This window comes from Neolamprologus brichardi, chromosome 16 (genome assembly GCF_056152115.1).
Source record: "Neolamprologus brichardi isolate AB-2024 chromosome 16, ASM5615211v1, whole genome shotgun sequence".
Taxonomy (NCBI): domain Eukaryota; kingdom Metazoa; phylum Chordata; class Actinopteri; order Cichliformes; family Cichlidae; genus Neolamprologus; species Neolamprologus brichardi.
Genome location: NC_142119.1, coordinates 30,317,510 through 30,461,688, shown reverse-complemented (window position 1 = coordinate 30,461,688; position 144,179 = coordinate 30,317,510). Strand labels below are relative to the sequence as shown.

Here is a 144,179-nt window from a genome sequence, read left to right as displayed (position 1 = left end):
CGATTACACTTTTAGTAAAATATTGGCTTGAAGCATGAACCTTGACCTTTTTCTTTACCAAACTTTAACCAAAGTGCTTTTTGACTTCTGTCATACAGTTATTCTAGAAATTATTTGGATATTCTTTTTTGTGTGTGAAAAAATTAACCAGTAACAAGCACAATGTATAGCCTCAGCAGGTAAGAAGGTGGGGTAGTCTGTTCACATGGAAAAACGGAGCTATATTGATTAGTCGATTAATTAAAACACAACAATTTATGAAGTCGCCTCAGGAAAACTGTGATGGACATTTTCACTCAGTCTTGTCGATGTCTTATAGACCAAACGATCATCTGGAAAAAGAAAAGATGAATCAATAACGAAAATAATTTTGAGTTGCTAATACAGCTCATGCTTTGAACTAATAAAGCTACTAAAACCCTGGTTCAGATGCATGGATTGTTGCCTTTGAATTTCCTATGCTTTGTCCTACATACTGTATATCCCATAAAATGAGGTGGTGCTCACAAAGCAAATTAATTAAATTACTTTGTTTTACTTTGCACTCTGATGGTGGTGTAAATTAACAATGAAATCGCCAACAAAAGCCTCCACTAATGGTGACACTACTTATCAAGTACCTGCTGAACACAATCACTTCTTCGCCACTGAAGCGGTATGTTTTACACACCCCCTGTGGTGCTTGTTTTACAAAATTTAGTGGTTTGATGTGAACAAACTAAAAACAAATGCAAATTTTTGGTTTCTAATGAGCAATTTATGTGAATTCTCACTGAGACTGATGCAAAGCAACCTTTCCTCCACTCTACTAGCAGCATGCTGTCCTCCAACAGAGAGTCTCGCATCAGCAGCAGAGGGAGGAGGACAGAGGACAGGAGGGTGCCACCAACTGTTAGCCTGTCATTTTTAAATTGAATTTTTCAAAATCATCGACTGGGGCTTTGTGCGCTCCTAAACTTTCCCATTGTTGCGACGGTTCACGGGATGAGAGGAACCAAATGGAGCACACCGGAGGCAGAGTAAAATCCAAATGTTTAATCACCAAGCAATGGTCATACACAAGCAATCAGTCAGTGTGGCTGAACAATCCCCACAAGGGGCAGACAAAAAGGTTAAGTGCCAAAAAAAAGGCTAAAGTAAAAAAAAAAAATACTACAAACACAAAGCCATAAAATACATCAGGAAAAATAGGAGAACACGAGGAATAACGGCTTGAAAACAGAGCACGTATTTGTACTCATGTTGAAGGCTGAGTACAAATACAATCTGCCAAGTGCAATTTGAAAAATGGCTACAAAAGTATACTGCTTAATTTAACATATATGGTATAGAAACAACTCGGGAAGGAAGAAACTGACAGTTATAGTGACAGGAATAGATGACAAACAGGGACTATAAAAAAGGAAATAACTGAGCTGATGAAATGGTAGCAGTGTTGATTACAAATGTTTTTATCCTTAAAGATGGCACTCCTGAAAATAAACCACTAAGAGGCGATAGAGATAGATGGGCGTTACCTTTCTCTTAGAGCGAGCAACAAGCTAAACACACATGGCTTATTTTGGTTGTACTGCAGAGCTGCCTTAAGGGGTGCACATTTAGGAACTGAGTAAACATATGTTCACTTATTTTACACCGTTTAAATATAGATTTAGATTTTACAAATCCATAACACTCTACAGAATCTGTTTTTCACCTTTTTTCTTCTTGCTGTAACACAGTATAGCCATTATTGGATCCAGTGAGAACCAGTGAGAACAATGCAATAAAAAAAGCAGCCTTCTGCCTTTATAGCCCCGAGCTCTCAGGTCGTTGAAGGTAGCAAGCTCTTCTTGTTGGAGTTAATTTTGACACTTAGTCATCTCACGTATCACCTACATTAGATATTCTGACAGGATATCTTATTATATCTTGTCATAATTTCAAGCGGTTGGGATAATGGTACTTTAATTAGTTAATCTAACAACCCTGTCACAGCCACACAACATGCATCAGGTCTAGCAGTATTCCAAATTACTCACCAAAATGCGAGCAACCACTATTACAATAATTTATTAACTGGTGCCAATTCATTTTCCAGTGCAATAGCCTGAACAATGTTTGTTCCTTATGCTTTATTATGCACTGAGAAGCTCTGGTCCTCAGATTCTCCTTAATGTCCCCTTTTATATGAGATGAAGTTGGTTAATAAAACTTGTGTGCTTCTTTTTTGTGTGACTTCCTCTGACTGGAAGGAAGTGCCTTCAGATATCACCTCCTTGTTATTATTGTACATTTTTTAAAAAGGTTTTGTTTTGTTTTTAATTCAATAACAAATTGCTTTTGTTATTAGTAAAAGCAACATTGTTGCTACTGCTTTTTATTCACTATTTAATTGTTCTGTGTATTTACGGTTTTGTCTCTGTAATGATGTTTTTGGTATGGGATGTGTCTTTGTGTCTAAAGTTACTTTGTTTTTTATTATTTATATCATTATTTATATTGATTCTTTTAAATGTTATTGTTTATTTTTCATTTGTGAATATTAGTTTGGACCTGCTTTAAATGCATGAGGATGGTCTTTAAGCAATTTATTCAGCTATAATTGTATTTTTTTTTAATAATGGCATATTTTAGAGCTAAAGCATTTGCGGTCACTGAACCCAGTGAAACTCATATCATGTCCACATATAAGGCCATTCATTGGCTCCTGTTTTCCCCATAGATGATGTTACAGGCTAGGCTTGTGTGTATGTACTGTACAGTACATACACACATGCCTGTAGCTTCATCTCCACAAGACACTGAATTTCATTGACATTTCATGGTTTCTGGGTGCTGCTTGTCACCTCTTGGGGGTACTGTCTTTAACATAGTGTAAGAAAAAGGGCAGGGCCAGAGTAAAACATGTTCACAGAAAAGAGAGTGTGAGAGTTGCATTTCATTAGATGTTGATTATTGCCTCATCAGCATGATCATTTTCCTATAAATATGATTTTTTTTTATTCTTTTCAGCTTCTTAGGACACTTCAAAGCCATCAAGTCCTTGGAGTGACATTAGTATTCTGCTCACATGTACAATTGGCTGTAAGCAATGGACATTGGATTAGAGGAGAGGTTTATGCCATAGAGCACATTAATCTTTTATTTTCTGTCAATAATGTGACATGGCTAATTATGAGGGAACGATTAAGCTACAGTGAACACAACATGTTACACAGCGTGTAATGGTCCAACCTTTATATATAAGACCACATTATGTTATGTGTGTGTGCATGTTAGTGTAATTTACAGACAACTGGACAACAGGCTTAAGGCTCATGCATTGTTTTGTTAGGGGCCTACAGAAAGCTCTAAATGCAAGGTACAAATAATATAATGTTCGAATATATTTGATGTCCACAAAAGGTTGTATCCTTCATGTAGAGGGGGGATTTTGCAAAGCACAATGAAGGAATTCAGGCTTTGAACATTGTGATGATATGTTGGACACATATGTCACACAAAACTATAAAACAAGACGTCCTTCATTAACAGGAAAGCTTATTCTAAAGCCGAGCACTTCAACACACAGAGTGCAAAGGGAAGGAGCTCTTGCCCCAATGCCAGTGATGGCATAATTCTCTGAATGAAAATCGGTGGAGTCTTGGCACAAGGCGGCCTTTTGTTTAAGCGTAATGTAAGCCCTTGAGCATAATCAGAGTCCTGTGGAACATTTCTTGCAGAGGACTGTGCTGAGTGGAAATCCACTTAATGTCTTCTTGTTTGCTGCTAAATAGCAGATTAACCCCAGAGGCTTCAACTACCCCACAGCTGGTGCACAGTATTGGAAGAAGGTGTCTAGGGACCCCTCTATCGCTAATCTTGGCTTTTTTTGTTTGGTTTTTTTGGGGGGGATGGGGGTGGGGGGTGGGGGGGTGGAATCTGAATTGCAAGAAGGAGATTTCTTGTCACAAAAGCTCAACAAATTTCAGGTTATCAGAGGAAAACAGACAAAAGGGGAAGAGGATCAAAAGAAAGAGGGTTTATACCAATGATGAGGTTAATTTTATCAGAAAATCTTGATTTTTTACAGCTTCACACTGACTGATTGAGAGCTTCAGTGTTTAATTAAATCAGATCCCAGTCTCTCAAATGCATAGTTTGACAATTTTAGGACTTACACGTTTTTCTGTTTTCAAATATTAGGTAGCACTAAATGCTCTGTTTTACAGATAGTTTCCCGTTTCCAATCTTTGTGCTAAACTGAGATAACAAGCTGCTGTGCTTCATTTTAACTGCAGACGACCGGATTGGTGTTGAAAATGTGCACGTTTTTTTTAGCTAGCAGTAACTTGCTTACAATTATAAATATACACATTTTACTAATCAATCCATATGTCCATTATATTCTTCTTATCTGAAGTCGGGTCATACAGGTACCCCAGATGTCCTTCTTTTAAACATCACTTCCAAGTTTCTCCTGCGGGATCCCAAAATGTTCTCAGACCAGGTGAGCTACATAATGTCTGCAGTGAGTTCTGGGTCTACCACCTCGTCTTCTCCCAGTTTTCCATGTCTGGGAAAGCCAACAAAGGGAGGTATTCTAGCCAGATGCCTGAACCACCAGAGCTGGCTCCTTTTGAGGTGATGGAACAAGGGATCTAGTTTGATATCATTCAGGATGTCTGAGCTCCTATCTCTATGGCGTAGCTTAGCCACCTCAAGTAAAAAGCATAGATGCTATTCTGAGGCTCCTCAAACCAACACCTTCCTCACCCTGACAATGCTTTAAGATGTTGGCCATGAAGATCACAGACAGGATAGTAAATAAGGGGCAAGCCTGGTGCAGCCCATTCTCCTACATTACAACATATTGTGAATTTGTGTTATTGCTGTTGATAACATTGATTCCCCCCCCCCCCCCACCCCACCCCCATTACAAAGCTGACATCTTTAAAAAATGCCCCCCCAAAACCTACCTGTTGTTGCCTGAAAACTTAATTTAGATTCATTTTAATCAGTACACTGGCTGCTGTCAATGTCAGCTTCTAGGCAAGGTAGTTATTTAGAAACATGTTTACAGTAGTTTAATTTAAGAGTTTGTGCATGTACTTTTTATACAGTTCAGTTGTAACTGCCTTAGGATATTGACGAGTTTGCCTCGACACGCTGACAGAGTCTGTAAACATTGTTGGGGTAATTGTCTGAATAAGACAGGGTTCAACTTTGATATATGCTTTTTAATGTCAATTTATTTCCACCTGCTTTTCTTTTTTTTTAAACAACATGATTTTTCATGTGTCATTTTCTTGATACGTCTTCCTTTCTCTGGTGCTTTTTACTAGAAATTTTCTGCCTAGAATGAGTCCTGCAATGTGTCTTATGAGAGCACAAACTATACGGGGGGAGTATTAGAGGCCCTCTGCGTTTGGGAACAAAATTGGCAATTTGTCAGTCACATTCGAGCCATTCTCCCATTACTTGTACAGACCCATTACAAGCTACAAGTGCAGTAACTCCTCGTGATCTATGACAGTTAGATAGCAACCAATGAGACACGTGAAACGTGTGCAGGCGTGTTAGCTTTATGCTTATGTATATGTTCCCACTGTGGGATTTAAAGCTTTGTTTATTTTCCTTCTTTAAGGTTCAGTTTGTAGAGTGTTTTCCTGCTTAAACCCCCAAAGACTTAAATTCTTAATGTCTGAGATTTTTTTTCCCCCCTATACAGCGTGGCCCTAGCGAGATTATAAAGCCAATGACATATTCAAAACCGCAGAACTCATTCCTTCTGCTCAACAGTTTCCATCCCCTTTCAAGTCCTTGCCACAGAAGGGGAGCTCATGCAGAAAGGATTTGCCCTATCCAAGTATTGTACCTGCTGTAAATGATAGATTTAGAGAGAGGGAGAAAAACTGCACAAAAAATAAAATAAAATAATAATCTCTTTGACGCAGGACACGACAAGTGAACAGACATAAAAAAGAAACCAAGCACACAGAAAATTGGATTTTCAAGAGTGCCTTGTCTCGCAAAAAATGACCAGTCAGAGGGTGTTAGTGAGGCAGACTGGCTTTCATTAGTGTAGTCATTTGGCATCACTGAACCATGAAGATGGTTAAGTGATATTATGTTAACCTCCTGTTTTACATCTAGAGTTGAGATTAAATGTAATTAGGTGGCTTTTGTACTTCCCACATAGTCTTCTGGGTAATTGATGACTGACTGACTGAAGTCCTTTAGCGACCGTCTGTGCTTTTGTTCTGATCACAGCTCTGCTGTATGCCGTTTTCACAATGATTGGCCGAGACCACAGACATCAGCTAGTTGGCTACGGCTTTGACTTTCACTGTGGCCACATCAAAAGCAAAATGGTGTGCTTCGTTTAGCAATTTCTGCTATCTACGCCTTATTTTTAGCACAGGGTTGGCTGAAAAGATGTGAATAATGTTGAATTTCTCTAATATGCTGAAAACTCTCAAACACATACAGAGAAAAGTGCAGCCAAACACTGAAGCATTGTCCCTAGTCCAAGGATATGTTTGACACACTATTTCTGTTTTGAATTAGAATTGATCGATCTGATTCAGGTGGGAGTTTTACTAGACACATCAACTCTTGCAGCGAGGAAGCATTTTTTAAAGCTTTACTCGGTCTGCACTGCAGTGTTAAAGTGGTAACCTGAGGTGAAAGGCTAAATTGTCAAAAGTCGTTTAGCTGCTAGTCCCAGAGGTCAGTCAGTCTCCTTGCTAAAATGCTCCATTTTACAATTTTTAAAAACATGTTTATAGCCTTGATAAAAAGCTGCAAAACCATCATTTCTGTCTTCATAATAGCTCCAGGGGGGTGAAACTTTTATAACTCATCCGCCTGGATACTGGGCTTAGGGGTGGAGCTTCAGGTAGTCGTAGCCTCATAGGCCACACCTCCTCATTGTGTTTGTTGGTACCATAACAAATATTACGGCTTGCTTTGTGGAACAAGCTGTCCCATAATTTTGTGCGTCTGTTTTGGTGAGTAAACCTCGAATAATTTATCGGTCCTTAGCAGTGTTGTGTTGCAACTACACAGTTTATGGTCAAAGGAGCTTGCAAAGAAAAGCGTCTGGACTTCCTTAAGTTACTTGAAGACGTTTCACCTCTCATCCGAGAAGCTTCTTCAGTTCTTCTCAGTTCTAAACCTGGCCCCACCTCTTATTAGGTGAGTCACCCGAAACTCTGGCTGATTGGGACCCACACCCAGTTCCACACCTTGGCTCAGGCGATTAGAGGATCATCAGGGGGTCCTTTTGTCCCTCTGTGGGGGGACACTCCCACTAGGTTTATATCTGGGACTCCCCACCATTTGACCCTAGAACTGAAGAAGCTTCTCGGATGAGAGGTGAAACGTCTTCAAGTAACCTAAGGAAGTCCAGACGCTTTTCTTTGCAAGCTCCTTTGACTACGATGACCTGGATGACTGAGAACCTTCACAGACATACACAGTTTATGCATGCAGCTTGCAAGCCAAGTATGCTGGAGATATAACTTTGCACTCTGTCTTTTCATCTAATATAGGAATGTAAAAAAAGATCAGTGTCCAAAACCAGTAATGGGTGGCATCACATCCATATTTTATAGAGTCTACTCTTTGCAGTTATGTAGATTAAGGCTATTTTGAGTGACAGGTGGGTGTTGGCTAGGCCACTAGCTGTCTGCTAGGTCACCTCAGGTAATTGGAGTCACTGAACTGGAGCTCTGGACCATGTTGTTGTTGGTTAATTGTCCATACAAAAAGTCTGATCTTCCATTTTGGTGTCTGACATTGTAGTTTTGTTTTAGAATCCTACTTGACAAGCAGCCATATAACTTTGGGATGGAGCTTGATAACAAGACTTGCTTGCTATAGTTGATGATTTGGCATGCCTGTCTACATGCATAACTACATACCTGAATTAATGAAATCCAAATATGCCTGTACAAACCAGTGGGTGAGGTGATGGTGCCCACATTCATTTTTTTTCCGTCTTGAGGACTAATGGAGGAGGAAATATGCCACGTGCAGAGACAGCCAGAGTACCTAGTCAGTTGTGAGAGGAGTGACGTAAATAGGTTGGTGAATTATACAGTCCCTTAATTAAATCTTAATGCTATAAAGCAATAATTTGCACAAGAGACTTTTAATCACACTTACATAATATAATCAGAGGTTTCTGTGGCCCATTTAATCTACAGGTGTCAGACTGGGAGCAGCTGCTATTTTAGGAGGGCCAGTTGAATTAACCCTAGGAGCTCTCAATAAGCAGCAATAATGTAATCTTATACGTCTTCAGCTCTGTAGAACAATTACAGTATATAATAAAAACAATAGGAAGAAAGGGTGTAAAGATTCTTCAAACTTTTTGTGAGATTTTCAAAGATGGCCCCAAATTTAAGTCTGAGTTTAATTAATTCTTAGCTTGTATTTACAGACATGACTTCTTATTAAATGAACTGAATCGCCAACAAGTATTGCACCAAGATATAAAGTTTACAAGAGAAAAGCTTAGAAATAATGCATTCAAGTCAATGCTAACTCAAAGACCTTATACTGACTTTGTATTGCAGTTGTCCATCCACTCTGTGTTTGTGTCAGCGCACATTCTCTTGAGTGTAATTGCCTCATGCTCAAGTGTCTTTCTGGCTTATTAGCTGTAGATTGTGTTTCTCCGTAGCCTCAATTTATTGTAAGGAAAGTTTCAATGTTGACTAGTTTTAAGTGAGATGGTTTCCTGTTTGTAAAATAATCACGCTGTTGCACATTGACCCAAAAAGAAATGAATCTCATCCCCTTTGTTTTTTTTGTTTTTTTTTTAAAACTGTCCACTTACTGTAGAGCTTTGGACCCTCTGGTAGCCCGGGTGCCAAAAGTAACGAGAAGTAAACTCAGTGTGAACCAGAAGGCGTGAACAAATCCGACAGTCAGTGACTGAGTGTGATTCATTAAATCGTACTCTACGTTTGCTGGGCGAGCTTGGAAAATGCCATGGAGAAGATTGTGAAGTAACTGTTAGAGGTGATGTTAACTGGCAAGCTGAGACTAAATATTTAAAAGCCTCTGATGCTTGTTATCGGACATATGAATACAAACCTGCTGAGAGAATGTGTCAGTTTCCTGTCACTATCATTATTTACGCAGGGCATGCGGGAATTTTCCAGTATTCCAGCAGAAGTTAGTTTTAAATCATCTCAGAGAATATTTGCAGTGCTATAGCGTCAGAGATTAATCATTTGTCAGTTATTATTTTCAGTAAACATCACTGCTTACATTTAGTGGTTACTTTTAAATCTCATCAATGGCTGTTTTACATGCTTGTTTACCTGAGTTTTATCAGAGTTGTGGCCTTAACATGCTCATCGGTTGACCGGACTTTGGTTTATCCCGTGCATTCAAATCGGTCATTTCTCTACGATCCTTTACTTCCCCTTTTACTCGCGCCGAAGATTAATTTTCAACCCGCTTTGGTCCATTATCTTGATTACGACCTTAGTTTGCACAGTTTTCTGGAACAGATTTCATACAACATATTTCTGTGGCTGCTGGCTAATCTTTCCTCCTACTTTTCTTCCCTGCTGAATGATAAAGATGATAATCAGAGGAGCCTTGGGGCTATAGAGGCAGATGGACCCTCATCCCTCCCTCCTGCCCGCAGCTGGTCTGACCTCACCATCCCTTGAAAGCATGATACCTGTGAATACCTTGATTATGGCCAGACCAGACTGCACAGGCCCACGACCCCTCGCTGTGCAGGTGAGTGTTGAGGCAGTAGAGTGGGCATGATTGACTCTCACTGCAAACCCTGTCGGAGAGCTGCGTTCCAACAGACAGACAGAGCGAGTGGGAGATGAGGGGGCAAAAGAGAGAGCCCGCCCTGCATTCTCCGGCTAATTAAGTGTTATTATCCTGCACAACAGGAGGTACCTGTGAAATAATTGGCCACAGCCACAGCTAAATGTTCCAATCTGGAGGTGAATCCAAAAGTACAGCAAAAGGTCACATGCCATTATGCATTGTGCTGATCTTATTAGTGCAGCAGTCCATCAAAAGACCTACCATTAATTCATAGCGAAAATACCTCCTGGATTAAACTGTAGCGTCTTTCCTTAATTTAAAGCCAGCCTTGTTTAGATGAGAAAATCTTTTTCTTTTTTCTGACCTGCTAGTCAAAGAGAGAGTCCCCTTGAATTTTGTCTTTTTATGCCCACTTACCTCCTAATAGTTGTCTCTTTTGTAGTGCTAATGTCAATTTGAGAAAGGAAAAAATATATATATATATGAATATGTGTTTCCTCAAATAAAGGCAGTAGTCAATTAAAAGCAGAGTCTCTAATAATGCCTGGGTCATGGCTGACACAAACAAACAGTCAATCTTCTATGAAAAATGTTTTTACCAGCAAATGTCTCACAATAAAAGCCCATTTAAGAATTAACGTTTCTTCTACTGAAATGCCTTTGATTTAAAACTGAAGTGCTGAAATGCACGTCTTCATAGAAAGACGAAGTCGTTGTGTATGATAAATACATCTGTGTTCATAAATGCGTACAATTTGTCATAAATCAGGGCAACTCGTGATAGATCGGCTGTAAAACAGCTCTGCAGGAACTCTTGGTTCACTGTCTTACCCTGTCAATAATTTCTTGTTATCATCAATCACTTGAAGATATTTTCAGTGACATTCAGACTGAAACTTTCTATTTCTTCTGTCAGACTCTGTTGTGAACTCATTCATCAGCTCCTTCAAATCTTTGTATGGACTGTTTTCGGCAGTATTGCTCATAGTGGCCATAGCCATGCCAACAAGCTGGGTCGTTGTTTATGTAGCTGGTCTGGTCTGACGCTCGGTGCTGCCGTGTGAATGGAGAGAGGAGTCCCAGCTGACGTGGATTTATTCTCCCGGGAGCTGTTTTACAGAAAAATAAATTCAGTACAGCATCTTCATTGGACTGGGCTCCTACATGCACGCCTCTCCGCAGCAGGGCTTCTGACTGACTGAGGAATCAAAGGTCACAAAAAAGATTCCAAAAATATAAATACACAAAATTAAATGAGTATATGAAAAAAGATAAATAAAATACAACTACTAATAATAATGGCAAAAGCAGACAATTAATGAGGATAGATTTTCTGTGGCATATACATTTTTTTTTAATATACCATTTACACTCAACCATGTGCAGTGTATGCACGTCACAATACTCTTGCAATAGCGTGGGTTACTCTGGTGAAACGAGTAACGCCACGCTCTTTAGCTTCTAACGCCATTTTCTCATTTCATCGTTCACTGGAAACACGAGTAAATGCTGCCAACCACTTACACAGTTCTCCATCAAACAAAGTTGTGTTACCTTCTGCAGTTTAATTAAAATAAAAAGGCAAATCTACCAAATTAGTGATGTACTATACTACTACACATCGTTCTTTATAAAAACTTTGTGGGAATTTTATCAGTATAAGCAAACACTAAACCAAGTAGCTGTACTTGTGCAGTATAGTCTTCTTTCATTATTAACCTACAAATATCAAACTGTTGATTAATGACTTCTTTAAAGTGTACATTAAACATTCAAATATAAATTATCTTGATTATCAGCCATAAAAGGCTGGATTTCGGTGCTGCTAAATTGAATATTAAGCTGAGCCTATCGGCCTGCAGCTGTTTATTTATCATGCTGGAATGACGACTTTCAGTCCGACTGCGTGGCTAAATCCTGTTGGAGTAAATGTCAGCAAGGCAGAAACTGAGTCAAACAGCTGAGCAAAATATTGAAATAAAATCCCTCCAGCTACTTTGCTTACTAATTATCCCAGATCAGCATCCATCACTATGCATCATTAGGTGGATACTACAAAAAATAAATAAATAAAAATCACAGAGAATCTTCGGTTTGTCAGACTGTGTCAGTTTTTCCAGAATACATGAGCCGGAAGAAGCGACGTGACACCCGAGACTGACCTTAGCAGGGATTCCAGCTGTTTGTTTGTTTTTTTTTTAATCGAGTGCTGTTCTTTGCTTTTGTCTCCCTGCATTTAGAAACTGCATGTGCTTCCGGGATATGTGCTAAGTTTCTTCCGTTCACATTAAATCTAATATGTTTTTGCTCATTTCACGAATATAATTGTGCACCTTTTAAAACTTCTGCTTTACTTTCTGTGTGAACACGTTATCCTAGTGCAGCAAAAAGTGCATTGTGTTTAGGTTCAGCGTGATAGACTGGACGGAGTCTTGTATGAGCTGTAACTCTGAAAAATGTCTGCCAACTGATGATCGACTCTTAATCTATTGCAGGAATACTTACTATTAATTATAATTTATAAGGGTCAGGGTTATGGGAGGGGAATAAAGCGAATGCTATAACCATAATAAGGGTTTCAATTCATGAGGGGAAATGTGTCTTTTAAGAAAACAAGTAATGGCTCTTTCAATAAGAAACACTCCTATTTTATTCAAGTAACTGTTTTTTTTTTTTTCTAACTGTATAATGGACTTAATAATATCACTGTTAAAGCAACAATATAATTACACTGTCAGCAATGTTGCTAAAGTCTTTGAATGCATGAACATTGTGTTTTTGTCCACCCATTTGTTCTTACTGTGTGCTTTTTTTCTTTCTTTCTCAATTTCTTTATTGGAAATCAATCTTTTATTCTTGGCAACAAGGCCGTACTTGTAATTTGTGTATACTGCATTCACTTCTTTACTGAGCTACACAGATGTATCTTCTTAAAGTAGGAATTTAAACTGGATTTGTTTAAAAAAAAAACAAACAAACCCTAATGTGAGCTCTTAGAGGCATACTGTTTGATGGAGAAGCTCGATGGTCAGTGGGCTGCTGTGGTTATGTAACATGGCCTCAGTTTCTGATATAGCTCTATTTAACTACTTTGGGCTGTTGTGTGGGCGTGTGTGGTTCTTCTATCTCTCCTGTGTTTTCTCAGGTACTACTCTTCTTCCTGTGGGGTTGGTGGTTTGACCAAATCTGACTCGACTCAGTCAGTAGCCTGGGGGTTACATATAGTTGAGGCACATGAGATGGCTAGGGCCAGTGTAGTACAGGGTGTTTGGGGCAAAGCATGACCCTCGTTTGACCAGTATTTTTGATTTGTTAGTTTTAGAAGCATTTTTGAAGCTCTCTCAGTAATTTGATAATAAAACTCTGCTGTCTTCTTTTATTTTCCGGATTACTTTTAGATTTCTTTCCCTCATCCCACGGACTTTACGGGGGGTTTAACCCTCTCTAATGACCTTTAAGAGCAAAGGCCTTTGGTCAACACTTACAGACACTCTGTCAGGACATCTTGGCGTCAAGTTTTAGCATGACCTTTAGCAAAAATTTTCAAAATTGTGATGCCCCCCCCCCCCCCCCCCCCCCCAAAACAACAACAACAACCAAAAGAAAAACTTAACAAAGTAGCTTTGGTTGTCTGATCTGACCAAATGGCCGGTAGACATACAGTCATGTCAATAAGCTAGCACACACTCATTCAGTTCTAAGGTTGTACATATACAGAACATTATACATTCTTAGATGAACAACACATGACATATTGCACATAGCTATTATTTAACAAAATCTTGGCCAAAATGTAGAAATGTGTGTAGAAGAAAAAGTTTTAAAGTCCACACCATGATTTAGGAGCTTATAGAACCACCTTTAGCAGCAATAACTTGAAGTACTTGTTTTCTGTATGACTTTATCATTGTTGGGGGAACGGGTTTGGCCCACTCTTTTTTAGAAATGGACAGATCCGATATTACGTATCGGTATCGGTCCGATACTGACCCAAATTACTGGATCGGATATCGGTGAGAAATAAAAAATGTAATCCGATCCATTAAATATCAAAAAAGCACCTCACAAAACTTGCTACAGGGCGTAACTCGGCTCATAACCGTAGCACGTAGCAGCAGTGTGCATCACGTGATAGAGCGGCTGTGTGTGTTTGTAGCCTTGCTAGCAAACCAGCATTTCAAGTTATCCCAGAGAGAAGTAAAGCAAGTGTGTAAGTTAATCTCTGAATGTTTGTAAAGCATTCCCATGTTAAGCTTAACAACAGATATTAGGAGCGACTGCCTCTCTCTCTCTCTCTCCTGTTGCTACTTCAATCTTGAAACTGCTTAATGATCAGCTGATCGGCTTTTCTGTCGCGAGTCCGTCTCTCTTCTTTGTTTTTGGCCCACTTCTCACCAGAAAGAGGAAACCAGCGGCTGAACAACAGCAGCACGTTTAAGCTTGATAAGCTGTTGTTAGAATTTATTTAATATTACTTTCTACACCAGGATCTTTTTCTATGTAGCTGACGGCTGGTAACTGTGCAGGGGCGGATCTAGCAAAGTTTAGCCAAGGGGGCCGATAGGGCATGAACAGGGAAAAGGGGGCACAAAGACATACTTTTCTTTCTTATTTTCATTTAAAATGTCTAGCTTTTAATAAATAATTATCTGACTCTTACACCCAAAGTTTTAATCTGATGTAAAATCTATAGAAGTCCATTACTGTATATAGTAACTGTTAAGTCTAATATACCCTAGTAAGCTATAGTACTTTTTCCTTTGGGAAGATACCATCTGTGCAGTCTGCAATTCTGTTGAAGAAAGATGTTGAATCTATTTAATTATTCTTGAAAAATAATTTATTTCTGTGCATTTTCCCCCCTGCATCAAATTAAATTTGATTACATCGATTAAGCATCATGAGGTGGAGGGTGGTTTGTTTGTTTTTTGCTGGGAGTTTGCAACCCTATTAGTTAGGTTGCTTAATATTTCTGCTAAGTACTCTTTAAAATACCAGAATAGGAAGGATTGAGTAGGTTTAAGTTTATTAGATTGATCAGTGTTGCTGAACTATGAAATATTTTGGGCGCAGTGTATTTTTTACATACAGGTATAACAGAATAGCTTTAGTGTTGTTGTTTATTTAAACTTGAGTATAAACTTATACAAAATGCAGCAAGATATTAAAAAAATGTTTTATTGATTAAAAAACACACTATATCGGATTCATATCGGTATCGGCAGATATCCAAATTTATGATATCGGTATCGGACATAAAAAAGTGGTATCGTGCCATCTCTACTCTTTTTACAACATTGCTTCAGTGTGTTGAGGTTTGCAGGCATTTGTAAGGTCCCACCACAGAATTTCTACTGGGTTGAGATCTGGACTTTGACTGGCAAAATTTGGTTTTTGGTGAAAACCAAAATGTGCTACTGCGTATTTTAGGAAAACGTATCCACTCTGCTCTCATCTGTCTAAAGGACATTGTTCCAGAGGTCTTGTGGTTTGTTGAGATGCAACTTTGCAAACCTAAGCTGTGCTGCTGCTTTTAGAGAGAAGAGGCTGTCTCCTAGCAACCCTTACAAACAACCTATATATGTTCAGTCTTTTTATATTATTTTGTAATTGTACTGTCATGAGATTTTACATGAATATGCTAACTGAGCATGTAGAGTCTGCGTCCCCTCATAGGTGCTTTTAGGGTTTCAGGCTCTGTAAACAACACTTCCATGGATAACGGAAACCTTTACTCAAGAATACATATTTTATGCCATTTTCCATAGTCATGTATCGGGATTCGCTCCTCCATGCCTGTAGTCCGTTATGCATGTCAGTTCAACAGTGGCTAAAATATAATCCATCCATGCTCAAAGTAAAAGTTTGCATTTACAAAATAGAAAGTTCTTGCTCTGTAAACAACCAGGTATTGTTGAACTTTTACTTTTTGGAACAAAAAGGTCATAGGCCACTTTCACAGTTGTAAACACTCATAGGTGTTACTAATTTGATCAGTGATGGCTCTGTTCTGCCCAAGTATGCCAGTGACCTTGCATTAACAATAACAGAATCTAAAACTGAAGTAGCTAAATGGAATTCCTCCCATAATGATGTTATTAACCTGGGATTTCTCTACTGTGACTTGTCAAAATAGCAATAGGAACAAATTACTGATGACAGTTTAAGATGTCATTGGGGAAACAAACAAACAAACAAAGTAAACCCTCTTAGAGTATTGCCTTTTAAAAAGCATAAAGCCCCCGAATTGAGCAAAGTGTGCCAATGTATTCAGTAAAAAGCAAAACAATTCACCGTAAAGTTAAAATGTTCCCTAATGAGGAAAATAAGGAAATAAGATTTCAGAGTGAGACTCTTTGTTCCTGCTGTGAGCAAGTGTGACATGAATTAATGGGCAACTAGTAGCACAGTGTGTTGTTATTTCACAGAGTGCTTTGATGAACTGAAGGAGCCACAGCAATACTTTTAATACACAGGATTATTGCTTTCTTTATCTTTGCTCCGCAGAACAAAATAAGAATCGACGCGCATTCATAACCTGCCCGAACAATATGGGGTGTTGTCAGATAGCTGAACATCATGCTGTGAATGGCCACATTTTGTTATTAACAAGTGACCTCGAGTAGTGTATTATTCAAACAAACAATACACAGTAACCTTCTCTAAAGTTTGCACAGGGCTGATGCACAGACCAAATGGAGTAAAATGACCCATCTCTATTTGTAACAGCAAGTTTTGTTATTAGTGTGTTTTGCTTTTCGCCCCTTGTTGCCCTTGATATAACAGCGTCACCCCCACCAAGCTTTTTGTCAGCCAATTATTCACCTGATGCTAATGACCATTTGCCGGCTGTACTGTCGCTCAGATATTGTGCCTGAAGACTGATATATTGATCAGGTGAGATTGATCAAGAGAGGGATGATACAGCAACATTACATGATTTATTTGGGTTCTAATGTCTTGCGTCAGGACTGCCCTCTGGGAATCGGCTGTCTAGGCCCAGTGTGCTTTCATCTTCTGTCTAAGTATCACACCCTCTTTATAGCCTACAGTTTCACCTTTTCCAAAAGCAAGAGGCAGACAAGGTAGTAGAGAGAAGAACTATTTAAATAAATCCCAGCACAGCTTGAAAGCTAACATATTATATTGTTGATGGAGGAATGTTTTTGCTTTCTGTCTCTCGTTTTATTGGAATAATTTGCATTCAGATAAGCAGTTTTCCATTTCACAAAAACAGGCCTTAACCAAAACATGACAATCTAACCTGTCAAAATAACATTAGTATTCATCACTTGGGGAAACTAATTTGTGTTGGATTAGACATTCTGACTACATGCGGATGTTTTACTTAGTGTACTTATTCCATTTGTTTAGAAAATCTCAGAGACGTAATGAACACAAAATCAAACCGTCTCCAAGTGGCAAGCGATGGATTTGTTCAGGTTTCAGCGGGGCAGTGAATGAGGCTGCTCTGCAGAGCTGACAGTAAACAATTTCAGGTTTTCGCTCTGAAAAATATATAAATAAATAATTAGAAATGACCATATGATGCCTAAGGCTGTTTGAAGAGCAGCTGAAGCATTTTAGTCTGCGAGAGCTCCATCGGGGTACCACTAAAACCTCGCGCGGCTCGTTCACGACAGCGAGCGCGCTGTATGTACAAATTATATATGCAATGATGCAACATTTATTTCCGAGATGGAAATATGACCAGTTTGATTTAACTTTGAATATTATTTCTTTTCAAAATACTTTGTGAGTTACTCAGTAGACCTATGACCTAAACAGCACTGAAATAGCATTTGGAAAAATGCACAGACTGTCCCTAAACCCACAAGCGCACAGCATTTAATGAACATGAACAAATGCGTTAAATGCTAATACAAAAGGATGCAGAGGAAGTGGAGGGAAAGGGAGAGAGAGGTCACGGACATGCATGACTGGAGAGTGTAACGTGATTATAAAACAACTTCTGTGCCTGCCTGAACTACCAAAAGCTCTGTTATGCTTCCTTCAGTGGACAAACACCAGTTTATCACTATTATTCAATCAAATATATCATTAAATGAGCTTATTTTAAATATATATGATACTACTTTGCACCATCTGCCCTTTTTCCTCTTGCAGTCTTTTTCCAATAATAGATATTTATGCCATGGTTAATAAAATGTCAGATCCCTAATGAACGGGAAGTCTCCCAGTGGCGAGCAGAGAATTTGTTCAGGCTTCAGCGACCCAGTAGCTCAGGCTGTTCAACACAGGTGGCAGGCAAGCTCACGCTGTTGTTCTGAGGGGCTGGAGGGCAGGTGAGCTTCTGTCAGAGGAGAGGATGGGTCGGACCCGTGAAGCATGTGGCATGTTGTTGGTGCAGCTGATGGGAAGGGGAAAGGGGTCGGTGGTACCTCCCAGGCTACCCATCCTGTCCCCCCCATCCCATCTGTGCTGCGCTGACAAGATGTGCATAGAATAACAAGTCAGCATCTGGCCAGTAATGAGGTTCCCAGCTCAGCATCAAGATATCAGATGCTAACAGGTAGATGATTAGAATTATTTAGACTCACTCAGTTTAGTCAAGACCATGTACTAATAAGCACACTTAAAGGCTGATCAAAAAGAAAAGGAAGGAAGCCACAGTTATCTTTTATTATAGTTATTCCTTAGCACTAGAAAAAGAAGCCATAATGTTTCATAATCCTACATGTGTTAATTAAAAAAGACAAAAAAACTTAAAGTACAAGATAAAGTCAAAGTCACCCTGATTTAAAGACCAAATTAAAATCAAATTAGTTTTCAAATACGTTTTCTTTTTTTTAAAAAGTGCAGTGTTGGTGAGGCTCTGATCTGTGCCGTAGTTGCTTTACACCAGTGTTTCCATGTCTGAGTGTACGGGCATGACCTCTTGGGCACGAGTGATGCAAATTTTATCCTCAGAGGGCAAACATGAGGCACCATGTTGTGGACTTGTCCATGAGACACAATGCACCAGCTCCCCATGCGTCCTACAGACACATTCTAATTGAACTTGAAAATAATACAGCAGGAACATCTACTCATCCACGGCAGCTGTCCGCGTCTGTGTTTGTAAGCGAGCATAATTCCAGCCTTGGCCTGGACCTTAGAATGGCGAGGGGCATCTGGTCGACAGACCTCAGTGATCTTGTGGAAGTGTGCAACGTTAAAAGATCAAAGAGGTGTGGGAGTGGGTGCTATCCCATTCATTGACTTAAAAAAGAAAACCAGTGAGCCAATGTGGAGAAGCTCATGTGAAATGAGCCTGTTAGGCACTGAGCGACAGCATTTTAGATCACTTATGGGTGAGAAAGCAGACTGACTGTGTAAAGCCTGAAGTGTCTGTGTTGGGGTAGTCAAGCTAAGATAAAATAAAAGGCTCAAGAACACAAAAAGCTTAACCTTTAAAAAAAAAAATACGTTAAAAGAAACTGGCGCTTTCAAATGCAGTTATTTGTTTATCAAGTATCAGTGTTTTCACAAATCTCCTACAGTTTGTTTTTCTTTGTAAAACCAAGGCTTTTCATAACCCTAGGGGTCAATGTCATCAGTTAGGATGGCGTAGAGGTTAGGGGGTCGAAACAACACATCTGTTAATTGAGATTAGGCATGTTTTGTACCATCCAGGTTGTGATGTCCTCCAGGCAGTCCAATAAGGCCTTCAGATAGGTCATGGCTTTACCTTCTCCAAAGCATATTAAAATGTGAGTCATCTGCACAGCAGTGGAACAAAATATTATATCGCTTAAAGACTATAACCGTAGGCAAGCACATATACAGCTTGTATTTGGACAATAACACATTTTATTTTGTAGTTTTGCCTCTGAAAGCTACAAACAATATAATTAAAGTTCTCAGAGGCTCAAAAGCAGACAAACTGTCCATTCACACAGAGTCTGTTTGAGAAACTAATATCATTTAAATAGAATTATTGTTGTACACTGATGAAACTTATTTGCAGTCATTGACTGTCTAAAGAACCAGTGGATCTCATCTAACATTTCCTCCCTTCAGATGCTCTGCTAGACCCTTACTGCAGCCACCTTCAATTGCTGTTTGTTCGTTGGCTTGTTTTATCTTTAATACCTAAAAAGCATCCTCCTTTGGGTTGCGATCAGGTAACTCAATTGGCCATCAAACAATATCCAATGTTTTATGCCTTGAGAAGCTCTTAGGTTCCCTTGCGGTATGCTTTTGGGTAATTTGTAATGTGAAATGCCATCTGACCAGTTTTGCAGCATTTGGCTGTATCTGAGCAGAGAGTATAACCCTGTACAGAATACATCCTGATACTTCTATCAGCAGTCACATCATCAATAAACACAACTGACCAAAGAATTTCTTTTTTCAGAACAAGACTCAGAACAAGTAGTTTAGTATTCTTAGATATACACTGGTTATTTGTTGAGACGATTGATAAGGCTACACAGTCACCGTGGCCACCTGCTGCCTTTTTGCATTTCTGTTAGTGGATGCATTAAACACATGGGACATGTTAATTAGGAAGTTTGATAGCTGCTATGTAATTATGATTCTAGTTTCTATACTTGGTATACATAAATTACTTAGATAAAACCTCCTGTTATTTTTTTATTTTTTTAAGTTTCAAAAAGAATAGTAAAGTAAAAAACAAGCAAGCTCTATCTCCTCATTTTGCCACTGTGACTCAAGAAATCTGACACCATGAACTCTGAAAAGTGTGTGTTAGTGTGCTTTTCTTAACAGGCTGTTGGGAAGTAAGTTCATTTATTATTTACGATAAACTTCATATATTGTAGATGTTTCGCATCGCTGGTTTGTCAGTCAGAAAAGATTCAGCGGTGACATTTAGCTTTTGTTCCACTTGCTTATAGGAAAGAGGATTTCTTTCATTTTTTTTTTATGCTGGGGTCAGTCTAGAGAACTAACAAATGCACTTTAGAAGCAGGAGGCGCCTCAGTTACCAGTTTTGCTGCCATGACCTTCAGTTATGAAGGTAGCTCCCTGCTGTTTTGCAAGTCGATTACTTGGTGCCCTTTGACAAAGGCTGTCTTTTTTTTGTATTTACTGTTGAAATAAACTAATTTTACTTGTGTATTTATTGTTGTCCTGGGAACAGTTGTCAATCATTTAGAAGAAAGCTCTGTTGTATATTTAGTGCCAGGAATATGACATGGTGGTACATTCAACTCAGTGGAGACACTATTGCAAATGACACTGTGGTTGAACTGAATGTTTAACTTCTTTCCCTTTTTGTGGGCACATAACTATTGAGGGTGCATTTGAGCATTGTGTTGCATTGCCGCATAGAACAGCAATCTGTTTGTAGTTGAAGAGAAGTGATCCTCAGGGCTATAAAAAAATCACTGAACCCTGCTCCTTGCACTCATGTGCAAAGCATGGCAATTCCTCAGTCCACTGCACAAGCTTCCCATATTTTCCCCTTCCCTTTGGGCAGTGTGTTCTTACATATACAGAAATATGAGTACCCATATGGTCCTTCAGTAGATAGTACAACCTTAATAATGAGAGCTCTCATTAGGCAGTGAAACCTCTGACTTTCATCTACTATTATTACATGGTAGCAGAATTTGTGCTCGCAAAGGCTGAACTAAGCTACTGAACCACACCATGTCCAATCTCAGCATTAATGCAAGCTGATATGTTACCTAGCAAGCTACACCAGTCATTTCAGCATTTTCAGAGATGAAAGGTACAGTAAAACTCAAGTGTTCTGAATTTGTAATGAAGTGGTGAGTAAATGGCTCCAAATTTTCTTTTGCAGATGCACAGAGAAATCAGCCTAAGCCAAAATGAACAAATGAACAGAATTTCGAAGGATCACAATATGCTTTGCACAGATAATTTTGCGACACTGTGCAAGCAGTCATGGCAAACCTAATCCTGCAATTTAAACAAAATCCACAGCCTTCCTCTTTTACATTCTCTTAACTGGGAGGATGTTTTGCTTGATCTGGTTGGGACTTTTGCTCAGTGTAAATATCGGTGGCTTGCAAAGCTGCTTGTGTTAACCACCTTAACTTTTTATAATAAAACAAGCATACAGACAGCAAGTTAAGCTAACACAGCCGTTATCTTGACCTGGAATTTATAGAAAATAATCAGTTGCAAAATGAATTAACCAAAGCAAAATTGGTGGTGGCACATTCTGTTAAGACTGTTTATGGCATGAAGCAAAACAAAAGCAATGTAAGAAAATCCTAATAAAATAAACACAACTATATAAATATCTGTCCATATAAAGGACAAGTCATAGAATAAGATTAAATGCTCTTTAATGCCTTCAGGGAAATTTATTCTCTGCTTTTACCTGTGTGAAGTAGGACCAATGGGCAGCCACTGTGCGACACCTGGAGACCCAGGACTTTCTTTCTGTGAGGCATCAGTGCTGCTACAGCTGCCTAGAAGGCGGATGCAAAACAGAAGCACAACTCATGAGTCATAGTTATATTAGTAGGTCATGTCAAGCGGTGTCAAAAATAGTCTTCACACCGTCTGGAGATTGACTGAACTCGGTTTGCTATAATGGATCTGTCCTACCTCTTAAAAACACGGAGGGGCAATGATGGAAAATCATTTTTTTTCTTAGCTGCAACATGCCTCTTGTTCTATCAAGTATCATAACTGTTTAAAACACATCTGTATAAATCTTTATATAAAAAAAGTACAGCTGAACTTGTCTGCAGTACATACAGTTACTAATGTTAATTGTAATCCAGAGGCATTTTTAATTTTCTGCACATTTCCAGTTTTCCACACCAGCATCACCACTGCAAAGCTCAGCATCTGTGTGCACTCCCTACACTGCAGCGGCATAGTTTTGAATTGAACCAACCCATCAAATAAACATTTCTAAGGCTCAAAACCCGACCAGTTGGCTAAATAAATATTACCAGTGCAGTGATGTGCAAACTATGTGAGGCACAAACATTTTCAGTATGATTTATGTTCAAACCAAGTTGACGGCACAAACCTTAAAACTATGGTTAAAAAAAACCTTCCAAAATTTGTTTAATAAGTAGAGGAGGAGTAGATCTCCAGAGCTGATTTTGTGTTCTTGTCAATTAATTGTACTGTTTGCAGAGTTGCAGCTGGTGCTGCCTGTGTAATCAGCTGCATGATTGCTGTCAGTGGCATTTACCGTTCCTTCTCAACTTTCAGTATTTACACATAAAAATAAATAAATAGACATGCCATCCATGACTTACCACATGAACATGACATTCCCGGGAAAACATAAAGAACCATTGTACCAGGAAGTCTACCAATGCACCGATGCATGATCAAATAGTGAGATTTGCTACAGCAGCAAGAAAAAAAAAACACTCCTCCATTTCCCCTCCATCTGCAAACATCATTACATTCATGTATAGAAGAAAAGGACACTCATTATTATTTATATGCAGTTTTCCACACAAACTGTTAAATGCTGATAACTGCTACCTTATTTTAAGTAGTTTTATGTATATATATTTTAAAAATCCAGTTTAGTGCAGGTATGGGAAAGGGGGCAGAGCTTTTTTTGTTTCTAGAGTAATGCAGCTCTACAGTGGTCACAGTCCTTTACTGCTATGATGCTCTACATGCTGCCATTTTAGCAGTGCATGGGAAATTCATGATAAACCTGAAGAAAAATATTAATGTAACACAACAGATGCTGCAGATGTTGCAGCTTCCCTGAAATGGCTGTTGCTAGTCCCCCATTTTCAATGTTGTTATCCAGTTAAATGGCTGTTACCTCATTTTAAGGTGGCCATGTTGCCCCCAGAGTTTTAAAAGAGAAATTAAAGTCTGCTTAAGGGGACAGGAGGAATAGCAATTTTATCAGTTTTACCTGCTAAATGTGAGCGTAAGATCTATTACAAATAGGATGGAAGGTCTTTACTTTGACATTACTGTATTCTGCCACGCATCGTGTAATAGCACTGTTTAATTTTTTTTAATATATACATCTATGCCTATTTTTTTTCCTATATCCAACGCCTCTGCAGCCAAAAACTGAAAAACATGTTACAGAAAAATGAACTAGCAGACACATTTTTGAATCCAAGTTTTGTTTTGACACACTGTTTGCTCAGTTATTTTCAGGCACCGCAAATATTTGGTTATGGCAGTAACATTATATCAGGAATAGACATAGCACTGCCCCCAAAGAGCCAATCATCAGTCAAAACAGGAAATTTTAACCAGTCATGCTGCGTTGACAACTACACTGAACAACAGAGGTTCATACCTGCATGCATAGTAGAAGTATTAGGGAGAAAAAGGTGGTTTTATATGGGATTTTTCTAATGTTTGAGTAGATGTGGTTTTTATAGCACTACAACTAAAATAATGTCTCTCTCCCTATTCGCTATTGTTGTGAGACTTGCTTGTGAAAGCGTTTTGTTAGGGTTTGTAAAAGATTGTGCTTTGGGTTAAGACCCAGCCTTTGACAACATAACACGTTACGAAGCTCAGGTTTTTATACGTTTCTGGGATAATTCCAGCAACTTCTAGGAGCCTCCTACATAATCTGTTTCTTTCTGTTTATCAGTGATTAGAGTGAATGATAACACGTCTTTAGGGAGGTAGGTGCAGGAGGGCACCTAGTAGCCACTATCTATGTGAGTGATTACAAATGATGCGAGTCACTCAAAAGGATGATAACATCCAAAGCAGGTGGACTTGTCAAACTGTCTATATAACATCCTTTGAAATATAATTGTGCAGGTCTGCATTGACAATGGCTGTCATCACCACTGATCTTTTTGTGATTTTGCATGGGTCAGATGTAAATGGGTTTTCAGGATGCCCTTCTCTCTTATTTTTTTTGCTCACACAGTGATGAAGATGGCTTTTTGCATGAGCAGTGCTGTTTATCATAGCTTGTTTATGCACGTCGTGTTGAAAATACATTTTTTGTGAACAAGACAGAAACCGGTTGCTTTTAGTTGAAGCCCCCAAGGCTCAGAAACAGCAGAAATTTCCATCACAACATAATTATACTGAATAGAGTTCAGTGTATAAAGCTCTACCCACAAAATAGACTGAAGAGGTAAAACTACAAAAACTATGACATTGATTTTTAATGAAAATGTTACATCAGTTCTAGAGATGAAAGAAGTTGGGCATAATACAGAATATCCTTAAAACAGAGGCTTTAAAAAAGGTGAGTACAGGTTAAAACTAGATGTCAGGTGGGAATGCAGTGTAAAAAAAAAAAAAAAAAAAAAAAATCACAATGAGAAGCTTTGTGAAGACAGACTCCAGTAACTTAACTCAAGTACCCTTCAGTGTATTTCCTCCCTAGATTGTAACAGTTCAATCTAAATTTCCCCCTCATTGAGCAGAGATCTCTGATGTTTGCTCAAGGAAAAACAGAACAAATATCAACCCGCTGTCTGCAGCCTCTACAATTCTACATCTTCAAATATGAATGATATAAAAAAAGAAGAAATACAATATTTTGTGGCATTTATGCAAATATGACATTTCCCCTGCTGGCTCCACAGAGCAGGGTTTTCTGTTGACCACAGATACCTGGCCGTTTTGGTGCTGAGGTAGGAGCATCCTCTGCTGCACCGGGTCTTCATTATTTGTTATCAACACATTAATATGTGTCAAATACAAATCACACACATGCAAGTCTAAGAGCTAGGCTGTTTGTGCTCTTCATCTGAATAGAAAATACATTACATGTCAAAAAAGTGCACAGGCATATCTTTTGGCTCCACATTGCAGTGCATAAAATGATTTTTATTTCCTTTTAGTTTTAGTGAGAGAAAAAATACTTGTGCCATAGGCATAGGCAGAATAGATCTATAATAACAATCGACACCTGTGCTTTGTCTTCATTTCCTGACGAAAAGTAAATACAGGCGATTCACAATATCCATGATGCATCTACATTTAAAGAAACGACTGTATTATTAGGCGATCCAGTGAATGTAAGTCTTTTTAGCAGACAGTGCTTTTAACAAAGGTAATCAAGAGTAAAAAATACTTAGCTTAATGGAAAATCTAATGTTTTGTTCTTAAACCCTTTAAGACGAAACATTTTATAAGTGCTCTTGTAATTGTTACCACATGCTAGAGACAAACTACAGTTTCATGTATCCCAGTAGCAGAAGGCATAAAGTACTGCAATGTGAACACAGACAGAAAGAGTAAGGTCCGCCTATATTTTACCATGTGCACTTCAGGTGACCTTACTCCCCAACCATTTTGGGCGAAGTAAAAAAATGTCACGTGGTTGAAAAATGACAAAATAGGTTTATTAGGTCAGTATGAATCTTAATCTCGAATCTTGAAAAATAACATTTCCTTCCACTTGTATGCTGATGACACACAGCTCTAGCTCCCATTAAAATTGACAGATGCATAAGGGCGATTACAGGGCGATCGTGGCTCAAGAGTTGGGAGTTCGTCTTGTAATCGGAAGGTTGCCGTCTCGGTCGTTGTGTCCTTGGGCAAGACACTTCACCTACTGCCTGCTGGTGATGGCCAGAGGGGCCGATGGCGCGATATGGCAGCCTCGCTTCTGTCAGTCTGCCCCAGGGCAGCTGTGGCTACAACTGTAGCTGCCTTCACCAGTGTATGAATGTGAGAGTGAATGAATAGTGGTATTGTAAAGCGATTTGAGGGGTCCCGAAAAAGCGCTATATAAATGCAATCCATTATTATTATTATTATTATTATTATTATTATTATTATAAAACCTCTCCCATCTTACAATATTTCTACCCAATATTAAGAAATAGTTGTGTGCTATTTTTATCACCTGGCCTTCCTTGTAACAGGTATCAATAAATAGATCCATCCCATCCATCATTTTCTACCTATCCTTAGCAGGATCGTGGGGGGGCTGCAGCCTATCCCAGCTATAGGGGACATAAATCGATAAATAGACTTCTTAAAAAAGTGAACATATTAGACCAGTTTCATTGACTCAACACTGGCTGTCCATTACTTTTGAAATTGATTTTAAGATTTTATTCATTACTTTTAAAGCCATTCACAGTCTGGCTCTGGCATCCATATTGGAACTGAAGTCCATTATTATTGTGCAGCCTGCGATCCTCAGAAACGTGTTAACTGTTCCCATTGGACACCTTAAAACAAAAGGTGATTGAATATTTCCTGTTAGGACTTCTTGGTTGTGGAATACTCCACTTTAATTCCAGCTCACACTCACTGTCATGTTGTAAATCGATGTTAAAGACTGATTTACATCGTAGGACTTTCTTATAAATTTTAATATAGACTCTATATCGTTTAGATTCTTAGCTTATGCCAATTTTGTTTTTTTGACTTTTAAATTTTTGGTCAATTTCAATTTACTCTTCATTATGCTGTCATTTGTAGCTTCTTTATAATTTTAGATGTTGCACTTGAGTCTTGCATGGCCTATTTTAATTGATTTCCAAATAGTTTACCTTTACCTTTTTATACTTTACCTCTTCTAAGGTTATTGTTTATGTGTTTTTGAGAAACATGCTGGGTTTTTTTTATAAGTGGTATTTAAATAAACTCAAATTATTATTATTAAAATCATTATTAAAATAATGAGAAAAGAAGAAGAATGCCCCATCTATTAATACCCATTTAATATGTTGTTTGTCTTACACCACCAACAATGCCATATTCACAGCAACTTTTCTTACCTTCCTGAAACTTAGTTTGAACTTCAGCAGATCCTCTTCACCATAGTTACGATCAAACAGTCATTTGTGAGTCTGAACTTTCCCAAATGAATGAACTGAGTGAAATTTGCTGAAAACATTCATGCTCTCAAGGAGATAAATACATCTGATTTGAAAGATCTCTTTAAAGTTTAATGAACACTGCAACCTCCTGGGAAAGCTAGTGAGGCTTTAGAGTTTAGGTCTTGAAAAAGTACAGTACATTAGTGCGGTCACTCGCAGGGTGAAAGCTGTGTCTTTTTAACTTGAAAAGAACTGAACAGTCCCGCAGGTTTCACATTCAGCAGTCTAGATCAAAATAATGCAAATGTCTTCACTTTTCTTTTAGTTTCTCCCTTAATTTACACACCGTATGTGCATTTTATGCATCCTCATATTTGGATACTTTAAATTTAAAAATTCTTTTCAGTCCATCATTGACTAAACTTTTAATTTTCTGCTTTTCCCCCACAGCTTTCTGGGAACACAAGACCATCAGCTCACACAGGTGGGTACTGTTTGGTTTAGTTTAACCAAGTCTTTAAGTCTTATCCAGTGTTAAATTTTGAGCTTGTAGATTGCCTGTAGTTTAGCTTTAACCTCCTAAGACCCAAACTCTTTCATGACCTGCATTTTCAATTTCTCTTTGCTATTTGGGCTGATTGGGACCTGATGAATGTAAAAACAAAGAATTACCAGATTATTTTTTCTCCTAATTTTTGTTTCTGAGAAAAATGAGAGCCACATATGAGTATTTTGGTCTAGACATCCTAAAATGTGATGTCCACATATGTGGACGCCAGGTCCTAGGAGGTTAAGGCGGTGAAAGTTGAGGTTCAAACCACAATTTAGCAATAATCGATCTTGAATGGTAAAAAAAACATTTACAACGACCACAGCTTCACATTTGGCGCTGGTTTAGGCTTTGCAGATGTGTCAAGGAGAATAGGTAGGTAGATAGGTAAATGTTACTTGGTTTCTCAACCAAACTTTACAGCTCCTACAGTGTATCTACATATTTGTAGTGTAAGCAAAGTGCTACTTGTGTGGTGAAATCTACAACCAGACATTAATTAAAACCTAAAGCAAAAGCAGTCTTTTGTCGTGCATCTCAAACAGTATTTTGTCATAAACCGTTTAGCTTGTTTGCATCCATCTATTAAATTACTGCCATCTAGTAGGAAGTGTTGGTTGTTCTCCCTGGAAGCAAGATGAATTCTCTTTGACTCTGACCATGACCATGTCCCGTTTACACTGGCTTGAGCTTTTCAAGCCAAGTAGCATAGACAGTATAAAAGTGAGCATAGCTACCATGAAAAAAAATGATGTGATGAGAAGAGTTCAGTGTGAATGTGAAACCACTTGTGCATTGGCTTGTCAACGAGCATACCACAGATAATTATCCTGTATGACCAGGATTTACCAAATTGACCATTTTCCCCCTCATTAGTCAGAATCATTTTTCTGCAGAATAAATGCTTTCATCGTTTATGTAAAGTTTGCCAGTAATATACTTTAACGTCGAGTGAAATGCTCTAAACGGTTCTAAAGACATTCGTCCATCACTCGTCAGTGTAAGTTAATAGTAAGCACTTTGATGATACACACCAAGAAGGCTTTCCATGAGGTTTAGGAGAATGTTGATGGGAATTTTTGACCATTTCTTCAGAATGGTCAGACACTGATGGTAGGTGAGAAGGCCTGACTTGCAGTCGTGGTTCTAACTTATCCCACATATTGTATCAGTTTGGGTTGAGGTCAGGACTCTTTGCAGGCCCGTCAAGTTCTTCCACACTAAACATGCTTGTCCATGTCTTTATGGACCTTGCTTTGTGCACTGGTGCGCAGTCTTGGTAGAAGTGGAAGGGGCCATCACCAAACTGCTACCCAAAGTTGGGAATATGAAATTGCCCGAAATGTCTTGGTATGATGAAGCATTAAGAGTTTCTTTCACTGGAACTTCACTGAAAAAATAACCTCACCATAATCCCACCTACACCAAACTTTACACTTGGAACAGTGCCAAGTACAGACAAGACAAGTACCACTCTCCAGGCACCCAAACTTGTCCATCAGTTTGGCAGATGGAGAAACGTTTTTTATCACTCCAGGGAACACATTTCCATTGCTCTGGAGTCCAGTAGTGGCATGATTTATACCATTGCATTTTACGCTTTGCATTGTGCTTGGTGATGTAAGGCTTGGATGGAGTTGCTTGGCCACGAAGCTCCCTATGCTCTGTTCTCTGCTTGTCTTTATATAAAACTCAGCCCATTTTACTTCATGTTGATATATACATAATACACAAAGAATGGAAGCCATGGTTTTTCCTGAGTGGACCTGAGATACACAAGGTGAGTATAAACAAGAAAAGGATGTAGTCATTTAGGGAGCACACAAGTGAGTCAGGAATAAGAAAACCTTGTCATTTCATCTGTTGTGGCTTTGTTCTGTTCATTTGCAAAAGTGAACCGCACAACAGGAAATTGCAAAGAACAACTCCGATACGCAATTTTCACAATCATCAAAACGGTATTAAAAACAATGGCGTCGTTTTTGAGTCCATCACTGATTGTTGCGGTAAATGCTCTCCAACACCTAATTCGTTGTATTCCTGATTTGGATCCTTAGCTGGCGACTTACCACGGTACCTGGAATGGAGAGTCTGAAGCAAATATAAAAACATATTTTAAGTGCAAAAGTTTTCAGTGTAATGCCAGATGTTGTTTCTTTAAACATTTGTAGTTTTCATATACAAATACAATCAGTTAATTGTTTTTTTTCTTTGGTTATCATTGGAATGACTGCCCAAAACCATCTTCTTAAAACTGTAGTTGATGATTTGGACATTTCTCACTCTGTTACTCAGTTGACATCAAAGCAAACACTGAGTACAGAGACATCCAATAGATGGAGCTTTTTGGACAAAATGATAAAGCTGTCAGCCTTTTCTCTAAGGGAAGGCATCATGTATCCACATCTTACAGCTCTGCAAACTGCTTTCATTTCTCAATAAACAGACCAAAAAGAGTGATTTTCAACAACCATTTTGAAGCATTTTCTGTCTCAACTGTACCTTGTATTTGAAAAAGAGAAAAAGCACTTTGTGTATGACTTGACCGTGATGCCCTACAAAAAGCCCCCGCTGATGTTGTTGCAAAATGAGACATTATTCATAGTGTCAAAAATAACTTGAAGGTCAGTGACATTTAATCCATTGTATCTCATTTTTAGGGCATCAGACACAAAGCAGGCCTGGGGTTTGGAGTGTAATTGACTCTGACAAACATCACGACAAATGTAATGCCATCTACTCCTTGAATGGTTTTCATGTGCCAGATGTGTCTGCATGTTTTTTATTCACATTTGGTATTTAGTCATGGCGTGGACTGTGAGGCTTCATTCCCTCTGTGAGACAGTAAATAACCCCAGCATCCTCTGGGAGTGACTACATAAAACACTCTGTGGTTAGAAGGGCTCTGTGCCTGCCAGAGGCATCGCTAAACCGTGGATGCTTAACTTGTATCAAGTAAAAGCAATATCCTACATATATCTGTTTATCTAGCCGAAAAACACAACACCAATGAACAGTTGCAATAAAAACAAATGTCTAAAGATCTGAAATGACAAAACAAGACATAAAGAGAGAAAATGGCAAAATTGGGAAATTCTTCTTTCAGTGTCTAAAGAGGAACATTGTTTTTATAAGCAGCCAAACAGATCAGACAATTTTTATTTTGATTATTTCTAGAATTTTATGTCAAAAATGACTCTTCTGTTGGTTTTCACATTTTATGTGAATCACAAGACTTCTTTAAGCTGATTAAGAAAATGCAGGGCATTTTTCTTTTTTTAAGTCCCCTTATTTGCTCCTCTTGGTCTCTGGTGCTCTTTCAGACTTGACTTGGCACGTGTGTTTAGAGCGGTTGAATTCACTTTTAAATATGCCTTTTCTCTAGAGGTCCCAGCCCCTTGTGATGTGACCCGCATGACTAATTCCATTTAAAGGGGAATAACATGCATTAGGGCTCTCACTTTTCTGCCTTCCATTTGCATAATTTTGTTTGGCAACTTGGAAAAGGGCCATTAACAGCACTGAGACACACACTGTAAAGGGTAGGGGACGGAGGCAGATTGATACTCGATTTCAACGTCTTTAGCAGCATCGGGGTCCCGATCAGGATGCATTCACTAATTCAAATTCGTGCTGGAGTCTTGTGATGCTACTATTAGTTCCTGATAAGGAAACACCGTTGTACTGCCTCGCTTAATCTCTGACAGACACATTCGCTCGATCGATAGTCTTTTACTTTTTTGTTGCAAAGACAAGATTGATTGCCAGGGGTTAGCTCGTGCTCAATTCCACTGCTTGCACCGCTCATTATTGTTTCAATTAGGCATTCTCTAGAGACCTTATTCAGTGTGGCATGAAAATGTCGTGACCCTCTGCAATTCACATCAAACACCAGATGTTTGCCAGGAGAACCTCTGACACCAACTTTATTCAGGTTGAGAAGTGAAAGCACCATCTAAACAAGTGGATTAAGCAGGAGGTGGTCTGTCAGCGGGAAAGCATGGGGATGACCGGGGGAAGTTGCGATTCGCGCCAGTGAGGAGGAAATAATGACAATGTTACCTCCTCGTGAATTATTAAGTGCCCTGTTCTTATTTTAGCCCGACTCAAAATGCTGCATTTTCATCTGTGGGTCTGAGGTTGTGTGCGGGGGTATTTTTTTATTTATTTATTTATTTTGACAGCTGTATTACTGCTGATAAGCGAGACTGTGTGAGCTGATCAAGTAGTGAGACAAGCGTTCAGAGCAGTAGCAGCACAGCAGCAGCAGCGCTGTAGTCACTAGGAGCCGTGGCAGCAGAAGCAGCAGCAGCACTATCAGTCACAGCACAGGCAGCAGCGACAGCAGCAGCAACAAACTCTCTCCCGTCTTTTTCTTTTTGGAGTTGTTTCCTGCACAGACGACAAAAGGCGAAGAAGTGGGAGAGAAGTGATCCAGGGCTTATAGCTGTCATCAAAAACAAAACCAAAACGCAGACCTGGCTGCCCCCATGCCTATCGAATTTGTTTGCAAAATCAAATTTGCAGAGGAGGATGAGAAGCAGAAAAGCAAGCAGGATGGGGACAAGGAGAGCCTGATCGAGGAGAGCTGCGCACCTCCGGCCAAGGACCTGGCCGGGTTTGCTAACTCCTGCTCCCTTCATGGGATTAACCACATCTTTGTCTCTGGTCGCCTGGGCATCCGGCAGACTCTCTGGGCTCTTGCCTTTTTGACTTCACTGGCACTCTTTCTGTACCAAGCGGCTAAGTGTGCCATCTCTTACCTGGAGCACCCTCACGTCACAGCTCTGAATGAAGAGGCGACCCCCGAGATGGTTTTCCCCGCTGTGACCATCTGCAACATAAACCGCTTTCGCTTCTCAGCGCTCACCGATGCTGACATCTACCACCTGGCTAACTTGACAGGTCTGCCCCCCAAAAACAGGGATGGGCACAAACCCACTGATTTAATGTATCCTGCTCCTGACATGCAGGACATTTTCAACAGGACAGGACATCAGTTAGAAGAGATGCTCATGAGCTGCAATTTTAGTGGACAGAACTGCTCAGCCGAGGACTTCACTGTGGTGAGTGTAAAAGTTTCTCAAAGTTTTGTGTTTTGCTCGCTCTTACATAGTGACACCACTCAATTGTGATTTATTGGCTTCAGAAAAAACTTTTATTGTTGTTGTTGTTCCTGCAAAAACAACCTTGTTAAACAAGTATTTGAAACATTAAAGGGGCCACAAGTGTGTAAGTGAACAATATCCTTGTTCACACAAAACTACCTGTAAGGATGAAAGCGGTAGGATCACGTTAAGACGAGCGGTTTAAATTCTCTTTGTATTTCTACTCATCTCTTGGGGCCATGTGGTTCCCACGGTACAGTTCTGCATGCAAGATTCATGTCTTTTGTTCAGTCATCGAGCTGTATCTCTTCTCACTAAGTTCTAAGCAGCAACAGTGTTTCTCTTCAGCCGTGCCTCCACTAGAATCTATTATGTCAAAGAACAAAGGCTTCTCCCAAAGAAGAAAAATAGAGAGCTGTTGTATGTGGTTGTGTACTTTTCCAAGGCAAACTGCGCTTCAGTGCTGCCTCCAACCCTACTAGCTGAGAGTGCATGGCAACAAAATTGCCATCAAAAATAGCCGAGTCTCTTCTTCCTCTCTTTTCCATCTCTCCCTGTCGCTTCCACTCTCTCTTCCTGACATTGCAGAGCAGCTGCCTGCCTCTCTCTCGCTCTCCCTCTCGCTGGGCTCTTGTACCTTTCAGGAGGGAAGGAAGGAGTAATGCTTCTTCAACGTTGTATTTCAATCTCGCTGCTGTTAAGATTAAATATTTAAAGACTGACATACATGATTTTTGCATTAGCCAGATTGACTAAAAGGAATGAAACAATTTCCATGAGAGGGAAAGTGTGTGTGTGTCTGTGTGTGTGTGTGTGTGAGAGAGAGAGAGATGGAAAGAGAGAAAGGATCAGGTGAACGAGGGAGAGTTTGTGCCTGTGTTCTGTGCACTATTTATTAAAGGCACTGTCCTTGCAGAAGATGGATTTCCCCATCTCTCCTGCAGGAATAGGAATATGCAATTGCTTTAGTGATGATAAAGTGGGGGTGTCAAGTCTTAATAGGGTATGTTGAACATTGATATGCTCACCTTTCTGAGACCTGAAGATTCTGTCTTATCACAGAGATGGCACTACATTATGTCTGATGTGCCAAATTACGCTGAAGAAATAATGACGTCTCTCTGCTTCTCATTTGATTTCTCCGACACTCTAGCACGGTATTTATTTTTTCTTTATTTTGTTGGCAAGGCAGCTTCTTACATATACACATAAAATTACCTGTGACATGAGCGTGGATTCCCTTCCAGAAAATGTTCTCAGTTGTTCTGTCGCGCAAAAGAAAATGTTGTGCTCCTCAGGGTACCCAAAAAGTTTTGCAGTATTCAGTCTGAAGCGGCATTGCGACTCTAAAAGTTTGTAACGTGCTTCTGGCACGTTTGACGGCAATATCCTCTGACACTTTGACACTCACTCCTCTCCGAGTACATTAATTAGCAGACAATTTTGACATCCAGGAAATGTCTGTTCCATGTCGATGAAACGTCCTGTAGCTCTCTTTGGACACTGGGTGACTTCATCACAGATTAGGATCCTGTTGGAAGTTCCCTAAGCTGCTGTTTCCTCTCTGTCAACTATGTGATCTGCATTTTCAGGGGCTGTCAGTTAGATTTGTTACAGACTACGTGCTGCCGCCATGCATGAAAAATCACTTACTTTGAGTCCTGGTGGGAATCTGCACTGGGAGTGAAAAGAGAGGAAGGACTGGGAGTTGTGGGATCAGACTGGTGAGCAGAACGCAAAACAGGACAATGCCAGCGAAGCTCATTTACATGCATGCGTGCCTCTGTTTTTGTATGTGCATGTGTATATTTCTAACTAGAAATTGCGTGCAGCAAGAAGGCCATTATTACAGGTGATGTGCTATTAATCACATGCAAGCATGTTCAAAAAAACAAGAGTCCTGCACAAACCGGTCATTATTCTTCCTCTCTTAGGGCCCTGCTTCAGGATCGAAATGTATTTTCTTTTGATTGATCATTCTGGGAGCTCCAGATGTTATATTTTGATAAAAGCTTCATGGATGCGGGACTCTTGGGAAAATTGTATGATGAAATATAATTGTGACATTTTCTGACATTTGAGCTTTTCTGTAACCAGACCGTGTTCTGTGTACTAGACCTCCGGTTTCCAGTTTTCCTTTTATTTTTCTCTCAGAATCGTTACTATAGCTTTTAAGTTTGTTTTTTTTTTAAATTTAAATTACTATAAAATCCCAAATCTAAATAGCCATGCATGGTAAATTTAGTGACTGAAATGGTTTCTGCAAAAACACTAAAATCTCAAAAATATATCAATATTTTTCTCTCTTTTTTAAAGTTTGTTTATTTCAGAAATCATGACTTGCCCTCTGTGCATTCACTGATGAAAGAGTCAAATAAATATGAGTCTCAAGGCCAGGAAAAAAAAGGTCTGGCTGCTCTAATTCATGGCAGAAAAATACATAACCACGTAGCAGAGAAATTTGTTTTCCTCTTTCCAGCATCGTGGACCGGAGTGATTATTTGACGTAGGTAATAAGGCCATTCTTTATAATTAAAGATTACATTATTGACTTGGATTAATCACAGAAGATAAAGCTGATTCAACAAGCCATGAATAAATAGATTAATATTTTTCTTCCAGTCTAACGCTGAATAATTGTTCATCTATTGTGTGGTGCTGTCGCACAGATGAGCAGCGAGCCCTTTGGCTTTTTTTTAAACAGAGCTCTGAATTGGTTTGCTCTGACTCTCAGCTGTGTTTGCTGCTGCATTATCAGATTTTGCTCTCAGCAAGGACAGATCCCTTCTGCATATATTCATGGAGATAACTAAACAGCTATAGGGTGGCATGCGAGGTGATCTATAAAAACCTGGGTTAACGGGGACAACACTGAAGAGCTCTCCGCCTGCAATTTGTCATTTCACTGACTGAAGCCTCCATTGTGTGTTTTATAGATAATTGAATGTGTAATGGTGTAAGCCACAGATGATTTTCACCCCCTTCCCCCGTCATATCCTTCATAGTAGAGCAAAATCCGAAGCTGCATTAATGTAAATCAATATAATGTAGAAAATGGCACAAACGCGACATAATTGGGAGTTGATCTCAATAACTGTACTGCTCCTGTGTGGGTCATGAGAGAAAGGGGGGAGGCAATGAAAAATTATAGTGAGAGCGTAAATAGGGAAGCGAATTTAAGTCTCGATGGTAACAAGCTACAGAACTGGCATGCACCTAGACTTAGAGTTTTATATGTAGCTGGCATGGATTCACATAGAGCCGACTTTCAAAAAAGGTTTTTACATTTTTCTGATATGCTGAAGCCATGCACAGTCTCCACAATCTCCTACTTGGGCCTGATGTGTAAAATGTGTCTCCTGAGCCCTTGCATGAGTGTGACATTCCATGTTACAACAAGAAATACATCCCCGACCTTTGGCGTTGTCTTTGAGCCCCGCAAAAACTCAGTTACAGGATTTCATTCTCACTTATATATACGTGTGTGTGTGTGTGTATTCCTGTCTAGCTATCTTTGTGGGGACCGAAATCTGCATTCTACTATACTTGTGAGAACCAACCGTCACTTGTGAGGACGCACTCACCGGTCCTCACAAATTTGAAGCCATTTAAAGGCCTTTTTTAGGCTCAAAATGTGGTTTTAGTGTCAGGGTTACAATTAGGTTATGGTTAGGTTTAGGGTTAGGGTTAGGGTTAGGCATTCATTTTTAATGGTTAGGATAAGGGGCTAGGGAAACCATTATGTCAATGAAGGTCCTCACTAAGATAGCTGAACGGGCTTGTGTGTGTGTGTGTGTGTGTGTGTGTGTGTGTGTGTGTTTGCGCCCGTGTGAAAATCTGTGTATATGTGCAGATAACTGTGGGAGTGACATCCGCTTCCCTAGTGGCTGCAAAGTGTAACAGCGCACGCGCACACACACACACACACACACACACACACACACACACACACACACACACACACACACACACACACACACACACACACACACTCTTCTCCCCCAGCCTGCCGTCTTCCCTCCTGGTGGAGAGCGAGGAGTGTGGGAGCGTGAAAGTGACTGGCTATCTGGACTGGCTTCGTCTTCAACAGCCTGTCAATTAGCCATCTACAGTTCCACTGCTGTGGGAGTCCCTGCAGATTAACATGCTGTCTGATATCGGATTCAACCCTAGAGGCCAGCGGTGAGCGTTATTACATCCTCCACCACCCATAAACAAACAACTCTTTTCTTGTCTTTTTTTATCATCTTTTACTCTTCTTGCAAAATGCAGGAGAGGGGAAAAAAAACAAAAAACTGATCGCGTATCTTTTCGAGGCTAAAGGGAGGACTGCTGCTTTTGCAACCCAATTCAGTGCCACTGCACTCCTTTCCCACCTTCTCCTCCTCTTCCTCCTCCTCCTCCTCCTCCGGTGTATCAGAGGAAGATGAATTACAGTGCATTTGGTCTGTTGCTCCTCCTGATATGCATCACCACTGTCTAATCAGATTAAACCCACCTGTGACCAGCCAATGGATAACACCAATATGCAAACTGTTTATATTTGGGAAGATTTACCTTTTCCATCGCTCCCTGAGCTGGTTTTAAAACCTCTAACTGTGTCCCGGTTTAGAGCGCTCGGCGTGATGAGGAGAATCTGCGGCTCAGGGATGGCGGTGGCTTTTAACTCGACGATAAAGGCTTCCGATGTTGTGGTACAGCTAAACCCCCTTTCTCTAACCCCTGGGAGTCTTTTACTCACACAGACATTTGTCTCTTTCTGACAAGTCATAACACTGAGCTGTCGGTAGTGTTAATGTGGCTGCACACAACACACACATGCACGCAGGCACCCACACACAAACATGTGTACCAAAGGGTGTATAGTGTAGATGGAATACTTCCCCACACAAACACACACAGGTCTCATCACAGATTGAGAGAGTTGGCTTGCAAGATTGATCATGACTCCTGACTGGGTGCCCCTCCCTCTCTAGAGGATCAATACATCCTTCAGTCAGATTGCTTCCCTGCCCTTCCTACTCCAAGCCTGGTGTGACTAATTATCTTGTGCTTGTGTTTTGGGCCCAGTCTCAGCTGCATTTGTTAATGCTGCCAGAGTTAGTGAAGAATCAGATCTTTGGAACAAGATATCTGTTTGTTTTAGCAAATATCCAACCCAAATCAATCAATATACACTGTCTACCTTTCCCCTAAAGGGCGCTGAAATTATCGAGCAATATAAGATGACTCACGGCTAGAGCTGAGCTGAGATGAGGAGGAAAGAGCGTTTTGATAAAGCAATATAAAATTTACAGACATATCTGAAAGCCAAAATGCATATTTTTCATACAGCTACAGGACTTTCCCCCCCCCCCTACAAACAGGTCTTAAAATGGGTATCGCTCCTCAGGCTCCACCAGATTAAATGGAAGTCTTTTTCTTGAAAAATAAACCATGTGTTTACACGTTGTGCAGGTGATGGAGCATCTAAGCAACATCTTTTTCTGTCTACCCAATTTTTATATCGCAGATGTTCTCCATATTAGCAGGTGTGATATTTTCAAGTTGGGTATGTCCACATTACCAATTTAAAACGTTTCTCTTGCAGCTCTTCTGCAATATGAACACGGTTTGCACCATAGATTTTTGAAAAAAATGCCACAATTTGTGTAGTTTTTCCTCAGTACAGCACCACAGTGGTTTTAAATCAGTTATGATTCAAATGCAGACTTTCGCTCTTGGGTTGATTTTGTGGTATGCTTTGGGTCTATCAGATTAGTTTTATAGCATTTGTCTGAATATGACAAGCGAGTATGCTGCTTCTGTCAGCAGTCAATAAACACTAGTGGCCCAATTAAACTGGAAGCCATATATACCGATGCCATAACACAACCTCTACCATGTTTGACAGTGAGGTATGCGTTAGACCATAACACTGCCTTTCCTTCTCCATACTTTTTAAATGTATTTATTTTTTAATCGGATAGAAGTCGATCCTGATTTCACCCGCTCAAAGAATTTTCCCCCTGAAATGTCCAGGCTGTTTTTAGATGTTTTCTGACATCATCTATTCTGGTCTTTGTGTTCTTCAGCGTAACCAGTGGTTTGCACCTTGTTGTAAACCTGCTGTATTTAAATCATCTAGATCTTGACACCTACCTCCTTAAGAGTGTCCTGGACTTGACTAGATGTTGTAAAAGTGTTTTTTTTTTTTCTTAACCTTGGAAACAATTCTGTGATCATTCACTTTAGTTGCAGTATATGGTCCTCAGGTTTGGTTTTGCAGACCTGGTTAGTGCATTACTTGCTTTAAGAATTTGCAGACTGCTGATCTGAACAAGGTTTTTTTTTTTTAGTCTTTGTTAGTGCTGTCAGCGTTATTCTCGTTAAAATGACGTTAGCGAGTTAGCATGGATTGTCCAGTGCATGGGGCTGCACGGTGTCAACGTGTTAGCGCGGTTAGCTCATTAATGGATTAGCCCCGTGAGTTCCGTGCAAACTCGCTAACTGGGGTTTGCCCCGTTAATGCGGGTATGGCGTTAACGTCATTTTAACGAGATTAACGCTTACGGCACTAGTGTTTTTTGTTTGTTTGGGTTTTTTTGTTTTTCCAGCCTAATAATGCTTCCTTTATTTGCATCAACATCGCTTTTTGGAGATCCAGCTACCAAAAGTTCAACACTTAAACTCCTGCTCTTTGTATACTTATTTTTGTTGTGGAATAATGTGAGTACAGGCCTCGCCAAAAATTTCCAATTACTTTAGAGACTCTGAAAATGTTGACTGTGTATAAAAGTAGCTCTAATTCCAAAACAGTTGACGCAATACTTTTGTTGAAGCCCTCGAATTAAACCTGGGAGTCTGCACTTGAATTGCATCTTGACTGATTGTTGTAGTGTACAGAGGTAAAATTACAAACATTGTGTCACTGTCCAAATACCCATAGACGTACCCGTACAGCTCAACCACAGCACTACCCTCAGTACTGCTGCTGCTGTTCCTCTGGGTCCCTCATTAAGCAATGATTTTGGCAAAAGTTAATCAGTTATTTAAGTATGCATTTTCTTGACTAAAGTTTAATGAAGTATTTTTGCACATGTGTCATAATAAGGCTTTTTAAAATACTTTGCAGTAATGATGAATGGCATTCACTGTGAAGATAAGTATGATTATAAAAGTCTTTGGCCGAGACACTTTAAATCTACACTTGTCTTCCGAGCTGCCAATGTGAGCCTTTTATTTTGTCATGTTTCCTGGGCTCTGAATACATTAGTGGAAATTCCTCTGAAAAATTAACCAAGCTTGCTTTTAGGCCACCACATAATGGGTTGGTGCTTCTTCATCCCCCCCCCTCCCCTAAGATTTAATTACTTTGAGAGAGATAGCACATGCAGGTAGACAAAAAACAGAGACACCTTACAAAGTAATTCTGTTTTATACACTGGCGTTATTTTAATCAGTAGAAAGTAACGTAGAGTTTTGAAAAAGAAAACATTGGTTTTATGAAAACTGCAATGCTACAGTGGTGGTAAAATAAACAAGACAAAAGCATCTTGGTTTTCTCTTTGCTCTTTTAAAGCCTCATCCTAACAACGTTGGGAAAAAAAATGTCTCATAGGACTGATATTACTTGAGATCATGGGCTTGAGCTACCAAATTAAAGGTTTCAAAGAATTTATTTTTGTGGGATAATTTTAGTATGGACCAAAATTTGTATTTAACATAAGAGCATGCCTTCTGGCAGCCATTTGTGGATTGTAATTTAAACTGAAAGACTAACATAATATCTTTTAAATGCATCCCCACTCCCCCAGTAATGAGGTCTTAAAAGATTTTAGGAGGGGAAATACAAGACAGAAAACAGCTGTAGTGACTTTCTGTATAGTATACCATTGATGTCTAGCAGAATGCATTTCAGTTTTTACTGAAAACTATTCAAAGTTTCCATTTCACTGTCAAATGATTGTGCATAGATATGGCAAACCTACTTTTTAATATAATTTAATAACTGTTTTACTATTTGAAGCCATCCTGACTTCAAAATGAAGTAAAATGGATGTATTTTCAAAATAAAACTTTATTGAAACAAGGGAGGAAAACTAAAAAGTGAATTAGATGAAATCTTTGAATACTATATGAAAACTGCGGCTGTTTATGAGGCTGTCGTTGCATTGCTACTTCTACTGTTAGGTGGTCTCGATGTGTGCAGTCCCATTCCGTCTGATATTTTAAGTAGACAGAAGTGGAGAAATCGTTGCCAGCGTTACTTGGATGAAAATGTCAGTCGGCTACAATTCAGCCGATGGAAATCGCACGCAGCACAAATGTCATACCGAATATTTACCCCTGGCACAGTCTGAACATGAGGGCCTTGTCTGTCCGCTTGGCTGGACACTTGGCCCTTATTCTGAATTATGTCTAATGTCACACACTTGGCTTTGCCCCTTGCTGCTTTTTAGAGTTTACGTCCACGTATGCAATATTTTCTCAACAAGCATGCTTATTAATATCCTTTTGCTTTCTTTTTTATTCTACACTCAGTTTCCCTCATTACTGTTTCCTACAGTTAATGCAAACAAGGTTAGAAGTCTAGTACATAAACGCTAAGGTGTTATGACAGGTGTGATATTTTGTCAGAATCTGTGAGTTTGTTTTGTGCACCACCTGAGCAGCCCTTCCTGTATGATGATTTTTGGCATACCTTGTTGTTTCCTCTCAGGAGACACGAGCAATGATTAGTCAAACGGCTTCAGGGCCGGCTTTCCAGCAAAAGCATTAAATGCATTTTTTAACCTCAGTTTAATATCGGTTCCTTACATTGTATATTGCTTAATAATGTACATAGAACAGTATGCTCTGATAGAAAATGCTGAATTATTCAAGCTAATACTTTCCTAATGTCAATAGCTCCTGGTGGCCATCTTTGAGGCCATTTGCTGTGGAGGGACCCTTGTTTCTTTATGCAGTTTTATAGGCTACAGCTTGGAGGGAAGGATTAAAAAATTTCCACCAATATCACCTTGTTCAAGAGCAACTGCACTGCTGTAGACGCAGCTTAGACAGCTAGAACAGAGCCACTCGATTCATAATATCCAGAGATGAGAAGAATTCATCTGTACCCTGGTTGTCCAGTCGGCTACAGAGCCGAGTGGGAATTATCTGACTGCAAATATGTTCTATGAAGTGAACCAGTGCACAGTATGTATAAACAACACATTTAAACCAACTAAATTTATTTCTGGATGAATATGATCAAATAAAACACCATAATTGCTCTTCAGATCCTCACAAGCTCATCTTTTATGAACCAATCAGTCAACTTCTGTGCTCACAACCTTTGGATGTAGCACTATAGAACCCTATTTGCTGAATATCATAATGGAAAAGCTGTTGGTTTTGCTGACAACTCACTGTTGACAGGTCTGCACTGTAGCCGGCTGAGCTGGCGTTACCTTCACACACTGACAGGAGAAGCTTTTTCACAGTTCCTGGAAGTCCTTATTCAAAACTTTTAAGAGGAGATGAAAGAAGGATATGTTTTTAAAAATTTAACTGTGAGATTTTCAACACAGTTCAGCTGTCACTTACACTTGGGAACTCAAGCTGGTTCCTAGCTGCTCAACCGTAATATATGTAAGGCCATGATCGATGTTGTTTACATTGTTTATGTATGCTGTAACAGAAAAGATACGGCTTTTATCACTTTGTTTTCTTTGCCTTTATCCAGTTGTTTATAATGCATGCACCAGCATACTGACAGTATCTTAATCAAACAACACCCAAGATTTCTATGGTTTTAAATGAATCGGCTTCAGCTAATTAGAGCAGTACAGTGTTTGTATTTTCATTGGGTACATTTTGTAAAGATAGTTATGTGTCCTTATTTATATATAAAATTACAGTTACTGTTGCAGTGGTTGATGCCTGTTTTAAACATGGAAGAAGTTTCAAATAATGAGGGCTGGTAGTGAAAAACCATTCTCTAAAAACACTTCTTTTATATCTATTAGCAGTTATATATGTATATGAAATCAAAGCAAGGGGACGTCCTTAATATGGTCAATTCAGGCACCGGCTATTAACTTGTAATTACACGTAAATTACAATTAAATTGCAAGTTTCAATATAAAAACAAGGCATTGCCAATTTAATGTAAAAGAAATTGTGAATGCAAAGGGCAAACATACAGTCATTCAAACATTTTCTCCACTTGTAGTACATGCTGCACATTAGTATGTACCTTGAGCATCCCCTTCTTTTTCCCTCGGTGCAGAAAAAGCAGCCGTCACCCAGCCAGGATTTCTTCTTAAACACAATACTTTCACGCCCCTGTTTTGGTAATATGACGACATCAAATCTTTCACCTGATGTTGGCAGGTTTATCATCTGGGTCTGTCCTCTGCTGACAAAACACTTGACCTTCAGGTGTGGCAAAATGTCATCTGATTTAGCACGGCCAGTTTGAATTGCCACCACTCGTTTTGTCATCCAAGCGTTGCTTTTTGGATTGCAAGTGTCAGAGCAAATGCATTACAGTGAAATAAGCCTGTTTAAAAAGGAGAGAGTCACGCCAATGGGGATTTCTAGCATCATTTCAACATAGCATTTAAATAGCTGTTACTGTATATTTATGCACCTGCTTCCGTTTAATTTTAAAGAAGGTGATGATGGATATTCAATTCACATTGTCTGGTAGCTTTGATGATTTGTAAGTCAAGTAAATGTTGAAACATCTCGACCTCTTTTTTTTTTTTTTTTTTTTTCCCCAGCACGACAGAGACACTAGATTTATGCACTACAAATCTTTGAAGTGGCGTTCAGGCGGAAACTCGTGATTTTATCCAAAATGACAGAGGGGGAAGCCATGATGCACTCAGGTCTTGAAACATTGAAGATGATATTGTGGATGGCGTGTTTTCTAAATATAAATGAAACATCGCTGCCTGTGCTCGTCCCTTTTTTCTTAATTTATGCTTCTCCTTCAGTTGGCACAGTAGTAGCTTTTTGTCCAGTATAATGTCTGTCAAGCTGCTTTTACCGACATTTTCATCTCGCCATCACCAAGTCACTCTTAGGCGTGTTTGCTTAAACAAGCATGTAACTGTCGTCATGTTATCCGATGGTGTTGTCAAGATTAATTCTCTGTTTTCTTAATGCATGCTAATGAGAAAGTTGTGTGCATTTGATTGTCAATAAAGTGAAATACGGCTCTGCTCCCTAAATGCTGGCTCCGTTCAATATCCTATTAAAGTTGAATCACAGATAACTTGGCGCGCATCAGGAAAGCAATCTGAAATTTGTGCTGACATTGATCCAGCAGGAAGGAGACCTATTGCTCCGATTAACACTGCTGCCCCAGGAGAGGAGTCCCATGGCCATTAATAGCCCTCTGTCCTAGATTTTACTTAGACCATATAAAATGCTTTTATTTATGAGACAAATCGTGCAAAGCATTATGGATGTAGAAGACGAGTACCAACCTTTTTGGCTATCCCTGGGAGCTCTGCGTTTCATTTCCAGGTAATACTTTAGCCCATATTATTTTTCTCATCTGTTAGCATGACATCTTTGCTGATTGTACAATGTTTTAAAGATTACTCTGGAGCACACATATAAATCTTAACCATGCTGTTATTGTAGCATTGGGAGTCATGTGTATTCTGAAAACTCTGTTGTGCTACCATGCGTGTCTGGTGTCGGTATGTTGCTGTTGTTCCTACAAAATCATATTAGTGTTGCTTCAGCACCTGACCAGCTTCAAAACTTGGGTGTGTGTCCCATTTGAAACCAAAATCAGAGATGGAATTCATGTTTTAGACTCGGTGAACTTCTTATTTTCTGTTCACAAAAATATTTTCATTTTTCAGACGCATGTTAGTTATGCATAGCTACAAAAAACGACTTAACTTTTTATGAAATGGTTTGTGTTTAGAGAGATCCACAGTGTTTTTGGCTTGGCCTTCTGGCACAAAGCCCTGAAGGTTTTGCGTGTGTAGTCTTTTTTTCTACCAGGTTTCAAAGCTACAACAAAAGCATGGCTGATCAGTTGTAGTGATGATACTGGGGCAGCACTGATTACAACATTGCAGGGAGAACACCAACACAGGGATGAGCTGACATTTGGTGTAGCCTTATCCTCACAGTCAGAGTAGGAGGCTGACCTCAACATAAAGGAAAAACAGAATAGCAACCATCGTGGGACTAGGAAAAGAAATCAGTGGTTTCCATGATTGCGTTGATGGGGGTTTTTTGCATGTAGTGACCAATTCCAGGGAGTTTTTGCAACCAACTGGTAGACAATAGGCAAAGAGACAACTCTAGGGGAACATTTGCTCAGGTTGCCTGATGGGAGGCAATGTGTCACCAGATGATCACGACCCAAATCAAAGTCACTCTCAAACAGACTGGTGACGGTCTGCAAATAACAGCAATCTGTCCGTGTTTATAAATGAGATGACAAATGTGTTTTTATAGGTGTGAATCATTCTGTGCTGACGCGCATCACTCATCTGTGATGCGCCTCTTTGTAATACGGGACTACACTCAGCTGCTTGCCAATTTGTTGTAGTTTGGTTATATGGAAAAGGGATACTGCCAAGCACCTTAATGTGACTTTCTGTGTAGACGACAACATTTGTTTTATTTATCACAACTAATGACCATATTACCAAAAATAGATTGTATGTAGTTGTCTAATTGACTCTGACTCTGACTCTGATCTGTCACTCACCATCGTGACAGATCAGAGTTGCTTTAAAGAAATCATCTGTGACTGTGAATACTTGGAGACCCGGTCCCCGTGTTCAACGCAACCATTTCAAAGACAACAAGAGTGCAGGTTTATTGCACACGGTTGCAGAACATGTAGCAATACCATTTTGCAGTTTGCTAACATTCATATAAAGGGAAAAAAGGGGAAATCTGTGTCCAGAAGGGAAAAAAAGGAAAAATTCATACACGGAGTAATAGATTAAACTGAGTGAATACTGCTCAGTAATGAGTCCTGTGGACGGTGAGGTCATTTTATACCCTCAAGGTCGAAAGCCCATCTACTGTACATATAAAAATAATATAATCAGCAGAAACAAAACCTTTGAAGGAAAAAAACAAACATTGTAGCTCTATTTTGGATTGCACTATTTATTTTTTATTTCTATTTTTATTCACGGCTAGTTTTTTCCTTTTGGTCAAAAACAGAAAAAGTAATTCATTTTTGGGAACTTTTTTTGTGTGTGTTTTGAAATTGATTACATTATAAACAAATCTGAGAATGCATAAACTCTTTTTTGTCTCTATTTTTTATTATGCTTCAGAAATGTGGAATTGAAGGTGTGGTTAAAAAGGAGGCTGAGCATTTGCAGACCAGGATTTCTTTAATTCTCGAGTAGATTTATTTTTCACGTTTAATCATCTCAGATCCAACTAATGGGTGTCTCGACAAATTTTAAATGGTTCACGAGAACATCTGTAAAATGCCACGCACCCTTTCTAAGTGTGCCAATTATTTGAATACCAGATGTCTGCGTGCGGCTGTAGTCTAATGCCAACTCAGGGGAGGCTGCGATAATTACACCCACTCATAATGTGATTGTCTGATCTTACGACGCGACGAAATACATGTAACATGCATCATGGCAGAAAAAGACAAATGGCTTATTCATTAGGCAAACCCCAGGAGCTTGGAGAAAGAAAATGACACATCTTTGTTGTCTTTCTTCTTTCTTTAACTGTGATCTCATCTGTTTAATTATAAACACTGTGATAAGGGCAGCGTCTTGGAATAAATATGACCAGTAATGAACTATGGCATCGCTGTTTATGCATGTCCTTGACATTCACTTGGAGAGGGGGAGGAGGGGGTAACAGCATCCTTCTAAACAAATCTTAAAAGTCCACTGGAAGGGATAAATGTCAGTGGGCCTCACTGAGAAATCGCCGTGCTTTTTTCTTCTTGTTTGACCTTCACTTTGTCTACTCTAAAGAGAATTAGCAGGATATTAATAAATAATTGGTATGTGGTATATGAAAGTGATCCCCAGAGACAGATTGAATATGTCTTCCATAAAAGCATGCCCTTAAACTGACAATTAATTAGTGCGTTTAGGTAATGATAAATAATTAATTAGTATGACATTGAGGGACTTCTGGGACAGCGCGACAACTAGATAAATTACCAAGCTCCAAGATCGGCTAAATAAGCCTAAGACGTGAGCCCACACCACATCCATTGTGTATTTGAATATCAGTGTAATCTAATTGGTGTCATCATATCTCTCTTGGCAAGTGCTTCGCCTAAGGATACTATTTGGCTGCTTCAGTGGAAGTGTGCTGTGAACGGATCAATAGATGTAGTGGGCATGATTATGTTACGATTATACACTGGAGAGAGTGAGAGAGAGAGGGAGAGAGGTGATTTGAAGAGAGGTACCACACCTCTTGGCACAGTTCCTTCCGCTGAAAAAGCTCAGTGGGAAACAGAGTGGTCAGCGAGCTTGGCTGCAGCCCTGCTTTAGGACCAGCTGGCTGGAGAGCAGAATTAGAGCCTCCCCCCTTGTTTCCACCTGCCGTATGCTGCTCAAGTGTTCCAAATCAAGCCATTATTTGCTTCATTTCCTTGCGGTCTGACTCAGCTTGCAAGTAAGTCAGCTGCCCACCCCGTGGCATGACATGTGACTATTCTGAAAGATAAGTCTAAAAGAAATCTAAAGGCAACACCGAGCACACTTATTTAACTACAAACAACAGGAAAAACAGCAGGATGAAGTGTGTTCTTTAAATTCTGGGTAATAAATGGTTGTCATGCCTCGAAAAAAGCATCTCAGCCTAATTCTAATGATTTAAAAAACTGCTATAAACTGTAGTTGCTGTTCAAAATGCTGCTTTGAGGCCACTGATCGACAGGTTGCAATCAGCCCAAATGAACAGCACTAACCTGTAAACCTGGGCTTATTTAAACCAGACGTACACTATAAATGTGCAATATTTGAAGATGTTTTCGAGTGTGGGACATGCAGAACCCTGAAAAATTAACTGCTGATGATGTCACTGGAAGATTTCTTTATATTTAACATTAAATGCATAAATTCTTATCAAAACACAGTTACTGAACCTAAAGACCCACCGTGGACCTTGTTCCCTATGATACTAACTTCATGACTCCATAATGTAGTGGTTTACAGATTCATCTAGCTAGATTTAAAAACAAAAAAACAAACAAAAAAAAAAACCCTGGTCGATCTTGGAAAGAGACACAAATTGGAGTTCAATCAGGAAGTTCAGCTGACACAAAAATCTGCCAAGTTAAAGCTGTGGAACATTGTTATGACCTCTTGTGGATAAGGGAGCAGCTAAAAGTAGCTTTTAACCTATATGTAACAATAAGGCATCTTAGACTCATTAGCAGATGTGTAGTTTGGATGACAGCAGATGATGGCGGGATATCAGGATGTCGTTCAGTTTGTCCTGTTATCAAGCAGCAGTGGATTATTGATCAGTATCAGTATAAAATGGTGATGCTGGTGGAGATTTTCAACTCTCCATTAATGGAGATTTTCACAAAATCAGTGATTCTTTGTCTCATTTTTGGGAAATTCTATTCAGTACATTGAGTTGATGCAAATTCTAGCATCATGAGAAAATGCATTTGCAGTAAGAAGGCAAAGCTAGCAAGCGAAACTATATGTTACTGTATAGCACCAGTAGGTGTAGTAAGCAAGGACCAACCTCCAGAGCTGCAAAAACAAAGTCAATGTGAAAGTAGCAAAAACTGCAGTGGCTAGGTGCCAGATGAAGCTACGCAAAAAGGAAAGTCAGCTCCATAGACTTCTATGTAAATATGTGCAACTTTATAGCCTAATGCATTTTTACAGCATTTTTTTACCTGGTAAAAAAAATATAGTCTTAGCCTCTGTTGATAGTTTTCCCCTTTTATAACATCTCTACTTGGGCTATTTCTTTTTAAATAAATCATCCACCTAATTGATTTATTTAATTGACTAGTCACTGGAGCAGGTTTGATTTTTATGTTCAATTTTGACGCATTTTTAATTGATTTCCAGACTATGTGGCTTTCTGTGTGGTACAGCCCACCCAAGTTTGTGCTGCAGATTTGATTCAGTTCAGTTTTATTTATGCAACGCCAAATCACAACAACAGCTGACTCAAGGCGCATTATATTGTAAGGTAAAGACCCTACAATAATGCAATTAAAACAGAGAAAACCCCAACAATCATATGGCAAGTGCACTGGCAACAGTGGGAAGGAAAAACTCCCTTTTAACAGGAAGAAACCTCCAGCAGAACCAGTCTCAGGGAGGGGCAGCCATCTGTCCAACTGGTTGTGAGTGAGGGGAGGGAGACGGAAGAAAGACAATCTGTGAAAGAGAACCAGAAATTAATAATAACTAATGATTAAATGCAGAAATTATTATTGTTATTTTTGTTGTTAATATTATGGTTTGATGCTACAGTTCAGTAAAGTTGAAAGCCCATCAATTCCTTTCACACAAACCTTAAAGTTCTTTTTTTAATGGGACCACAACAGAGTCTGTTTTCATTCCTACATCTCTGAATAATTGAAATCAGCACTCCTAAAAGCTACGGTGTAGAAAAATAAACCAGACCTGATCCTCACAGAGGTTGTGATGATCCTCGGAAGAGGTCACCTTTAACTGTGGCTCTTTCTCATGGCCAAACTCTGGTCTGATCTCACCAGACATCGCCTTTGTATAGAGTAGATGCCACTGAATAAATAAAACCCTCACTCTTTGAAACGAGAGTGTAAGATTCCCGGATTAGCATCTCATTAGACGGAAGTTGCACTACGTGGACAAAGAAGTGAGAAAAAGAGACTGTTTGTGCCAGTGTCTTTGCAAAAGATCAAATTTTTATGTCGAGCTTGTTAGAGGCTTGATCTCCTGTTCTGTTATACCAGCTGCATTATTTCAAAAATGCTCTGGGAGAGTTGTTGGCTCGGGGTATGAACAATTTCACAAAAGGAAAATTCACCCTTGTCATTCTTTAAAAGTGCAAGATTATTGCTTAAACCCAATCAGCTAAGAAGACAGTGCAATCTAGTTGATACTTGCGCTGAAAAACTTAGTGACAGTTTGCTTCTGAGATAAATTGGCCCCGGCAAAAGTGTCTCCTGCTGGTGGCCAGTCTGTGTTATCTGTGCCATGAACATGCAATTTCTCCTTGATTGTACTCCCCACGGATAAGTAAACACATTCAGCAGAGCAGTAAACTACAAAGGACAAGCATTCAAAAGACAGTAGTAATAATCTGGCTGAAGAGACAAATTCAAACCCTAATTCACAGAGATTCAGAAGATTTCAGGTACTCGGATTGTCAGCCGGCAGTAAACGCGGTTTTATTTTATTTTTTTGGGGACGAATCATTTATTAAGATAAAACTTGCTGTCAGTTTGTTCTTCCTGCATGGCTGCAGATTACGAAGCAAAGAACTTTTATATCGTTCTGATTTCCTAGATGTCTCTGAGAGATGTACTATACCTGACAGATATGAATGAAATATGAAATGCCTTGGCAGCCCCGACTATCCCAAACAGCACCTCAGTTTTGCAGTACAAACAGCACTTTGCAGTTTTACATGGCCGGGCTATTGTTGCAGACTTGCATGGAACAAAGTGCAATAAGAAGGTTAATGCTAGCATGTAAGTCCCAGGTGTGCCGTGCAGCAGATTTAACTGGAGGGGTTTTGTCACATATGGATTGTGAAACATGTATTTTCATATCAGAGGGGAAACGATAGCTACGGCTCGCTATGCTGCAGCGCGTATTTAGATTGAAATGGCAACGGCATGTTTACCTCTGGCTGTTGATAGAGCCATAATCTCTTTCAAACTGTGAGGACTGTTCCTCGTTAGTGTGCAACAGTATCATAAAAATCTTTATGTCACAGCACAAGAATCATACTTTGAATTTCACTGAAGTTAAACTGCCTTCGCTTGTCATCCTGTAGGCAGTCTGAAATTAACTGTTTTGCTCACTTCCAAAGGCTGTAAACTAAAAGAATTACCTGCCAAGAATACCACCTCTTATCAGGCAAAATAATTATATTTTTTTTCATCAAAGTACATCACCCTGTAACTTCTTTGCCTTTTTGAAGCGCAGCTTTAATACACACTCACATAATCACTTGTTTCCTCACTTATTTTCCCATAATAATTTAATGTGTCAGACCTGCCACGAACGGTAATCAGTGGGATAGTGTTAAGCGAGAGATGACATTAATTTAATAATATGACATTTGTACTCGATGGTTCACTGAACAGTAGGCTTTCAGTTGTTTTGATTTACTAAAATATGTCACGAGTTGATTTCGCAGAGAGAAATATTAAACCTCCCCTCCTGCTGACGGGTTGGAAAGGGTTTTGTTTGAGCACACAGTGAACAGTCCATTAAAGATTTTTGAAGCTGATACAAAAGGGCAAATGTGGCAAGGAAAACCCCCCCCCCCCCCCGAATTACACAAAATACTGGAACAGCAGTGTGCACACTTCTGTGTCTACCATGGAAAAGACATATGTGGTGTTTTAAAAATCTGTGCCATTTCATTTGCCTTGTAGATGTTCAGGATACGTTGGCTATTACTTTGTCTCTTCTGTTTGGTTTCTTTGGGCTGGAACAAAGGTTCAAAATAAGTTGTTTTTCACCAAAGACAGTTTTAGCAAATTTCCCTGCATCATGGTTGTTGCTGTGATGCAGGGACTGTTCCTAGGAGCCCGTTCAAGGCTGTTTTCAGGGGAGAAAAAAGTACCTACAGCAGCGTAAGTGCTCCTAAACAGCCCTGAAAATTTTCCGAGCAAGACTTTGTGCTGTATTATGTTTTTTAAAAAACACAACCCAAAAAACAGTAGCATAACAGAAACAAGATGAAAAACAGCAGACTGCTGGTCTCTCAAATAACTGCCATCAAAAACACAAAATTTGTCATGCACACCGATGCCAAGGTTTTATTTCATTCATTGTATCAAAGCAGGAGCAACTCAGAAGCTGAGAGTTTAGTCCGGAAAGGGTCTTTTATTTAGAAAATTGACCACATTCTCCATGCCTCCTCCCGACTTCCTCCTCTCCTCGTCTGCTTTGTACAGTCTGACCTATCTCCTATCAAAAATAGATTAATAGACTCGCCGTGTACTTTTAGCGACACAGAGCAGAGAGCTCCTTCTGAAGCACTTCCAGGACACGCTGCGGCACTTCTGGTGGAAAAGTATTGTCTTGAGTGGGAGCAGTCAGCTGCGTAGCAGCGGTTTTACGCCCCCCCCATTTTCACAATTATTTTGGTCTCAAATTAGAAATCCTGCACTGTTTTGGGATGTCCTAACTTGGTGTCATGGCAGAACCTATTCGAATTATTCCACCTCACCTCTGGAACGCAGTGGATCCTTCATTGCCATGGAAACAGAAAGCCTGAGAGGTCCGTAAATGTTCTGGCCACTGTCGTCCTTGAGTTGTGTCCATTCTTTGGGTCATAGCGACATATTACAGACCACTTGAGCTAGACAGGAAGATACGCAGACTGCAGGTAACTCTTTTATTTGATAGTTTTGGTCACTAATCACCTCGCTTTGTTAGGACCTGCAGGAAAAGCAGAAAACACAGTTTGTTCTGGTGACTGACAGTGAGCCTGCACTCTATGGCTTCATTAATCTTCTGTGGTATTTGAGGAAGAATGGCAAACATACTAGAGCTTACATCAGTGACATGAAAACCACAACTTGCATCCTGTGTCATGTCAGCGTATTTGTAACTGGGGCATCTTGACAACAGCCAAATTGTTTTTGTGCTTTAAAGTTGAACATTAGCAGCGTCAGGTCAGAATAATTTCATCTGAATTACATCTGTAACAGTCATTTCATGTACACAGAAAATGAGTTTTTTAAGCATTTTTAAATAATCAGTTGTCTTTCTAAAAAATTGTCTTTTATCTTTTTGATCAATATAGCTGAATGTTGCCTTCCTGTTTTTCATGTCCTCTTTCACTAGCAGCAAGTAACCAGTTACCAATTTTAGTTTAATCTTTTTCGTTTTTGTTTTCATATCTGACAAATACTGCAGGATCATCATGGAAATGCTGGAGATTATACTTGGAATAAACATCTCTTAATAACTGCTCTATTTTTCTGCTGTTTTGTATCCTTACCTAGAACTGTCTATTATGTTACTAATTATTCATTTAAAGCCTCTTGAGATGCACTTATTTTATGAAAAAAAACAAAAACATGGTTGCGTAAAGGCATCATTGAAATTGTGCATCTGTAAGATTTCCTGAAAATGCAAGAAAGCTCTGAAGAAGAAGAATTACAGTGTAAAACTAGTAATAATTATCATCTCAGGTAGGAATCAAGAACGCTTTCAGCCTCTTACTTGTAACTATTTCACCCATTTTATCAGCTAATATTTGTGCCATCAGAGATGTAGAGATGATAATGAAGTTCTCCACTTGTTTATGTGGTTAGTATTACTTGGGATCATGCTAGCTGGAAAATGTATTATTGTCATAATTTAAAAGGAAAGAGAAGGGCCATGATCATATGATGGGAAAGTGGTGGGAGGCGCTATCATCCTCTCTCGAGGCCAGCCATGTAATTTCTTTTTAGATTCACAGGCACAGTGAAACATTATCAAAGGGGACGGAACTGAAACCAAAAGGCTCCAGTTGCCGAGCAAAACCAGGCGGTGGAAAAGCAGAAGTTTAAACGTTGCGGTTTTGTATGGACTGAATAATAGAAAGCCACTCGGAGTCATTGTTTTGCTTTGATGTAACTAGCAGACAGTGCATGGAGGCAACGAAGAACAAAGAGTGAGAACGGAGACATTCAAATGCTGCTGTTCTTTTCACCAAGCGGTAATAGATACACCAGTTAGAGCTTTTAGGGTCATGATTAGCCATAATTGGCTAAAAAAAAAAAAAAAAATTAGACATTTTTGAATTTGTGTTTCCAAAAAGATAAAGGGAAAAAAAACAGTGCAGCATGGAGGTTTTAAATGAGCTGATAGAAATGTCACTGTCTGTGTTTCTGATATCTCTCTTTCTTTTATGCAGGAGTTGCACATGAACACAATCTTTAAACATTTATTATTATATAGTAGAATTGTGTAAAGAGTCCGTATATATAATATAATCTTCCAACCTCACTTTAGTGGGATCAATGTAGCAGGTGAGATTTAAACAATCTTAAAGCTGCTACATCCGCCTGTGAAATATTGATAAGTGTGTCTGGGAACTGCTACTCCAACAGTCTCCCCATGCTGGAAAGTTAAGATCATTTGATCACCCACCTCAGAGACATCCCCGGCAGTGATTTACTCCCTGTATTTTATTTTATATTTTATCCGGCCGATCATCTATCTTGGCCTGGCACATGGAGCTCGGATTTGCCCTCTGTATTCTGTCTTCCAGATTACACCAGGTTCAGCAGCCTGTCTGCCGCCCACTGCTCAGCTGAAGCCTTCTGTGGGGCTTGTGGCACATGGCTTGGTGCCGATGATCCTGAGATGTTGCTTGAGGTTTAATCCCCGGCACTGTGAGAAATGAGGTTCTCTCGCCTCTCCTCCTTGCTCCTGCAACTTTGATCAAGCTCTAATGTGATTAGGCAGTGACCCTGACATGACTGGCCCAGCAACTTGTAAAAGAAGTGTGAAGAGAAGGGGAGAGGGGGCTGGGAGAGCATATGATATGACCAGTAAACCAGGAGAAGAAAGGAATTATTCTGAAGGTGTCTTTTCTCTGTTGCTGCTCTGCCTTGTGGGTAATAAAGGTTTCATGTATTCATTTTACCCCGGCAAAAATTGCGATCTATAATGACCTGACATTTCTTTTTTAAAACTAGCCAAGAGGCTCATGATTTGAATGTTAACAGGGCTTTACTTGACGTAAGGTGCAGTCTACTGGGAGGAAGCTTCTTTTGAATTCTACACAATCCGGCCCCCTGTCAGACGAGTCGTCATGGACACTGATGTAAATCTCCCGCTTTCTGTATGACAGAGCAAAACATTTGCGTTCACTTCTTGTCACGAAGCGTAAATAACACACTATAACATATTTCAGCTACTTGCATAAGATTGGCCTTCGCTACACCCCTTACAGACATGTCTTGTTCCGAATCATGCACTGAGCCTGTTTACTGTGTCGTGTACTGGACTGCTCCCATATGTGCCGAACATTATTCTTGCCGTCAACTCGCTGATGATGTGTGGGGTGAAATGCAGTGCCTTAACTTCAGAGGCCAAATGTGTCAAGTCTCGATATATTAACTTCACTCTAATGGACTTTATCAGCCATAGTGCAGAAAGTCATGGAGATTAGAGTGAGAGGGAGTGGATGCTTGATTATTTTTGCATTCTGTTTGGTTCCCTGCACCATGTCAGCAGCTGCATGCGGATAGTTAAAATGCCTCTTGGAAACAGTTGAATGCAGCATTACCTGCAATTCATCTGCTGATACAGAGCTGGGCCACAACCCCGATTGACTAAAACTGAATTTGAAACCTGATACAATTTTGTGTATATTTTATTACAACTATGGGAAATATGTCAAGCAATTTATTGCAATTTGAGTTTCTAGAGTTCTTATGAGCTTAAAAGTCAACATTTGGTATGATCACCTTTATTCTTCAACACGGCCTGAACTCTCTGAGCAGCTTTCTTGTAATTCCTTTTAATGGTCTGGGCTTCTTGAAAGACATTCAAAAAGCTCTTCTTTCGATGTTTGCTGCCTTTTGTTCTGATGCTCCCGCACTGCTTGAATAATGTCGCCATCCGGGCTCTGGGGAGGCCAATCCAGGACTAATAGTGTTCCTCTGTGTGTTTTTTTCTGTTCTGGTATGCTTTTACTGCATTGGCTTGTGTTTGTAATCATTGTCATGCTGAAAGATGAAGCCACTCAGATGTTTTCTAGATGATATTGCTTAGTGGATCAAAATCTGCCGCATTCGTAATTTCTTAAAGTTTGGAAACAAAACTATTTAAATATACAAAACTATAAGAACTCGACACCCCCTCAACCTTTACATGCAATGGGATCACTGTGTTTTTCACTTTCAGTGTGCGTATACAAATGACTGTGTTCGAGAACTGTATTAATATTAAAGTCAAGGTAATATATTCTACATGTACACTTTTCCTTAATATGTATTTCAGTCAGACAGCCTAGCTTGCACCTATGTATTGTGCATTTCTTGCTTCCTTTGGCAACTCCAAAGGGACAATGTCAAAGAAGAGACAGAATGTGAAAGATGTCCTGTACAATTGGCAGTGAGATGGAAAAAGATGCAGCACCACCAGGGATCCTTCGCCATTAGTCTAGAATGAGAGAGCTGGTGTAGAATGGAAATAGGCTGATTTACAGCCACGATGGTGCTTTAGATCAAGAAAAAATGTGTCAGATAACTCCCACTGATGATTGCATTCAGTGTCTAATTTTGACCAGGCGTAAAACGGTAAACAGTATTTGTTCAACAATTAAATATGGACGCAAACCTGACAAAGACCCATTTACTGAAATACATACTGTGGCATGTTTGGATTTAGTGTATATATATAATCTAACAGTGGTGTCTAAATTAATGCACACATATAAATTATAATCGTAATATGATGTGTATTTGTGTGTGCATGTGTAAACAGAAAGAGTAACAGGTGACTTGGAGGAATCTGTTTCCTATGTATCAAACTAACTGTAATAGTTTTATTTTGACAATGGTACATTTTCATATTATGTATGTTATTGAACTCTGGGGGAACCTGTGACTATAATAAACAAGAGCAGTCAGAGAGCACAAGTCCTCCTGAAGGGCAATGACTTTACTAAAACTTTGATGTTTTAAGCTTGTTTTTATTAAAACATGCTGACTTCAGCCTCTTTTTATTATAGTATGATGACATAGATATTGTGGTATCATTGTGAGATTGTTTGGCATTATATTGAAAAAATAGAAAAAATAAAAAGTGTGTATATCTTGTACATTTGCATGTCTTTTTATACTAAATGGTTTCTTCATATTTTTTTTTCAAGGCCAACTTTTGACCTTGTGGGCTGACGATGAAGGTCAAAGTCAAACACTTAGTCACCTTAGGTACTCGTGTCTCCCAAGTCCTAGTAATATTGGTGTGGAGTTTGATGACTTTCCATAAAAATTGTGGGTAATATAAGGGCTTTACTGATTTTCACATTTGTGTGACCTTGACTTTGACCCAATTTTCAACTAAATTAAATCAGCAGAAGCTGTTATTGGTATCTTCAATCACACAAAATTAGAAAACGATATCCTGAAAATTCTGGATGCTAGACTGCTAACAAACAAACTGACAAACAACAAATTGAAATGATTATATACTCCCTTCAGGGGGAGAATAAAAGCATGAGAGAATGAATAGACCTGCAAATCTACATATGCAGACACATATAGATACGAACGTTAAGAGATCAAGAGTTTTCCTTTTGGGACTGAAAACAGATCAGGAAGGGAAAATTAGTCACAAACATCAACATTGCGAATTTTCAACTGAGCGACTTTTGTGCCTGTGCAGATTAAAAGAACCAAAACAATACAAATAAAAGTGGTATTTGAATGTTTAGCTGGCACCAGGAAAGTTATTTGCTTTAGTTATTTGTCATTATAAACCAAAGGTTGATTGGCTAGCGAATAATGACACATCTGCATTTAGACTGGTTCCCATTTCTCTTAACCTCTCAGTATGAAATCTGTGGAAATGAAGGCTCGACTGTGCCACTGAATCAGGAAGATGGTGGTATTTTTGTGTTCTGTTTTAGCTCATGGCAGTTTTCTAGAAGCTCGCAAAAGAAATGAGTCCCTTAGGGAGAGGGGATAAAACCAAAAGTTAAAAAGGATCAGCATTCAGTTGATAAATGGAACTTAAAGCCATTATTCTTTCAGATCAAACCTACTGATCACAGCAGAAGGTGGAAGGGACCTGGTCTTTGTAACACAGGTTGTGTGATCCTCATGTAAGTTGGGATCAAATGTAAGTTTAAAAAACGTTGATTTTATGCACACATCTGGGGTGAAGTAGACAGTTTAGTGCAGAAAGTCATGGAGATTAGAGTGAGAATATTGATTTTAGCTGGCATCATGTCAATCTAACCTTACCACATTTTTTTTTACATTTTATATATATGTGTGTGGTGGAAGGAGATTTATGTGCAGAACCTTTTACTCCACTTTGGCATCCAGCGAAACGACATGCATCAGTAGAGCAAAAATCTTCCTGAAAAACGAGTTTCAATTTTGACAAAAGCCTGGAAAACGCTCTTCTCTGCTTCATTAGGACTTATCATGCTTCCACATAGCACTCGTCGGGCACTGGGAGTCCAAAATCACTGTGTGCCTCACTGCATCCCAAGTCCCACCTCGTTCAGAGGCGTAATTTGATACTCTGTGGAGCTAGACAGGAACATAAACTAACAGAGATGCCAATGTGATGGCCTTTCCTAGATAAAGTGACAAATGCATCATTTGAGCGAGGTTCATTAATTTGGCTGGCCTATCTTAAGATTGTTTCTGCTCAGTAAATGCAAGATCATGGATCGAGTCATTTATAATGAATTAAGCGCATCCTGCTGCAGCGTTTCGGTTGTGCACTTTGCACAGTTTACTTGTCAATTGTTGGATTAATCAAGCTGTTTTGAATGGATGAATGCATATGTGGCTTATAGAGAGTGAAACTTTTCCAGAAGGAGAGAGAGAGACTTTTGCTATTAAAGTGAAAATACAGGTTGAATAATGTGTCATCTATCTTTTTTTTTTTTTTAAGTTTAGAAAGTAGAGCTAAAAATTTGGGAAATTTCATTAGGTGAGAAATTCAGTGTTCATTGCAATCGACAAGTATGCTGTTTAAAATCTCTGCAGGCCTGAGTGAATAGATGTGGACAGGAACAATTATGATGATACCTGTGCTGTTCTGCTAGTAGATGCTAAGCGAAACTTCAGGTAAACACAAAATATTCATACATCATCTCCTCTAAAGCAATTCTAGCAAATGATTGTGGACCTGTCTGTGGAAGGTAATCTTTAGGAACATGCTCCACTTTTTAAGACTACTGAAACCACTGATTCTAGCCTGGGTGTGACATCATAACTCAAGCTTCCTAAACCTGTTTTCACACATGAACTCCTGCCAGTGTTGAGAGAATCAGGAAGTGGAGAGAGACTCATTCTCACTACTGGAAATACATTGTTGGGTTTTGGAGGGAGAGCTACCTGGAGACCAGAGGCGGCATTCCCACAAGCCCTCTGTGAACACACCACACTATTGTCGCATGAGCACAAATCTGGCATCACGCAGATTTTGGACTTAGAAAGCTGCCAGGTGAAACATCCATTAATGTCAATCTAACTGCATCAGATTTCATATGCACCTACAGTGGGTAATGTTTAGAGTAATTCAGGGCGGTGTGCATGTGTGAAAATGGCGTAGGAGTCAAAAGTTAATGATGGACAGGAGCTAAAGTGAGCAACAGCTAATTGCTGGTCTGGTGCTTAAAGAACCGCTGGATTTTAATTTCAAAGACAAGTGCATCACTTTGCCTTCAGCTAGGCCAGACACTGTGTGTAAAACTTTAAAACCAGATAATTCTCAGAGGGACTGAATGTTTTTCAATCGAATGATTCTCAGAACAGTATCCTTGGAAAGTAAAACAATGTGTATCGTGTCTGAGTGTTCAGAGCAGACTGAGTTTCTGAGGCAAACTGTGGCATTTGGGCAGGCCGGCAGGCTTCTGTTCTTTTTCCTTCGCTCAATATCTTTGTCTCATGTCTTGTTGCCCTCACTGTGCAACCATATGGCAGTCTGAAAACTTAATTGTGGTATCACTGCATGTTATATATATAAAAAAAAGAGTTGTGGTGCATTTGTTTGAGTAAAGAACATTGTGGATTTTTGCTTCTCAGATGAATTTGCAGTCCTGATATGTAAGCCTTGGATTGCATTGGCTCTTACACTTTGTTCACGTTGTGTTGTTCATTTCTTTACACTGTACACACTTTATTTTCCATGTTGGAGCTCTGAGCTGAAAAATGATATACATAGCAGCTTTCCTTTTCTACCCAGAATAGAAAACTCGTTTACATCCCACACAGAGTGGGCCAGACATTTCACCTTCTCCTGTGTTGGCCTTTTGTTACTCCTATTCTCCAGCATTACACGTGCACACAAAAAAAAAATATATACCTGCTTTAGCTGCATCGTGGGCCAGTATATAAACCGAGACCTCAAAGTAGTCCTAAGTCAGTGTCCTCCCCAAGGGAAGTCAATCAAAGCCTCCCAGCAGTGAGCCATTTCTCCAAGCCTAGCTGATCATTTTCCCTCTAATATCCTCGGCCCCAGCAGCTCAGAGGCTGATCAGTGTTGTTGAAAACAGAAAACTGTCCATTCTGTCTGGGAGCAGTGGGTGAAGTGAAAAACACACTGAATTGATGACTTTGTAAATGGAAGCTGGGTTAGACTTTGTGAGACCCATATGGCCCCCCCGCGCCTCAAAACACGTCTCCCGTCGCCCTCATCACAAACAAATTAGCAATTCAGAGCGTGGCCCTGGGGTTGCCAAGTGTTTATGTGGATGCCTAGTGTGATGAAGCCTCACATTTGTTTTCTGTCACTGACCTGTCACTCACTTGGCTATTAGACCCAAAGGCTACACCGATTTTAACCTTAAATAGTTAGAAAGACATTGGTAGTGACCAAAGAGGGGAGGACGGAAAGATAGAAGTGAGAGGAGAAATGTTTACCAACCCACTCCACTCCCCCTAATCATCCCGTCACACACAAACAAAGCAGGCGTTATATCATCAAGGCTTTCAGGGAGAAAATGCCCTTCACAAAACTGGTGAGCTGGCACACTTTCACACTAAATTATATGGTGTGAGACTTGCTGTTTTGTTTTTGTCTTTTTAAATATTGTTATATGGGATCAATATTTCTAATTAACACATCTAAAGAAGACTGAAGTACTTGTCAGGGTTTTTTTTAGATTATGGTTTCCAGTGAGTGGATCAGTTAGCTCTTTGAAGTGCCATTTCACCTTGTGCATCGTAGTCTTTTAAAAGGCTGCTTAACTTTGCTTTAACTTTACCGTAGTCGAATATGTGGCCCAGCCCCGACGCACGCACCTCACATTGTGTAGTGTTGATTAGCTACATGAAAGTGGAATTTAATGCTGTACATCAATCTGATGCAAATACCACCTACAGGTGTTAAATGAGATTCAGTGTGAGGAACGCTATCAAGGTATCGGCTTGTGTTATGCAGGGGGTTATTTTATGCATGCCATACCGTCGTTTTACAGTGTCTGCTCAATGTATGTTGGTTTTTAGCCAGTAGTATAAATTCAAATGAGAGGTTTAAGCTTACGTGACAGTTGCCTCCTTCCTCTTTACTTTTTGTCTATTAAACCTGTTCATGATTAGAGGTAAAGCAGAGTCTGTCCACACACAGATTTTTATTAGTGCGCTTTTTCGACCCGATGGAAAGGCATCCGTGTGTACAATTAAAACAGGACAGCTACAGCGACAATTATACAAAATTATACACAAACAACATTATTTTGCCTGCACAGAGAAGACGAAATACAACAAAATAGCCTATAAAAGATGGAGAAAATACATGAGGACCATAACTAATTAATAATTGTTCTAGGTCCTGACATGGGAGGAGACATATAATTAAAGCAGGAAAATAAAATCAAATTTTGTAACATCGGTCTTAAAAAGAAGCTTTATGGCATATTATTAGTATTTAAACAGTGTGGCCTCACTGTGTGTGACTTGTATGAATCCAAAAAAAAGTTTCTTTTCCTAGATTACAATCTTTAGGAGACTTTTTTCAAAAGCTAGTATAACTCTGGCCGCTGATTGCTGGGCCCACCTACTTGAACTGAGCTGTTTCTGATGACGGCAGCACAGCTGCAGCTCTGTATGCCCTGAAGTTTGCATTATGGGTGCAAAAATACAATGTACTATCCAAACAATATTGTAAGCACCTGGTTACTACTCCCAGCACAACAGTGTAGTAATATCGTCCAACAAGGAAAAAAAATAAATAAATGGGAAATGTGTTTTCACAAGCATCTGTATTTTGTATTAATGTTATGAAAAGAGCCAACAAACCAAAGTCAAACACATAAACCTGCAAGGCTGTGTGTTATTTATTTATTTATTTTTCAGCTCAGTTTCTTGAGATGTTTTTAAATGCATGCATAGAATGAATATGTAGTGTAAAAGCATGTTGAGTGCTCGGTAAGAGAGGGGGAGTGCATTTTATTTAAAAAAGAAAATTCAACATTTTGCTGCGGCGTCGCTAGTAATGACACAAAAAATGGCGGTTTCGGTCTCTCTTAAGACCTCTGCAAAGGGTGGTCTCCTGTATTCTCACTCACGCCTCCACTCGAGCAGCCAACCTCTCACAGGACTGGAAATGGAGACATCCCTCATTGTAGCAGACCATATTGATTTCCAGGCCACCCGAGGAGCAAGGAAACGTGAAATAAAGCAAATTAGGAGAAGCGATTGTTTACATCCATGATTTCTTGCTAGCGGTTTTCTTCATCCTCGCCCTTCTTCCATGTTTTGCCATTTGTCGTGTATTACTTACACATTTCCATCTCCACCTTGCAGTGGAAATGCGTCAAACGAACGACGGGCCTGCATACTCTGTCGAGCGAGAGAAAATGCGTGTGTGCACGAGATATAAGAAAACGATTGCTCCACAGGGCTTTTAACCTGCATTAACAGCATATTTAGGCAGGATATGTGTGCAGCATCCGAGGCTTTAAACACATTTTGTCACATGATAAAATATGCTGATGTGCTGAATTAGTTCTCAGAACTCTTACTCATTCAGCATATGACATTAGCAGATATTTACATTTCTTTTATTTCATTTATTTATTTTGTGTTTATTTGATTTTTGTCTCATGTCCTCTAACAGTTTTTTTTTTTCAAAAATGCTGAAAACAGGAGAAAAAAATGAAAATACATAAATGGGCTCAACTTTTTAATTGTACAGCTTAGTTATTAAATGTTTCACCAGCTGGCCAACCGTTTTCAGCTTCCAGAAACATCACACGAGAGAGCAGTAAGAATTAACCAAAGCCGTTAAGTTAAAGCAATAAAGCCAAAATAATTAGCTGAAAGAAGCTAAAGCTCTGTAGGAACGCCTGTAGAAATAATAGGTGGGCAAACAGGGAGACAGATGCGTGATTTTTCATGAACAGTGGGACCTTGAGCTGTGTGTGCTGCTTAAACAAACGAAGGGGTGAACAGTGGGTAGCTCAGAGGCGGCTGTAGGCTGCACAATTAGAAACAGTGCTGGTGGGGTTTTTTCTGCAGTTTTTTTTTTTCTATTGGCTTAATTCGATCTTTTTCAATTTTGTCACCGAGACTCGTAGGTGGGCCCAGCTTGCTTGTAACAATCTCTGGCTTAGCTTACGCATTAATTTGATCAGTTTACAAAACATTGATTATATTTTTCGCCTTTCTTTGACCACTTTACTTGCTGTTTTCTTAAATCATTACCTGCTGTCTACTTGCTGTCTACCACGCTTGCATCACCAGCTGTTAGTTAAAGGTTTGCACTCGTCTATTCACATTATAATAACAGAGCAATCCTTTTGCTTGTGTTCTGCTGCTAAGTTATTGTCTGATAAATAAAAGGCATTGCTGCTGAATTATTATCATATTAGACACCTTTTAAGATTGTGTTCCTTTTAACATTCACTTGTATATTAATGGGATTCAGTATTTGTGGATCGTGATAAAACGGAGTGCTGCTTGCTGCAGAAAGAGCCTAATCAACATGTTGTTTCCTACCTCATTTTTATCCACCAGCTCCATATAGGATGACAGCTCATTGTGGCTGCACAGTCTTATTAAATTCAATAGCAGTCATATCAGCTCAGGGTTTATATATGTGGTGTTTGTCCATCGCTGACCCTAATTATTTAAATGTAGCATTAATCCTCAGAATCTGGGGGATTGTGAAGCTGAAATGGGGTCAGCCAGAGGTTAATGATGGTCAGAATTACCTGGGTGGTTCTCTGCACAGTCTTCTAAAAATCCTGAATTTAATGTGGCTGCTGTGTGATTACACCCCGCAGACTCGCTTTTGACCGCTTTGTGTATGTCTCGTTTGTGTCTCTATTGTGTTTGTGTGGCCATTTTTAACCTTTACTTTGTTTAAATATCAGTCGTATTTTTAGGCCCACTTCCAGATTGTTCTTTCTGTGTTTGCCAGATGTTATCAGCCAAACAAATAGCCCGTTTAATAGTATAGATCTCTGTGGGCAAAGTGTCAAGGTTTGACTGTTTTTGATTTCTTTGAAAGCGTGTGTGAAAGCGAGTGTCTGGTGTTTCAGTACACTATTGCCTAATCAATAAGAACTTGGGTGGCCACTTACATGTTCTACATAAAGCCATTCACTCGGCTACAGTTCTTTGAAAACAAAGCACCAAACGAATCGAATGAATTTTGGTAGGAAGAAAAAAACAGCTGCGATCCTGCAGGTGAAAAACTGTGAATATTAATTCAATATGCCTTGAAAGCCCTTTGATGTGATTTTGATGTGAGTTTTTCTTCAGGCCGTACTTCACTCTGCACGATTAGCAAGTGTTACTGGAAGGTGAGCAAGTCTATCAAGTGCTCCTTATGCAAGGTTTTTTTATAAATAATACAAATAACGGTATAAAAGACCTTCCAAGTGTTTTTCCATAGTCTGCTATCAGATAAAGTGGTTGTTTGCCTTTTGTTCATTCAGTATTAGTCTCTCGGTGGTGGCGAGATGTGCCTGTGTGTTGGTCAGATTACCACGAGACATAATGATGATGATAATAGGGAAGTTTTTATTACTCTGTGATGCATTTTAATATTCCCAGGCCGTGCTGGCTTAAAAGACTCCGCTAATTAATATAGACCAGATCGAGACTGCAGTGCAGCCATTTCTTACAGAAAGCAGCAATTTCCTGGACTTGATGTGTGCAGCACACTTCACTATAACCTATGGAAATGTAACCTGCAGTAGTTTTAGTGAAAGACTGCATCCTGCATTCATTTCTTCATCCCGTGTATATTTGCCAGAATCAAGCTTTGGCTCGTCTTTTAAACTCTCAGTCTAAAGTCGTACCGCGGCTTGGATGCTATCAGGTGCTGCATGAAACCAAATTTCAATTGGAATATCATTACCCTTCATGTTTGTTTTTCTACTCATCTTGTATGTTCTTTTTGGCAGTTTCACCTGCACTCCTGAGTGTTGACCTGATTTAAAACACTGTACAAAAACAATAATTACGTGGCTCAAATATGCAAACAGAAGTCTGGATTCTGGGCTCATTATGGCAATACTTAAAAAAGTCCCAAAATTGCTGCATTTTGAATTAAATTAATTTAATTCATTTTTTAATCTCCTACATAGTGACATTTTCATAAAGCTCAATACATTAGCTCACTGCACTCACCACTCCACGCTCAGAATGGCTGAAGCAGCCCGAAGCCTCACCTGTTTGTGATCCTAATAAGGCGATCTGGCAGCCTGACAAAAAAGGGCTCTAACTTAATTAATAACATGTCATAGCGTAGCTGGCATACATGTTGTATTAAGCACCCTACAGCTCCAATCAAGTCTAACATGACAGCGCTGGTTACCCGTGACTTGGCATAAGCAGTATCTAAGGAAGAGTGCATGGGACCCAGGGGTGCACTTGATTTGGTCATCAACATAATGAGGTAATTTTAAACAGATTGCCGCTGAGACAGATAATAGGCACATCATCAATGTGCCAGCCTGACCTTTGCTAACAAACCATAAAACTGTCTTACTCTGGCTTGATATTCATGTTCTCAGTTAAGCCTTCAGACCAAGTGATGAAGCTTCAACGTGGCTTTTCCTTCTTTGATCTCTACCTAACGAATATGGTGATACTAATTAGTATGTTCTACCCAGCGATCGTACTTTATTATTTTGCTTTTTTTCCACAGTGAATTACATTAAAAGTGTAATCTTTGATTTTTATGGAAATTCATAAAACTGAAATGAAACGCTGACATTCCCAAATTGCTTTTCATGATCCAATGCCAAAACAAGCTTGTGTTTTTAGAACTTTTTTAGCAGCTGAAATTATGTTTCCAATCTGCATTCTGGAAGTTTTTTTTAATTTTTTTTAAAAGTTGCATAAACCTATTGATGCTAGCATCAATAGGTTTATGTCAAAAATATATATATATATAGCAATATATATATAGCAATATATATATTGCTATATATATATTATATCAAAAATCTGCACAGTGTGCAGTTATTATTTAAAGCTTTAAATAATAACTGCACACTGTGCAGATTTTTGATGATAACAGCCTTGCAATTGAGTTATGATTGTGTTCTTCAATGATAGTGGCTGTTAACATAATATGTTAAAGACCTTTTATTACCATATTATCCCAATCCGGTCGTTAAGTCTGACGTCACTAGCCGTGTCTGGGCCTAAACTCTGCTGCAGGTCCATATATCAAACGATCACTATGGCATTACTGAGAGTTGAAAAACTGTCTAAAGTCTTTCATCTTTAATAAAATGATCAGCGTTCTGCTCTACCAGGTGTAACAATTGAGTTTAACATCCAGACATCCATGAAAACGGAATTTATGACATTTAACGGAGTTAGAAGTTAGCAGGAAGTTAGCTCGCTAGCTTCTATCTAAATACAATATAGCATGTCCTGACTGCGGGGTTTTGGAAACAAATTAAAACATACAGCTCTGTTATCACTTCCAACATAAATGAAGACAGAAAACTAAACAGCAGTGACGTTTGTAGGGTTACTGAAGTTTGGCTAGCTGGTATATAATGATGTGCTACGTGACCGCTAGCGACACAGCTATGTTAGCATAATATAAACAAGCTAACTTTTTTTCCACTCATTAAAAGTTAACGTGAGTGTTCTCGGTGGTCAGGAACAAATGTAATCGCATGGCAGGATGCTGTAAACGGACCAAACTTCAGCCAGGAGAACAACTGAGATAATCCATCCACAATACGAGGTTAGTCATTCATATACTGCTGCATGGGCTGGGCTGTAGTTACATCCTAAGGTTTTAAAAACTGAGCTTAAATAAATGATTGGCGGTAATAAAAGCCGAGGGAGGTCAACGGTGATCACTGACTGTTTTAGGAGCTTTTTGAGATTAAATAGAAGAAAATACAAAACATTAAACATGTTAACAACACAAAAGCCATATTAAACGCCGACTACTTTAGGCCCGGAAGTAGGATTCGTCACGTCATCACTTAACGACCGGATTGATGCTTTAAATAACAACTGCACACTGTGCAGATTTTTTTTCAGAGATCAACTCCAGCTACTGAGAAGGAGAACAGGCTCATACAGTCTTCCATGTGAGTAAAACTTTTTTCAACACAAATTGAATGCAGCGCAGAAAGCTGAAGGAAAATTTCATTGAAATCTGTCCAATATGTGACAAAGGTATTTGAGTCCACAGAGAATTCCTGGTTCAATACACCAAATGAGTTTCAAAATACCATTTTTTTAAAGGTTCGTTTTATCCGACAATAAAATGCGTTTGTGAGTCTTTTAATAAAGGTCACTGTTTCGTGATTGTTTGAAATGATTACATGTTCAGTGGCGGGAAGGATCCGGCTTCAGTCGAAGCCGCAGCACATTAAACGCTGGAGCTAGCGGTGTGTGAGCTTGTTATTTACTTTGTACAAATTGACAACCTCAAATAGAAACTCTGCTCTGACTGATGTTCTCATCTCACCGTCCTGCTCAGTGAAAGATGCACACTCTATCTCTGGTCAGTGAAAAATTGTGAGTGTTTTTGCGTAGATATGTTAACTCTCAGCAGGGCTCTGACTGATCTGGTGCAGCTGTAGACTTTCATTTTGAGCGCACATGCGATTCTGTGTGTTTTATTTTTTACCTGCTGCTGCCTGGTTTTCTGTTTTAGGAAGCAAAATGTCACACAGAGACAACGTGGCACTATTTGGGACGGACGAAGCGCAGGTTGAAACCACTCTGCCAATGAAGCAGCTCTTTGTGGCATTTTGACTGTGTACGTAATTGCAGCTTTGACTTGAGACTTTTGAGAACAATAATCAGCCCATCATCTTGTAAGAAAATGTCAAATGCAGAGCAAAAGAAATACAAATGGACTAAAGAACAAATGTAATAATAGAGCATAATAGTCCCCATACATCATGGCTTGTTATGATGCCTGTTATCAACATCCATGGCATTAGTCATCATAGACAAATGCTCACAATAGCTGGCAACAGACATTACAGAGATGGAAGCCGCCAGTGTGATGAAGAATGTGTTGTCCATATTTCTCTTGCATCCAGAGCCTTGAATGATTTGTTACACTTTCTGTGACCAATTAAATCCGTTTGCATGTAAAAACTGTGACATGTTTATAGCTTCCTCTTTATAAATCTATTGTGGCGTGTGTTTTACATGCTAAAATCTCATTCGATTGGCATGTTTTTCATAGAAGCAGTGAATTATCTTGTGGTTTTTTTGTGTTTTTTTATCACTTACATATATTGGACAAAGAAAAAAAGTTTTATGACGGGAACTAAATGTGTTTTCTTTAGATTAATGTCTCCCCTACCTCTCAGTTATTGTCGACAGTACAGTAGATCACATCACTGGGAGAGGCACTGCAGATTAAAAATGTCAATTTCAGACGTCACCCTCTGCTCCGTGATATACAGCCCAGGATTGGAAACGCACACAGGAATTTGAGCAAGGATTCTTAACTCGGATGTCACAGAGAAAACACCTGCTGGAGCCACATTCACTTCAGCACACACAGGACGTGACTGTCTTGACTCCTCGTGACACGACTATACACTCTAATCTCCGTCAGGGTTCGCCCGGCATGCTACGCGCTTCAGCCTGAATAATGTTTCTCCATCCTCTGCCTCCTAAGCCACGCTGGCCTTTGACTTGTTTACACAGATTAAAGATGTGATGTTGAAACATGTGCTGGCTCAAACAGCGGCTCTGCCGAGGCGTAACAAATGTCAGCATGATGAAGGTGAGGACTCTAATGCTGTATTATCTCTGCTGCATTGGGAAGCAGGTGTGATGAATGTCCAGCAGAGACAGACGCACATTTCTACCTGTCTCCACCTGTCTGCGGAGGGGGAGGGGGGAAATCTATTTAGCCGTTAGGGGGGTGTCAGGCAATCCAATCTGAAGATGTTTGCTGGTTGACGGGGTGGAAGTGGTGAGCGGACATGGCACGGTTTGGCCCTGGGAGATTTCTGTCTGACACGGCCAGGGAGGATGGACAGGAGAGGGTCGAGAACAAAATAGGAAGGTCAGCACAGGACAGGCAGGTGTCACCTGATGTATTGTGGGTTAACAGCTTCCGAGTAATGTTGCCATCGGCTCAGACCACAACAGAGACATCAGTGAAACAAAGCTGAATTCCTCTCAATGCCTCTGATGTTACGGGACTGATTCTAGGAAATCCTGTCGTACTCATTTTCTGTTCGGCCAATGTCCAGGCTGCAACGCAAGAAAACAAGACAACAAATGATGGCAGTAATTTACCCATTCATCTGGCTATTATTAAATAATCTGTTTTAAGCCATATGGTAAAACAACCCTGTGCTTCTGAGAGTAAATGTTTCTGTTTCTGTCACTTGTCAGTCTCAATGTAGCATCAGTTTTGTGAGCTTGTGTTTAAGGTTTGATTACATTTATTGGGTCATTGGCGCAATGCTTAACAGTGAAAACGACATCTTGCCGGGACTGAAAACAGCCGATGTTTATTATGTCCATGCTGGTATGGTGGGAGGGGCTTATATAGGGATTGAGGAGCTTCAAGAAGACTCTGAGCTTGTTTTTAGCTAGGGGCCACCAAAGAGGCATCTTGCTCACCCAATAAAGGAAGTGACCAGCAGCAATGTGGCAACCAGACACCACTGAAAGTTAATGACATTTGGTGACCTCAAGCGACTTTGGGTGAAATATCCACCAGCAGCACAAAGCGCGCAGGTCCCGAGTTAAACTTTTCACAGCTTTGAAACGGGCGATAGCAGCGCAGGATGCATCTGATATATGACTGCTGGTTTTCAACCAGAGTAACCATAAAATATAGAACAGGAGAAACACTTAACCCCTTAATGCCTAGCGTGTCATAGTTTTTGAAACATTATCAGTGTGATTTTTTTTTATTTTATTTTTTTTTATTTTAGCAATAAATAGTAAAAAATGTTGGACTTGGCAAATATGATAGAAACTAAAAAGTCATAAATGTATTTTTAATTATTAATTACTATTATATATGTTAACATTTTACATGTTTTGGTAATGCTAGGTTTCATGGTTCAGGGTTAACAGTAACACTGAGTCATGTTGTTTATTGCTGATTTATACTGATGATAGTTTAGGATCATTCACAAAAGCAGTGATTTCAGATAGAGGAGATGAACCTGCCGGTTCTCAGCCTGCTGCTAATCACAGGGCTTCATCTTGTTTAAGTTCCCCACCTGTTATTTCCAGGTGCTCTCTACTTTCAGTTCTGCTGTTTTTTTACGTTGTATGTTGCTTATATTGCTTCTCTTGGATCCTTTAAGTGTGGCATTTGCAGCTGATATTTTCTGACCATTAAAGTCGTAGTGGTCTAACATAAGGAACATGGTGGGCAAGTTTGGTTTATGGCTTCAGCTGATGACAAGAAACTTTAAGCACTTGCTAATAGTGTGCTATAAAACCACAACTTGTCATTTTTAGACTTAGATGAGGTGGGATGAGTTTGCTATTTTGGGATAGAGCTGTTCACAGGGTTTGCTTAGAGCAACAAAAGTGGTAGATTACCACTTATTGGTGGTTTTTGTTTAACCACCAGTTAGGATAAACCTACTGCTTTGCATTTAAAATAAGAGCTTACTTGCTATAATGACCATCTCCCCCTTACATTAACCATGCTGTAGTGGCCCTGTGCTATCTTTGTTTGCAGAGCTGTCTAATATCTTTGATCTTCTCACTGGGTTTTACCCTCCTGACCTCTACAAGTATTTGTGATGCTTTGAAAATGCCTTTGCTCCAAACTGCCAAGGGTCATGCTTCAAATGGCAGCTGGAGGCAGGTTATATCGGGCTTCTGAACGAGTGATAAATGCTGTTGCTTTTCTCTTAAGGATAATAAAATGAATAATAAGTTTCCATCAGTGGAATAATAAATGATGAATCCCATCGTGTATTGGTATACAGCTAATGTTTAAAGACATCAATCACTATGGCTGCATGAGTCAAGTCAGTCAACAACAGCTTCTCAGCCTCTTCAGATTCAGATAATGAATCGCGGAGCTTTATCAGCAGTCAGTGGTGGTGAAGCTTCTGTTGTATCAGATCATACTGGTGTCTTATTCCTGTGTAGGGGGGGGGGGAAACAAGCTCTGGTTTTAACATGTTAAATAATTATAAAGTAGCACACTGACCTTTTCTCTGACCCTTTTTTTAAAGGCTGTTCTGCTGACAGGCTCTAATTAACATTAGCCTCCAGAATCTGACTGCTGTCTTCTGGGAAGCGTAGAACAATCCTGGCCAGGCTGTAGTCCTGTAAAACACAGCAAAAGGCCATCAGTTCATCTGTTCATCCCCCACCACTCCTCCTCATCGCTTCCCACTCCCCCTCCTCCTTCTCATCTCCCACTCAAGTGAAAGAAACAGCTGGAAAGATGCTCGTAGACGCTGCCATTAGAGACACTTTCTATGTGTTGCGTTGCATTTCATCTTTTCACTCAGTTATGTAGCTGACTGGCAGCTCAAAACATGCTGATCATTTTGATGATTTTACAGCCTGACAAGCAGTCAATGTGTAAAATGCGACATGATGCTCACTGGGATTTACGACCTTTTGGACACTGGACGTCTTAGAAATGTCTTGTCAGTTTGGAAAGTAGATTTTGGCACCTGTTGCTCTCTTAAAGCCCCAGGCTGCCAACAGTCTGAGAGCCCAAATGTTCCAGAAACTTCAGTCTTTTAAAGATGTTTATTTAACTCACCACAAGCAGTACAAGTCAGCTTGTGAAAACAGTGCTATGACATATTTTATGGAAGCTTGTTTCTGCTACTGAAGAGAAAAAAATGCCATCCATAACTTGAAATTTTGAGTTAATAAGTCAGAATTTCGAGTTAACTCTGCCAATTAAGAATCTCTGTGAAGGTACTTTATTTCCTTGTTACCCGAAAGCAGAAGGGGGAAGACATCAGCTCCCAGTGCGACAGCTGCCGGCCATGATTTAAAACTGCTGAGCACTATCAGCGTGGCATCCTTGTAACTAGGTGGATCGTGTGACATTATCTGGACAACAACAATGCGCCTGTTCCTGTGCAGTCTGCTTCTGGGTACCAAGGATGATGTCATTCATGTTGATTCCTGATTGTAGTTAGAAAGTAACTAAAATTTCAAGATATGCATGGCAATTTTATTATTGTTTTTTTTCCAATGGCAGAAAAAAGCTTCCATCCTTTCCTGAATCTAAAGGTTGAAAACATGACTATTGTATAATGACGTAATAGTGATGTCATCAGGGTCCATTGAGGCTTGGATTTGAATTTGTCAACAGAAATCTTCTCTTACCTTGAGGCGTAGGAACAAAATGGAGATGCATTAAGGCAATGATTTTAAAATCTGCATTCCACTTTCTGGCGGAGGAATTCCAAATAGCTTAATGCACCTTTTTTATGTCTTGTATCGAGAGTTGTGTGTAGTGTGCTGATGGGAAGCAGTATTACGCAACACACTCAGTATTTGTCCCTCTCCGGGCCCTGCTGCTAGCAGAGCAGGAGCTCAATTAAAGCTCAAACAGTGAGAAATTGTTTAAAGTTAATGTTTTCTTTATACATTTTTTTTTTTTTTAGAATTTTGTGTATAATGAATACCGAGAAGTGTAGCCAAAACTAGCAGAACCAGAAATCAATGAATGCCCTCCACTCTTTATTCTCCCTGTGAAGTTTTTTATCCTTCATCTCAGAAGCACCTGAATCAGCGGCACATTGCTGGAACGTGGCCCCCTTCAACTTTTCGTCCTGATATTACCAGTCTTATGACAGTTGAGGCTGACATCACATAAGTGCTGTTTGTGTGCTGTATTTACTCAGGCATCAGTTAACCCTTGCTCGTGCCGCACTCTATATCGATTTGTTTTTTCTTCTCAGCTCTGAAGCTGTCGGCTAAATCATCGTCTCACTTTAAACACATTTACCTCTCCAAAAATGATTTTCTGGCTTTTTCCCTTTTTTTACGTTCTACTTTTCCAGCAAGAATTGCCTCTCTGAGTGTGTTTTCTAATCTGTGACTGGTTCAGATTTTTCAGTCAAGGTCAAACCACTTCTGCTCCTGAAATCTCAAAGCTTACAGTTTCCCCTCATTCTCCATGATAAATTCAGGTAGCATGAGAATACGTAGTGAAAACGATTCCCCATTCCTTCTGCGATTCGTGTAGTGCCGACAAGTACTCCCCACGCACCTGCCATTTTTCACTGAAAAAAATCAATCAGCTGCATCTAGGGGCTCGTTTTCATCATCACTTCATTGACTTTCTCCCCAGCTAAATTTTCTTTACAACTACCTAGTGATACTGCTGGAGGCCAGGGAGATCATAGCACGTCTTAATGAGCTTGTGTGTGCAAGCATTGCTTTTTCCTTTAGCCTTGTTAGCTGACATTTAGTGAAGGTGCTCATGTTGCTGACAAAAGCATTCCCAGTAATGCTCTTGGAAAGTGAGGCACGTATAGCTCTTTGTTTGATCTTGACAGCTCAGAGCCATGATCATCACACAAGCGGTCAGAGGAGCAAACCAGGTGAGACGAAAGCACCATGCTAGGATTTTTTGTTGATTTAGCAGTTTTGTGGTTTACATTAACGGGACATATTTCTGCTGGAAAAGATAAAGCTGCAAAAAGTGTTTTATTTAAAACTTTCACGAAAAAGCTACAGAAAGTGTTGATTTTCCCCATGCCGTGCCCCAGCATGATCTGGTATTGAATGTACGCATCTCTGAAGCTCTACTTAAGTCTCACAGGTGTTTAGTAGACTGAGATCCGGTGACTGTGAAGGCCACAGCATATGACTAACACCATTATCATCCTCATCAAATCTTTCAGCGACCTGTGTGCCCCGTGGATGGGGGCACTGACATCCTAGACGAGGCCCCAGCTATCAGAATAGAATTTTTTTCAACATAGAGTAAAGGTGATCACTCAGAACAACTCTGTATTGATTTGCAGTGACCCTTTCACTCGAAGGGGACGAATGCCAGCAAAATGTCTCCCCACAGCATAAAAGCGCCACAGGACTTCTTAATGTAGGGGTCAAGGGTCAAGGTTTTTCTTGGGTTACAATTGATGTAGTTGGGCCAATAAATATTTGGCACATTTACATTTAATCGTTATTATTTTGCATCCTGTTTAGTTTGTTCGGGGACGTTTCAGGCCTGAAATTTCATTAGTCAGAAAACATTTTGAGTTGCCCCTCATTTCTTTATATGAAACTGTATAAAATCAGAAACACGTGCAGCAAGTTATGGTTTATAAGGTAAAAACTGTTTGCTTGAATGTGTTGAATGTTAAGCTTGAAAGTTAGTTTTTAGTAGGGCCTCCTTTAGGCTTCACACAGGCTGAACTCTCTTCTCCAGGCTTCCTGAAGGACATTTAAAGCTCTTCTTTGGATATTGGCTGCCTTTATACTAAAAGGCTGGCATAGTAATAAAATATTACTGTGCCAGTCAAACTGTGTTATCCTTTGCATGTTTCTTTTCTTTTATTTCTTCTTCTTTTTTGTATATTTAAGTAAAGAAATTGGGGGTAGGGGGTGACAGGGTACTTGTAACGAATTACCTAAAATTTGTTGTGCTTATTTTTTTTGTATTTTTAATCAAAAATTACAAATTTGGATTACTAATACCCAGTAATGAGTCAGTCCTATACTACTAAAATTATATTATATATATTATATATATACATATTTCTTGCTCTCTTTCTTGTATGACTTTATCTTGGTTCACCCAAGTCATGCAGCAACCGCATGGTCCAGAATAGCCCTGTTTTGTCTTGCGATCACAATAATTGCTTGTTGTTTGACTGTATTTTTTGTATTTGCAAATTTGTGTATTGTTAACTGAGCCGTGAAAGTGAAGAATTTCCCTTTTTGAGTACATATATATATTATTTTGGGAAGCTGCTGTGGTTTTCTAACAATCCCCCATTTTGAGTCAGCTCCATCCTTATAGCTGTTCAGTTCTTCCGTGCTTTTCAGTGCTGACCTTACTCCCAGCATGTGTGATGTGATCCAACATGACATCGAGTATGTCTCCTCGACCATCGAACGGCTCTTAGTGCTGTGTGCCAGAAGAGGCCCAGCTCTCCGGTTCCCTCCGCTGTCCTACAGGGAACCAACCGATCGTGTCTTCTTTTCAAACGGAGCTTAGGTTTTTCACTGTCGCAGCAAGAGTGTCCCTACAGAGCTGCTACTCAGCTACTCAGGTATCTGGAAAGGTGTGAATGAATGTCACTGTGGGAAACAAACACATGTTTCACCCCTCCACCCCCACCGCCCCTCCCAAAAGCACTCAAATGACTGTGCACAGTTGCTTATGCAGCTTTACCTGTCAGGGTTTGTAGTGGAGCTTATGTTCAGTTTCTCTCTCTGTTGTTTCTACAGCATTATTTCAACACACCCCACACATTTCAGTGGAATTATTTACCTGAAACCTGATTTGTTCTAGACATACATACAAAATATAGTTCTTCTTGGTCTTACCTTTCACAATAAAAGCCCCAGAATTTTACTGTGTGAATGTCATACTTTTGGGGTTGTAAAGAGAACTCTTACTAATATATTTAGAAGTATGTCAAAACAATTTAGGATTTATCTATATTTTTATCATTTTTTATAGCTAGTAGTTGCTGTGACTGTGACTGTAATTTTTAAAAATATATTAATTATATGATTATTTAAATTATTTCAAAAACATAATGTAGAAATGTATACAATATGATTTTTCTGACCTTTTGCTTCATGACAGAAATTCCAGCCTCTTCTGAACAAATGAATGTATTTGTAGTTTGAGTTTGATATAGTCCTTTTCTACTCTAACTCGGCACTCAAAGCACTTTTCACAAGAATCAGTCACACATTCAATCAGATCTTTATTCAACACCTTTTAGCGATTTCTAACTTTGATGCACACACTTCTGGATGCATTTAGGGGTTTAGTATCTTTCCCAAGGACATGCAGACTGGAAGAGTCAGAGACTGAGCCGACCTTCCCATGGGTGGGCGACCCAGTCTGCCTCTGGAGTCACAGCCATCCCCTAAAAATGGCCCTGATGCATTTATCAACATAAAGTCTGGCTTTGATTCACAAAAACAAATACATACACCAACACAAAGAGAGAGAGGTCTGCTGCAACAGCAGAAAACAACTATAGTAGAGGATGATGGGGGGGAAAAAACACATTTAAACAAATGAGCAAAAATATATAGCCTACATGCCTATAGACCACCACTTATCTAGCTGAGGGGTGCAGCTGCCACAGAGGCATTGTACACCACGGACAGGTCATTGGTCTATTGCAATTTAAGTGTCACTAATTAACATATCAATATTAAATTATTACAGGTTTGCAGTATTTGATTTAACAGTGACAGTAACGGGCTCTTCTCCTTTTTTGTTCTTAATCGAGATGGAACAACAGCTTAAAGGTGCATTAATGGCACCTACTGTAGCATTTGTAGTGCCTAATATACTACAAGATATGGGTAAAAACAAGGGGAAATATTTTTTCAAAGAAATAAATTACATTTATTGGCTTTTTTGTAATGTGTAGTATGACTCCTATAAGAAGGGAGCACTGAAGGTCACCATGACACAGTATGCTTACTCATGTCTAAAAGCACTGGTATCTATCCTAACCAGACTGATTATTGCCTCACCCACGGGATGTGAACTGTGTTAATGGAAATCAATGATATCAGTGGCATTTCAAATGTGACTTGATGAGATGTCGGAAGTTACTGGGAGAAACCCATTGATCACGTGAATATTGCTGGCACTGTATAATGTTTCGCAAAGGCAGGAGCTTGGTGACCTTTAGGCCACCTTCGTCTAAACACCATTAAAGTCAAGTCCCAGCTTTAAATATTACCATAGGGAATTCCAACCAAGAGACATGGAGGACCAGTGGTTAATAACAGGTAAATAACCATCGGGAAGGAGGAAAAACATTAGGCGAGAATCCCTAAAATGTTAGTCTATGATAGTACTAGTTAAAATACAGATCCCAAATTGACGTTATGTGGGTGTTGGATGTGTTTTAGATGGTCCCCCATGAGATTCACGGTGAGAAATGTTCTTTGCCGAAGGAAAGGTAGAGAGAAAATGCATTTCTGCTTCTTTGCTCCATGATACACAGTTCAAAGGTGAGCTGCCAGCCTCCTCATCCCACTTTCTCATTATTTTAGAACAAACAGCATTCTTGCTATGTCAAAACACAAAAATAAAACATCTTATCTTTTGCTTCCTTCACGTTTGTGCCATATAAAACCAATGATCTGCATGCATGCGATGCAAACACTCGTTTGGTCTTTCTCGACAAATAAATGACACAGAATCAGCCGAGACCAAGCTCAGGCTTAATGCCTATTTAAACCTGTTTATTTTTTCAAACATACATTTCCTAAAGGCACCATTTCTACTTGTATTCTCAAGCAGAAGTATTATAAGAGGATGCAGCGAGTCTCATACATATAACCGCAATGTTTTGCTTTGCTTAGATAAAACCTTAAGTTATTTAAATGTAAATACAGTGATGTCTTGTTATATTTGCAGTCATTCATAATTATTGAATACAGCTCTTATCAGTAGATTACTGTGAAGGAGATAACTCCTGATAAGAACAAAAAGGGGCATTAATGCATTTCATTAGCTTAATGTGCGTTTTGCTTGACCGCATGCTGAAAGCATGTCAGTGTGACTCTTCAGTCCTCTCTCATTGACAGGCCATGAAAGAGTGAACGTCAGGCTTCTTGAGACCTGACAGAAAAATTATGTAGTGGCTTCATGTTCTTTAGATATTCTTCGCCATTAAATGAGGACATTGTTCCACTGGACAAAGAGAATGAAGTCAAAAAGAAACAGCGGAAAGAACAGAAAGCCACCCATTTGCAAGACAGACAGTTTCTGCAGCTCCCAGCAACTCTCTGTGGACTCTGCCTCTGACAGTCAGGGATAAGTGGCCATTAAAATCCCATGATCACTTAATACACCTGTCATTAGCCATCAACTGTGCATTAACACTGCAAGCCGGGACTTACTACAGAGGAAGAAATAGTCTTGCCTCAATTAAAAAAAAAAAATCATCCCAAATTTGTCGGCATGTCTGTATAATAGTGTGCAGTGTTAAGTGCGCTCAGTAAAGTTAATTGATTTATCTGCAAAGTGACTATAGAAGTGATTATGTAATTCAACTTAGATTATTTAAGTTATTTTTTTATTTTTACTTTATAATATGTGAACACAAAACAGTTTTTATTACAAAGAGGATGCTGAAAAATGGTTTAGCACTCTCAAAGCAAATCTCTTCACTGCTACATCATGCATTTATTTAGATTGCACTGCTGGTTGTTAGTGGTCATTTTGAATTCATCTAATCTGCACTTTACCAAGAAAGACATTAAGAATTTTGGGTTGCACGAGATGCACTTCATTCATGAAACAGAAAGGATGAAGGGGAAATGGCTTGCTGCCTAACAAAATAAGGTCCAACAACTCATCCTCCACAAGTTGCTAAAATTACTACTTTTGCTCTTGTTCTCCTACTATTGCTCCTTTTAAGGCAGACCTTCCCAAAGTGTGGGGCACGCCCCCTAGGGGGGGGCGCAGAGACATTGCAGGGGGGGTGCGGTGTGAAAAGGGAAAAAAACAAACAAAGCTTGGACACTGCTAGCACGGGCGCCCACACAAACGCAAAGCAGGAGATGAAGCATGGCTGAATATGTTTCCAAACCAACTTCATTCTAAGCCAAAGACTAGAAAATATAATGAAGCATATCTTCCCTTTGGCTTCACCTGCACAAGTGCCAAGGTAGGTCTCCCTTGCAGAATTGCTTTTCCCTTCGTCGGGAGCAGCGCTGGGCTCTCCAAATCACAGACAAACAACATCCCACATTCTTGATTTTTAGTTCACAAACACTTGTTGTAATGACTAACTACTCCTGACATTTTGGAGATGTTAGCTGTTTATACAGTAAAGTTACAGCGGGATACAAATAATATCAGGCTGATCCTGCCACGATTTGTTCCCCCGGTTCAAATCACGGACAAACAGGATCCCACAGCTGTTTATGTTTTTAAACCCATTTTGCACAGAGAGGCATTTTTTGAAAAATGTATTGATAGCAATGTTGAATATTATTACACAGGAAAAAAACAACTACATGTAAAATAATCACACCGTGATGCCTCTGCCTTTGTAAATGGAGGGACAGTAACTGCGTGTGTGTATGTAAGCTGTAAAACCTGAAGATAGTTAGATTAACAATATCTGCCATTCTGCAATTCATCTCATGTAAACAATAACGTGGCGCAAAGCGTGACGTGAAAAAAGTCACATACCGTTGACGTTGTGTGACAAACTCTGTATTCCTCGTCCACACGTAAAAAAAGAGTTTTAAAAAAAATCTCAATTTTCGGGATTTGAAACGCCGTTTACGTGTGGACGAAACAGCTGCGTTTTCAAAAATACCCGTGTAGGTGCGGACGTAGCGGAATAGTAGTTTATTTCCTTACTACCTGTAATTTATTGCAGATTACTTGTATTTGCTTAATTGTTTACTAAATGTTTGAGGTGTGAAATAAACCGCAATGGAGCAAAATATGGGTGTGTGTGGTTGGAGGATGTGTATGTGTGTGCATGCGTGTGCGCGCAGGGGCCGCGAACATTTTTCATGTAAAACAAAGGGGGGCCCAGCAAAAAAAGTTTGGGAACCACTGTTTTAAGGCAACCGATCATGCAGTGGGGATGTGCAGGGTAACCAAGAACAGGCAGACGGTTGTAATGTCCTGTATTAATGTCAATTAATACCCATCTAATAATCCCATAGAGGACTTCAACCTTCTTTTCTGGAGAACATTCTTGTCTTTTGTGCAACCACCATGACATTTTTTCTCCCTATGCAGATTTCAGCAGAATGAGGAGCTCTTTGGAGTTGAATTTCACATGAAATGTAATTCAGAATAAAGTTCAGTTGTATGCAAATGCAATCTTTTGGAGACAAGTTTGAATAAACATTAAGAAATAGAATTGGGCGATCGAACTGGTAGAATATCAGGCACAAGCTACCACTGGTTTCAATGTCCCATGATGTGAACACCCTATTCGTCCTTCTCAGTTTCCCTCCTATGATGCATCGCAGCTGTGTAAATACTTTTATCTCTGTTGCATTAGAGTAGCTGAATGGCCTGTGTTTTAATTTTTCTGCAGTCTTAGCCTTAAAGTGTTTTTAATCTTTCCAGCTTTCTTCTTCTTGTTTTTGGAGATGACTCTGTGCTCAGAACTCAGTTCTCCTGATTCTGGCATTTCGATAACACAGACAAGTCATCAGTGTAAACAAAACCGGTACCGGCTTCAGCTTTCCCAAATCCCAGACATTTTGATGCACAACTTCTGTTTTAATTGCAGTTTTGTCTGTAAGCACAGTTTCTGCCAAAACAATGTTTTCTACCATTTTACAGGGGAAAAAAAACAGCAACAAAGCCGGGACCAAGGCCAGTCAATGAAATGTTATCATTAATAGAGTCATTAAAAGAATAGCAAGCTGTCTACGTATTAATGGATTTTCTGGTAATTGTTTTTGTTGCCTGAGGCCTTGGACGTAGATTTGTTTTGTTGGTCTGTTTGTTTCTTTCAGTATCATAGCTAAGGGTCGCCCATTTTCTGCATGGATATACTATTTGAAAAGGGTAAGTGCCAGGCCATTTTAATTAGGTCCAAATGTCCAAAACAGGACTTTTCTTCTGCCAATATTTCCTGCAGATAGAAGAAGAGTCACAAATTGAGTCTCAAAATTGGACTGTGTCAGAAGCTGCCCATTTAACCACCTTCTCTAGCTTCTACTAAGTCATATCACTGGTAACAAGAAAAATGATTGCAGAAACGAGCTGTACAATATCATAATATTCACCTTAAATTGACAAGAAAAAACAGAAAATACTTTTCTCAATCGCAACAAATGGCATGACAGAAATATTCTGGCATTAGTCTTGCAATGGCCATTAAAGCATCAGAAAGTTGTGAAGAAATTTTAATGGTTAGTGCTAAGAAGTCTTTGAAGCCCTGTTGGCAAAGGATTAGCATCACCAGGAGACTTGAAGTGATTTGGAAACCGTCACAGTTTGTATCACAAGCGAGAACCCAGTTGAATTCATTTACATCTACGGTCGCCTGCCACAGACCTAAAATCATTATAAATAGACCGCAAGATAATAAGTTGAGCCAGTTGAAACACCCTGTGCTGCAATGGATCTTATCCATCTCATCATCTTTTGAGATTTGAGATTCTGAGATGGATCTGCACACTCCTGAATTTGCACCCAAAATGCGGTCCAAACTTTCATTTATAAATGCCAACGCAGCCCCCATAGCTCATGTTGGAAAGACACAGGAAAAAAGCTGTTGTGGGATTTTTACTGACAAGTTGCGTAGATGGCAGAGTCACACGAGATTACAGACGACATGCGCCTTTATTACAAATTGCTAGAGATCCCAATCGAGTAGGTCTTCGGAATGCAAAAGAAAAAACAAAGAAAGAAACTCAACAGTTTAGTTTTCCCACAAATTAATTATATATGAGCTGAATGTAAAAGAGCTACAGGGTTACTTGTTGGTGATTTTTTCCAAACAGGCAAACAATATAAGGTCACTCTCCATTTGCGGCCATCCAGGATCCTGTTATTATTTGGAGCCCTCCAGAAAAGTCTGCTGAATCCGAAATGGTGGTTGTTAGGTCAAGTGGAAACGATCGTCAAAAGATTTTGAGATCTGAGTTCCTTTCACTCTTCCTGAAGGCAGGTCTGTTGTTTCGTGATGTTTTGTTGTGGAGATGAGCTTGCGGCAGACCTGAAGTAGTAGCTGAGATTAATTGTGGTGAGATGCTTTTGGTCAAACATGAATATCCATGTTTGAGTTAGCTAAAATACAAGCCCATGTGGGATATTTTTGGTTGCTTTGCTGCCTGAGGGTAGCTGACAGCTGTTTGGTCGTTTGCCAGCAGTGCTGTCAGATAACAGGCCAGCGAGTTCCAACGTTTCTTCATCGACTTTTTCCCTTATTGCAGTTTCACCAAATAAATGTGAAAACGAGGCTTGTCGGCGCTCAGTCCCACAGGAGCAGAACTGGCGGCATCGGGCTCTCTGTGGTCGTCACAAAGCCGCACGACAGGGAGGGTGGGAGTGGGAGGTACGGCGTGTGCTTGTGGTAGCGCTGGCTCTTAATGTTGCTGCAGTTAGCTCGTGCTCCCTCTCCCCCTTCACCCCAGCAAATCCCCACCACCTAGCACTGAGTGATGTCAGACAGTCAGGAATGCTGGATGCTGAAGGAGAGCGCAACGGCAGCAGGCAGCAGAGATAAGGTCCCCCATACCTCCACAGATTAAACAGCAGGATTAACCTCTCTACTCCACCACTGCCACCACGGTGTCTTTCACCCCCTTATCTACCCCCCACCTCCTCCTTTTCTCCTCCAACATTTGCCACCATACATTTGTACAGTTGTCATGATGTGGGAAATTGCTTTTTAACCCTATGTGGCTTCGCTCTGTCCTTGCCAATTGAAACATAAGAAAAATGGAGCAGGCCTTGCCAGGAAAAAAAAACATTACTGTTTTGCCCCAAAAAGGCTTTCTGGTCTCGTCCCAAGCCAGACATGAAATAGTATGTCTGCAGGAATATGGAGAAAAGGAAGAATCTGCTGAAAATGTTGAATATTACAGCAATTTTGTCAATTCCTGTCAGCGTCTTTTCTTTGAGCCAGACTTAATAACTTGAAGATTCAATTGCTGCTTTTGAGTTATCATCTTCAAAGGAGTAAGGAAAGCACCAATAAATAGTCCAACAGATAATGTCCTCAGCAGTGGCACCCTGAAGCCACACTACAGAAACGATTTGCAGATATTTATTTCATGCTCCAGTGTTCAGGGCTCCAGCCACACTTCTCACAAAACATGTCCAGTTCTCAAACTTTACGGTTATTGGATAGCAATCAGAAAGTGTATATGTTTAACGAGTCCACTAAAATGGAATGGTGTATATTTACATAAAGTGTACGGCGCAGTATTGCTTCACCCAGTATCAATTCAGAAGACAGTGCATCTCAACTATCCTTGCCCACGGCTTTTACTCCAGTTATATAAAAACTACATTTGAAATACTAATAGTTTTGTTATTCTTACACAAGAGTTATTATGTTTTCTAATCTAATCCATTTTCTTTGTTTGTCCCAGGTTAGCCTGTGGGTTCCAAGTTGAGCTATTCAAAGGGAAATGAGATAGTTGGTATGCTCTGCGTTTTGCCTGGACATTTTGTCATGATAATGAATGCATGTTTACTCAAAATATAAAAGAATGCTCATAACTCGATATGTTAACAGTTTTTGTGCCTTTAGCCTTTTGTTCGGCTGCCAATGACTATCATCGGTCATATCAGATCTTCTTTTTGGTTTGGGCTCAGAACGATGGAGGAAATGTAGATCCCCAGCTCTCCAAACCAGGCAATTAGCATAGCATCCCCCTGTGTTAGGTACCTGCGATAAGAGGGCTAGTGACCAAGTGAGCTATGACATTCCATTGATCCAGAAAATTGCTGCGGAGCCAGCCTTGAAATTAGTTTAAATTGCTGAATCAAAAAAATGTTATCCTGGGTTCTGGCAAGGCCAGCGTAAACCTCATGCCTCTAATCCCCAGACTGATGTGAAAAGTTGTCAGGGATCGTGTCACCCACCACCACGATTGATGGGGGACTTTGGATTACGCATGACAGAGAGAGACACATGCAAGCAACTGGGATTTGACTTGGATGGCACTTATGGCTACCGGGGTCGTGACTTGGTTCCAAATCTGCAGGCTTTGGGAATTTCCAGTGTGATCCAACACTGGCTTTGTGCTTTTCAATTCAATTACACGCCATCTCTTTACTCTGTGACAATGTCAGATTGCAAGCTCTCTTAAATGCAAGTTGAGTCATAAATCTAAGCTTTGACGCTTGGTTCAAGGATTGGTGGGGGGATAATTTACCATCAGTCAGGTGCCTCATTTTATCCTCTTCGGATACTCTTAAAATAGCAACAAACAGCCACATTGGAGTTGCAGACTGATGGAAGGAGGGCGCAGGCAGGAATATGTCAACTCTAAACAGCTTTAATGTGGAATAATTTCTGGTAAGAGGATCACTGAAGCAAACACAGAAGTGGATTAAAGTCAAATATATTCTGTAAGTATAATCACAAGTCAGTTAAAAGCAGGGTGTTACCCAGAATAGTAGCGTTGTGAATTGTAGGTGACGCTTAAAGTAAATAGACAATGATTGCTCACAATGGCCAACACAACAGCATGTTAAACTTAGAGCGAAGTAGTGATTTGAACTTTAAGAACTCACTTGCGCTCCGGTTAGCGTATCATATGTTTTACGCAGTAATTAAACAGGGAGTAGACAGTCTTCTAAAACAATTTGAGCTCACTGCTTGGCTGCAGTGTGCTGCTGCCGCCGCTCAGGTGTGCTTCAACTGCTCACTAATAAATGGCTAAAATGTGATTTTAACACCACTGCACAGCAGCCTGCCACAGTCAGATGCAGCAGATGCTGTTTTAATCAGTTTGTACAGGGGAAAAACGTGGAGCTGTACAGCCGGCGCTTCCTCCACCTGACATCGCTACACTCGGCGTGTCTTCTTCCCTTCTTTGCCACAATTGGCTTGTTGTGTATTGACTTTCACTGTTAAAGAAATTCACCCATCTTCACCACTTAGTTTTGAAAATGTCAACCACCAAAGAAGAAGGCATTTTTATGTGCCAGTTTGACAGGGCAATCTTTGCACCACCCGTGTTTTGTTTTTTTTTAGGTTTGTTTATCACATCCCACAATGTCAGCAAATATAAAACTGGTCTCTGTTTCACTTTCTCTTTTTGACTTATGTGAAAAAAAGTTCTGCTCTAAGTGGGTGAAGCCTTAAGTATCGTACATAATCCCTTTTGCTTCTGACAGGAATAAGAAACTTGCTCTAAAGACCACTCAACAGAGTTTTAAGTTAGTGTGTGAAAATCCAGCAGGATAAGAGAATGCCCCACTGGATACTCCCGGATTAGTATATCTATTGATTTGTGTCATCATGAGGAACACAGAGTATATTACAAGCACATTAGAAGACAGTATCTCCCCACATTAAAATGTGAAGCAAAGGGAACGAGGCAGGGGCACTTCAAACGGCTGCTTAGAAGCTTACTGATTTGCTGAGTGTGTTTCTTCCCAACAGGTATGTATTAATGTGCTCTCATTAGAACTCAAAGCCACAAAAGAAAAGAAAAGCTATTCTTTACTAGGAACAGCTGGGGACTTCTTTGCTTTCATTATAAAGCTCAAGATAAAAAAAAAACACTCTAACTTTAAAAAAAATAAAATAAAAAAAAGAATGTAGGATGATGAAGGAAAGTGCTATTGCAGCAGCCATTGCTCTACCTGACCAATCGTCAGTGATTTGTGTGCTTACAATCTCCCACTGGGCAGTGAAAAACTATAAGGCCTGACAGTGTGTTGACTCTGCAATGTGTTAAACCCATCATGCATGTCACATCAGTACAGAGGCTGATGTGGTGCAAATATAGCCAACTATAGCAAAGTCAGTATGTGATGGTTGGCTATAAAGCTAAACAATGTGTGTGTTTATCCAAGCTGCAGCTTAAAACTTTTTATTTTCATTCAGTTTAAGCCACTTTTATTCAAATGGCTCCAGTTGACAACAATAGCTCACTGTAAGGAAGCACTTGGCAACAGTGGGAAGGAAGAACTCCCTGTTAACAGGAAGAAACCTGTGTGCTCAGCGAGGGGTAGACATCTGCCACAGCTGGTTAGGGATGAGGAGAAAATGCTGAGAGTAAACTATGGTATATATTAGCTCACAACTACAAAAACTAAACTAAAAGTAGAGACAGGGAATCGAAACAGGGCTCTGGTTCCACGGGAGTGGGGGCTGTTACCTGAAGCCTCTGGCTCCCATTCTATTCTTGGAAACTCTATGAACTAGAAGGATGCAGGCTGAGTATTCTATCCGGTCGTTAAGTGATGATGTGACGAATCCTACTTCCGGGCCTAAAGTAGTCTGCGTTTAATATGGCTTTTGTGTTGTTAACATGTTTAATGTTTTGTATTTTCTTCTATTTAATCTCAAAAAGCTCCTAAAACAGCCAGTGATCACTGTTGACCTCCCTTAGCTTTTATTATCGCTAATCATTTATTTAAGCTCAGTTTTTAAAACCTTAGGATGTAACTACAGCCCAGCCCATGCAGCAGTATATGAATGACTAACCTCGTATTGTGGATGGATTATCTCAGTTGTTCTCCTGGCTGAAGTTTGGTCCTTTTACAGCATCCTGCCATGCGATTACATTTGTTCCTGACCACCGAGAACACTCACGTTAACTTTTATCGAGTGGAAAAAAAGTTAGCTTGTTTATATTATGCTAACATAGCTGTGTCGCTAGCGGTCACGTAGCACATCATTATATACCAGCTAGCCAAACTTTAGTAACCCTACAAACGTCACTGCTGTTTAGTTTTCTGTCTTCATTTATGTTGAAGTGATAACAGAGCTGTATGTTTTAATTTGTTTCCAAAACCTCGCAGTCAGGACATGCTATATTGTATTTAGATAGAAGCTAGCGAGCTAACTTCCTGCTAACTTCTAACTCCGTTAAATGTCATAAATTCCGTTTTCATGGATGCCTGGATGTTAAACTCAATTGTTACACCTGGTAAAGCAGCAACACTGATCATTTTATTAAAGATGAAAGACTTTAGACAGTTTTTCAACTCTCAGTAATGCCATAGTGATCGTTTGATATATGGACCTGCAGCAGAGTTTAGGCCCAGACACGGCTAGTGACGTCAGACTTAACGACCGGATTGGGATAATATGGTAATAAAAGGTCTTTAACATATTATTTTAACAGCCACTATCATTGAAGAACCTAAACATGACTCAATTGCAAGGCTGTTATCATAATGCATATTGTGCACTAATACATACCACAGGGAGTATCCCGCTGGGTTGTTGTATAATTTGTAACATGAAAATTGCTAACCATAAATAAATATCATGCAAGCAGACCAGCCCAGATGCTAATGTAGATTAATGCAAGAGCTTTGGCTGAGGTAGTGGATGCAAACACTAAATTGTTTTTGCACAGTCCTGCATTTTGTTCTGGAGGAAAAGGTTTAAAAGTGCAGTTTAGAGTCTCAGTCGTTTGAAGAACAGCGTCTTTGACTAGAAATCTAAAAGGCTGAATAGTCATAATGACGAGAAGAGCACATGACCTTCTGGGTTATTTTCAGAGGATGGAGAACGGATGCAGTGCATCGCTCACCTCCGTCATGATGGACATCATCTAGTTCAAGCCTGTGAATCACAGACTAATTTAAAGTCTTTGTCAAGACACTTGATCAGAGCTACTCATCAGCTGCTGCTTTGTCAGGCGGATTTTGGCCTTAGCACTGACGTGTACACTTTTCTAAATGAGCACCTGAACCTTCTTGCATGACAGTGTTGTTGATGTAATTGAACGACAAGGACAATAAATCCTTTTAGGTCAATGGTTTTACAAGCAAAGGTCAGACACTGAAGAGGAGATGTAAGGACGTAAATTTTAGGTGGTTCTTATTGGTTGCTGCTGTCATGAAGATGTAAGAGCTGAACTCATATTTGAGTGACATTGAGGAGACGTGTATTATGGACAGGGTGAGGAGGACTGAGAGCAGCAGCTGCAGGCTTCCCATCACATTGCCGTAACAGATTATGGATGTGTCCTCAGACTGTGAGCTGAAAATGAAACAGAAAAGATACTGTCACAGCGTGAGGACCCTAATGAACCCTTATCCTTTGGACCTAACTTGACCTGTGAACGAACGGCAGAGCAACTGACTCTGTATCGAAGCATCAGTGTTAAAGCTTTCAAGGAAAAATAATCTAAGATGTCTTATCAGAAAAGGAAAAAATGTCTGCGGATTTTTTTCTTGTTGCTTATTATATTGATTGCAGCTTTATTAACATTATCAGCAATGCAAAATGAAAGCGATATTAAAGTAAGCACCTTGGAAGGCCCAAAACAAAGCTTCCACTGGAAATGACACCAGTATGAATACCAGATTAACTGGAGAGCACTTATGTGACTAACCTTGAATGTCTTTGAGCTGTTTTTCTTATTGGCTTGAAAAGATTTTAACAAATTCTCAAACTGAAACCTTGAAGGGGAAAATAAAAGCTCTACTCTTTTCTGTTTTGTTTTGTTTTGTGTTTTTTACTTTCAGCTGTCTGTTCATAGCATCACCCTCTGGGAAATAGACTCATAATACACATCCATCTCCACATATTGATCAGGATTATAATACTCTGAACATTCAACTATGAAAATCTTAACAATACCACTGTTCACAATGACCAAGTTGAGGGAACTCAAGGCCACCAGACTAAGGCTGCTTATTACTTTAAAGTTCATTATGAAAATACACACCTGTTCCTTTAGCTTTACATTATTAGCACTTGGAAAATGTGCTTGAAAACATTGTAACTAGTACAATTTCAACAAGAAAACAGCACATTGAACACTGGAAACTTGAAATTAGTCATGAAACTTGTTTTTTGTTTGTTTGTTTGTTTGTTTTAATTGCATTTCTTTAGTTGATGTAACTCAGACTTAATGGATTGGATTGCATTTATATAGCGCTTTTCAAGACCCTCAAAGCGCTTTACAATTCCACTATTCATTCACGCTCACATTCACACAATTGGATGTTAATTCAGTATAACTATTTATGGGATTGTGTAAATAGAGGTTTATAAATCATTTTCATTAACCTTCCACACACACACACGCAGGAGAAAACAATTGAATTATCTCACAAAATGTGACCTGTTTATACTACATAGTATATAACTAATATGGAATGCCTCCGAGTTAACACATTTGACCTGGCACTTGATCAGAAAGTTGTGTGAATAATGAAGTGAGCTGGGGATATTTGCTTTCTGCAGCCAAAACAGAATAAACTGTAGATTACAAAACATTATGCAAATAAATGAGATAATTTTTCTATGCTTGGATATTTCGGCATGAAAATGCATGAAAACCGCTACTGAAACAATACTTGTGAATTTTCAATGAATACATACATCAGCCACAACATTAAAACTGCTGACACATGAAATGAACAGGCTTGATTATATAGTTACAAAGAAGTATTCTGGTGGGAAACTTCGCGTCCTGTCATCCATTTGGATGTTACTTTAACTTAATATTTAATTTAATACCGTCTCAGACCAAATGCAGAGCCGCATGGAGCGACATTCCCCGCAGAACAGCGCATGTTGTCTGCTCCACAATGTCCCAGAGAACATGACAAAGAGTCAATCTGATTGAGCATGTTCAGGATTTAATGGAAGAAACCTGATGCTGCACACGCAGGGGATCCCAATAGAACATTCCCAGAGGTCTCATATCCATAAATTGAAAGGATCAGTCCCCTTTTGGTGGTTTTGAAGGGATTATTAAGGGTGATTGGTGGACTGTAGGTAAGATTTCCAAAAGACATTATTAAGAATGTAGCTGATCATTATGAAACTATTGTTTACAAAGAACACAAAGACTTAATAAACAAAGTGAATAATAGTATATTTGATTTATTTTGTGGGATTTAAGGCGGTTATTTTTTTTTTTTTTCATATCACCTCTGTTTTAAAAAATGAAACCTACTTTTTGCATGAATAAAAGACTAAAAGAGTTCAGAAATTGCACTCCGGTGCTTGTCCCATGCAGAGCTTAGAAGAAGACCAAGTGAGGACTGTGCATATAGGCAGATTATTTCATGCTAAGGTCAGTCATAATGACAATAGGAAAAAAAGCATACCTTTTAGTTTCATTCAGCCAAGCTGCTCCATCGTTAAATAGTTGCTGTGCAAGGACCTCCTGGGAAATTAAAAACATATTGTGCCACAATTTCCCTGTGACTCAGAACATCCCTCGGGAGAGAACTTTTAAAATTTCTAATAAAGGAGACTTCAAATTACAGAGAGGGGACCTGGCATTAATTAAACTGGGGATTTCAGTAGGGTCAACCTCTCATATTTATCTGTTTATATCCATGGTTTGGTGCTTTGTGAAGACTGTTTGGTGTATTGAGGTCACAGCTCATGGGTAAAACAAACATGTGGATGTTGTCACATGTGATACAGAGATTATTTATGTGTTACAATAAGCTAAAACCACGAGGTTGTAAAAATAAACTGTGTGTCGAACAGAAACGTGACGAAGTTTGCTTTTCTGTGAGCCACGCTCCATTCGCTTTGTAAAATTCTGCTGTGTGGGCCATAATTGTCAGACTGTAATGTCATCAACTCATCTGTCCAGCTAACCTTTTAGGAAGGTGTGCAGTGAGAGTCGTTTTGATGAGGCTTGCAGCATGCATCGCTCTGAATCTGTCTTTATTTCTGCTGCATCGATGATCCCTCATCAGCTACCTGCGCTTTCACAAAACTAAAAGCAACATTTCTTTGTGTCCTTCTGCGGAATATTTTCAGACTAAACTTGTGGCTGTTGTTGTTTCCAGCCTTGACCTAACTGGTTGAATTTCTGACTGTCTGGTAATATGCAAGGAATATAAGATGTTGTTTTTCTCTGTGTGTTGTGGGTCCGTCTGAAGCAGAGCTGTGGTCGTGCATGAATGATATTCTACTTAACTGTTTTAAGAATGCCTTCAGGTTTTTTGTCCCATAGGCGTTTAAACACAGCCATGTAAGACAGATTGCTCAAGTCTGATGATGTAAAATGAAGTAAAGCCAAACTGATGTAGACGGGTGGTGACATTTATGGCTCCACATGATTTAGGTGATTTACTTTCCCGAGGACTAAATTTCCTCGAAAGCACTAAAACTAAAGGCCGAGGCTGAGAAATTATTTGTCAGTAATTATGACCTTCAGAGGTTAAATCCTAGCATGTAGCAAAGCCCTGACCTTTCCTGTAACAATGAACATCTCTCAACTTAAGAGTTTCAGTGCTCCCTGAATGAAGAGTTTATATTCAACATTGATGCCAGAGAGAGCATTGATATTGGGCGTTTCAGGGGAGGAAAAAGCCTGATTTACATTCAGTGACATTTTTAGAGCATTTCTAATCAGTATTTTCATATTTACAATGGAACAAATAAATGTCTGTAAAGTGAAAGGTGGCATTTGTGGTGACAAATCCTGGGAGCATTACAGGCGGACTCTGTCAGCTCCGTTTGGTTCTTTTATCTCTCTATTTTTATTTAATTCCCAACAACTTGACTTTTGGTTCATTCTCATCGCTCCCATCAGTGCCTCCTTGTTTTCAGCCACAGCAGGCAACAGAAAATGATATCATATGATCTATAATAACAAGTGACCTGCTAAAGGGACGGATACTTCCCTCGGGAGCTAGCAAATAGCAAAGCTGAGCTGAACGAGGGTTAATATTGCGCTTAATTAAACAAAACAATATCAAAAAATGCTCCATTTCTGCAAATCCAGTTGCTGTTCTTTCAGTTTTCTGAACCCTTTTATCCAGCTACAATCTGTTACCACTGCTCTCACATTACATTGCAAATAGATTCATAATAGAAAGAGAAAAGAGCTTTTAGTGCAGCAGCTCAGTGCATAAATGTAAACACACTTGACAGACGCATCAATAGCTGTATCAGAGGCTACTAGCTATCGGCCTCAGCCTTTGTAAAGAACTGTACAGCTTACTCAGGATCTTTTAAGAACTGTTTTTGAAATAAGAACACCTTTTATGTTGCTGTAAAGAGTGTGCTGCATCAAAATCCTTGTGATTTCTTTGGCTGCTCAACGATTGCTATAGTCAGCCATAGTTTGTATGTTAAACACCGATTTGTGTTCAAATACTCACCAAGTTTAGTGAAATTTAAGAGCGCAATGCAAATTGGAAACCCTGAATACTCGCCGTCAATTAAAAGTTGTGCCTTTTGAAACAGATGCTGCTAAAGATTTATTTTGAAGGTGAATGGTCTCCCTTTTCTGTCTGTACTACAGTTTCATTATTACTCTGAGAATAGTTAATAATAATGGATTGGATTTATATAGCACTTTTCAAGGCACCCAAAGCGCTTTACAATGCCACTATTCAGTCACTCTCGCATTCACACACTGGTGGAGGTAGCTACGGTTGTAGCCACAGCTACCCTGGGGCAGACTGACAGAAGCGGGGCTGCCATATCGCGCCATCGGCCCCTCTGGCCAACACCAGTAGGGTAAAGTGTCTTGCCCAAGGACGCAACAACCAGGACAGAGAGCCCAGGGATCGAACCGGCAACCTTCCGTTTACAGATGCGCTTCCCAACCCCCTGAGCCACAGTTGGCAAGTGTTTGTGGACAAGTCGACATCTTCCATGTAAACTACAGGCAATCACAGCAATCTGCTAACAACCAAAACAATTGCAAGGCGGTTTTCGGTGCTGTATAAAGAGTATATCTTTATGACCAGTTTTACCTTACGACTTGCAGAAAATCCAGCAAATGGGAAATACACATCTTTCCCTAGAAATTCCCTCAGAATTTAAAAATATTAAAAATAAGAAATAAGAAATTAAAGCTTGTTGTGGTGCCCCCAAGTGACCAAAGCAATAATCTTTTTTTTTTTTTTTTTTTCTGTTGCTGCTATTATTGCTAGTTGTATTTGTCTGTGATTAAATACATACATTTGTTAATAATGTTGTTAACTAGGTAATTTAATCTGTTCTTTAACTAGTGACTCCAGTCTTTTATTTCCTGTATTAGCTTCGTAATGTTACCGTTTATACTGAGTCTGGTTTCACTGATGTTCTAGTGTACTGGAAACAAACTATGTACTATGAATTCTAAAACTCTTTAATTAGTGCCTTAAACTTCACATTAGCTGACTGGCTAAATAATCGATGGATACAAACTAACTCAAAACACTGTCTCCTGGGGGGTAATTAGCTGTAAATGTTGAGACACAAGCATGTATTTGCAGACACACTAAAAACAAAACTATGTTAGAAGTCTGTGTCAGCACAGAACCTGAGAAGAAGGATGTGGCTATACGTGCTTCAGTTCTGGTACAAACCATGGTTGCATGACTTTAATTACATTGTCTGTTTGGCAGAGCTGTGGCACATCAATCTTATCTGCTCAGCTGCAAGCAACAATCCCGGATCTCAACAAAAACCTCTCAGCTGACACAGGGCCTGAAGAAGTACAGCAAACATTGTAATCCTCTTCAGTTTGAATGATTTTAGCATCTCACCTTGCCTTAAGATCTGTCATATTAGGCATGCTGAAACAACAACAAATGTTGGAAACCGTTTCCCCCGTCGAATCATAAATCATAGAGTAGTAAGGAAAACTGGAACAAGCTGATGATCGACAGTAGCGCTAACACGATGACTGATGCAGAGGACATGAATGAATCTTAACAGCCTTACTGTGTACAGTTGTTATCATTTCATTATTTGATTTTTGAATTCTGTTCATCACTGCAGAATAATGAAGTGGCAATTGTCTGTTAATCAATATTGCAATGAAAATGTCTTGTATTCCTTGTGAGCCTATTTGTTGTGTTTAGCATTTCAGATTAGGTTTTAACAATGTTTGATCAAGCTTAATTGAAGATAAGGCCAACTTTATCTCCCCTTCAACAAACAGCAGGGTAGAGCCAAGTAGGAGTGATGGATGGCTCCTCCTAGCTTCTCTTGTTGTTTGTTTCATCCCTCGCTGTGTTTAAAAATGACCCTTCAAAATGGTACCAAGGGTGGAAACTAGTGTTCTCGGCTGCACCGAAGGAGGACATGCTTGCTTGGGTAATCCTTAACCATGGCTTTTACAAGGGCCTTTCTTGGCACCACGGCGCACTCCTTCAAACATCAATATCAGCTGCGCGCTATCCCCTTTGGGTAGGTTCAGTTGATGGCTTTCCGTCTTTGTATGAGGGCTTTCTGGCAGTGATGCAAGCGCCATGGGAGTGGACTGACATTGATTTCTTCATCCCAATGCACACGCTGATGTATTGACTGCCATGCTGATCAGTTAGAGACATTCTGTTTCTGTTTGGTGGAGCTGAAAGATGAGAACAGAATTGTATCAAACTATGCCACCATTCAAAGGCCATATTAATTTCTTTTTGACTGTAGAACTCTGATCTTTTCTGTTTCTTTCATGAGGAAAAATTCGACTTTATTCTGTGTTTGTCTGTGAAATGCTGTCGGAGTCGGTTTAGAAAAGAAGCTTTGACTCTTCGAGCTATGGCACCCAGTGTGATTATGTTGAGGGTGTCAGGCGCAAACAGTAAGGCCCGATTCTCTCTGTTGCACTTTCTGTCATTCAATTAAAATCTGCTGCTCGTGTTTAAAATTTCTATAGAGTCTCTGAAGAGGAAAAAAGGTATCTAGAGAGGGGTGGGCCTTCCCTCTTTTGTCACAGTGAAGAGCCTGTGATTCATTTCAATTTGTAATCATAATTTAGTCATCTCACTGGAGCAGTTTCTCACTAATGATGTAGTCATGCACAACACAGAATTCAAGATGTTAAGGCTTCTGATGTGTTCAGAGGTATATTTTGCAGCCTGTTGTCACAGTGCAGCTAAAATAAACATGCTCCGTTTCTGACATCTGTCAGAGTGAATTATAGATCTCCAGAAGAGTTGCAAAAGTCACAATTCTTCTTCTTGGTGTACGGCTTTGTTGTTTGTTATAAAAAAGAGGTTTTCAGTGTGCCTGACTTGCATCAAACTGATAACACATACTCTGGAGGCAGAATACGAGAGCAAAGCGCACTGCAGCTGCGTCCCCACCTTCAGGTAATGAAGCTGATTGTGTGCATGTGTGTTTGGTGGAAGAGTGCAAATGACCTTCTAGCAAGATAAATAATTCTGCACGCTTGTTGACCTAATATAAAAATGTAAAAGCTGAATTAATTGCATCTTAAATTCAAATAGCTGGTAATTTTCCAAATCCATCGCTTGCTAGATATGATGGATATGTAAAATGCTTACAGTGCGTCACCTCAGTCCTCAGTCCTGCCACTGAAAGTGATTGTCACTGGAAGCATTCGGGATGGCTTTGTGTCTGTTAAGTCCAATGAAATTGCTCTGAGTTGTATTAATGGAACTCAGTCACAATTTGAGCAGCTAGGGACAAGGTCAAAGTCGAGCCCACCACCTTTGAAATTGATTTGACACCGATTCATCCGTGTGGAGCAAATGTGTGTTAAAAAATGCATGCCTCTTGATATTTTTGTATTATAAATGTTGAAGCCGCATAGGAAAGGAAAAATATATCAGTTTCCTTTCTGAGTTAGCAATTTAGCAGGCATACCTCAATTTTCACTGGAAATAAATAAATAAATGTTTTTCATGACTAATATACAGGTTTTCATTACGGATGAAAAGTAATTTTCAGTCTTTCACCCAGCACAGTCCAAGTGACTAAATAAATAAGTATAAACACCAAAAGGACTGTTTATCTGAACAATGAAATGGATCGTTTCGGATCTTCGGCCGCGTAGTGAAGCCTGCGTAACAAATGGCCAAAGGTCATGAGTGTCTGAATCACATTCTTTGCCCTCCATAAACATGAAACAATAAATCTGAGTAAAATGCAACTGAGATATATATTATCAGAGTTTTATTTATTTCAGTAATTAATCATTTGGAAATGTTCTTGATATAACCTGAATATATATAATTCAAGTGAAATTCCCATCAGATTGCATTACATGTATATGTGTCTTTCTGGCTGCTGTTACAACCAAATTTCCCCTTGTGGGACAATTAAAGGATTCTTCTATTCTATTCTATTCTACATTTAGAGTTTTACATTGTACTCATGTAACAACATTACATGTAAAAATTTACATGTAATCAGATTATTTAAAGTCAGCATTTTTAGGTTCAATTTCCTTTTAGTGTGTATCGTGTGTGTTTTCTGATAGTGTGCTGGCTGATTAAACGTGTGAAGAATTGTGCATTTCATAATAAATTGCATATCCGTAGCTGTCATATATGCACAAATAGACTAATCATGTTTTCACTGTTTATGAGTGTTAGGGGTTTTGTTTACCAAGCTATAGAATGAATCACTGAGATTCATTGAGCAACAAGAATGTCAAAATCAAATTTCATAGCCATCCATCTCTTAGCTGAAAAAGAACTCCTAACTAAAAGTTGAAAATGCCAGGGGATCCCTTTAGAAACTTTGGTTAAACTTTGTTCTGTTGTTATTCTAGTGAATTATGTTGTTTATGATCATTATCATTATCATTATTATCATCCTATTCAAAGGCACAGGAGCTTGCTAACAACGTTTAGCCTGTTGGTGACTTTAACAAAATTCCACCGCAGATAAATATTTGGATAACTATTTGGATAACTATTAAATTATGTAAACTGAGAACGTAACATTGCATTTACAGGTCACTAGGCAACGTGATGACATCATGCATATAATTCATAAGTCAGCTTTTGTGGATATAAATAGGACGTCACTATCATGAAATTAAAACGATATGATGCTTCCACAAAGATGGTCTAGATGCATAAAGGCAAGAAGTAGGTGGTTGCTCGGCAACCTGATGATGTCATAACATCTGATGTAGATAGGTACCCCCAGGGGTCTATGATATATCTGTGTGCCAAGTTTTGTTGCTCAACCTCTGACAGTGTAGGAGGAGTTGGCGGACAAAGAAACAAACACACGGAAAGAGATTTGGTGTTTTATAGTGAGATTATAGTGATTATTATTAATGGTATTTCTAGTAGTAGTAGTAATTGTAGTAGTAGTGATGATGCGTTTATTTGGTTTTAATTGTACTCTCAGCAATATTTAAACTTGAAGAATAATCTCATCCCTTTGTTTTTAAGTTCTAAAATGCTAAATAAAACATTGAGTGTATGAATGCTTAAAATCTGCCTCTGGAGACCAAAACTCAGGGAAAGAGTTTAGGTTTTAAACAGGGAATGGCTCATTTATAGGTGCGAGCTGGAAACATTCATTTTTATTTCTTAATGCATGCAGTGCAGATGTTTAAGTCATATTTAATTCCTGTTTTTACGCTTAGTAAGAGGAATTTGCTTTCTTCGTAAAAACATTTGCTCTTGTTTGACTCATTGTGAACTCCTAAACAGGGGGTTTAGATTTTCACACCCAATGCTGTGGTATAAAAACTAGAAACACTTTAATGGAAGACTCAGTGGATCTGATCTAGGAGATTTTCAGAGAGTCGTAATTATCTATAGACACTTAATTGATATTCCAGCACGGATGAAACTTTTACTGACATGACTTGGTTAATTTCATCTTTTAAATGCGTAGGATGTTTTAAAAAAATTTAACCGGAAAGTTGAACATTTTCAGTAATTGTTTGATGTTACAGTCAGAGTGAGAGTAGGAGTGTCTTTGTCTTTCTCCCAGACTTGGTCAAGTTGTGGCTTTCCTGGTTCCAAATGTTTACTGTCAGAAAAGTCTGTTTATGTGCACATATTTAAACTCCAAGAATAGAAATCTTAAAATGTTTTGGCAGCTCACCGGTTGTTATTTTTTAGCTATAACATGCTCATAGCCAGTCCAGTCTGTGCATTTTAATCAGCGTTCCGACATGGTGGGAAACTAAACTTCCCTGCTCACACTGTACAAGTCAAGACACCATGTGGAGCTCCTTCCGAACATAATCAGAAACTGTAGCCTTCTGAACCTTGACTCTAAAACTGAATTACATAGAGAACCGAGAATTCCCGTTCGAGACCGCGGCCATCTGTCCACTTTGTGTGTCGAATGTTGCATATCTGTTGGTCTTTGTTCTAATTTAAAAACTGAGTGATGTGTTTCAGTAATGCACCACATAATTGCAGCAATCACCTCAACCTCCACCGTTGCTTGGCCGGGTGGCACAGACTTACTCTGAGGCTTTGGCTGTAAATAACAACAAACAACTTCAGTGTGAATAAACTCCCTGGAAATCAAATGCACATTGACAGTCAGGGCTTTAACCACAGGAAGCCTTCCAATATTCTGAGGCCCTATCACAAGCAAGTTCTTTAACTGACAGTCAGAGCCCAGGCAGCAGGCCTGGGATTGTCACGACTGTGGGATATACAGAGCCCAACATCAGCTCTTTCTAATCCACGCTGAGCTTGGTGGTCCCTTAAGCAGGATATCAGGAGAGCCTGTTAAGTTCACAGAAAATTAAAAACGCAAACGTGAGGCAGCCGTGGCATCAACCTTTTAAAGGTGTCAGGAGCAAAGTAAATTAGCTTGTTAGCAAGATGTGAAATTGATTTTATGAAAAAAAAGATCCATTTCAAATTGATTAGTGTATAAAAAATGTGGAAAGTTTATGGAATATTCCATAAAATTGCAACTATTTGCATTTAAAAAAAAAAAAAAAAAAAAAAAACTGTGACTACAGGTTTGTCCTTGACGTTTGGGAACCTCAGATGCTTCCTGGAAGGCATCCTGTGGTCCCTTGATTCCCATTTGGCATAACTGGACTCCCCATGCCAAACATCTGGGCAGGTGGCAGCCAGCCACTCTGCTAATAGCAAGCCAGATATCTTGCCTGTCTTTGATGTGCAGACAGGGATTACTGTGGTTCTCAGCACTCACATTTAATAACCTGGTTTTAAAAAAAGCATCAAATCATCTGTAATCTTTATTGACCTCCATTGACAAACAAAACGTGTCACAGCAGCGACGATAAATCAGCCCGAGGCACGGACGTGATAGTGAGGCAAGCGAACTAACCGATCAAAGATCGAACACAAATGTCAAAAAAGAAGTGATGGAAACTGAAATAATCACACTGCAGAGTAACGTTATTTCTGAACGTGTTTAATATTCAGGAGTGAAATGTGTCGTTGGTGCTCATTTGTACTTCAGTGCTGCTCTGTGTGTGCATGTGGGTGGGTGGGTGGTTAAATGTGCCTGTGGAGTTTTTATTCCAGAATAGAATAAGTAGCAGAAAGTGAGTTTATAATGCCAGAAATGTCACCACCTCAATTGTAATCATTAATTCGCTGAAATTAATCATCAACTCTATCAGTGCCCTGCAGGTCCACTGTGCAGAAATATGGTCCTTTTGTCATGTAAAAAAAAAAGAAAAGGAAAGGAAAAAATTTTGACTTTTACTTTGATCAGATGCAGTCAAGGACAGAATCCATGGTCCAAGGTTTTCAATTCCTCTTTGATCTGCCTGCCCTTTGTTCCATTGCTGCATTATCTCCTTCCTTAACTCAGCCATTTGAGAGGCCAAATTAAACCGGGTGTGTTTAGGTGTGCAGTTTAAAACTCTGTGTCTGCCAAACTTCCTTGGGCTCCGGCTTTAGAGCCAGCTTAGTCTAATGGACTGTGAGATCTGCTTTTGACTCAGAACAAGCTCTTTCGCCCGAGCAAAAACACTAATCAGACTTGTTTACTTGAATGATTTATGTAGCATGAAAAACTTGAATTCCCAGGCTCATAAATGTTACACGTTTGAAAAGGCAAATATTGTTTCACTGTTGCGCACACAAAAGGAGAAGGTTTAGATAAGTGAGGCAGTAAGTAGTAGAAGTGACTAAGTGCACTTATTGCACCATCTTGTGAATGAAGCAAGTGTTGCATGTCATTAAAGGTTCGACAACAATAGGCTTGTCACACTGGTGGAGGGGAAAAAAATATCTCATGCATAAGCCACATTTCATAAAACATGTGCAATCACAAATATTTGTATATGCTCATATAGTTGCTCAGTTATGAATAACTTGTCACAAACTGACAAGAGCTAGCAGCTGATATTTATTTGCATTGGCATCACTCTCGTATCCCCGAAGGGACACCGTATATTAAATTGATGATTCACGTCAAGAGATAGTAGATCCTGCTTCTCCTTTCCGGAAGTTTCATCAACCCCAACATGTGGCTTCAATCCAGTAGATATCATTTCCCCCGAGTCACCGGGAAAGAAAAACAACCGAGCAGGTGTCTTGGTTATGATGAATACTAAATAAAAGGTAGGCCAGGGAACTGTGCTGGCGTTTCTTCAGTGGCAATTGGGTGGGAGTGTTTGTGCTCTGGAGTGGGTGCCAGAGTCTGAGAGAAGCAGATTGGCGTGAGATTGAGCGCTTCGGAAATTAAATCATGTGTTAATGACAGAGTTACCTAATTAAACCTGAATATCGAAATGACTGCAGAAAAACAAAGTCGACAGTTAGACAAATGCCTAAGGTGGGACTGTGTGTCGGTGCGGCGCTCAGAGCAGGCTTCTCCTCGGCTTTATCAATTTATAACACACAGGAACGACTGATCCGAGCTGTGGGCAATATGAGGTGAAGTGGAAAAGTAAAGCACACTCGGCTCATGTATAGTGGGCAGTATGGTCCTTTTCCATCTCGAGAGCACCATTACACTTCACGTTCAGTATGACTATGCTCTACTCCTCTATTCTGAGCTGTGCCCTCGAGCTTTGCTGTGAAATATAAAGCCTAGAATTTGTAATTCTCCGGAGGTCAAAAAATAAACACATTGCTTAAGCAGAGGTGCAGTTAAGGTGTGACGAGGAAGACGCTAAGTGACTCGGACGACTTTTGCAGGACACCTCGAACTTGCCAAGTTCCTAGGAGCTTAAACATGTTGTGACTTAAATGGCATCAATTAGGCTGACTCATTTTAACGTTGATACATTTCAAATGGTGATAATTGTTCCCAGGAAAGCACAATTATTAGGTCCTATTTGACTTTTAAGGACAAGAATTACCTGTTTTTGTAGGACCCAGGCACAAACTCTAGCTGCAGGAAATGATTCATAATTACGTGGAAAGACTGATTAGGGACCTGTCTCACTGTGGTGATCCAGATGAATTATCTCCCATTATGACAGTACTTTCTAATCACATTTATAAAACAAGGTCTTTATGGGTCCATGGCTGTGATGTTAGGGCAGACTGTACTCACAGGAAGCTTTCATGTCTCTGAGTGCTGGATGTTGTGGACTGCTCTGTTTGCGAGTTGCTGTGTTGTGCTGGAGAGCCTGTCCATTTTCAACCGCTTTTTCAAGAGCATCCCTCACCGCTCCATTAGCTGAGTATGCTTGGATATGTGGAGAATTGCAGAGTGGGGTGAGTGGAGGGGAGGGGGGGTGGGGGGGGGGGGAGGTGGCTGAATGCGTAGCTCCGGCTTAGGTGCTCAACTAAATTTTGATGCTCTGTCAGAGGCAACCAGAAAGAGGAGGGCAGCAAAGAAAGAGAAGAGATTAGTCAGAACTCCTACACTAATAACTGAAACAAGCCCCGCAGGTTTGCATCACAGTTCATCATTTTAATCTATGTTCTTTAGTCAGAATGAAGGGCAAAAGATGCAGGCAAACTACTTAAAATGATCAAGTAAGATCATTAGTTTATAATGTAAACCTGCCTCGGTGTTTGCGAACACAGCGTGTAATCTGAAATCCCGCAAATTCCTTTTATCAAACATTCATTTGCATTTCTTTACACATTTATAAAACATGCTATTCTACCCAACCACGGAGTAAGTCCAACCATGATGACTGAGCAGTGTTTACCTCACTTGAATGGCTGTATTAAACTACCATTGAGATCTCAGCACTCAGTTGTGTAATGAAGGTTGGAATTGATACACAATAACTGTAATGTGTTGAATTGCAAGCGAGCGCGGTGTCTCTGGTGGCGCGTTTACAGACCAACATTGAGATGGAGGTTAATGATGCAAAACTTGTGCGTTTCACATACCACAGCACTGTTTGGGCTTCATGTCTGAGCTCTGCCTGTGTTTAGTCAAGCTGTGATTCCCTCATATATAACTGAAAGGGGGGTTATGATGGGGCCAGATTTGTATTTACCCCCAATGGTTGAATGTAGAGATCTTAAAGCGCTGACCCTCGATAAAAGTAATCCGTCTGACATTTGATTGAGGATTATATATGAATTATACAGCTTAACCACGGCGCATGAGAAGAAGAAAGGTCGAGCAGTGAGTTCTTATCACTCCATGTCAGTTTTTCCACAAATCACTATCATTTTTCTTTCCTAATCTTGAGCTAAAATATGTTTAGAATTTCTGCAACCTTGATGTTAGCCTTGCTCGCGGCTTCTGATGTCTCTTTTAGGCTTTGCCGCAGTCATGAGAAGGTACTCCCATCACATGGGCTGCATTTCTAAAGGAAATTGTTTGTTGGGTTTCGGATTAATTAGAAAATACAGTGAGATAAAACTTGACGTCCATATGTCAGTGCCATGTGTCGAAATTGCAATAACTGACAAGGGATCATATTAAAACATGTTTTTCCTTAACTTGTGGTCATATACAGTATTGTGCATGTGTGTTTCTTTATATGTTTCCAGGAAACTAAGAAAATAGGTGCTGCAAATTACTGTGAAAAACATGTGGAAATGCAGTTTATAATGTTTCTGCAATTCTAGCAAGCTTGAAAGTCAGTATTGGTATGATCATCTTTATTCATCAACACATCGTTAACTCTCTTTGCTTTTCCTGTAATTTCTTTAAGTAGTCCTCAGGAATAGTTCTCCAGGCTTGTTGAAGGACATTCAAAGCTCTCGGTAGCCTTTTGTTTTGTTTTCTGTCCCACAGTGATCAATAATGCTGAGGTCCAAGCTCTGTGGAGGCCAGTCCACGACTGACAGTGCTCCATTGTGTTTTTTTATATCCTGGTAGCTTTTTGTATTGTATTGCAAACTACTTATGCAGTGCATTTGAATCAAACCTGTGCCAATCCAGATGCTATTGGGTGGTGGATTAAAATCTGTCTTTTGACTCTTATTGTTGTACGTCTGTCTTAACCTCATCTGTAGATCCTAATGATGATGATGAAACATTTCTAATTGTCAGTCCAGTTCTTGTGTAACTCAGTCTTTTCTCCCCGTTTCCCTTCCTTAAGTTTGCATTCATGACAGTCACCCTTCCACTGCGATCATTTCAGGCTTTGGTGAACGATAGATGGATCCACTGAAGGGCCAGATGTGTTTCTCGGGTCCTGTGTCAGGTCTTTGCTGCATTTTATGTCTGTTTCTTGAGGACGTGGCTTTCAGATAGTGTTCATGTGCAGAGCTGCCTTTTTTTATATTTGAATGATTCACACGTCCGTGTTGAGTGACTTAACGAAAAAATAAAAAGATTCCTTTGAAAATAGTCACAGAGGAGGACCTGGGTGAAAATGAGTGAAAAAGCAAACGATTTCCAAAGAAAAACTTTGAAAGACCTTTGGAGAGCCTCAAAAGCTATTGCTCAAGAGCAGTTAAAAATGACAAGTCTGCCTCTTTGGAAGCAAACTACACTTTTGCACGGTATTGTTATTGCTCTCGTAACTGGCTGCACTATAGTGAAAAGTCTTTCGGGGCAATCATGATGAACTCTGGGAAATTGTACAACTGCATCAAGAAGTATTTGGAAGAGCAAACCGGTGCTCCAGAGCATCTCGTCGCATTTTAGTGTGGGGACGGATTTCAGCAGGCTGTAGTTTTGTCTGTTATTGAATGAACCCAACACCAGAAAAGATCAAGACAACAGATTTTTCTTCCACTGTTCTTACCTGTCAATTGTAAAACTGCTTATACAAGTGATAAAGCTGTGGAGATAATCTCTTTTTCTCTACTTCTGAGTCATTTAAAAATGAATCACATACAATTTAAAGATATGTCGCTACCCTTTACTGTTCTTTTCCATGCAGTCTGGTGGTGAGGGCTCCGTCTGTAGTGAGAGTGGGAGACGAAAGCAGTTACTTCATAGAGAAAAGTTTTGTGTAGGAAGTCCAAAAGGAACAAATGGGATGCTGCAAAATGTGGTAGCTGGCTTTGTGCCCTGCACTTAAAGGCTATGTTCACTCTGTAAATTGTGTTTTATTTTTTTGAAGACTCATTCCTCACATTCTTCTTTGCTCTTCTGTGTTCAGGAGCCTTGAGAATAAGACATTGCATTTTTAGTCTGCCTTCTGAAGGCTGTTTACAACAACAGCTTTAAAAGAGCTGAGTGGTCGCCACAAAGGCTTTTTAAAATGGCTACGTGACTTTAGCCTTTGACCATTAAAACACATCGCAGCGTTTGTGAGAAGGTGATAAAATGTGAACCGTTTGTTGTTGTTGTTGTGCTGCACCAACATGTAACTTGTGTTGGTTGAAATAAATGTTGTTTTTCATCCTCTCATTTTATAATTAGACTGAAAATCATTGAAATAGGATTTCATATTCAGCTTAAACTAAAATTATTCTTGATCCCTTAGTCCCTTCTGTTTTACAGGTTGACAAACAGATTAAACATATAACATTTTAAGCTGTAGATAGAAGTTTACATACACTCATTATATAGAAAGAAGCTCAGATTTATACATAGAAACCCCACTAAACCTTGGTTGAATGTCTTTTAGCAAGTTGCATCTCAACCAGAGACTTTTTGTAGCCATTAACAACCTTCTGGTATTTTTCTGGTTGGATATTAGAATGCTTTTTCAGTATAATCCATTCAAATTGGTTGATTTTTGTGGCACAGATCCAGTTTTTAAGTGTAGTCCACAAGTTTTCAGTATTTCAATATGGACCAGTACCAATGAGAACCAGAGCATGATGCTATCACCGCAATGCTTGACTATTTGGTTTCAAAGCCTGAACTTTACTCCTCCAAAAACACCTCTTGTCATTGTGGCCAAATAGCTCAGTTTCTTTCTCATCTGACCATAAAATCTTTCTTCAGAGGTAATTTGGTTTGTCCATGTTGGCAAACGTGGACAAATCTGTGTCAGTCTTGAAGGTTTTGGAGCTGGTGGCTATTTCTTGGTTGACACTTCCTCAGCTCTCTTCTCTGTGGACAGTGACACTGGCGTTCCAACAGTTTCCACTTCATGGCAGGCTTGAGCCTTAATTGTTACAGAATATCATAATCAATTTCCTCTCATCTGAGGGTGACACTTAGGGTCTTGACAAAGTGATGACACAGCTGAATAACTTATACTTACATCTAACAGATCATCTCAACTTCTCCTTGGATTTTTACAGAGTTCCTTAGACTCGCATTGTTCTGAGAATTGACCAATCAAATGAGTGCAGTCAAACAAATCCTTTTTATACTGGCAAAGAGAAACTCCTAATCGTAGTGAATCGTGATAACTAATGAGAATTTAACATTTAATTGAGTGTATGTGTATATTTGAGCCTATATGGATTTTAAAAAATCCTATTTTTTCCATTATAGATGTATTCTGTATAATTATTCCACCCTAGAAAAACAACAGTTCAAAGAAATCCTTAGCCCCAAATTACTGTGATGTTCATACACACGATATATTTAAATGTCTGATCACAATTTTATAACTATAGATGAAAATACATGAAAATATACACTGAATATACACTAAATAGCTGGATGAAAGAGAGAGACTTTTGCAGTGAACTGGCATATACCATTTTTCCTAAAAAAACATTTTGAAATATCATGTAAATATTCAGTTTATGCCACACTGTGATCCAAGTCTTTCTGCTGCGAAGTTGTAATGAAGCCATTAAATCAAGGATCGCTCTGTCTCAACCTTAAGCCTTCATGTGCCAGCCTTAATGGTTTTCAACTGCCAATCAGCGCTCTGGCATATTCTACCACCCTGCGTAAATGAATTCAAATCCTCCTTCCTCGTACTCAGAGAGCCACCCGATGACACGCAGCCTGCCTGGAAATGGATGTCCTCTGGAGAAGCACTGAAGTGACTCCTGTGGGTTATTTAAAAGGAAAAGTTGGGACTGTCAGATCACAGTCATAAAGAGGGCGTTTAAGGGTTTAGCCCACCAGGGCTTATGAATTACATGGTAAGGGGTTGGTCTCTTAATGCATTTAGCATGGAGAGACGGAGACAGAAACAAGGCACTCTAGGCAAAAGAAAAACACTGGCAAAAGACACATAATGAATTGACATTTAAAGCAGATGCATTATAATTGGTGAGATACAGGATAAGCAAATGACATGATGACGGGAATCTTTCCAAACTATGTTGCAACTTCATCTTAATGCATTTGTACTTTTAGTGCTTAATCTATTCAAGTTGAGACAACTTTTTTTTATTTATGTTGCCAAGAGAAACAGATTTGTGTCAAAGCCTTTATGGTGTGAACATAAGACAAACTATCCTAGAGAGAAAAGAAAACACAAAATCCACCTTTAACAGAAAACATCCCTCCTGTACTGGATGGACAATAGATGTTACATATATAGCCAGAGATAGTCAATGCAGAGGGTAAATATAGGGATAGGACGCCTTATTCTTCCTGCTGTCTTTGTACTATGGATGTGTTCTCGTGCACACAGCAGGCTCCACTTAATAGCGTTATTAAATTTTGCACAGAGACCCAGAAATGAGCCATTACTAATGTTCTGTGATGCTTTTCATGTCCAGGTTTGTGACCTCAATAAACACACTGCAACATGTATGGATAATTTCATTTATTTACTTTTGATCACAAACGTGGGATGAAGTCATTAAAACATGTATTTTTCAAGTACATTAGGTGACTTCACTAAATGTCTTAACTTTATGCTTAAAGTTTGCTTAAGTATGAGGTTTTTGTGCCTCAAGGAAGAATAGAGCTCGCTTTACTCGGTTGGTAATTCATCTCTGAATAGTCCAACTACTTTACAAAGAAACAAGTTTAGGTTTCTCACAGACATAACTGACAGGATAACGCAGAAACTGAGCACATGTTTTGATCAATTTTTCATTACCATCTAAAACGCTGTCACATAAGGTGATGTTGTTTTAGATATTTTGAACAATGCTGCATTGAGTGCTGCAAAATTTAGCTCTTGAGCTACTCAGAGGAATACAACGCTTCTTTTCATCTGGTTTGTAACTACAATGCCGCTGCACTGTTTCAGCTTGTCAACAGCAGTGCCAGGTCCCCACTTGGGATTTGCCCAAGTCAGTCCTGTTACCTTTACTAAATTTGGTGCAAGATTTAACAAGAGAAAAATGCTCCATCAATCACGTTGTGGGTGCAGGAAGAGGAGATGGAGAAGGGAGGGAGAGGGGGTAGGTGGAAACTGAGAAATAAACCAGTGGAAGCTCTGCCAACATCCATTTCCTGGGTGAGATGATGGGAAAACTTTCTCATATTCTCTGGGGGATATCATTTGTGAACACACGGCGTACTCCAGAGCCTGAAGTTTTAGAGCGTAACCCAGGCACTTGGTCTGGGTGTTTTGAGCATTTCTGAAGTGAAATCCTCCTTTGCCTCTGTTGCTTGCTCCATCAGATAAAGACTGCCAGTCGAGGCTTAAGTGTGTCAATGAACCCAGGTGGGGGCGGGGAATCAATGATAAGTGCAGCTTACCTCCTCAGCCGCACCACACCAGCCAAACAGAGATTAAACCATTTCAGCCTAATAGCACATGTCAGTCAAAAGTCACACTTGAATACTTGAACCGTCTCTCCCACGGGCCTCCGCCCACACTTTGCCACGTCCCATTATCTAATCACACCAGCTGAGAAGATGCTGCAATTTACAAAATGCATATTGACTGTTAGAACTAACAGAGAAACCGTTTATACCACAACAGAGCGCGAGCCGAGATCTGTAATTGTCCAAAAATTGTCTGACTCCTCAACCAAGATGCACTTTGAAGGTAACTATTTGAAATTCATTCAAAAAAGCACACACACAGACACTCAGTGCAAACTAGCATGTACAAAGAGCCAGATCAAAGGCCCCGAGGCCTATTACTGCATGAAATATAGCTGTCCGTCTAAACAGCTTTTGTAAACAGTACTCATTTCTTGCTCTAATCACTGTTGTGGACATTGCAAAATTGCCAACTGTTCCAGCGAATTACTTGACTGAACCCCACAACCATGGCTTTGATTTGTTGTTCAACCATCTCAAATGTGGGTACACCCTGTGGTCTGTAAATGAGAGCTTGTGTTGTTCCGCCAGTGTCCCTTATTTAGACATCACAGCACTCATTAGGTGGATCAAGCTGATATCAAAGTCAGATCACAGGCATTCGATGTTTTTGTGCATGCAGGGACCGTCACTGTCTCTTTAATGATATGTCTGCTGTCTGCTCAGCTCAATTGTTATTTCACTGTCATTTCTCCAGTGACTTGTCTGTTGACCTCTCCTGCCATGTGATTTCCTAAGCTTGAATACTTTCATCACTGTCCTCTTTTATTTGATGTTTGGACAAAACGAATCCAACAGATTATTTTTCGGCACTCTGAGTGGGGAAAAAATGGGTGTTTTTCAGCGGGGAAAGCTGTAGTCTGAGAATTTTTTTAGGGATCTATATACGCAGCAAAGCTCATATTACAAGTGCTGTTTGAATCCATCATTATTTCTTCATGAAACATTGAGTTCACACAAGAAGACAGAGACAGGCCTCTCATTTTTAGCTTGTGGTCTCCAGTTTTACTGGATGAAATGACAGCTGTGGTGAACATTTTCATCAGCTGCAGCAAGCTGGTTAATTTAAGAGCAGCTGCATGAGTTGGTAGGAAATACTGCTTTTAAATATTTCTAGCTGGCTTATTAAAAAAAAAAAAAAGGTCACTCTAAAGAAATCTCCCGTTATTTGTTGCATACACAAATAACAGGTTTAGTGCAAAACAACCAAAGACTGTATATAAAGATGGATGTAGCCAAACTTTATGTTAGCGAGCGGTTTGTGGTGGTTTGAAGCCTTGAGTTTCCATCTGAATCTTTTAAAACCAAAAGATGTCATTAACGGAAAAACCGAAATACCAGTTGAATGTATTTTTTTACAACTGAGTGCTGAACAAGTGAGGCGTAGATCTAAATGAGAACCCAAAGACACTGAATGCTCGTAAAGTAACAGTTTATATGCCACAAGATTGCCAAATCCTTAAGCATACCTTGCTTTACTCTAAATGAGACTTAAAAGTATATAATGATGAACCAAATTAAATTTAAAAAAGATGTATTAAAATCATAAATGAAAATCTGATGAGTCCACCTCCTTCTAGCTATTAAAAAATGCAACTTTGAGCTACTTCTACACTGGCTTCAGTTGTAATAAGTAGCTTATTAACCCTTTATATGTCATGCTTTCACTGTATGGTAATTCTTAAAGAGCGCTTTATATAGCACGTCTCAGTCACCCATTCATACAAGCTCTCTTTTTACACCTAAGAACTTCACATACATTCACACTCAGATGAGCACATTTGAAGCACCTCGAAGTTCAGTATCTTGCCCAAGGATACTTTGGCATGCGGAGCAGTAAAGTCAATTTTTCATTTTTGACTCAGGCCAGGAGTTAATATCTATATTAAATTTTCAACCACAGATCTATTTAGACTGTGGTTCAGATTTTTGAAGAAAAACTTTTACGAACACACATTCTCATTATGCCTAACATATGAAAATATAACATTTAAATATATTTTATTGCAAGTGAAACTGGGAGGAACTGTTGGGATTTATTATATAACTTTTAAAACCATTTAACACTGTCCTCACTGCTATACTTAAAAATCCGTATAGCTACCCTCTATAATTATCAATATTAATTCAACATTTATTAACACATAGAACACGTAGAACACACTATCTCATGTAGTTTAATCTCCCTTAACTCAGAATAAATTGATTATTATTGTTGTATTATTTATAGTTTTCTGTTGCATTGTGGGTGCTTCTGCTTGCACATGTAGGTGCAAATGTTATGTCATGTTCTTGTATTTCTATAGCCCTTTTCTAGCCTTACTAACCACTCAAAGCACTTTTAAATAGAAGTCACACTTTAACCATACATTCATACAGCTATACACTTGAAGCACTTTATCTGCCTCACATCCACGGTCAATTTGGAAGCACCAGTTAACCTAACATGCATGTCTGTGGACTGTGTGAGTAAGCCAGACTGCCCAGCAGACATCTACACACACACACACGCAGGCATGACATGTACAATTTCACAGTTTCAAAATTCCCTAAAACTAATCGTTTTCCTTGATTTGACCTACACTGGTGGATCTAAAATCCCTCTAAATGGATACAACATCAGTTTAAAAAGATCAGTGTGAAGTTTTACAATATTTAATTTTGTGTATTTTGGGCCACTTGATGAAAAGCCGTTGAGATTTGACATTCAGAATATATGTATGTATGGTTAAGTGAAAAGGTGCGATCAGACTGAATGTACCAAATATCACAAGTATCACTACCTTGGGTAGGATTTGTCTTGGTTTCTAAGATTTACCATTTTTTTTATTTATACAGATAAATGTTCTGTATCTTTTTTTTCCTTTGCCTTGGAAACGGCAATAATTAGCCATCCTCAGCTCTCTTGACAGTTTCTCTCTGGCTATCGAACTAGAGCTTGACATCCTCTAGTTGAACGTGTGAAGAAATCCAAAGCTGGACACCTGCCATACCTGGTGATAGGGTTTAATTGTATCATCATTGTTCAGATGAAGGACTCGGCTTTTCAAGCAATGAACTGCCTTTAGAATCAAACCTTAATCAGTGTTTGTGAAAGACTTACAATCCTGGATATTGTTGGTGCTGCTACGGGACCATTTTCTTTGCATGTGGATCACGGATTGTGCCTTTAAAACTGGCTTCAGATAACAGTTAAATGACTGGTAAGAATGATATTTTCCACAGTGCAGCAGTTTAGATGAGAGGTATAAACAAAGAGATGATGTGTTCCCTACTGAGACAGCTCCCCTGATAGGTGGTGGTGTGATATCTTACTTAAAGCAGTCTCTCTCTTATTGTCTTTTGTTTTCTTTTGAAGAGAGATTAAAGAATCTCTTATGCCATTTGATATTTCAGTGGGATGGTGCTACTACTGAGCAGCATTGTGCAGGCTTCGTGTGGTGGGTGTTGGAAATTGATTCAAATACTGCTTATCAAAATCCGTGAGGGACTGAGCCGTTCAATGCATCCAGAGGTTTGTGGGTAATATACAGCGACTTGTCCAGGCAGAGATGTGGCTTGTTTATTTTTTGCTCCATATCTCTGATTTCATTTCAGTGCGCCTGTATGAGTGCGTCACGTGCGGCATCTGGACTTTGTCACGCTTATGGTGATGTTCATGATATCAATCTGTTCTCTCCCAGGTGTACACCAGATATGGGAAATGCTACACTTTTAATGGCAACAAGACTACATCCAGGAAAACCAAGCAGGGTGGAATGGGAAATGGGCTGGAGATCATGTTGGATATTCAGCAGGATGAGTATCTGCCAATCTGGAGAGAGACAAGTAAGCTTCAGAACTATTTGTCTATTGTAATCCTATCCTGTGCAATGCTGTGACATACCCTCTGCTGCAGTTTAAATCAATAACCGCCTGCATCTATTTGTCTTGGTCATGTACTGTAAATAATGCATTTCCTGATTGTTTTGCTCCACCTGCAAATGTGATTTGTAAAAGGGAATTCCCAAACACAGTACACTTCCTTTGATTTGTGTATGCGTTGTACTTGTCATATAAAATTAATCCCTACGGGCCTATTTTTTAAACATGACTGATAAATGATTTGCGGTTAACATCAAACTGAGCCCTAGCTGTCAGATGAGGCAGCCATCTGAAATTCCCTTGTATTTTCTCTTTGCAACGATCCGTGCTCCGTTTCATCCTGATGAGAAGATGAGACATCCCTGGAGGCCGGCATCCGTGTTCAGATCCACAGTCAGGACGAGCCTCCTTACATCCACCAGCTTGGCTTCGGTGTCTCTCCGGGCTTCCAGACCTTTGTTTCCTGTCAGGAGCAGAGGGTAGGTCGTCTTCATCTTAGCGCACCATCCCTGCCCCCGCTGACCCGCTACCACCACCCACCACCAGATTACTGTTCTCCCAGCAACCCCGGTGGCTCGGACTGGGTCTAATAAATCTTTGTGTGCTTAGCTGACCTACCTGCCCCAGCCCTGGGGGAACTGCCGCTCCACCAGCAAAGAGAAGTTCCCAGGATACGACACATACAGCATCAGTGCCTGTCGCCTGCTCTGCGAGACCAACGAGGTCCTACGAGTGTGCAACTGCAGAATGGTGCACATGCCCGGTAAGATCAGCCCCTACATTATCTTTACACAGAGCGGCACATGTTTCAGGGGGAAAGAGGATTGTGTGCATCATTTCAAATGCACACACAATAGTAATTCATTCTCTGACATGTTGTATAAGGTGCCAAACTGTGAACCGTAATGACTAAAATTGGAACTTAAAATAGTCATTCAAGGTCGTGAAATGGCACACAACAATATGCGGAGGAAAAAATACTAATCAGAGTTGGTATTTTCAAGTATTTCCTTTTGTTTTTAAAATTGTTCGCCTTGTTGACCTGCTGTAATTGAAAAGCCAGTCTGCCCAGTATTTGCCTGAGATTGATGAACCATTGTGCAAAACAAGTCATAATTTTTGGCCCACTTGAATCACTCCAGCATAGATATAATTTGGACTGCCACATGCCTGACCTTGATGCTTGATATCTGGAGTGGTATTCTCTTCTCTGCTGCCAGCACTTTGGCTACAGGCACATCAGACTAAAGTCTCAATGAGGTTTGGATACTTTTGCTCATCCATCTCCATCTGTCCTGGAATTGTTCTGTTGTCCTCCCACAGCCATTATTAATTATTATGATTGATTATTATTACTGGTATTGGTCCTGTTTGGTTTCTACTGGTAGGTTGCTTACAAACTGCCCTTAGTACTGCTGCTTGTATTGAATTATTTGGTTATTTACTTACATCATGACATATTGCCTAAGGAGCACATATCTAATTTAAACTTGGTCTTGACTTTAATGAAGCACAAATTAAAATAAAGCTCTGTTATTTTTGTGTATGATTTTGTCTCTTTTTTTTTTAGCAACATTAAAGAAAAGAGAAAAGGTCCTGAATGTGTACGTCACTCAGAAATAGCTGAAATTAGAACTACTGTTAATGGTTTAAGCCAATAACAAGAGTCTAAAGCCAAGTTAAGTTATCTGCATAACTACATAGTTCCATAGTGCAATTTTCTTTGCTTCTTTGCAATTTTCTTTTCTCTGTTAAGCACCCCTATACATCAATTGCAGACAGCTTCTGATGAATGGGATTGATAGGAAGTGGCCAAAGTTAGCAGTTCACCTTGTAAGTAGTTGTTTCACACAACACTTTGGCACTGGAGGGAAAGCAGACCATGAATGGATGTACAAAACCTACAAATCTTTGAGACATAATGTGAAAATAGGTCGATCAGGAAAACGAGAACACTGGTTAGTAATATGTCACCATTTGAGCAGTTTTCCTCCCAGTGTGAGGATATGTCATAGAGTTGAGTACCAGAAACACAAAATGAGCTCTCTGGACTTATTCAGAGTGTGCGTCATCATGGCTAAAGAGCAGGAAGTCACAGAGCTGAGTCACTGAATGCTGGCTGTTTGATGTGTCTAGCAAGTAGGCATGCTGAGAGTGGTCACATTTAAAGTTAAGACAAGAAACTTATCATGTGTTCTTTTTCGTTTCCACTTTTGCATTTTGCATGCTGACATTCAGAAACGAGACAGCTGATTTGAGGCCGATCTGATTCATCACATTTTTTGACAGAGCGATGCTGTGGTTATCAGCCTACACATTTACATAGCAGTCACACATTTTAATCTTGGATTTGCAGACTGAAATGGCAAGACCAAAGCGGTGGTCTGATCTCGGAGAGATTGTGTGCTTTAAAGGAACTTGCTATGTCATGATTTGGGAGGAACCTGGTTATAATTGTTCCAGAAACATTTGCATTTGCATTTGCATACACTCTGTACTCTGAAAACCCAGCAGATGAGAAATCCACAGAAAAAAAAAAAAGTGCCTACAGAAAACTGTAATATACTTGGATAACACTGTGAGAAAACAGCTTTTTCAATTATTTATTGGATGCAATATTCTCCTGTTGGAATAGTAAGCATAGAGGCTGTGTTAGGACACTTGCAGAGTCTTTTTTTCATTTGTTTTTTGTTTTTGTTTTTTACACTTTTTCTATTCAGAATTTTCAGTAGGATTTCAATCAGGTCTTTTTAAAACTTTAAACTTTAAACACTATGAGTTTCCCAGCTCCCGAGGCAGTAAAATAACCCCCAAATCAAAACATTTCCACTACCATGCTTCACAGCTGGTATGAGGTTCTGACCTCTTTTGGTCTGTGCTAAAAACGTCTGCTGTCTCTGCGGCCAAGCAGCTCTATCTTTGAATCGTTTCTCTGCCACACAGGCCTGTTATTTGCTTATATGTTCATTGACAAAAGCCTTTTCCTGGCAAACCCCCCAGATTCTCAGATTCATTTCAGGTTTAATTTGTGGAATATGCGGTTGTAGACACATGCACTGACACTAGCAGCTGCAAGAGCTCCCTTTAATGACGTTTTGTGGTTCTTAGACAGTCCTGGATAAATCGTTTGAAATCTCCACAGTTTGGTGCACATTGGAATTTCAAATGCTGCACTCAGCAGCATTTTTTTCCCAAAAGCCTCGGAGAGCTCTTTAGATCTTGGCATGATGACACTACACACATCATTGGCAAAGACAACACCAGGCTGCCAGTGTCAGAGGTTTAAATAAGACAGGTTGTACCTGTCACTCTCTGAGGTGTATCTAATCTGTGGCACCAAATCTGGAGCCCCTAATTTCTGCTGTAATAAATGCAGTATGTGCTTAATTTTCTCACGTGGCTATTTTATTAATTTTAATAAATAATTAAAATGGGAATTAATATGCATTATATCGCCCTTTGTAATGTTAAATGTTTGGCCATCCAAATATGTAAAAAAGCAAAGAATATCCACCTGAATTCTACTTTTTTTAAACTGCCAGAATAGCCCATATATGCAATTTAATGAATGACAACAGCAAAAGGGGTGCCAGAAAAGGGAAATCTTTAAATCAGTGAACAGGAAGGACAGAGCAGAGGTGGTTAGAAAAACCAGCAGAATCACATTGCTTTCTGTGGTGATGTATCACATCAGATATGATATTTATTATGTCAGAAATAATAAATGTGGAAGCTTTTCCAGGCCATTTGCTCTCAGAAGAGGCAGATGAGAGCGTTGCAAAGGTAGCGGCTAGCTCGCATTAGTTCACTGAACTTATCAATAATGAATAACATTTATTGTTGCATATTAAATTTAATTCTGGGGTTGCTGGTTCAAAACTCATAAGGGAAGCTGAGGCGGTCCAGTGAACACACCCTGCTGTATCACTGAAAAATAAACAAACGTGGCCACCACCTGTTGCATTTTGAGGTGGTCAATTTTAAACCTCACGACTTTTGAACTGTGAACTGTAGAAGCAAAATTGTGTTTTGCTTGGATCTGTGTTAATATTTTAGTCTTTCAGTCTACTTCTATATTTAGAGGACCTCCCAAAAAAGCTATTAAGTTGTTCTTGATGTGACGACAGGACTGCTTTTGCTTTCAAAGTCAGAACGTCTGAAAAAATAAAATACACAAGGCAGTTAAAAGGATAATGTTTAATAATGAATAATATTTAATGATGTTTTTTGATATTTCTGCTCCTGGAAAAGAGAGGCATATCTGTGAAAGTGTGTAAAAACACACTCCTCAGATGTAATTTTGCTTCCAGTTAATGAACATTTCTTAGCGTCTGGGAAGGTGAATTCCACAAAACATTAACCCCATGAACATTTCACAGACAGACAAACACACCTCTGCTAATTAATTGTGCTGCTGATGAATACCTGTCATTAATGGCCTGGGCAGCATGTTTTTCTGCCAGGAAGTGACTCATTGATTGGTTTTTAAAGACTTTCTAAATATGCCTCGCGGGTGGAGCCAGCATGCTCCATTTCTCAGTGCAATCAAGGACCGACTTCCAAGATGGCCCAGACTCCGTGGATGGAAGTCATCCTTTGTGTGCCTGCCTTCATTTGGAGATGAATGATAAGCTGTGGAGTGTTGTTCACAGCCACGCTTCCTCATTGCAGCAGACACGGGTCACTGATCATTTTGTTTCTGATTGATCAGACTCATTTTCTGTTCTCCTTTGCAGGAACCGCAGATATCTGCCCTCCCAGTAAAATCAACTGTGTTGACAAAGCGCTTGGTAAGAAACAATCTCCCTTCATTTCTTTTCTCATTATAATAGACTCCCCCGAAGGGAAATGGAAACACAATCACTAAATATGATAAGGATTTTTTTCCCCCTGTATTACAAATACCTGGAGGTAGACTGGGTTTTAAAATGACTTTTCCTCATTGTGATTTAGTCACTTTAGAGCTTGATGACTGTTCTGCTTCCATTGTTGAACTCTTAATATGAAAACCCCTTCATTCCTGCATATCTGGACCCCTCAGCCTTGCCCCTGCAGCAGATACTGAACCTTGATTTCAAAGTAAAAGAGTATTCCAGTAAAAGAAAGCCTTTTTTTTATTGCCATAGTGGACATAAGCACAATTATCATGTATCAGCCAAATAAGCCAGAAATTTAATTAAGTCTCTCTCACCGAACTCATACCCAGCTTAAAACATGGCTGAATGAAATTGTAGATATAGCTCGCAAGAATGGACAATATTCATGGGGGTCATATTCCTGAATCAGACAGTACTAATAGATTCAGCCCCCATGAAAGGTAATACATTAAGATGTAATTTATATATTTATATTATAAAGATGTTTTGTTCCCACATCAGACAAATGATGTATGCCACCATGCTCCTGCATACAAATAACCTAATTGTTTGAGTTATAAAATTCATAAATCATCAAATTATAATTACCGCTTTCAGTGCCTCCCGTACCCGTTTTTGTCTGGACTGAATGCATTTACAATTTAAAGAGACATGCTGGGAAAAGCTATTTACTCTCCTGCATCCACTGTGATGCTTTAAAGTCAGGACTATAAAAACGTATTTGCCAGTGTGCGAGCATTTCATACCTGCATGTTAATTAGGCCTAATGTAGCCCTTCTTCACCATTTATTCTCTAAGTGGATATTGCCACAGGATTACTGGAAACACCATTACTATAGTCATGTCTCTTAGGTAATTTGATTAGACTAACAGATAGTTTTGTTAAGATGTTTAGACAATGAGTCGTGTGAAAATGGCCAGCTGCCATCTTCTCTTGGCAAAATTAATTTTAAGTGGACTGAGGCGAAGTGGAAAAATTGTTCCGTGATTATAAGAATCAAAACTTGAAATTCTGTTTCGGTAAACGTGGACACTGCATCCTGCTTAGCTTCAAACATGTAGCTCTGATAGCGCGGGGGTACTTTAGCGCCTGTGGAGTTGGCAGCTTGAGCATTTGGAAAGGTACCGTCAATACTGAAAGGTAAATAAGACTTTAAAGCAACATGTGCTCCCAATCAGATGATTTCTTGCACCTTTCAGCGAGACAATGTTAAACTGGATACAGCATTTATTATAATAGGATGCAAACATGACTTTGTGTCAACTTTATAGAGACATGTTGCTTCAATCAAATTTAGAACGAGCTAATATTTCATTTAAAATGGTCCATTTTCTCTATTTAAACGTCTCAAATGTCTTCTGTGTTCTACTGTGAATAAAATATAGGTTTATGAGATTTTCAAATCATTGTGTTCTGTTTTTATTTACATTTTATGCAGTGTCCCAACTTTTGGGGTGTTATGTTGTAAAAGCTATGATGTCTTTTGTCTGTCTTCCTACAGACAAAAGACATCTGTGTTAGGATAAATGATTATAAAACAAATCACAGTGTGCTTTGTTTTATTCACATGTTAAAACGCAGCTTCTAAATTTCTCTGACTGGTCAGTAAGACTAATAAAGTGCAATGTTATTGCGAGTCTGAGCAGTCTGACAACACGCCTAAAATTCAGAGCGTGACTAAAACAGTGTGTAAACACAATGGCAGAATCGTGCTAATATTTTTTTTTCCATCAGATTTAGAAATCCATGCATATGCAGCATCTACATTTAATAATCTCGGCTATTGTGGATTTTTATGCACATGCACGAGCCTCATTTCCACTCCTATCTTTATCCATGGAGAGGGTGTGGGCACGCCCTTATTTCCTCATTGTATACAAATTTGCACCTGAAATTATTAGATGTTTGAATTAAGCTGGCAGCTAATAGGGAGCTCACATGTACCAGCGTGAAACTGAGACGCTCACCGGAGGAGAGGAAATGGAAATCTCAGTTCTGGAATCACAGACACACGACCAGGGAAAGGGAGAAAAAAGGAAGGGAAAAAAGCGAGCAAGAACAAATGTATGGATGCTCTTAGCTCTGTAAATTCAGAGTAAAAGGACCCTGGCAGAGGGCGAGGAGCAGGACGAGCACACTTGTAGCTGTTATATATAATAATATCTATAAAATACTAGATACATTTATAATAATAATGAAACAAAATACATTTGATTTAAAAAAAAAAGAACGCTAGATGAAATCTGTGGGTTTTTTTATACTACAGTGTGAGATTTTTATGCCCATTCTTCCAGTTTACACATCAGCACTTCAATGGATGCCTTTTTTACATGCATCTTTTTCACATCCAGCCTCAATAAACCATTATGTACGATCTGGGCTTTTCACAGTGACATCACTGGAATGAATTGTACTAATGGATTTTTTTTCTCCCACACAGCTGGTAGTTTTCAGTACTTACTTACACAAAAAGGCAAAACGTTAATTGAATTAACTGTAACTTTGTATCAGTGTTTAAAAACCACCAACAAGCTGCAAAATATCTTCTTCTTCTTCAGTCGGCTGCTTCCTTCTGTCACACCAACTGTCTGCAGCTTCTCTGTTGTCTTCCTCTTTTCCTCCTCCTCTTGCTCCATCTTCAGCATGCTCAAACCAGCTCAGCCTTGCCTCTCTAACAGTGTCTCCAAAGTTTTCAACCTGAGTTGTCCCTCTTGATTTACTTAATTCTGTCTCTACCGGAAATGTAAAACATTAGAATTCAACAAACTACTGAAAACAATGCTGTAGTTAAACTACTAATTTAATTATATGTAGCTTCTAGCACGTCCTGTACAGTTGGGAGAAATATTAGCAAAGAGAAGTTTGCATGGCACGAGATTAATATGATTAAACGATGCTTAGTGGTGGCACAATGTGTTGCTCTACCCAGTAAAGCATAAAAACAAGCCTATTCATCCATATCAGCCAGTATATACAAGTATATGTTGTACAGCATTAGCACACAAGTGCGCTTAGTCTTACTGAGTGTAACAATTTGACTCTGGCAAAACAAAACTGCACAAATGAATCAAATAGTGATTCATAAAGCAAGAACAAAGCTGTACATAATGATAGTTACCACCTGGTATCTGTGTTGCGGATCTCTTTTCTGAGGTGAAGTGAAACTGACCCAGTCTGTGTCTATTAAACAGCACCGCTGCCATTTTGTGTTGCAGCACAGCTACAGAAGAATAGCGGGGACATCTGTCCATGTGAGACGCCCTGTAATCTCACCCGCTATGGTAAAGAGCTCTCCATGGTCAAAATCCCCAGCAAGGGCTCAGCTCGCTATCTCTCCAGGAAATACGACAAGTCGGAGGACTACATCAGGTACGGCAGGGAACCTTCAGCAGGACCTAACACACTTATGAGCAGTGATGTGGTGCTCAGTGCTACTGCCATAAACAATGACCTCCAGCCTGCAATCACTGACAGACCCACGCCCATAAAAATAAACAAAACCCAATTATATTTTGTACAGTATTAGAAAACTGCTTGTCATGCAGTGGTGTGTAGATGTAGGAGCATCTTCCTTTTTATTTAATCTGACAATGTGAAATATTTATTGTAGTATAAGATTCTAAGTTTGTTGCTGGTATTGCTGCTGTCTGTATGTTAAAGACTAAAGGTGACCTCGGCTGCTTTTTGGTTTTTCTCTCATGTACAGTTATGATTTTTTTAAAAAAAGAAAGAAAGAAGACCCTCTGTCAATTCTTTTACATATCAGGACATAATAAAAATCATCTGGTTCTTAACTGGCCTTAAAATTAGATAAATAACACTCATATGAACAACAACACTTTGGATATCTGGATATTATATTATTATTATTATTATTATTTTGATAATATCCTGATGTATAAAATCTTTGAATTGACAAATCTTAAATATATACATTTTCCAAAAATGTATGTATTGTTACAATTGTTACAGTTTTTTTAAACATGGCTAGAGTTTGAAGCAATGAGGTCAGTGCATTTGCCTGTAATCACTCACATTCAGACAGTTACTTTGGAGTCTTTATGATGTCAATAAGAGCCAATGTCCATAAAACAGACATCCCAGGCCCTCTGCTCTGCCTGTGAGACCAGCCGCTGTTCCAACCTTTAGTTTTGGAAGGGCAGCCAACCGATCAAATCAAAACACGGAGCTGTGAATAAACATGTTTAGTCTCTGTTCCGCAGTATCTTATATAGATCATTTGCTAATATTTAAATTATAAGTAATTCATTGCAGTTCCTCTCAGTGCCTAATTGTTGGGGACGTGTAGAAAGTAAACATGGCTAAACGAATGCGCGTATGATGCCTCACTACATTTAATATTACCAGCTTTTCTAAATCCGCAGACATCGGGGACGTGGCAGTGACTAAGCATGCCGTCAGCGCACGTTCAGCTCGCCTCAGTTAAACCCTGTAACACCTCATTATCTCGCAAGCGCTGGTTAGATCTGTGTAAAGCGCTGAAGGCCTGGCAGTTAACAGTGAGCATAAAGATGACTTGATTTTTTTCTTCTTTTTTTTAAACTATTTTATATTTCTACCAGTGAATTTCACTGTTCTCTGTGGTATTCACACTGTTTTTTCAGAGACAACTTCCTGGTCTTGGATATCTTCTTCGAAGCTCTGAACTATGAAACGATTGAGCAGAAGAAGGCATACGATGTTGCAGGTTTATTGGGTAAGTAATTTCTGTCTCTTTTTTCCTCTATTTTCAGAATATGAAATGCTCTCGCTGGAGCCGAGTGAAAGCTGTTTTTATTGCGGCGCTGCTTAGTTTTCATTATCATTAGCAGAAAATGGGAGCAGATTGGGTATTGTGTCCGCTGGGCCTCTCCTTCACTACTTAAGTCCTTTCTTTTCAGGTGACATTGGTGGACAGATGGGTTTATTCATCGGAGCCAGCATCCTGACAGTCTTAGAAATACTGGATTATATCTATGAGGTACAATGTGCATGCAAGTCCGCACATATCAGCCAATCACAATATGAAACCAGACCTGCGGTAGCTGCGGTATAATTAGCGATAATTAACAGTTATTGTCCCGCTGGTTTTCAGAAACCAACCAACAGTCACTATTTATAAAACACATTAGTGCTTCATTGTTGCCTCTAATTGTCATCCTTTGTTTTAATTTCCAAATGTAACCACTGAGCATGTCAGTATGTTCTTCTGAGACAAAATCACCTGAAATTTTAAGGAGAGGTCTTGCAGTGCGAATCTTATCACTTATTATGCATGTGAGAAGTTTTATTTGATTCCCAGGCAGGAGAAACTAATATCCGCTCAGGTCGGTGCTGAGGACATGGTACTAACGCTGATCATGAAATGAACTCCTGCCTCATCTGTATCCCCTTTAAGCTTCACACCCAGCTGCCTGCTGACTGCCAAACATGTATGAATAAAGCAAAATCAGAGGCAGGGATTGTAATGCAGACGTCATGTCAGATGAACCCTTCACACCGCTGCGTGTCTTGTCTCATTCCTTCATCTCTTCACTTTCACCCTGCCTGCCGCTGTGGTCTCGGCGAAACCAGGTGATCAAGCACCGGCTACAGCGTCTGCTGAGGCCGCAGAAAGAGGAGAAGAAGAACAAGCAGCAGGCCAGCACTGTTGCAACAGTGGGTCTAGAGGAAATGAAAGCAAAGGTACAGCACATGGTGCAATGTAACAAATGATGCTTACAGTGGTTTCATGCCGAGTGTACAACTTCCCCTGCAGCACTGTAACTGCATTAGAAAACAACAAAAGAGTGAGTAAGGGAGAAGCAAATTAATATTTTCCCCCCCACTCCTAAAACAATAAAGAGTGTAATGTTCCTAATTAGTCCTAACCACTGCGCAAAGCACATCCTCCCCCAGAGTTCATATTAGCTCTTGCACAACTTTATTTGGAAGTTGCTCATTTCTGTGTGAACAATGGGCTTCTTATCCGACTATGACTGTGTCTTATGTCCACGCTGCATGCCAAAACCCTGACAAACTGTGTCAGACGTTGACTAATATTGTATTTCGTTGTTGAGGTCAGTGGTACAAGCGGTTGTGAAACGGTTATAAATACAAGCAAAAATGCCACCGCATTAAAATCCATTAACAACTTACAGAAAATGAATCAACGCTGGCCTGGTGGAGATATTAGCCATCTATCTTACATACAGCTCTGAAAGTACTTTAAATTGAAGCTATTATGTTTTCCTTTCCTTTTTCTGTAATATTTATACTGTTACAGCAAGAGATGCTGATGTTAATCATGCACCAGTAATCCCTGTGATCCATAACCTTAGGCTTCAGTCGGCTCTTAACACCCAGTTCCTGACAGATTTTACTCCTCAGCTGTAAAAGGATGATGGGGTATTGTCAGCACCCTGCCAGGCGGACAGGCGGTAGGGCAGCCTGGACTCCCACGTTTGTGAATGTGATAACTCCTGAACGAGGCACGTATGATTTTGAAATTGATACCATACGTGCATCTACTATAAATCTCGGGCGAGTGCAAGTTTCAGTAACTTTGAAATTAAGATCAAGGTCAGAGATCAACTTTTCTGAAAATCAACCAGGATTTACACCATAGATGCATCTACTAGGAGGCTGAGAGTAGCACTGGCAACCACCTGTACTTTTTTACCCTACTTTTAGAGCTTTATCACTTCAGTGAGAGGGGATATTCCTAATATGGTCATCTCAGGGACACAGCTCTGGCTGTTCAAACCTCATGGTTGCGATGGGCAGCACATAAGAAGAAAGTTGGGTTAAAGAGAAGATGGCCTTTGAAGAAAGAAGAGGTAAAACAGCTTGTTTCAGGCAGAGGATGATGTGAATGACTGCATCAAGGCCCCAGTATAAAGTATAGCAAAAAAAAAATTATGGAGGTGGAAATGAGCATAATAAAACCCCCTTAACCTAAAGCTTTCTTTATGTGATGAGAAAGGCTAATCGCAGGAGACAAAAAAATTGACCCAAAGCGGGAAGAAGTTCAAGGACATTTTTGACAACATCAGGCAGGTATGCTACAGTGACATGTGCAGCTAAAACAAAAAGACTAAGAAAAACTAACAAGAATGAAACAAGAAGGTGGGTAAGCATGGCACCGTACATCAAACACAAGAGAATCTTATGATCTGACTAGCAGCAAGTATTTCCCAGGGATAAGGGGCTTTTCCTTTAAATCAAAATGACTTATATTTAATGATAAATATACTTACTGACCCCCTTTGCTTTGCTTTCAACAGGAGCCCAATGACATGCCACGGAGTCACCCAGAGGGGGCCTATGCTAACACGATTCTCCCCAACCACCACGTCCCTCATCCTCACCCTCACCCCCATCCTCATCCTCACCACCACCGTGCCGGACACCACGGGGTGTTTGAGGACTTCGCTTGCTAAAGCCAACCATTGTTTCCTGTCTTGGTGACAACAGAAGATAAGAGCTGTCTGTGTTGAGACCAATAACAGACCCTTGGCATTTCCGTCACTCCTTTGCTGTCACCAGTGAAAAGCTACAGCCAAAGTCAAACACCAAACTTGTGCTGCTAACAAACCACTTGTATGTACAGTATGTAGGCACAAAACGGACACGGCTTTTTCTCCTTTCCTTTTTTTTTTTTTTTTTTTTTTTTTTGCTCTATCTCTCTCTCTGTCTCTGGATGGGATCCCACTCAACATCGCCCCGCTTCATGTTGTGATTCAAGACACAGGACCAATTTTTTGGTACATGATCACTACGAGGGAACAAGAGGAGGACTGCATGTCACCTTGATCCAGTTTATATTCCAAAAAAAGAAAGAAAGAAGAAAAAAAAAGATTTATTTATTCAGCTAGCATCTCAGATTTTTTTTCCCCGTCTGTATCCTTCCATGTATGTCTCTTGAAACTGTTTCTCTTACTTCGAGGAGAACACAGTGTACCATATCAAGTCATCTACACAATATATTATGTAATTATTTAAAGAGATACTATTATATGTTCTATATTGTATACAAGATGACAATAATTCAGTAAGCATACCTTATTCACCATCCAAAGTATGAAGGGAACTATTTAGGCTGAAATATATGACCTTGGCTTAGAAGATCTAGCAGCATCTTTCCACATGATACACTTTGTCTGGTTTGTGGTTAAGGTGTTAGAGAGTAGCATTGTACCTGTACATAAAGTCCAACGTAAAAATGAGAAAGTTCTAAAGGTTCTGTTTCGATGGTTGTTGTTTATTTTTAGTTAATATATATCTTATGTACTATTAATTTTAGTTATTTATACATTTTAGAGACAATTTTTATAAGAAAATATAACGATCACGATTGTAGCAATTACTGTACACTTACAATCTGCAGATACGATAGACTGCCAGACATTGATACTTTCGTCCAGGTAACAAGAACGGACTGAATGCATTGTGACTATTATATCCATCATTTCCTTTAAGATGTCTGAGACAACAAACATGCTTTGCTTACGGATGAGGATTGGGTTATGTTTTCACATATGACATGGTTGCGCTTTAAGTATTCCTCCTATTCGACTCATTTCTGCCCACCATCCACTCTTCATCTTGGTTAGCATCCTTACTTAAAGCTGACATAAGCAATAAGAGAATTTTTTACACATTTCTTTTGCAAACTCATCTCCTTCAGAACTACTGTAAAAGTACAGCAGCTATTTACACTGGGGACCCAGCGCGTGTGTGTGTGTGTTTGTTTATGTGTTTGCATGCGCACTTTAACATTTTGCACACATGACTGAGCACACTAGACTGACACAGCTCAGATGAGCTGATCCATGAAAAAAGGAGGGATTACAATCAAAAAGCTGGAAGAGTATTACTGCAGCGGGAAGGTTTTATCAGCTGAAGCCACCTCTGGAGATGCAGATGTGGCAGCAACGTAAACAGGTACTGTGGCTGAGCCGGATATATATTCTTATTGGTTTATGTAAAAAAGGACAGAGGACAACACAAATTTTTAAGAGCACAAGTAAGCAAAGGGAAATATAAACTGATTCACTGATTCACGACTAGTCTCTCTTTTTTTTCCACTGCAGGAACTTACCAGACTTCCCTTAGCCACCTAGAAATGCATATTTGATTTAAGGCTCTTTCTTGCACCATTCTTTTCGAATAAGAAACTGGAACTTACAACAGCATTGTCTATGTTTTATTGTATAACCTAAAGTAGATTATTGTTTATGATAGCAGAGATGGGATGGACAACCTTTGAAACATTGCCGATATGGATTTTTGTTTCAGGGAACTAGTAGGACCAACTCAACCAGAATGGGGTCCTGTGCTGTCAGCTACATCATAGTCAGTCGTTTCATCTGTTTGGCCATGTGTCTGTGCTCGAGTGTGATTTTGAACAGAAATATCCCGTTCTTTCTTGAAATATTTGTAGTAGTAAGATGGCAGATGCTGCTCACACTTTTTTTTATCTTGTGACAAAGAAATCTGTGTTTCGTTTACTTTAGCAAATCCTTAAGGCTGGAATTTGCTTTTAGTTCATTATAATAAGAGAAGAAAACAACCGGGGGGGGATTAAATTGTTGTTTTGCTTAAGTTCCTGCAGTAGAGTAGTGGGGGCTGTACATGAGGTTACCCAAGTAGCCGGTAAAGACTAGCTGTGAGCTCCTCATTATTTTCTTTTGCAAATTAATTGCATTCTGTTACACCCAAAAGAGAGAATTATTCAGGACTGATACAAGTTTTTGTATGCTTTGCTAGTACAAACCTCTAAGAAATTTTAGAAAGGTCAGCGTATATGCTAATCCAGATCAGTGACGTGGGACTGCATGTTTTATATCACAAGCACCTTTAATCTTGAGTGAGGTTTTTGCAGATGTGTGCTCTCAAGCTGTAGTTTGGACTTACACGTGTCAGAATAGGTATCACGCAATGCGCTGGTGCAGAGTGTGAACCAAATTTGTTCCTGCACAGAAGGTGGCAGACACTCCAGTGTCTGAGAAATGCAGGAATACCTTACACGATACAGAATTTTATGTTAACAAATGACAACATCATTTTTCCCGTTAATTTGATAGGTGTATTCTGTTGCTGCTCTTTGGCTCACAGTGAGATTCCAGTCTCCATCTGCCTCCTTTCAAGTAATCATGGGCTATACATGGCTGTTTAATATTCATAATCATGTGTCACTTTGACATTTTCAAAAGGTTCCCAATCTGAGTCTCTGATGGCATCCTGTACAGGCTATGCATAACAATCTTCTCCTCTGTCATCAATAATTGTAGCTATCCTCAGAGAAGTCACACAGGGGTTGGTGTGTTGAGATGAATACAGGGCTGCTTTATTGCTGTAGAGTTTTATTTAAACGGAAAAGCCTAAAGTGGATGTGGAAAGGCTTTTTTAATCCTGAAGACGGTGTGTTTAGGTTCACTGCAAAACACAACTTCAGATAATTCTGCATTCATCGACAAACACAGATAACTTTACAGCAGCAGCAGCCTGTGTGAGGTGCCACACAGTGGGCGGCAGGTCTGTGCTGTAGCAGACGGGACATCTTCCCTTCTTAACAACATGTAGCTCACATTCCTGGGATTCCTACTCCGAGCTCCCTTTACATAGGGGACCTACCTATGTTTTTAAAAGCTTAAACTACCAATCAGCCTGTATGTGCTTGCTACATTACCCATAAAAATTAATGTAATCTCACTAGCCACAGATGTTAGGTTTTGAATATCTGCCATTCTCCTGCTCGTTTTATTTTATTTTTTTCAGCTGAGGCCTCGGAGAAAAATATAAGTGCAGGGTGATGCAAGGAGCTGTCAGGAATTCAAAAGGAGAAATTTCATCCTATATCTGACAGAAATGGAAATGGACTATCCCTGCAGTGACAAGGAACGCTTACATTTTGTATATAAGTGTGATCTTGTGATTATTTCTTCTGTTAGAACACATTTTATAAATGTTAAATATGGTAAATACAATGACTATTAAAGTTTAGATAAAAACCAGTGCCTCTTAAATCCCATTTCACTGTATGCCGTCTTTTTATTCCCATACAAACCACACCGTTGAATAGCAATTCAGACTCTGGTCATTTTTATTTCCTTTTGAATGACCTTTAAGGTTGCATAAAGACATCTCGAAGGCTAGCTCCTAGAAGATGAGAGTAGGATTATTGATAGAGATGGTAAAAAATGTGTAATTCTGCTTGTTAAAAGGTAAATTGTTTGGGTTTTTTTTTTTTTTTTGATGGTTTAATTTTTACATTTTTTTTACTGCTTTCTGGAGGACCTAAAACAACCTTGTCCTCACACGACAGGAGAAAGTCCTGGGATTGAACATAAAATAAAGTACAAAATAATGGCTTACAATTAACTCACAGCTGCTCTGTAGTTATGCGGTTTTACAGCATGCCTCGGGGCAGTACATATAGACCCTTGAAATAACTAAAGCTGTAATTAAGGTTGCGACGTTTTCCCTGTTTTTACCCAACCCAGACATCAGGAATACCCAAGTTCTAACGTGCGCAGCAATGTTGCTGAGAAAACGCCGCTTATTTCTGTGAGATTAAAACCGTCTTCTTCGTATTAGAAATGTGATTTCTACACGTTCAATCCTCTGCTTGTAGCGGCCAGTAGCCATTACTGGTCTGGGACCTGCGCTGCTGACAGCAAACGCGTTCTTCTGCTGACACCTAAAGGACAAAAAGGATTCTGTTCCTGCATTGCCAACAATGTTATATCACAGCAATCCAGACAACAAAAGGACAAAATGTCATATTTAAACATCCTTTATTTAAAAAACAAAAAACAAAATTACAATTCACAGCTTATTGGTAATTACAGCACATATTTGGATGTGATGAACTTTTTAAATTGAAACGTATTGCTTTGGTTTTACAAGTACCCACGTGCACTGAACACTGTAAACCAACAGGTTCAATCAGCAATGGAAAATTTTAAAGAAAAAAAAATGTTTTATTTTAAATAATTTGCTTGATCCAAAGTGAATTTAGTTTCTGTTTGAAAGCACAAGGACAAAGCAGATACTTGATTCTGTCACAAAATAATAAAATAGAAACTGCAGTGTAAATAAAGCTTTAAAAAAAAAAAAAAGTTTAAAAATAGAGTGTCTATAAAATATTTATAGATGCGCTGAAAATGTCATGGAAGCCTCTGTTAGTGCTGAAGTGTTTAGAAGATGCATAATTTAGGAGATATGACAGATTGAATAAATTATGGACAAAATACTTAAGAGACTGCGCTCGGCGATGACGGATGCGATAATTAATCTGCCCGCTCCTTTAATTTTGGGCTTCTCGCGTCTGCAGAAGGCAAAGACGACGCAGATCACCACAATAACTTCATATTGTAATCTCAGCACTTTCAGCAATCTTTCACAGTGGGTTTTTTTTTTTTTTTGGGAAGATTATATTTTCAATTATGCACATTATTAGCATCGTACTCTTCAAAGGATTAAGACGAACATTCATACAAGCTGGTGCACCGTAATGGTAAAAAGAAAGACTCATCTTGAAAAAAGACGCGTCGGGGAAAAAAAAAAAAATGTTCACATGGCAGACGATACAGAAAACACCTTTCAGGACCACCAAAGTGGATGTAGTGTTTCCAACATATACATCAAATCCAATTACAGTTAAATAACAGGACTTGCCTTGATTTTATGTATTTCCAAGTAAACCGGATGATGAAAAGTGTCTAGTGTCAGAGAAAATACATTAAAAGGTCTTGTCATAAGAAATTACAGTGTATTTACTTCGTATCAAACAGAAAGAATGAGTCACGTACAGTATTTTGATATACACACTGCTTTCAAATGAAAAGTCCTCCATCAGACATATTCAGCTGTGTTATCTGTAATATTGCACATTATAATATACTCAACGACATTATGGTGTCCAGTACCGCTACCTCCACCAGAAAAGACCCCCATTGGGCAGCGTTACAACTGGGAGAAAGCAGCCATTTGTGTAACTGAGCACACCGCATGGGAGGACAATGATACCAACCAGTGACTTACAATATCTTAACAACACAGTTGAAATTCTTTTAAAAAAAAAGCAAAACAAAAACAGTTTCTTTTGGAGTTCTCAGACTGCCTACACCTGGTGAAATGTCTTCATACATTCTTTATTTCAGCTGTTACTAAACTAATTCGATTCTAATTTAAAAAGTACCGTACATTTCAAAAGGGACTCGCTACAAGCATTTAATAATGAGCCCTCGCCCTCATCTACTGCCTCATGCAAGCAAGTTTTCTTGGAAAACTTACAAGTAGACAACCTCTGAATAACTTAAAAACACAATGCTGGCCTACATAAAAATAAAGGTTTGTATCTATTATATAAAAGTTCCAGCAGCAATTTCTCAGAAGCTCCATTCCCTGCTTTGAGGCACATGTGCAGCCTGTGGATAGCTGGTGGTCTGACATTTCTGCGATAACCACCGCTGTATCAGGCTTCATGCACAGTGAAAGGTAACACCTCCCATTTATCCAAAGCGTTATTGATTTTATTCATAAATCTAAAAAAATATATAGATGTACAATACCTCGTGGAGTCATTTTTGTCAAGGCACATATGCAAAGATGCACTTTTGATATTTACTGATTTGAGTATTTACCAAAGTGCAACACTTCAGTGCCCCCTTGTGAAGGGACACATAGGTTACCAGTAGAAAAAAAAAATTATAAACAGCTCCGCTTTAAAATACCTTTGATATCGACATTAAATTAAAGGACATTCCCGCTGAAAAAGCAACAACATACTGAAAGTTTTTGCAACTTGTTTTGGTTCGTTTAGTCGAGCAGCTGCAGCCAGTACATCAGCTCAATCATGCCTGTTGTATTCAAAATAGTCAAAAGCACAAGTGTTACATCCAAGTGTTGCGAACCAAAATCAAGGTTATAAATCCCACTGAATGCATTGGACGTCTGAATCATAACAATCAAGTCAATACTGCAAAGTTTCTGCCCCCTAGTGGTCAAAGCCTGCTTGACGCAATCATTAAAACTATATGAAAAGGTTTCATTGCGAGTGTACTGCATTTATATATCCAAACTGCCCTTAATGCACACAGGAAGACAGAGACAATCACTTGTGTTACCTGACCTGGTGACTAAAAGTCACCTACACCCCTAAGCAGGAGTTATACTTGGTAAAAAGTTTAAGCGATGGGTGGTGGCACAACGGTTGCCCTCTTCACCCTAAATTCAAGCCTCAAGACTTTTTTAGCGAACGTGCAGGAGCACAGGTTTCACTGCTTTTTTTAAGTGCTGTTTCCGTGCTCTTGCTCAAAAAGCAGCATGGCAAGTTGGGAGCGAGAACCGATGCTCTCCAAGTTGCTCTGAACACATCTGTGATAGATGTCCTCACTGAGTCTTGGGTTGCAGACTTCATAACGGTATTGCTGGCGTAACGCTGGCTCTATTGCCCTGAATACGTGCAGACCTGAATACTTTACGAACATTTCGTAGATATCCATGTTCTCTAGAATCTCCTCGTTTTCTTGGACGTCCGCCACCATCCGACTGCGCGTCGTCATGTAGTCCGAGTTGTAGAAGCACGTTTCATCAAACGACCTGCGGTCAAAAAGGCCCGCGTCCTTGACCAGATCAAGTGTGTCTGGATGTGGCTGGTTGTGATAAGCCACGTCGGGGTTGTACTCCTGAAAATGAATGGGGAAGAATACTTGCCAATTGTTTATGGCATTCATGCGACAGCGATTCAGAAACTCCGAATTGATGTTTGTGTTGACTTCAGCCAGGAAGAAGAGCGTGTCGACGGGGTGCTTCTTTGAGATGATGTCCATGAATTTGATCTGGGATGGCGTTTCCGTCTTAACACTGATCCACGGGATTTTCACTGCAGGGTATTTGCGTTCATAAACGGTTATCTGAGACTTCACGCTGGCAAATATATCATTCTGGCTAACTTGTTGGGCCTCCACTGGGTCATAAATAAACAAGAAGGTTAGGATTGCATTTTCGCTGGTCTCAAAGGCATTCGAGGCAAAGACTTCAAGAAAGTGATCGACGTAGCTCCGGTCCTGCAGAGTAAGCGGTATAATAATGTGGACCCTTGTAGCTTCAGTGACATATGGCATGGGAATGATCTCTATCTGGCTCAAAGGTCGCACCAGATGAACCCTCTTTGTGATGGAGCGGCTGTGACCTTTCTGATTAACAGCCTCCAGCTGAAGGTCTAAGGTGTACTCCATCCCCCTAATGGGGTCAAAGCGTCTGTAGCCATTAATCAGTTGCTGCTTCTTTAAGTGTATAGTGGGCATGTACTTCTTGTTCAGCTCTCCTATGGCGGTGTCAATGACATCCGCCACGTCCATGCGGTCAATGCCACGCAACTCGCACTTGGGTGAGTCATCGATGCACGAATAAATCTCCTCCTCTGTGAAGTATTCCCATTTCAGAACTTCAAACCGAGACTTTGGTTCAAAAGGAGGATTGATCCCCACTGGCCACTGGGCGCTTCGGTTCCCCTCAAAAGCAACAACACTCACATTCTTTATTTCTGCCTGTGGAAACACAATAAGTGTTAAAATAGACACATTTAACCCAGCTCGTACTACACTGAAATTGTGGTATTTTGTGCCAACAATAGAGGCGAGCAGGCAGGTTTTTATTTGTGACTGATCCACGGGTGATTTGCGACACTTGAAAATCAGCTTACCTGCAGCTTAGCAATCTCATCATAAGTCTTCTGGAGTTCAATCTCAGTGAAGAATCTGTGCAGGCGGTACATCTGCTCCGGGTCAGACACTGGATGGACGGTCAGGGCTTTCTTAAACTCTTCACTCTGTTCTTTGCTTGGATCGGAGTTTTTTGCCAACTCATAATGGTGGTAGTGAAGTCCCTGAAAGGAATCACACAGGTCCTTTCATGAGGTGCGACGACACAAACACGCCTATTGTTATTCCAAGCTGTCAGCTGTTATGCAGCGCTGCTTTCATTCAAACAAACATTACATGCCATCCAGGCAGCATCTTGTTCTCGTCTCTGCTGCAAGGCTGACCATAATTGCACAGTGAACTGTAGACAGATTCTTTTTTTTTTGTTTAAATAAAACAAGACGGTTTATAACTGGAGATATTTACAGTTAGACTTTTGGTCATTTTTAGGGATGTGTTTATTTTGGGCACTCTTAACAGTGTCTCTCACTTTAGTAACAGGCTTGAAGGGGGAAAAAAAGGAGGAAACTAACAGAAGTGACTGACACAGGCGGCAGAATCCCACTAACAGACATGGTCACTTAAGCCGAAAACAAAGTAACCACCTAAGGAGCTTGAGTGATTAAAAAAAGTGAACCCAATCTGATCAAGCTATTAAAAGAACAAAGAACAGAGACAATGCTTAACTGAGCAGTGAAGCAATTCTGTTGGAAATGTTTTCCAACTTACGCCCTGTAGTTGAAGACTTAGTGAAGCCTAATTGTTATCAGTGTTCTCTTTCTTAACAGAAAAAAAAAATGCCTGGGTCTGTGTTCAAGCTATTTTCTTCAGCCATTTGAGGCCTTTTAGCTTGCCTCTGTTTCTCCCCCTTATCTTGGGAGTGTGGGAGTGTGAGGGGACTCTGGTGGAGCTATTCTGGCTCGGGGCACTTAAGATAGCCAAGTTACTCACTCTCAGCTATGGTACAAGATGGTTTCCTGCTTTGGGGGAAGGCCAAGTAAGGGTAAATAGAAGCTAAAAAGATTTTTACATGTATGGAAAATAATACAAACAAAACAAAAACTTTAGTATGGGTGAAGCAGACTGCCTGAATGACACAACCAATTGCCTAAAGGGTGGAGACAGAGCTTGTTTGACCTTAAATGTTAATGACATTACAGGAGCAGAGCATGTTGACCCACAGGGGATTTTCACGCCATTGAATCTAAGCTGAACTGTGAGCTGTGCTTTCTTTGCCTGTTTGCTTATTCCACAGTGCTGCTGGAGATGCAAAAAATGCAAGGCTAAAGGGTATTAGCAAACCACTCTGTAACACAAATACCATCTCTGTACTTGCATGGTAATTACAGTTTTATATAGCTGGCTGTCCGTCAGCTTTAAGTGCTTTCCCAGAGGCAAAGCATGATTTGCACTGTGAGGGTTTTTAAAAAAAAAAAAAAAAAAAACTGCTATGACCTATCACATGGCTGTTCTGAATGAAAGACTTTGTGCAAGTCTTCTTTGTGGTTTGATACACAAAAAAAATCACTATTAAAAAAAAAGGTGTTTGGTCTTTCAAAGACTGTATAAAAGTTTCTGTGTCCCAAACGTAGATTTAAGTGCTTTAAACCTGCATTACTTCTGAAAGCCAGCAGGCAGCGACTTTTCTGATGTCAGTATATCAGATTGCATAGATGTCTATGGGGTCATAGGATTCTAAATCCACTTCTCAACCTACCTCATATTCGCCAACGCAGTTTATGCTGGTGTAATCAATGATGCATCGTCCAAGCCACTCATCAGGCCGGGCGCTCAGGATGTCGTTCCTACAATTTTCCAGGAAAGGCTGGAGTCGTAGCAGCAAGCTACGTGACAGGAGGTACCCAAACCCTCCATAGCAGTACCTCCCTTCCATCGCCCCACCTATGAACTCCTCAGGCCTGCCCATGTAAAGTTCTCGATCCATACTCAAGTGCTCCACCAGGGCTTTGATCCGGTCGGCTTCAGTGTAGGCGTCATCTTGGACAAAGTAGAACCAGTCGTATTCATTGATGTAATGGTCGAAAATGTATTTGATGGTCTGGAACATGTTCCATATCAGCCTCTCGTCTCCATGAGAAACCACAAACATGCCGTGAGGGATTTTGCGGCTGCGCGAGCCAGTAAAGAAGATCACAGCGTCCAGATGATGGCTGATGGTTCGATTCACAGCTACACCTAAGGTGTTAATGGTGTTTTTGGAGGTCATGACCCCGACGAACAGACGCTCCCGCATCCCCAACTCCGTGCTGATGTACTTGGCCCTGAAAGAGATGTCAAACGGTGACTGAGTGGATGCTGCTTTGAATGAAAACTGCCAACAAAAGAACTAATGATCTAAATAGATCTTATATCATAATATATTATTTCGCATATGTAAAGTACTGTGTAAGGTGTGTAATGACTCTTTGGGAATCACCTTGTTGTTCTTTTTTTACATAAATTCAACTAAACAAATTTGGTGTCTAAAGATATAATTTAAAATTGGTTATGCGCCAAGTTGTCTGTTATGTGCAGGCACAAGACTGGTTTTGGTGTCTTTTATTCTTGAATGAATGAATGAATGCCATAGGTCAGGGTCAAGTGGCTTAACAAACAAAAATAACATTGCTCTGAAAAATGCTCAAGTACAAAGATCAGATTGACTGCTCGTTAATTCCCATTCAATGTTCAAATGAAACATTTGAAAGACCTTCAGAACGCCTGGAGAACTATTGCTCAAAATCACTTAAAAAAAAATGTCAAGAATGTCAGACTCCTTTGAAGTAAAGCAAACTATTGAGGTGTGGCTCAAAAACTGTTGTAGAGTCTTGTAATTTATTGTTCAGCTCATTAAACATCTAGAAATTATTAAATCATTACAGAAAACAAGGACTAAACAGACATGATGTAGTGACCTATAGTGGTGGCTTGTAAGTCTCACACTGGACTGCCCGATGACTTTACAGCATTTCTGACTAATTTTTTTTTTTTTTTGCTTCCCCTTTCAAATCTGCAAGAAGATACTCTAAACATCAGTGTCCATTCAGGCTTTCGCAATATTTCCATCTTAACAGAAAACACCAAAACCGAGTTTGTCGATTAGATGATTTAAATATCTTGACACACAAGTAACAACTAATGTTCTTCGGAAAAGTAAACATGTAAGAACTTGCATTGTGTTTCATCATTCACCACAACGCCAAACTGATTTTCATTTCCTTGTTATGCTCCACATAGCATTAATAATGGCCTGTTATTGGAGCTGCAAATGTTGGTCAATAGATCACTCAAGACAGTGGAACAAATTTTAAACAACATTTTTCCCCCAAGAGAATTCGCAGCTGTTCTCTTCACATGTGTGGTCCCACATGAAATATTTGCATTTTGAACTCTCGGTTGGACAAACAGTATATGTGAGAACATCTACATGAGCTCTGGTTATCTGTAGGGTGACCTGGGTCTGTACCGTGCAGCGAGTTCAAAATCCCCAGGGTATCTTTCTGTTATCTGGACTAATTTAACATAACACTGGTGATTGAGATAAGCAGTCACACAAAGCTGGTTATCAACTCACTAAGTTAACCCAGAGTTTCCTAATCTAGATATCAGCGTGTTCACATGAAAAAGGGGGTTTTGGCAACATCTGACCTGTCGCACTGATTATTTTACTGGAAGCTGATTTCGCAAAGAAAGAGTAAACTATGATATTAGGAAAATATGAATAGCTTACACAGATATAATGGAATGAACAGCTGCTGCAGTGTGAGAGGAAAAGGACCGTGCAGTAGTTTAGTGTTATATGATTTCTTTAAATGTTTTAGTCCGTAAGACTGGAAGAGAGCTACTAAATTAACAAAGTTAAGCCTGTTTAAAGACAGAAAGAAAAGCTGGCAAAAATACAAGTTGTGTGAGTTAACAGACTATATCATTAAGGATGAGGTATAAATGAGTATTCCATTAAATTAATGTTTAAATTTGCATAGGACAGTTTTGGTTTTTATTCTTTCAGCTCCAGCTTGATGATGGATAACAGTAAAGAACTGATACAAAAAACTGATTTTAAAATGTAGGTTTTGTCTAAATGCAATTGATAGAGAGTCCATAAGTACAAACAGGTTTCCAGATTTTTATATTCATGTTTTCAGAACAACAAAACTGTTGTAAAATCGTTTGCACCCAACAGAGAAAACATAACAAGGACAACTGGACCTAGAAGTTTTCTTACTGACTCTTCGGGAATACAAAGTCAAACTGAAGCCATTAAAAAAACCTTTGACTTTATACCCTCCTGCTATCAAGTCAGATATCTTCCAAGAAGGCTGGCGCTATTTTCAGAAAACCTGATTGGTCAGGAGGTGGAGACTTTGTACTTGCTGATCTTTAATGTGCAAGGTTCACAGCTTAAGTTACCAAAGCGATGAACCTTGGTTAAAAAGTGAACCACCTTAATAGTACAGAAAAACCTGGGTTAACACCAAAGTTACCTTGATAAGTCAAAATCCTGCTTGGTAGTACAGTGCTCAGGAGTCTCACACCCGACTCTACATTATAAGACAGTGGTTCACATCTTAATTGGCTCAAGTTTACAAAAGTTAGGATGCAACTGAAAACTAAGGATTACCAGACGGAACAGAGTCTGTAATAACAATGGCTATAAAAGACAGTATCAACCTGATCTGGGAAAGCCTACTTCCTTTAGCCCCACATTTAGCTTCATTGGGATTAGGGTTAGGCATAATTCATAAGAACAATTATAAGATGCACCACCCTTTACTGAACAAACCAACGTTTGGCATAAGCTGCCTCAGAAACCTCGGCAATTGCATGTTTGCATCTGTAGCCTCAGCAGAACTTCTTTACGAGGAAAGACCCTTTCTTGGAATTGGACTGAAATTCAGCCACTGTGGATGCAGAGGCCAGCACTTAAATAAGGTCTTTACTCAGAGAGGGGGAAAAAAGCAAGTTTGGAGGCATACTGTAGCACAGAAAAAAAACTAGCTCTACTCTGGCCAGGGTTACACTGGAAAACAGCAGAGGAAGTGGTGCAGACTTCACGTTGTGTCCAAATTTCTGTGGATATGTGATCTGGCTCTGAATCAGCTGTGGCTACCACTATTAGCTTTAATGATGAGGATACTCAATTATAATCGTATAGCTACATGAGAATTAGTGACTGAATGTGTAAAAAAAAAAAAAAAAAGTCTTTGAATGCAATTTTCCCAACTCCCTCACTAATTAACACTCTTTGCAAACTCCTGTAATCACATTTCTCCATTGAAGTAACTGTTAAACCTGCAATTTCAGCAGCTTTTCTGCCTCTTAATCATGTTTGGCTGCATCTACAGATGTGCACGTCTCTTGTGAGGCATCTTGTCCTCACTTTTACAGCCTGTAAACTTGCGCCAACCAAACCTAGATCTTTGTCTTCACTTATGGGACACAGGAACAATGGTGTGCACAGAAAGTAGGACACCTGGCCACACTACCCGCGCAGGCGTTATGATGTGAAGTCACACAATGAGTGATTTCAACACCATCATCATAATCATGACCATCAGAGACCAGTCATCATTTAAAAGGGATGCTCTACACAGCGGCCTGCTGTGCTGTAGTGTATAGCAACGTGACCTGGATTGAGTATCAGCCACAGGCTGTCAGGCTGTGCTCTCCAGTCAAAGCGAACCAACAAACACAAGTTACCTGAAAACTTTCTTTGGGGCGCTCGGCTGGATCTGTTTGTACGGGACTATTCTTGGTTGAAAATCCTCTTCGGACGTCACATCGTTGACAGCAGAAATAGAGTTGGGCTTTCGGGCTCCTTTGAGCAGTCCATCCTTACCTAAAGACACAGCCTCCCCTTCCTTACTGTCCGGAGAACACGCGTCTTCCGACCAGCTCACGCTCAGTAAACTCAGCGTGAAGCCTAAAGAAATACCGATCACCACCGGGCCGAGCGACCGCAGCACAGAAATTAACAACGAAAATCTCATCTTGAGTGTCGGATCTCTCTGTCCGGCAGTCCCGCTTCGGTCGCTTTCAAGGCGTCCAAACAGGCCTCTGGACTGGGACAGCTCGACTCTACATCGAAGTGGAGCATCCAGAGACAACTTGAGGAAAAGATGCAGCTTCTTCCTTTAATTTTACGCAGGACTCTTACGTGTCAGTCTAGCTCATGCTTGGCTCCGCCCCCTCCTGCTTGGCGTGTCACAGGCGGGACTACTTTGTGCGTGCTGAGCGGGGCGGAGGGATATTGGCCAATCGTATTTATCGATTCGTGTTTTGGGACACGGATTTCCCCCGCTTGTTTTAGTGTCTCTGAACACAGTTTTAATCTCCGTGCCCATGAGTGCCAAATAGATATTTTCCACTTCTAAATAATGACACCCACTCCTGATATCCGATTACGAGTTCGCCTTGGGAAGGTGGGAACGACGCCTCCTCATTGGCTACATATTAAACACCAAATAAACTAAATTAAATTAAAGTTTAGGATTAAAGCTACTATTTTTATTTTTAAGAACTGGGTATCCTTTTAGTGGTTGCCAGGGTGACCCTTCTCCAGGTAAAGACTCTAGATAACCTGCTACAGGGGCTGCAGACAGGAAACATGCTGAAATAGGGCCATTTGTGTTCAGGTGCACGTACAGATTTTCTTTTTTTTGAGGGGGGGCTAGATCACCTTTCATGGCCTTACACATCCAGCATGACACGATGAGTTACGACTGACGACAGGTAAGACACAGGTGAGGGAGAGCTGAAACACAGCCAGGGTCCTGTCTACCTGGACCAGGTGATGGCCTCTTTTCACAAGCTCAAATTAAAGAACTTCAGCAGCTGCTGTCATCGTTTCACTGCCCCCCTCCCTTCCCTTCCTTTTTCAAATTCAGCTTACACCGAAGTAACAAACAGGTAAACTTAATAGCTGAAATTAAATGCATAAGAATGAGAAAAAAAATGATTGTTATTATTTTATTCAATCTAATTAATGATTCGATATTATTACAATAAAGAACAGTTAACCTTGCTGTGTTAATAGATACAGTTTTACAGTTTTCTGACCTTTTTACTTTTTCAGCATACCTTTGCTAATGTAATTCATATAGTGTTCCAATTTTATATCTGAAAATGCCTTAAGTATTTGTGGCACATATCCTGGAAAGATTTCTCTGAGATTTTGGTTCATGTTGACACGATAACATCAGCTACACGGTGATGCCAATCTTTACCACATTCCAGTGGTGCTCTGCTGGATTGTGATCTGGTGACTGTGGAGGCCATTTGAGCACAGCAAAACTCATTGTCATGTTCAAGAAACCAGCGTGAGCTTTCCCCTTCTGGATAGCAATGCTCAGTTGGTGACACTGGGTGGAAAGTGTGCCAAAATATATATTAATTATCATTATTATTATTATTATTATTATTAATGTTAATAAAAACAACATGGTTGTTTCAGGTTGTTTACACCGAGTTCCTACCTAACTATCTGAATGCTTTAGCAGAAATCAAGACTCATCAAATAAACAAACAACATGTTTCCAGTCTTATTTTGTCCAATTTTGTTGAAACCGTGTGAACTGTAGCTTCACTTTCCTGTTCTTATCAGACAGGAGTGTCACCCGGTGTGGTCTTCTGCAGCTGGAGCCCATCTGCTTCAAGGTTTGACCTGTTATAGTTTCAGAGATGAGTGATTATTCACGTTGCTGTTGCCGTCCTGTCAGCTCAAAGCAGTTTGTACATTCTCTCCTGATGTCTGGAATCAACAGGTATTCTCACACATTGGACTGGCGCTCACTGGATATTTTCTCTTCCTTTGGACCATTCTCTGTAGCTTCTGGAGATGTTTGTGTTTGGAAATCCCTGCAGATCAACAGCTTCTGTTATAACCAGACCAGCTTGTCTGGCTCCAACAACGAGTCTGCATCCAAAGTCACTTGAATTGCCTTTTGTTCCTCATTCTGATGCTCGGTTTGAGCTTCAGCAGGTCCACAAAATGCATGTAATTGGCTGATTAGATATTTGGGTAAAGCATAAAGTAACCTTAGAATATATATAATAAGCTGAAATGTAACACTTACAAGAGGCTTTTTTTTTTTGCATCTAATAATAATATAATAATATAATAATAATACTGAAGTATACTTTTATTATACTGATGTGCCTTTATTTTCTAGAAGTTGTCATGCAAAACTTAGTTGTATAGAGAATTTTTGCAACGTAATATTTTTCCACTTCAAAGGACATAAACTTCCTCCGCCGCTGTTTACACGACATGCAACTTCATGCCTTTCCCTCCAAACACAGGAACACCTTCATTAGCACACTGATACCACCCAGGTGTATCACTACATGCCACTGCAGGCCCTTTTTTCTTCTCAATACAAGCTGCACACTAACCACTCATTAACTGTTGGACACCAACAAGGATTTTCAACCTCAAAATCAGGCATTAAATCCTCATTTTATATGCTATAGATATGGGCTCGCTTTTAAAGCTGTAACAGTGAAAAACATTACCAACTGTATCTTAAGCTTCTCTCTGCCGCTGCCCCATGTGCGTTTTATTAACAATTTCCGCTCATCCACCTGGTTCTGCTATTCTCTGTTGGCTTCTGTGCTCCTCGTCCAGATGTCGGACACTCCGTGCTTTGTGGTCTGTGCGGTCCACCCTTCAGCTGCCTCCTGATTTCACCCTCCTCACTGAGACTTCCATTCTCTCCTCATCTGACATCTGCTGATTAATTTTTAATGGGGGAGTTTAAAAGAGATTAAAAGCCTGACATGATTCAATATGGTCTGTGTATCACTGCTTGCACGGAAGCATGCAATGCTTTCTTTGTGTGTTATCATCTTTTGGAGTCATAGCTGTGGGCATGTGTTGTTTGAACAGACATTAGTAGGTAAAGACAGACCAAAAACCCAGGTATCCCTTTAAAAAGTGAGACTTGTTTGATTATATAAGGCCTGATTTCAGTGACTGAATCTTGTGTCTTTACCTCGTGTCATTACTCTTTTTTTCTGTCGTCACAGCTGTTTGTATCTTTTCTGATCCACACATTTGATTTGGCAAAGATTTTACGCTGCATACCGTTCTTTTTCTTTATCTGGGCTTGGGACCAGAACTAGGAAAACATTCACTCATGAGTCCCGCGTGGGTGTGTTGATAATCTACTCAAAGTAAAATACATAAACTTAAAGTCTCCTCTTTCAGTGTACTACATGCTTTACATCTTCTGTGATTTTTCAGGTTACATCTCCTGTTCATTCATTTAAATACCAAACAGAGCTCTGCTGATTTGGGCCCCCTGGTGGTAGCAAATATTCTCATCACTTCAGTTATATGGAATCTACTGTAGATCATAAGAGTAAATTAGTGGTTATAAAAGACATTATATCACAGCATTTAGCTATTGGTACTTTGCATTAGTCAATATATTTATTTGACCTTTAACTGCTAGTCTGATTCTTTTTAGACAATCATTGTAGCCCACCGAGTAAATGAAGGGTGATAGGAGCATTTTTTTGTGTTAGATTTCTTGGCATAAAGTTAAAAAAAAAACATTACACAATACTGATGATGTTAACTACTGTCTGGTTAAGTGAAAGTTACATCATATTCTAGGGAGGAATGGCATATTGTTTGGCATCAGCAGTGACTGGAACAGAACATTTGATCACTGATGTAAGCACGTATATCATACTTTTTTTTCCATGCTCAAACTGAAGTGCTTTGTCGTTGAGAATTAAGATTGTGTGCTCATTCTTGAGAATCTTCATTACTCAAGGTTTTAATAATCAGTTCACAGTCTGTACACGATAACGCTGACCTTCCTCACCGTCACAATAACTCCCTCAGCTGTGGAAGTAGCTGATATTGTCATGGCACAGCTGCCCGTGTTTAAAGTACCCAGCTTTGTTAGATGAGTCATGTCATGGCCCAGAATGGAGGCGACATGATTACATTAGTTACAACTACATTGGAAAGTGAGCCAGTCTGAAATATAGAAGCGCCAGGTTTGAGGTTATTGTGTCACCAGTCAAAACTGAGTCTCTAAAGCAGTATCTCCCTCACAAATCCAGCTTGTCTTTGAACATTTTTGTTGTTAATTTCGAATCTGCGTATATGAAGAGCTTAGAAATCACTGATATAGAGTATAAAGAACACACTGAATACTTTCGGCTGCAATATTGAGATTTTTTTATTGTTAGCAAAGCCTTTCACACAGATGATACTGTCTCATTTACTCAAACACAGTTTAGGTGAATGGTACAGAATATTAAATGGTAAAAATCTATCCATCCGTCCATCGCACGATCTGATATCATCGTGTTGGTGTTGTTTCTGGATCAACAAAACTAATGTTAGTCCAGGTTTAACATTGCAAGTGACCTATCACATAGTAGTTATGTCATAGTTTTTCAACGTAGAAACACCATCATACGACACACCAAACCTTAACCTTAGCTATTGCCCCAATTATATGTTGGACTCTATCACTCTATCCATTTTCTTCTGCTTGTCTGTGTCCAGGTTAGGAGGCTGCAATTTAACCAGAGATGCCCAGACTGCCCTCTCCCTGTCCACCTCCCCGATCTCCTTCGGGGTGAAACTGAGGTGTTTCCAAGCAGCTGAAGGATATAATCTCCCCTACATGTATGCCCCGGGGTCTCCTCTTGGTAGGACATGCCTGGAACACCTCACTTAGGAGGTGTTCCAAGAGGCTTAGCCCAATAATTGAATCCCATCAACTGGTTCTTTTGATGTGGAGGAGTAGCAGCTCTCTTCTTAATCCCTCCTGAGTAACCAAATTCCTCACGCTTTCTTTAAGGGAGAGGCCAGGTACGATTTGGAAGAAGCTCATTTCTGCGGCTTGTGTCTCTGATCCCTCCGTTAGTACCCAGAGTTTAGCATCATAATCCTCCACCTGTCTGTTTGCTGTTTTGTGTTTTTCCCTTTGTCCAAAGTCTACATAGGGCTGGGCAGGTGAAGGTCTGCTTACAGGTGGAGTCCTTGTTTCCCACGCTTGGTCATCACACCTGCTGCTCATCAAGGCTCATTTTCACCCAGTATTTAAATCAGCTCTAACATCCACTCTCATCCAGCTTGTCTTTTATGTCAGTGCGGTAATCAGGCCCTTAACTTCCTCATGTTCATTTAAGCGTTCCTGTTTCTACATTTCTCTGTTTTCCAGTGTTCCCCATCACACTGAAGGGTGGTTCCTTCTCCAGAATAACCCACCTGAGCTGGTCAAGCTGGTTTTCCCCTTCATCTGAGATCTCATCAACTCACCTGCCTGCCCATCCTCCTACAACTGTTCTTAGGATTCAATAAGACCAGTAGTCTCCCATTAAAAATCCTCCTCCGATTAACCAAGTTAGAAATCATCCTAATCAACACACCTTTAGAACAATTCTCTGGAACATTTCTGTGGAGCCTGTGTCTGGTTTAACTCGCTTCTTTTCTCTCAGTGATACTTGTCCCCGCAAACTGAACTGTCCCCTGGAATCCACCTCCCTTCATAATTGCTTCAAATTCAAATTTTATTTATCACAGACACAGTGATACACAGTACGACATGCAGTGAAATGCTTATTGCTGTGCAATTCCCGACCAGACACAAGAATAAAACTAAAATTTAGAATAAAGTATGAAATTCAAGTTAAAAATCAAAATGAAAAAAATTTAAAGTCAGGATGATTGTTGAAGACGTTAGAGCTCAGGGTTGCTTTCCCACAAGCCTTTTTTTTTCATCCAGAAGAGTCAACTCCTGCTGGCCATTTAAATAAATGCTACATTGGCTTAACTTTACAGACTCTGAAGCTATGTCCAACTTTTATACTCTCTGTAAGGACTTAAAAAAATAAAAAACAATTAAAAATT

At 39.7% G+C, this 144,179-nt stretch overlaps 2 protein-coding genes across 2 annotated transcripts; one reads left to right on the top strand and one right to left on the bottom strand.

The window, feature by feature from the left end:
• Window positions 1–32,279: 32,279 nt before the first annotated feature.
• asic4a (acid sensing ion channel subunit family member 4a) lies at window positions 32,280–127,108 on the top strand. The gene is made up of 10 exons (XM_006799105.2): window positions 32,280–33,083; window positions 111,551–111,695; window positions 112,083–112,210; window positions 112,341–112,494; window positions 116,468–116,521; window positions 119,825–119,978; window positions 121,235–121,326; window positions 121,511–121,590; window positions 122,184–122,294; window positions 123,875–127,108. Exons 1-10 carry the CDS (start codon window positions 32,508–32,510, stop codon window positions 124,028–124,030), a joined length of 1,650 nt encoding a protein of 549 aa, XP_006799168.1. The 5' UTR covers window positions 32,280–32,507; the 3' UTR covers window positions 124,031–127,108.
• A 1,284-nt stretch (window positions 127,109–128,392) lies between these two features.
• On the bottom strand, window positions 128,393–138,441 carry chpfa (chondroitin polymerizing factor a). Its single transcript, XM_006799104.3, has 4 exons — window positions 138,002–138,441; window positions 134,019–134,583; window positions 132,304–132,486; window positions 128,393–132,148 (listed from the first exon to the last, which is right to left on the bottom strand). The coding sequence occupies exons 1-4, from the start codon at window positions 138,289–138,291 to the stop codon at window positions 130,886–130,888; spliced, it is 2,301 nt and encodes a 766-aa protein (XP_006799167.2). The 5' UTR covers window positions 138,292–138,441; the 3' UTR covers window positions 128,393–130,885.
• Between the last annotated feature and the right edge of the window lie 5,738 nt (window positions 138,442–144,179).

Bases quoted from the DNA above. Each gene is read 5' to 3' on its own strand.
- asic4a (XM_006799105.2), top strand. From the start codon at position 32,508: ATGCCTATCGAATTTGTTTGCAAAATCAAATTTGCAGAGGAGGATGAG. The intron at 111,696-112,082 runs GTAAGCTTCAGA...CCTGATGAGAAG, and splicing joins GCCAATCTGGAGAGAGACAA to ATGAGACATCCCTGGAGGCC. The intron at 112,211-112,340 runs GTAGGTCGTCTT...TTGTGTGCTTAG, and splicing joins TTTCCTGTCAGGAGCAGAGG to CTGACCTACCTGCCCCAGCC.
- chpfa (XM_006799104.3), bottom strand. From the start codon at position 138,291: ATGAGATTTTCGTTGTTAATTTCTGTGCTGCGGTCGCTCGGCCCGGTG. The intron at 134,584-138,001 runs GTAACTTGTGTT...CATCTCTTTCAG, and splicing joins GCCCCAAAGAAAGTTTTCAG to GGCCAAGTACATCAGCACGG. The intron at 132,149-132,303 runs GTAAGCTGATTT...GTGTTTCCACAG, and splicing joins ATGAGATTGCTAAGCTGCAG to GCAGAAATAAAGAATGTGAG.